General features: G+C 42.6%; 5 protein-coding genes across 9 annotated transcripts; 3 read left to right on the forward strand and 2 right to left on the reverse strand.

The window, feature by feature from the left end:
- Positions 1-1,429: 1,429 nt before the first annotated feature.
- CPEB3 (cytoplasmic polyadenylation element binding protein 3) lies at positions 1,430-36,913 on the reverse strand. Of its 2 annotated transcripts, XM_053451352.1 has the most exons (11): positions 36,859-36,913; positions 35,802-36,661; positions 22,955-23,045; positions 20,534-20,590; positions 11,701-11,724; positions 10,160-10,321; positions 9,616-9,705; positions 6,583-6,701; positions 5,991-6,105; positions 5,662-5,843; positions 1,430-2,853 (listed from the first exon to the last, which is right to left on the reverse strand). In XM_053451352.1, the coding sequence occupies exons 2-11, from the start codon at positions 36,648-36,650 to the stop codon at positions 2,626-2,628; spliced, it is 1,917 nt and encodes a 638-aa protein (XP_053307327.1). In that variant the 5' UTR covers positions 36,651-36,661; positions 36,859-36,913; the 3' UTR covers positions 1,430-2,625. The 2 variants fall into 2 exon arrangements, with proteins under 2 accessions (XP_053307327.1, XP_053307328.1); XM_053451353.1 differs by lacking the exon at positions 11,701-11,724.
- Positions 36,914-53,424: 16,511 nt separating this feature from the next.
- Positions 53,425-67,188, forward strand: MARCHF5 (membrane associated ring-CH-type finger 5). The gene is made up of 6 exons (XM_053451354.1): positions 53,425-53,667; positions 61,310-61,512; positions 62,591-62,721; positions 65,348-65,531; positions 65,713-65,879; positions 66,684-67,188. Exons 1-6 carry the CDS (start codon positions 53,624-53,626, stop codon positions 66,798-66,800), a joined length of 846 nt encoding a protein of 281 aa, XP_053307329.1. The 5' UTR covers positions 53,425-53,623; the 3' UTR covers positions 66,801-67,188.
- Positions 67,189-70,187: 2,999 nt separating this feature from the next.
- On the reverse strand, positions 70,188-93,006 carry IDE (insulin degrading enzyme). 2 transcript variants are annotated; one of them, XM_053451351.1, is made up of 25 exons: positions 92,879-93,006; positions 89,990-90,174; positions 89,174-89,381; positions 88,599-88,768; positions 85,106-85,228; positions 83,818-83,930; positions 83,328-83,490; positions 82,751-82,843; positions 82,443-82,534; positions 81,786-81,866; positions 81,331-81,434; positions 80,731-80,833; positions 80,162-80,284; positions 79,954-80,036; positions 77,989-78,133; positions 76,741-76,851; positions 75,952-76,072; positions 74,421-74,512; positions 73,993-74,104; positions 73,745-73,912; positions 72,829-73,101; positions 72,422-72,483; positions 72,044-72,116; positions 71,337-71,404; positions 70,188-71,104 (listed from the first exon to the last, which is right to left on the reverse strand). In XM_053451351.1, exons 1-25 carry the CDS (start codon positions 92,938-92,940, stop codon positions 71,009-71,011), a joined length of 3,024 nt encoding a protein of 1,007 aa, XP_053307326.1. In that variant the 5' UTR covers positions 92,941-93,006; the 3' UTR covers positions 70,188-71,008. The 2 variants fall into 2 exon arrangements, with proteins under 2 accessions (XP_053307326.1, XP_053307325.1); XM_053451350.1 differs by lacking the exon at positions 77,989-78,133 and adding an exon at positions 78,508-78,652.
- Positions 93,007-95,695: 2,689 nt separating this feature from the next.
- Positions 95,696-110,338, forward strand: KIF11 (kinesin family member 11). Of its 3 annotated transcripts, none has more exons than XM_053450274.1 (23): positions 95,696-95,815; positions 97,912-98,005; positions 98,874-99,006; positions 99,901-99,998; positions 100,753-100,831; positions 101,051-101,236; positions 101,345-101,469; positions 101,922-102,012; positions 102,529-102,771; positions 103,036-103,131; positions 103,649-103,737; positions 103,918-104,005; positions 104,135-104,323; positions 104,674-104,881; positions 105,479-105,651; positions 106,119-106,244; positions 106,484-106,642; positions 106,887-107,026; positions 107,780-108,059; positions 108,335-108,557; positions 108,923-109,077; positions 109,356-109,466; positions 109,890-110,338. In XM_053450274.1, exons 2-23 carry the CDS (start codon positions 97,929-97,931, stop codon positions 110,016-110,018), a joined length of 3,198 nt encoding a protein of 1,065 aa, XP_053306249.1. In that variant the 5' UTR covers positions 95,696-95,815; positions 97,912-97,928; the 3' UTR covers positions 110,019-110,338. The 3 variants fall into 3 exon arrangements, with proteins under 3 accessions (XP_053306249.1, XP_053306250.1, XP_053306248.1); XM_053450275.1 differs by having other exon boundaries at positions 95,719-95,863; XM_053450273.1 differs by lacking the exon at positions 95,696-95,815 and adding an exon at positions 97,609-97,655.
- Positions 110,339-124,050: 13,712 nt separating this feature from the next.
- Positions 124,051-130,783, forward strand: HHEX (hematopoietically expressed homeobox). The gene is made up of 4 exons (XM_053450352.1): positions 124,051-124,653; positions 128,035-128,213; positions 129,004-129,054; positions 130,208-130,783. The coding sequence occupies exons 1-4, from the start codon at positions 124,290-124,292 to the stop codon at positions 130,439-130,441; spliced, it is 828 nt and encodes a 275-aa protein (XP_053306327.1). The 5' UTR covers positions 124,051-124,289; the 3' UTR covers positions 130,442-130,783.
- Positions 130,784-144,179: the final 13,396 nt, after the last annotated feature.

Raw genomic sequence — 144,179 nt, forward strand, 5'->3', positions numbered from 1 at the left:
ACACACACTCCATGTATCTCAACCTTATGCTGTATGTCGGAGTGCATCAGCTATTTGAACCTTGATCAATGAAAGGGTATGTTTTTCCAAAATTTCCGATTCTCTCATATATTTAGGTAGATTTGTTAGCTATGTTCTATCATATTAAAATTACAAATCACTATTTTTTTTTCATACTCCAAAACAAAAACAAAGCAAACAAGCACAAAAACAAATGCAAAATAGCAATTTTAAATCATCTTCTTGCAAAAAATTAAATTAATATATATATATATTTGTGAATAAACTTACTTAGAAAATCCTATATTTTTTTTTCTATATTCAAAATTTGAGGTATTGCAAAAGATCATTATCGAAAGTCTTTTCTCTTTTTTTTTCTTTTTCTTAACAAAAAATAAAATAAAACATAGAAGCCAACTGTGGGAAACTGGCTAGATACAAAGTAGTGCATAACAAAATACATTTTTTTTTATTATTTTTTTTTACGAATAACAAAAATAAAAAATAAATCTAGTTTAACGAAACACTAGGTTTTATAAAAAATTTCTTTTACAAGAACAAAAACAAGGATATGCAAAATCTGCAACAGAATGGGTGCACCGTAACCCCAACGCTTTATATTTTACTTAGAATTAGTCATTTAAAAAAATATATAAAATGCTTATTTGAGCAACTAAATATATATATATATATAAAAAAAAAAAAAAAAGTATTGCAACACACAGGAGGAAATAAATATTTGATGTGGCCTGAAGAGGCTTGAAATCTAGAAAGCTTCTACGGTCAGAAAATAAAAACTGATTTGGTATTAAACCAGAACATTTCGCCTTTCGCGCTGACGCGTGTACATACTATCCGCAGAACCTGCAGCCTGTGCTAAAAAATACCAAAAAAAAATAAAAAAAATGCCCACTTTAGCAGGACTAAATATTCAAGCTTTACAGGATACGTTTGGGCTAAAAAAAAATTCACATTGGGGGAAAAAAAAATATATATATATTTTAATGCAGATTTTTTTTTTTAGCGCTTCTTGTGCCTCACAATTCAACAGACGATATTTTACCTTTTTGTTTTTTTTAATATATTTAAACATTAATCTAAATATTGGTAGTGTATAAGAAACTAGAATAATCCACATTCCCTACCAGGGCCTGAATAATAATAATCATTTTAAAAAATATATATTAAAAAAAATGGTTTTTTTTTAACATAATGGAAAGGTTTCTAACGAAAATTCTTGTTTCTATTTACCAGCGTAGGGCTGTCGAGATATACAGAGGCCTTAGGTTACTACTGATCACAGTACTTGACATAATCGACTACTTACTACATAAATTAAACAATATAACAGAGCACCGCAAACTATTCATCTACCATCCACTTGTGTTTTAATAATAATATCCTACATCTAGCTTTTTTTTATTATTAGTTTTAAAATAGAAAAAAAAAGTCTGTAATGGGTTCTGATCCTATGTACTTAGATGCATTACAGATGAGCCATGCCTTCCTCCAGTCCTAATTGTGTTAATTAGAATTAGGTTTGCCTACACTAGACGACGTATTTGTGCACTGTGGTCAGGTTTTCTATGATGTGGTATATAGATTATTATTATTATTATTATTTTTTTTTTTTTTTTGCATGCAGAACCTGATCCATTAAGCATGCAGCACCCCCCAAAAAAGTTGACCTTCGTCGGAAGTTCTCTACAACGATTTCCAGCAGCTGTTTAACTTCATTTTAATCATATATCATTTTTTTTTTAATTAGTTTTATTATTATTATTATTATTTTTTCTTCTTACACAGATACCCTAGCCTGAGTAGAGTAGTCTGGTATTATTAACACCATTATAAATAGCAGCGAAAAAAAGCTATTGCAGCATGAATGTACATAACACTAAAAAGGTCTACTCCCACCCCAAAAAATAATCTTTAAAAAAAAAAAAAAAAAATGTGTCCGTCTTATAAGGTACACAATTATTAAGTAAAAAATATAACAAATAATAATAAAAAAATATGATTCTATCATACTTATCAATACTGGAGATGTAGGCTCACGTAGCAGTAAAGGGATTCTGCTTTACACTTCATAGTACAGAATAAGTAATTCGCTTCAAGCGGTTTGTAGGATTTCTGCTACATCTTCCAACGAGTTAGGATACCTTTGGTAAGTCGTCTTCTAAGGGCGGGGGTGGGGATGGGGGGTGGGATAGTGTATAGTTATGAATCACGAAATTAAGTGCATGCTCCAGTTTAGGACAGAAATTCTTCACCACATCCACAACAAACCAGCGGGGAGATGAACTTGCACCAGTCTAATGAGATGTCTCTACTGATCGGGGGGGAATCCGGAAAAGGGGATTAAAGGTACCAAGCAGACGTTCGTATAAATCAAAGTGCAATAAAAAAAAACGAGGACAGTTACACTCCGCAGTTTTGCATTATATACTGGACACTAAAGTTCAGTAAGGTGACTGTAAATAATAACAATGACATCACAAAAGAACCTAAAAAAGACCCATTTCTTCAGTAGATCAGAGGGAGCGTGCAGGTTTTGAAGAACACTTCAGGTCTTCTAAGCCCCCCCCACGGATCTCCGGCGGCTGCCGAGGTCGGCCAAGGCGCTCAACTCCACCGGAAGGGGACGTGGCGCGGCCGGTCGCCCCCTTCTTTGACCAGAGGTTTGTGGAACTCCCTGCCGGCGCGGGAGTGGATGCTCGCCCAGCAGTACTCGCAATAATACTGCAGGCAAGTGACGTTGGCACAGAAGAACGGAGCAAACTTCCCTCCGCAGCGGGTGCCCTGGCACTCGTCGCACATCTGGTCGTCCAGCACATATGGTTTCACTTCCACCTGAAACAGCAGGAAGGGATAATTAGAGCACACGGAACGAGAGGATCATAAAATATCCTTTTATAAAGGGAATGCGAAATGGAAATTGTAGCAGGAATTTCTGGGTCACGCGAGAACTTCTTGGATGCAACATTTTAACCGGTCGGATTCTCAAAGCGATGGATATTTATTGGATTCTAAAAAAACGTAAGCAGCCCGACGATCAGATACTTCCAGCGGCAAATCAAGAGTTATGGATCAAGCTTGGCCTTTCATGACTCTTATTATTCATGAACAAATATTACAATTCTTCTATAAATTAGACAATTCTCCGCGGAAAAAGGGAAAGCTGGAACCTTGCCGAAAGAATCGACGCAATCGTTACCATGGAAATAGTGAATTATATTTACAGTTCAATCAGCATTGCAAAAATGGCCAGGGATGAGTAGAAGGCGCTCAAACCAAAGAGATTTATTCCCCAAAGCAACCCCACAGAGCCCCTCCTGATGGATTTTGCTCCAGGATGAAAAGAGCGATCTAAAAAGTTTTAATGCCAACTCGGCTCGTCCTGCGGGAGAAACTCAAAGCTTGGCTCTGCGTAAAAAAGGAATTCTTGTTGGTGTGGGGGGGGCTGGGTATTAATACTTTAATGCAGATTTTTTTTGCGTTTCTCGTGCCTCACATATAAAAAATATAATATAATAAGAATTTTTTGTATTATTAAATATTGGAAGTGCATAAGAAATTAGAATAATCCACATTCCCTGCCAGAGCTTGAGAAATAATATAAAAAATACATTTAAACATTTTTACATAAAAAATATAATATAATATAATAAATTAAATTCAAATAATAAAAATAACTAATGGAAAGAGCCGCTGGACTCCAGATATCCCTCGGTAACATCAAAGGGGTCTTTCTCCGTCTGGTTGTCCTTTTTGTACTTCTGCACTACTGATATTTTATCAAATGCTTTGTTGCTACTCAACGGTAATTGATTTATACTATTTCAACATCTGTTCATCAAAAACGGCATTTTCTTCCTATTAAAGCAAGGTCAAAGCAACTATTCTGCCTGAAAAGCTGAGCGCGCCGCGGCGAGGAGGAGGAAGAGGAGGAGAGAGCGGCTCGAATTAAACCAACAGCCTCGCACTTTCATACGGAACAACCATTTCTCACAGTAATAAGAAACGTCCGGAGTATTCCAAACATAGCCGAAGTAATATTTTGTGGCTTAAGATGGATTTACGGCGGGCCGGCGTGGGGCAATCAATATTTCAGGCAGATTAGTAAACGAAATAAAATGCGGGAAATATAAATATAAATCGAAAGGAACAAAAATAAATAAAAATATGAATTTAAAAAAAAAAATAAAAAAAAAAAAAAAAAGCAAGGGGCTCATTTGTAGAACTTCTCTTTTAGCACGTTTTCCTTTTTACGTCTCACAGGGGACAGAAGGATTTAACCCCCAGAGAGGGACTGCTGTTTCTAAAGGAGGACACTTGGCAGGTATGTATTTTGAAATCGGACTTACTAAATAGTTGGTTTGTAACTTATTTTAAAAATAAGTAAATAAAAAAAAAAAAGTCAGCCCGTCTTGTACGGAAGTAGTAATACCAGGAGCGCTGCGGACAAGCACCTAACCTTCCAACTCTAGCTTTCCTTCCATATAAGTTACAGAAGTATAGTAAACAGGCTTAAAGCGATATTAAAACGAGCAGCCGGTCGGGGAATAAAAGTTAAAGCAAACGTTATTAAAATATCGTAAAACCTTCTAAACCAACCCAAAGAGAAGCCGAGAACATATAGCCTGAAATACTTTGTTGACCGTAATGTTTGTTTCATCGCGAGGAGCCGAACTGTACCAACGTAGAGCTCTTTAGAGAACATTTCTCTCGTACGTAAATATTCTGCCGCACGCCGGACAAAAGGCTTTGATGTGCACTTAAAAAGTACGACAGAATAATTACAGAGTACGGAAGGTGTTTCATATCACAGAAAACACACAAAAAAAAAACACATTACAATTACAAAGCATTATTGACAGAACTAAAGAATGAACGGGACAGGAGATTATACGTTATCGGCGCGTCTCTTATTATCGCGCCCGTGTCGGGCTGAACGGTTAAAAGGAAATATACAATAGATATTTTTTTGGGGAAAAAATACCTAATATGGTGCAAAAGCTTCCAAGGGAACGGAACAAAGGTCTGCCTTTGAAACTTTGAAAAGCGGACTTGGTAACATAGCAATGAGTGGTCCAATCAGCTGTAATATTCCATTGGTTTCTATGGTGATAAGTCCACTTAAATCTTTGCACCTGAATCCCCTATGCAGTCTTAAACCCTGTGCCGGCTCCATGTTCGCACCGGCGTAAATCACATAAAGGTCTATGACTGGCCCTTCCAACACATTTGGGGTCCTGGATCACGACCCCCGTTACAGGACTGGTATCTACTAATACTGTAACGTCATCTCCCTGCTATGCTGGTTATAGGCAACCAGTAGACAACGCACCCTATGACCCGGGAGAAGGGTCTATCGCCCCCCCCCATAACAGTATCCCCTCCTTTTGTTTAGAATTTGGGTTCTACACACAAAAGGACTTTTGCTGGGATTCTTTATGTTGCAGGCAAGGCCAAACAGCTCAAGAAGCCAGACCCGTTCGTGGCTCAGCCCAGGGTAAGTTTGTGCCACTAGCCGGGATCACACCCCTCCAGTTCCTTTCAACACCAAAGCGATGTTTTTTCCCGGGTGTGTTTTTGGACGTAACGTTAAACTAGAACTCGGCCGCTGCCGACACGTACGGTCCTCCGTCATTCACTTACGCGTTTGTCAATGTCATTGTGCTGGAGCTGGACGAAGCGAGCGCTGATGGCAGCGATGTAGCTCTGCTGATTGGAGAACGCCACGCGGCCGGCACCCTTTGGATATTTCAGTTCTGGATCTGTATCGATACCAGCGTAGCACACACCTCCATATAAACGATCCATGATCATTGCCAGTTCCACTGAAAGACAAAAAAAAAAAAAAAAGGTCAATTTTGACGAATTAGTGTGGTGGGCATTCACCAAGACCACCAGGCCAACAAAGCAAAAATTCATATTTTTTGTAGTACTAAAAAAAAAAGCCGCAAGGTTTAAAATGTTTCACGTACCAGCTCGTAAGGGCCGTGGAACTCCCCCAACAAAAATTGTCTTTCTTGGGTCTAGAGGCTGGGAGCCGTCCATCACAAAGTCGCTGTCGCTCAGATTCCAGGGCCGGATCTGTACCTGCGCAAGCAGAGCCATCGAAATTACTTTTTATTTTTCCCTCCATTTTACAACAACCTCTCAGTAACAATGTATACAGCGCTACAGCGACAAATACATTCTACAGCAGTAACTGTATCCAAAGGGGTAAGAAGGACGTTACATAGCGCGCTGTTCAGAATAAAGGATCTTCCATACGACTTTGATCCCCATTCACAACACAGACCACGTTATTATAAAAAACATGGAGTGATTTGGGTCTAAAGTCACTAGAACTGTAGGCTTTTTAGATAATGGAGTTTATTTCTCTCTGTGACATTGTTCTCTCGTAAGAGGACGCAGAACAAAGAGCCAATTAATACCCACAGATTTAGCAATTTAGGGTGGATAGAAAAAGAGGTCACCACAATAAAAACCAAACCCATTGGAAGTCTACGATATGCTGAACGCCGGGCTCTGTACGTAGAAGGTACTCGGTTAGCCGACGAGGGGTCTTACTGGTTTATCCTTGATGGTGGGGCTGGACACGCACAGATAGAGCTTTCCATCTTCTTCCAGACAGGCATCGATCAGAGCCTGCACAGAGCTTTCCTCTTGAAAGAGCAGGAAGGCATAACCTTTAAAAGACAAGAAAGAAGAAGCATTTGGTGAGTAAATCCCATAAAAAAACCCACCAAATTAGTTAATGTCCCATTATTCTGGAACTCCTGCACGTTGCTCTGCAGTGTTCTCATTTACGTATATATTTCAATTACCCATGAAACACAAAGAGGGACTTCAACCCAGGCTCCCTCTGAACGGGATCTGACTCTCCTGATAAGAGACATGGGGGGCTCTTGGTGCTGGGGTTTCAGCTGAGCCGTGACCCAAAAATAGTTTCATTCTGCGAATAATTGCTGCCGTTTTACAATAGACCCACCCACGAGGATCCCAACTTCAACATTCTAATTCCATTAACGAATGCGGATCTTAACCCCACCCACCAAGACCCTGGCATCAGCATTCTAATGGAAACAGGGTCAGTGACCTTCTTGTCTAGCCCTGATTTCAGTGCCACAAAACCAAATATCCTGGTAGCCCATATTCCAAGAAAAAAAAAAACCCCATAAAAACAAAGGGAATACGGAAAGAAACACGTCACAAACGACAATAAGAAAATTCATCAGACAATACGGCCTGGATGTATGCATCGTGACCCAACTGCATCTGGATATACATCAGACTATAAGAAATATTCATAAACCTCTTGATATGTCCACACCAAAAATAGGAAGTTATACCGTGTATGTATGTATAATTAGCAAGCTGGCCATTGTATCGGTTGCTATGGTGACCGCACCAGAACTATTTACATATAACTCCATATTTGATCAGATCTTTATAGCTCGATACGGTGTTGTCATTGTAAGGGGGAAACCATCAAGGATAGTTTGAAACCTTCTGAGGGTGATAAGAAGAAAACTGTCCATTGAGAAAGCACAGAGACTGTGCGCATGATCATACAATAAGTCACCTTGCTCACAATAACACTAACGAGAAGATGGATCCCACTCCCTAACATCTATGGGTTCTGAGGCTTAATGAGACAGAGAATCCCATTAAAATGTCATTTACCTTCGCGGCACAGCCAGGTGTCTCATTTAGGGAGGAAAATGTACCGTGTATTCATTTGACGACGCGTTCTGCGTCCGAGGACATTATTGCAAAGCGAAGAAATTGGTTTCTGCTTGGGGAACCGGGTAAAAGCCAAGCAGAATAAAATCCCCGAGCGAGCGACGTTCAGTAGAACATTATGTTCAAGGTGGCGCCTTTCAAAGACAAGCAATGACACCGTCTGAAAAACCCGAGCCAGAATAACGATGCTAATCCATAAAGCCTCAACGTAGAAGAAAGGAGCGTTCTACGGACGGTCTACAAGAGACAGGAGATCCGGCAAACGATGGCTGGGAGGTGGGGAATGTTTCCATAGAAAGAGATCTAATGCTACTTTATTACTGAAAATAACAAACCCCAATGCTTGTGCACAAGAGGGATAAAAGGAGAGATACGGGGGTGAGAATATTCCCTCGAATGGGTTTGGAACTTTTATAAATTGTATTTATTTGCGTCGCTCTGTGGAACGTTTCCATACCGGGCTACAAGCACATAAATATTCATATAATATATCAGAAGATACAAGCTGCAGAAGAATCGTTGGCATCGCTCTGTAGGGAAATCGAAGGAGGATTTCAAAGAGTAGAGAGAAAAAAATAAAACCGGATTAGATCATCTCATTTAGCGTAAATTAAACCCGCTATACACGGCTGCGGAGCATTACCTTCCCAGGAAATGTATAGCTCAAAAAATATGGACACCAAACATCGATGGCTGATAACCCCACATCTGCTTTGCTTGTAGTTGCCCGTTGATATTTCCAAACGGTTTTGTTGGAAAGACTTGGGGCCGTTTTTATTCTGTCTCCTTGGCTTTAGGGTCACGACGTACGGGGCCGACGAAGAGAAGGGGTCAGGGAAAAATAACTCCCAGTAGAAGCGACTAATACAGGGACAGAATTCAAAACCCGCATGGGATAGTCATAAAGCTATGTCAAGTCTAAGACAAGGACCAAGGGCCAGATGGGCCACACTGTTCTTATCCGCTGTCAGGTTCTATTGGTTGCTATGGCAATTGCACCATGCACAACCACCTACACATACATTGGGTTTGCCAATGTGTCTTCATCGCTAACTGAAGCCATTGCCTGCTGGTTTCCTCGTCATCGTTTAACCTACAAGGAGTTGGAGTGGAATGAGTAACAATCCGACAATCCCCGGCGACAACAATCCGACAATCCCCGGCGACAACAATCCGACAATCCCCGGCGACAACAATGCGACAATCCACGGTGAGCTCGGCTGTACGCCTCCCTAGGGTTACCAGTCGAATTCATTTTATTATTATTTACATTTCAGGAGAATATGAAGCAATTCAGTTATTCTTTAGTTTCTATAAAAAAACAAAAAAAATAATAATACAACAATCCTCATCAGTGTTTTTTTCCCAAGAGGACAGAACGTTCAAGCAGGAAATAAAAATTCCGATCCGCCATTAAAATTCCTTAACCCACCGCGCGCCAGGGAGCCGGGCAATTTAAAACAAAAGCATTATGTGCGGTGTATGAATGAACACACAATGCGCGTACACTAAAGACGCACTTGCTGGTTGTTGTATCATGCTATTCGCAGGCCGCCAACAACATGTGCTTCGCAACACACGTGACCCGATGCAATATATAAACACTTCCTTACGGCTAATAGATAAGGACACACGGGGTTCGTATACTCGGAATATAAGGGGCAAAGTGCGTGTTTTGTACAAAAGAAAAACATGGGTTTGTAGTTGGAGGACGGTTCGTATAATATCAGCGAGATGCTATAGACCGACTCCACGCAGAGAGCCTTAAACACAGGAGCGGAGCATTACACATACAATACGAATGTTTATATAATATATAGATATATATTTTAGAGCTTTTGGATTTGAAGGGGTTACCTTTGGGAGGGAAATAGGATTTGCTCTCCGCTTTATGAGGCCAGTCCACTACTAAAGGTCCAAATCTTCTGAAGCTGGCGGTGATCTCGTCTGGAAGAGAATATGGAAGAGAGATCACTTATCCCTCCCTGTCCAATACAACAAACAAAAACACTAATCAGGATCCCACAACATCTGAAGGCTAGACTAACACACCAAGCCCCTTTCATACTGGTAAAAAGAAAGACTCTGTCTAAATCACCCAGAGGGACCATCTGACTAATGAAAGTCTATGGAGAAAAGGACTTCATTAGCTTGAAACCAGCTTATAAGCTTGATGCGATACTTGTGTAGGTCACCTAAAAATCACATGGATGCCTAACAAAGGAGTCGATGTCCCTGTTGGAAATTGTTGGGTCCGTCGCAATGGGTCTTTTGGTCTCTCTTTGATCGTCGTCCACCATCTTTTATTCTGAGAGGCTAGTTTAGTAGTAAAACTAATTTAATTGAATTGCGTGCAATAAAAAACAAACAAAAAACAAAACGTTATGACCAGGAAAAGTACCTTCATCGATGTCTGGAGGCAATCCCCCGACAAAGACCTTCCGCGAATAACGTTCTACCCGTTCGCCGTTCTGCGTTGGAGAACTCAAGCCGGACGATAGCGATTGGTCACCGTGGCTGTCACTTAGGAAGCCGTCTTCAAACGGAAACAGTGAGGATCGACCTGGGAACAAAATCATTTTTACGGTCACATGAAGAGCAAGTTGTCAAAAAAACCCACAAAAAACGCAAATCTTTTGAAAAAAATCAAATGCCCAGCAGACGTCTCCAGGCTGATTAAGGAGGTAAAATAATCAAACTATTGGCTTTTAGAGCATAATTCAATAAAATTGGGTTATGATTGACTTTGCAGAATGCTTCCATTATCATGGTAAATAGTCTGTGAAGATGCTGGAAGTTGAGGAGAACCACAGTATTTTATTTAAAAAAAAGCAACAAACCAAGAGATCATCGCACACCACGCAAATATTTACCGGAGTGATCAATATCGGGGATCCCGTCACACTATACGGCCGTATATCGCTTAGCCGGCCACTACATCAAAGCGTCCCAACTTCGCCGAGTTTGTCTAACTTTTCATGACTATATTGCTTACCAAGGAGCTGAATCAGTGGGACTGCAGCTTAACCCGCTGAGACTCGCAAGCCATTTAAAGCCCTCTCTGGACACCATTAACGAGGATCCTGTGTGGCCAGAGGGGACGCGTAGCCTAAAAACCCAAGGCCATGTAAAATATAGCGGGACTCGTAGAAATCGGGGTACTTTGAGGCAGTGGCGGCCAAGCAGTATCTGGCCGTATCGCCTTCTTTTAACCCGAACCTTATAAAATATACACAGGATCGAGTTTGAACGCTTTGTTTGGAGAGATCTTACAGATCACTTACATGTAGGAGGAAAAGTCACCCCCCAAAGGGGCAAATATACTATCAGGGGGTACATTAAAAGGGATGGATACAAGGAATTGGCAGTATATAGGCAGTGAAGTCTATCAATACCCCGTCTCATCTGCTCCCGCGCAGCCCTATGTGGGGTCCGCTCGGCCCCTCTAGCAAATGAATCGCAATCCACGTACAAACTCACACTTCAGGGAGTAGATGTCAGAGTGTAAAACAACTTTGCGGCCCCCTACAATTCACTTCCCACCCGGTAAGAACGCTAAACCCTCTAAGCACCGAATAGACGTGAAATCCATTCTCTACGGGGCGTTCAACCTCCCTCTGGAACCCCGACGGACAGAAACCAAAGCAAGACCCACACGTTGGACAGAAGATAATTTGCGTTATTGATAAAAGTGAAAAAAAAAAAAAAAAAAAATCAAACACTGGCATTAAATCAAAAAATAATAAAAAAAAGAAAGCAATTAAAATCAATCATGGCTGCAGCACCCAAAGAGTTAAAATAAAAAATCACCAAAATGAAATTGATATATATATATATATATATATATATATATATATATTTTTTTTTTAACAGATTTTTCAGATTTTGACAAGCAAAAAATAAATAATAAAATCTAGAGATCTCCTAAAGCAGCGTATTTACCTCGTCTCCTCCCATAGCTCCTGGCTGCATGTGAATAGAGGAAAACGGGAGGAAAGTTCGATTAATATCAAGTTGCTCAATCACACATTTTTGTTTCGCTAGTCTGGCCATCGCTATAACAACTCTGTAACCCAAGGACTCAAATCGCATTCCGAGAGGTTTTACAGAATGCCCCGGATTTTGGATAGACTCCCAACGTAATGCATAAAACACCTGTGCAAAAGCAGGAACGTCCAAATAAGGCAGAATTGGTCGGAATTTTGTGTACGTAGGTTAAGGAAACTTGGTTTGTCTCACACAAAAAAAAAACATTTAGGTAGGAACGAAAAAACAAAAAAAATATTTTTTTCAATATAAAAAACGATAATCTAAAATTAATTTTTGGAGCTGTATTATAATGTTTTTTTTTTTTTTTCTGGTCCTTTAATTATCGTGGTTAAGATCCAGTTCAGTATATAATGGATGCGACAGGCATGTATAAAATACAGCGTAATCAGAGACAAAAGGGTGTTTGGGCTTTTAGTAATAGCTTATTCACAACAAACAAATAAAAAACAGAAATAAATGGAAGTCACTAGATGTAGAAAGGAAAAAAAAAAGTTTTCACTAAAGCATTACAAGAAGAGATAAACATAGAAATGACCACGGTCCATGAATATTTTTTTGTTTGTTTTTTTGTTTTTAGTTTTCCCCTGAAAAAATAAATAGAGCGTTATACTTTAAAGTCCCAGCACGATTCCTTTCAACTTTTCTGTGCAGATTTTTATTTTCCACCAAAGGCAATTTTTGTAAAGTTATCTGTCAAAGCGCGTGCCGTGCCAAGACGGCCCAATGATCCGGCAGCTGAGCTGATTCCCATGATGCTTTGCCATCCGTGGCAGCTGGAAGGTTGGAGGTGACCCTTCCTTACGCCAAGGACAGGTGTTCTCTCGAATAGCCGAGACATTAACGAGGATAGAAAAAAGGTAAATTAGGGAAAATGGGCAAACCCCAGGTTACCATGGGAACGGTGATCTAGCCTATACGGCCAGCGGTCTCATACACATGCTTAAAAATTGTAAGAGAATGTTATTTTTACACCTGGTAAGAAATCCAATATTATGTTCTGGCGAGTGATCCCTTTGTGCACAAATTAGAGAGAGAAAAAAGAAAAAAAAAAGGGGGAAATAATATTGTCCATAAAAACTAACCCTACGGGTTAAAAAAAAATTATATATTACGATTATTCTTTAAAATGAAATGAAAAACGACTAATGACTATTCTCCAAAGAAACAATAAAAGCAAAAACTCCAAGACAGGATACATACATTGATATATATATATATATATATATATATATATATACATATACACACATATATATATACACACATATATATATACACACATATATACATATACACATATATATATACATATACACACACACACACACACACACATATATAGACATATACATATACACACACACTGTATATATAACAAACATCCTCTACAGAATAGCCAAAAATGACAGAATATTCTCCGCCTAATATTATTTAATAGCACGTAAACTGGCTAAAAAAAAAAAATTAAAAATAAAAAAATTAAAAAAAACATTTTAAAAAATAAATAAATAAAAAGATTGCAATATCTCAAGAGCCATCTCTACCAATATGTCTTAACGGATGTTTATGTGCCCCTGTCATTAAAATACTTTGGAGAGGGTAACTTTTTACCTATACATTGTGGTGCACTGTACAATGGGGGTATTTATATTTATTATATACAGACACACACACACACACACACATTAAATAAGGTAAATATGTCATACATATATATATATGTTATACAGTATTAATATTCTATATAATAACACATACCGTATATTATAAAGCGGTTTAAGTACCCGCAGTGGATCCGGTCAGACCGTTACCGTCAATGTCACTGCTAATTTTTTTTGGGGGGGGAATAATGCCACGGAATGTGCAGACGTTCAAGTGTAATGTAAAGTAAAATAAATGACACAAAAAGCATTTGTTTCCGCATGGCTGAAAGTACAAACAATTCTATTTTTTAAAGTTCCAAGCTTCCCAAGGAAGTTTTCTTTCACCGGGTGCAGAAGTTTAGCAAATTGTGACAGATGTTGATTTAATTAGCAAGCGCACGAAAAATGCTTTAACCGAACGTCAGTTTATTTCCAGTAGAATTTGGTTAACAAAAGCGCGCAGACGGGTGTTGAGTTTCTATTGCTTTTTCTTTTCACGCTTTGTTGCTTTTTAATTAAAAACGGAAAAATAAGCAGCTGAATGTAAAATACATATTTTTTGTGAAGTTAAATGTTATTTTTCTTTAAAGATTGTTCTGTGGCAGGCAGAAGAGAGACACGATTTTGCTCTTTTGGAAAAAGCTTAAGTATTCATTTCACAAGGAAACCTAGAATTTGTTGGCTGATGAGAACCATTCGGCCCTCGGTCTGGCGTTGATCAGCCACCTCGTGGCACTTTAAGACTGGCGGCCCGCCTGATACCGTAAGTGCGGCCAGCAGCTGGATGAAGCGCAGCTGTGCGATATTATTTCATGCTCGCGTGGTATCGGGCATATCGAGCCGTCGGCCACACACTGCTGCACCCGATCGGATGAGCGATTGCCCGGTGTGCCAGATGGCCGGTCTGGGCCTGGTGCCCATCATCCCTACCGTGAACACCTCAAACCTTTTTTGGTCTTGTCTTTCAGGATGGCCATATGTCTATGTTATGCATAACCAGACTTGTGGATTCTGATTCGTATGAACTAAAAATTTGGTAAATTCGGCAATTCGTACGAAGCCCCAAAAAACAAGGCTGGACCCCCCCCAAAGAACCAGAGGAAAGCTCCGAATTTTCATCCAACATTCACTCACACGCTCATTCACTCACACTCTCTAAATGTTTCTCTATCTTCTCTGCCGACCACTCCCACATCTTCCTCTTGTCCCTTCTCTTCTGTCCATCTCCAATCCTTAATCTGGTCTCCTATTTCTTTGTCTGTATCTCCCCGGACGCAACCCTGAGACTTCTGACAAAATGGCGGTGCTTCAGTGACACAGGGAAGAGGACGTCACCGAAAGCTCTAAGGGTAATACAGCGGTGCTTGTGGCGACGTAATCTTTCCGATCCTCCTCCGAGGAGAGGACATTACCCCAAGCGCCGTCACTTTGCCCGCTCGTGAACTGAGGGCAATATGGCGGCGTTCGCAGTGACGTCCTCTAGAAGATGCGGAAGAAGATCCTGAAGTGGTCCGCAGAGAAGGTAGGGAAATGGAGAGCGTGAGAGTGAATGAGAGTGGGTGAAAGAGTGAATGAGAGTGAACGTGGGCACTGAATATTGTTCCCAAATTAAAAATGTCCCAGAATTTTTAGCCGAAGGAAATGGGCCAAAACTTAACAGAAGAATTTGTCTGAATCATTTTTGGCCCATTTGCACACATACATATTAATATTAAATATAATATATATATCCTCCCACTCTTTCCTAGTAATTTCTCTCACAGATAGGAGCTGGGAACGTAAGTTATTTCTCTACGTATCCAGTTGTATATTCTTGTATTGGTTATGGGTTACTTTGTATTTAAGTCGGTTGATTATGTATCATATTGTTTTCTCGTTACCTTTGGCACACTAGAACAGGTCAGACATTCAGCGTAATCCTTTCTTGGAACTGTACACGGGGTCGCAGAAAAATAAATAAATAAAACGATCCATTCATTATGTAACCTACCGCATGTATTTAATGAATAACCAGGTCATCGGGGACAGAGCAGAACTGAACTTTGAACTGTATCCATGATGTGTTTGGGGCATAATCCGTAGACTTTTCGCTTTTTAGTATGCCCTAGAGTGGAGTCGGCTTCACTACTCCAGGTACAGGGAGGAAAAAGTCAGCGTGTATTTGGTTAAAGCCCATCTGTCCCGTGGAAATAACGCTGGATTGAATCAACAGACCATAAAACCCAACTTAAACATTGTGTAAAAAAAAATAAAAAAAAATCTAATAGTTTAAAAAGGAATTTTAATTAAAAATTAGCATTTTCATTAGTGACTTTTTCTGCTGAGAAAAATAAGTGTATCCCAGAACACCTTGTCATAATTGGCTATTTATTTACAATTTAAATTTTGTTTCGAAAAGTCTGTAGCATGTTTTTAAGAGTGAAGAAAAAAAATAGCAGATTAGAGGTAAATCCAGAATTCTCCAGAAAAAGTTCAATTGTAGCTATTTAAACGAATTTAGAAAAAAACAGTTTGAGTGTTGTATACTAGTAAGAGGTATTAGAACAAAAAATATAAGCAATACTGCATTACTTCAATGATTCTAGAAAACGGCAAATGAAAGAATTTTATTTTTTACATTTCAAAAATATAGGATTACAAAAAAATCGTATTGCGCTGGCATAACGGGGGAGGGGATACTTTTTTATTCATATATTTTATTCATTTTTTTTTTTAAATTGCCCAACAGATCATCTAAAATCTGGGACCCAGCACATTTGCGTGAATATGTGGGGTCACATGGTATCTATTTAGGGGAGGAGCTTTGGGCCCCCACAGTAAACCTCACCGTAGGGCCCTGGAATTTTTTTGTGTTACGCCACTGATTACTAACATAAGAAGAAACAGGTTAAAAAAATTAAAAAAAATGTAAAAAAAAATAAAAAAAAAAAAAATCTGATTTTGTTTGGAGCAACAGCATATAAAACCAGTGACCTCCAGTGTAATCAAAGTGCTGTGCCCAAAAAAAAAAAAAAAAAACCCTAACTCAATCTGCTGTCATACTGGAAAAATGGTGGAAACATCCACGCAAGATGACTTCATAATGAAATGTCCCAAAGGCTCTTGCTGCTCAGCAATGGACTCCATCCAGACTCATCGAGCTGGAACAAAAGCCTGGAACAAACCCCCATCTTCCACGGTATATTACCGCTGCAAGGGGAGGCTTGGAGGTTGGAGAATTCTTCTTTGGAACACCAATAGAATTTCATATTTAGGTAAATTGTACTGGCTACAAGAGAAAATATCCTTCGCATTTCATGTTTTTTTTTTATTTTTTTTTTTGATGCGGTCCAAAAAAATTAAAAAAAATATGACGATGAGAAATGTTTTAGAAGATCTATCAGTTTATTCTTTATTTTTTATCAGCATTCCCTGAAAAATGGTGACTAAGGCAAAATTATTTCTGGTTTAGGCATTCAACAGCACTAGCAATCATGGTTGTTACGCTGCATTTAGTGACCATTTCATCAACGTAGACGCAAAATGCACTTTTGAAACAGAGGGAATAACATTCTTTTTTAAGAAAAAGCTGTAGGAGCTTTTAAAAAAAATAATTAAAAAAGTGAATGGTGGCGAGGTGATATATAGAAGACGCCAGACTGTTGTATGCTTGTAACACCGAAAAAGTGAGCGCTTATCAGAAAGAAGCAGCCGAGGGAGAAGAAACCGTAAACGTGCAGAATCCTGAATAACCGCGATAACACTTCAAAGGCCGAGGAGAACGCCACTCAATCCAGAAATAAAGAAGAAAACGTTTCCCTCTATATAACATTGTAGCTGCTCCGCATACTTAATTATTTCATTTGTAAGTTTAAAAGGTACGGAAAGAAGAGAGGATATTGTTACAATGATTCCTTACGTCACAGAGCGAGAAGAAATCAAAACGTTCGGACCTGCATATTATAATAAAAATATCTGCAAACCTGGGCAATATTTATGCAGTCTAAATGGAAAAAGATAGCAATGGGAGTCATATATATATATATTATATTATATACATATACACACACACACCCTATCTGATCGATTATAAGATGCCCACGATAATAAGACGACCCTCAGATACGTCTTATACCCCCCTATATGCCATTCTGCCTCCCTGATATGCCTTTTAACCCCTTATTTGCCACTCTACCCCCAGATATGCATTATACACCTCTATAAGCCACTCTGACTCCCTGCTATGACTTTTAACCCCCTATATGCCACGTGCAGACACCCACCGGCTGCCAGAGAGAAGGATCCAGGTCCCCTGCAGCACTGCGGGGGATCTGGATCTTTGTCTTATAGTCAGACCTCAATTTGAGATCTGATTCTAAGACGACCTCCAATATAAGACGAGGAGTATTTTTTAGAGTATATATATATATATATATATATATATATATATATATATATATATATATATATATATATATATATATATATATATATATATATATACATACACACACACACACACACCACAGTATATATGAGTGATAAAGGGCCTTTGTACTCCTATAAAGAGATTCCACTGAAGATCAGCCGTTTCCAGCTACATGTTACAACATTAACCCTGTCTGCGCTGGTCTTCTGATCCATTTCATGTTTCAATGGACAAAAATTGCTTTTTTTTCAAAAACAAGGAAATGTCTAAGTGACCCCAAAGTTTTGAACAGTCGTGGATTTGTCTCATAATACAAGATGTTTACTGTATTAAACAGCAAGTTTTGGCAGCTTCATGACCACGTATAGTTGCGGATTATGTCACGTATGCACCTGAGACAGGAAAGCAGAGGACTCATTAGCCGTCGGCTTCATCAAAACGTTTTCCTGCGTTACCAAGATAATCCTTTCCAGATATAGAACATCAACAAAGGAAAATAACCAGCGCTCCGCTTCTAAATAATTTACCGCGATAACCGGGAAGGAAGTACAGCCGAGAACGGCACGGGGTTAGAGAGGCAGAGGAAACATTTCAATAACCTACAAAACGCTGAAAAAAAGATATAGAAATACAGATTCCCGCTCTGGGTCTAACCCGCAGTAGCCTAACCTGACAGCAGGAGGCGTATCTTACGGACGGACAAAAAGGGAAGATTACAACAGCAACAAAAATAATAATAAATAAAATAATTAATAATAATAAAAAAACATGAAAATAATGTTGCCAACGAGAAAAAAAAAGCCAAAATAATTGTAAAACGAATTTGTATATATATTTTTTTTTTTTTAATTCAGGGAAACTAATTGCTTCTAGAAATTTCATTAAAGAAGCAGATGTTTGATTTATGCAAAGCGAGTGTAAATATAGAAGGCTGTATTCAGTAATCCGTTTTCTATGAAACCGCATATCGAAGCATTATAAACACATACAGGAAAGGCAGAACTCGCGAAAAATAACTGTCAACGGTCTTGGATTTACTTTAACAGTCCTGAAGCGCGAGTTATGCCTGCGTTGCCCCAACTATTATCACTTTGGTACTGCCGTCAGCTCTCCATGCTCTGCAGAGGTGCCATGTTGGCATTCCATGGATGGAGACATTTTGTGATGTCACGCCGCCGCCCACATATTCGTGGTGGAGCCGCGTATGTCGTAGGCCTTAATCAGGGGTTCTTTAGCAGATCTATTTACACATGACTTTTCGGAGGTGTCGGTGGAGGAATATATACAGGCTGGCACCTTCTGGCTGGAGGGGCAAGTATAGCCAAGTGACCCCATCGGCTTCTTTGTAACTCACATAAGCACACATCAGGCACACATTCACGCTAACACATATACATTCATGCTTACACATACACTCATACTTATCACAATTGGGACACCAAATATTTTTACTTCCCGATGTGAGATTATACAGCTATCTCAGGTGACGTCAGGTCCTGGTGTACATTAAAGGGGTTAAATACCAAGATGAAACAGAAGCTTAACAGGTCACAATTGACCTTTGTTCAGTGCACTTTAATGGAACTTCTGGCCAGACGCCTGGATTCAAAACAACAAAACAGGAAAATATGGCCAAACTCATGTGTACGCAAGGCTTGCCATAACAGATTTAAAGGACAGCGGATTTACCTCCAACTGTGAAGTATTCGCTCCTAAAGAACTCTGAATGTCTGATCTTTTAGGAGGACAATAGGAGGCGAAGGGTTGGCAGATTTCCAAAGTAAAGTCCTGAGGTTAACGGTACCAACCCTACAATAACATTACCCGGAATTCAATATTCGGTCTTCCCATATTAACAGGTCGACTGCAGCTAAACACATGGAAAAAGGTTTTGTTTTAAATACTTTTTTTGTGCGCCACTACCGTAGAGTTATAAAATATGCATATAGTCTATCGGTGCGTTATAACGCACCTGCAGCACGCCTGGTTTCTGCCCAATAATGCATCGAAGACGCGCATGCATTTACCAGTAACGACGCATATGAGAACCACCATCTTCAAATCACAACTATATTTTATTTATCTATCTCTATCATATATCTATCGCCATCATAGATCTATCTCTATCGCTATTATATATCTCTCTCTATCTGTATTATATATATCCATCTATCTATATATTTTACATATCTCTACATCTATATCCATATACATACATACATACACACACGTATTGCATGAAATGTCCCATGACATCAGTGAAATGCAACGGCTTGAAAATCTAATCCACATTAACGTTAAAAAGTGAACATAAAGAATAAAAAAAAAAAAAAATAAGAAATTTGCGGGTTTCGGGTGCTGGTTTCGCTTAAGGTTTTAAGGTATTTTTGTCAAACAGGAGAGTTACCCTTTAATGCGTGCTGGGATGCAGCTATAATTGCGAATAAGACAAAAAAAAAGACTTTAAATGCACGGTTATTATATAACATATAAAATATTCTACACGCTTCTCAACACCGGGGAATTCTAAGCATGTAGAATAAACATTCATTATTCGTGGGGGGGGCATCGATTTTTATTTTGCCTGACTATGGCAGATCTATTTAGACAGATCCGTAGATGCATGAGAACAGAGCGCAAAAAAACAAACAAACAAACAAAAAGGACAACTTACTGTTAAGCGCCATAATGTTATCGGTTCCGGGGTGATGGAAATTCATTCCCATTCGAGCTGTGAGGATAAAAATAAGATTTAGGATTCTGCGGTAGAAAGGATTATTTTCAGTTTATACCAGTAATGTACTGTCCCGGGTAATAGAACGCGGGTATTGTGCCCTTATTAATAATTTAAATTATACATAGCCCCCCCGAGTTACTCTGTTACTTAGAAACAAAGCCCGACGGTCATCCGGGAGACGTATTAACACTACAGAGGGTTTTCTTCACTAGTAAATATTTAATTTGGTCGCTCGTGCTGGAATGTCTCTAATACCGGCACGTTGTATTAAGTATTAACCCAGGCGGGGAGGCAAAGACGGACATGCTGAAACGCTCTGCCTGCCGACGGATGTCAAGAACGGCAAGCGGTGTAATATTACCCGCGGAATGAAAAGCATTTTACATCTAATCCTGCCGCCATTGTTGTTTTTAAACAAAGGAGCCTGCCGTTTTGTGCCGGGTCCAATACTGTAGGTTTCCATTAAGTTGCCTGCTATTGTCTGTACATATAATAACATAACATATATAATAATAATAATAATAAATACTGGCCATGGCATTATTTCGGGCCATCTGCCGGCGCTATGCAAGTAAATCTAACAATATATGAGGGATAAACCATGATTTGCAATTTGCATTTAGGTTTGATTTCTAATTCATCAATTAAAAATGATTCCAGTTTTAGTAATTAGATCATTCTTAATGTAAAAAAAAAAAAATGGCTTAAATAAGACCCTCCTGTTAATTATAGGGTTTTAAAAGGGTGTTCAATAGGAAGAAAATTTAGGGGAGCTTGTCCACAATGCATGATCATATATATATTTATTTCATCACGCGGACATCAATACGTCATTCAAAATACATCAATACAAGAAAAAAAAAATGAATGAATGAATGAGAAATGTGCTCATGCCACGGAAACATTAAAATATAGTGTAAAGACATTAAATATAACAGCTTAAAATAATATTAACTTAAATGGATACTGAAGCACTTCCCTGCCACTGATTGGCTATTTCAAACACCCAATCAGTGGAAAGAACTGTCAGACCACGGAGGATGGGGGGCAGCTGCAGCTTCTAGCTCATGTAGGTGTTTATTAAATATATACTATAGATATATATCCCCCCCCCTTTAATATACATTCTTCTTTAACGGGGCTGTCAGGGACATCAAACGGTCTCTTTAAAAGCTGAGCTTAGATTTTCAATTTTTTTTTCTGTGTCAATAAAACATTTTTAACGCCTCCTTAGCCTTCCACGTGCGATCTGTGCTGTTACCCCGCTACGTTTAGGCAACCGTCACTTTAAATCAGGCAAGCAGGAACAGCGCGGTTCAGACGGCTACCGAAATAGAAACGGGGTGTGACATCTGGAAATGATATTTTCCGTGTGGTCCCTGTGCCAGGTGCCGTCTCTGTGACATTTTGTCACCTGCCCTTGGTCTGCTATTTTTAAATATCGCTCTCGTCAGCTGTCTAGCGAACGAACCACTGAATATGCAAAGAAATAAAAGCAATAATGCTAGGATACACAGTACAACCAACCACACACACACACGCACGCACGCACACACACACACACACGCTTACACCAAAGACATAACCGCACCACATTTAGACCGTTATCCCGGAGCTGCCTTTTTATAGCCACAGCCCAAAGTTTATAAGGCTGTTAGTCATCTATGAAAATTCTCTTTGGAGCCGCGCGTCCCGTTACGCCGTCTCTCTGCCAAGGGCCAGTCTGTTCCGCAAATTAGCTTTGAAGAAACTCAAAGGTTTTCCAAGGTCAAAGCAGAACGGGTGCCATCTATGAAGACTTTTTTTGTTAAGGCAGACGCAAAGTTATTGTCCCCTTTTTGTCCGGCTCTGTTGTAATAATGAATGAGAATGAAGCAGAACAGGCTTAGAAGATCGACTCGAGCCTCGGGTGATCTGGAGATTCATTTTTTATGCCGTGTCTCGAGCTCTAGATGTTTAACTTGCCCTTGAAGAGAATGTTTGCTCTGGAACACAATGTATGAGATCCGCCGGGGGAGGCGTTATTGATTTATTTGGATACAAGTCGTTCAGCAGCCAGTGACTGTTTCAAAGGAAGGTTAATGTTTAAAATAACCCCTTTTTGGTGCATTTTTAATCTTCACACATACTCCCCTCCAAAACACATACATTAGTGAATACCCCAGGCACCCTATAAGCTCCAAATGGCCTTTTTTTTTTTTCTTATACGAAAAGCCAATGTAGCTATCACAATACACTTTAGCCCTGAGCAGCAGAGAAGCTGGAGCCTCATTACAGTGCGGCCGTTAACAACCGTCCTTTGCGGGGTCTGCCGAATAAAAATCCATCCTAACAAATCCTACGGAAAGTAAAAGTTACCTTTCAGAGGTTCATGATCCGTCCTTATCATATCCATTAGGGAATTCTCCAAAGAGTGCAAATTAAAAGAGTCGTACGGCCTATTCCGATCCTAGAAGAGAAAGCCAAAAAATAAAACAAAACAGATAAAATTGTATAGTTACAGTTAAAAATATCATCATTAAAATACAATCACAGGTAGCCGTTAACCTGAAGCACCGCGGCAATTGTAGCCAAACTAATCTCCTTACCGGGTTACCAACCTTTTCAGAATACGGTTTGTCTCAATGACAAGGTATCTATATTATACACGTCCTATAGCGCTAATGCTGTTGTGTAACGTTATTATTATTATTTAAACTACACTGATACAACTTTTTATTTGGGGGGGGCTAATAAATAAAGTTGGCTTCCAGATTCTACAGCCTCATTGCCCATCAGCGACATCCCTGTTTAAAAGCGGAAGCCTCGTTGTTCGTACGTCACACTCAGCGCTCTCACGTTCCCGGAGGCAGCAAGCTGTCCGACGGCTTTACACCTCAACGGGGGATATGGGGATATATATCGTGGCATATATTAATACTAATAATAACGCCAATATTAATATATAAATATATATATATATACATACATACATACACACACACACACATATACATATATATATACATATACACATACATACACACAAATTTGACTGCAAAGAGTATAGATTCATTGTGTTGAGCAGTTTGTGGTCTAAAATCCAGCGAGAATTTTCGACATAAAGCATCGTGTATTCGCGGCGCTTGCAGGATTTGAGAAGACGCAATCGCTGAACGAATTACCAACACGAAATGTGTTCGCCGTCAGAAAAGAATTTCAATGCGCCGGACGGCTACGTGGCCCCTTTAAATCTCCGTGGCCCCTTTAAATCTCCAGGGCACCTTACCTGCAAATGCATGGAGGGATTCTAAGGAATGGCCCCAATATGCATCTGCCCAATGCTCCTCAAAGGGATCGTTTATCTGCCACCCATTGGCTACTTCAAAGAGCCAATCAGAGGCAAGAACAGTCAGACCACCGAGGCAAAGGGAAGCTGCAGCTTCTACCTCAGGTAAGTGCTTTATTATTATTATTATTTTTTATAATGCACGATAAACCACTCACAGAGAACTTCTTATCAAATGATAAAGAACATAGCACCGCGTGTCACAATGTATCCTAAAATGTTCTTAAACTAAACAGATTGAGAAGAGGAGCATCTTCCGGGTGACCGCGCAGCTTCCGCTTTCACAGACTCCGGTGTTTTTTGGACCTTTAATAAGCGCGCTGTTTGCTGAGTGATTTCAATACAAAGGAACATTCAATGATCTCGCTGGCACAGACTGTGCGCGATCCGCTTAACGCAGCGATGGGGCAATGATGAGAGACCGGCACGGTTTACTTCTTACAGCAGGTGACGTAGGACTCGACCTTTGCTTGATGCGACACGGACGTGTATTCTGCTTTAATGAAAAGGCTCTGGGGAAACGGGACGCTATTCAAACATTTGCCTTTGACGTGAACGCGATCAGGACGTGAACGTGATCAGGACGTGAGAGAGGAGCAATGGGTGGTCGCAGGCTAACAAAAAATTCTATTTATTCTCAACACCGTTCCGTAATCGTGCCATTCTTTTTCTCCCTAAGGCTTAAATTTTATAGTGCCGGGCAAAAAAAATAAAATAAAAAAATTCACCTGCAACTCCCTATCACTTGCCTCTCAACTGTCCCACTTTAGACAAGACAGTCCTGATTTCGCAGTCTATCCCACAAATACAAATAATAATAATAATAATAATAATAATAAAATACTTACATTTTTTTTGCGAATATGAAACATAAAAAAAGGACATCGAACAGCAAAACTACCCTGAATAACACTGATAAAGATCTCCTTATAACTTTTTTTTTTTTACATTAAAAATGCCCACAAAAAGAAATAAATACCTCTTTTTTTTTTAAATTAAATTAAATTTAGCGATTAATGTTAAGATCATAGTTGTTGTTGTTGTTAGGAATGGTAGAAATACTATCAGGCGATCAGAGTTTCCTCATCAAACAGGTCAGACGAGCGAGCGCCTTCTTCAGAATAGCAATCAACCTCACGGAACATTTTGTCCCGTCGATCGCCATCGGAATAACTGCCAGCTCTCCCAGCGAAATCAGAAATTACTCATTCGAGTCACATATTCCATCTTCAACCTCCGAATCCAGCCCGGGTCAATAAACTATTATCTCCCCGCAGAATCAGAAGGAAAAGCCATTTTGAAGAGTAACCCCGAGGCTCGAGCCGGCAGCGCCGGGGCAGAGCGATCAGATACGGCAAAACAAACAAGAAATTAAACCATGCGCGGCTTCTCTGCAATATAATTAGACACGGAGACAGAGCGCAGGTACAAAGAACGGGTCCGTGTCGCGCCTCGTAAAGGATTTAAGCAACCAAAAAAAAAAATTTGGTTGGTATCACGTTGTCCGTCATCTAAGGGATAAAAAGCTGCTTTTTTTTCTTTTTTAATTATATTTTTCAATATTCGAGCACTGAGGTCCTTTGGAAGCCTTAAGCTCCAAAAAGCTGCTTTCTTTGTCGCCCTGATGAAGACCCAAATTTTCTATTGGGTTGAAACGCACGTCGGAAGATTCCCTTGTACGCGGTCGTAAACAAATGTGCTTAAATACGAGGCGTGCCGGGATTTATTGCTTGTGGCGACACACATCAGACGTCATCTACAACAGTAAGAGTATGAAACAATCAGCCGATCTGAAAGATATGGTCGGGTGCACGCCGGCAGGTGACGACATCTGCCAGCACGCACCCGACATGTATCCGATCGGGTTTGGGCGAAGCCAGACCTACGTAGCGAATGTCAGCAAGAGCTGTCTGGATCTATCATCAAAATACTAAGGGTGAGGAGCAGCTCATACTCCTCTCGCCAAAGGAGGCTTTAATATTTACTCCAACAAATGTCATTAAGATGGTTAGTGCTTAAAACTGAGCTTCTCTTACCCTTTTATACCATATGCAGTGCAGGAAAAGACATGATTTCCAACGCAAGCATCCCTGACCAAGCAACGGCCTTCAATGTAAGCAGTTTAAAAAGACAGCCGTGTCCTTAAAAAAAAAAAACAGACAAAAGGGTAAATTGTATTTAGAACTGGGACAGAAAATTAATACCAGGTCCCTACTACTGTAGGATGTCATTGTTAAACCGTTCTTCAGATTCCCATCCTGCTGTCGTGCGCAACAAAAGCCAACAACTACTCCCGTGTACAGAGGATCTGCTGGTTTGCACCGGTACTTGTGGAGACATTTACAGTGGCCACCATCTGTCATAGGATGGACACAAAGTGTCACATTTGCTGCAACCATCTACACCTCTGGAGGAATGCCCTACAAAGACCTCTGGAGGAACGCCCTACAAAGACCTCCGGAGGAACGCCCAACAAAGACCTCCGGAGGAACGCCCTCCGTTGTTTTGGTGCCTGTATACTGGTTACAAAGTATCTTTCTACTTCCAGGATCCTGCTCATGTTTTGCCTTTCCTGACCCCTCTTCCATCTGTGACCCCCGTTATTTGATCGTTGGCTCAGTCTCTCTTGATTTAACAGCCGGCACCAGTTGAAGACAGAGGGACTTGTCCTAATTATGGGGTCATCAGAGAAGGTCAGGGAATAGGATTTCATATTGCGCTGTATTTTTAAACTGCAGGGTGCCGCACAGAAACCAACAGAACCCGGCTCAATCATCTGATTTTCTTCTCTTCAACATGAATCCAATAACTAGAAGATCTCAAACCGTGACCTGTCGGAGCTTACATCAGTGTCCCATGTCCTCACGGATTCAGTCTGACGACCATGCCTTGAAAACCAAACCCCAAGCGAGGGCTAAACTCACTAAATTGTTTGCAGATTCCCATGACTCGCTTTTGATCTTTTTTGCTAGCTTTTGAGCTGTTCCCACCTTGCGAAACCCTCTACTTCAAATTTCAGCGAGCCCGGGCAACTACTTTTTTTAAATAAAAAACAAAATAAAAAAGTCATGACTGTTCCTTCTAAATCAAATACGGTTCATCCATTCACAAAGCAGACAGGAGAATTCCACGCCTGTATCCATGTCCGGACACTCGTGTTATAAATACACACGACACAATGCTGCTGAGTATGGAATAATACGGAGCGTGAGATGGCGTTCATTTAAATGTCAGCCTCAGAATACACTTCGTGAGATTTCCCTTGAGCCGCGGATTAACCAGAGAGAATCATCCTGAAGAAGATAAAATATTGTTGGGGGGGGGGATTACCGAATTTGTTCGATTATAAAAACGGGGGGGGGGTTTATTCCAGAAAAAAAAAATGACCTCATCTTATATTCAGACCTCAGATCCGTGCCACCAATCGGAACTGATAGACTAAGACGAACCGATACATTAGGTATAGAGGGCTCGACTGACAAGCTTACAATCTAGAGACTTTTACGCTAGAATATTGAAGCTTGGATGCGCATGCATCAACCAACCAATCGGTGCGAAGAATTGCTGCACCGTATAGGAGGCAGGGAGCTTTAAAGTACTTTAATAAACATTGTTCTGTGGACATCATACTGAAGCAAATTATATCGATGTAACAATAACCACTTCACGCTCTGTTATTGCTCGCTAACAAAGCGCCCTCTGCTCGCTGTGACACAAAAAAAAGGTTAGAAGTAAAAATCATGTATGTGGATTGCGACACAAAGAGGAAAAACAATAGCAAACAGAGCCTTTTATTTTCTCAAGGACTTTCTCTCCTTGAAACAAAAGGAAAAAAATAAAAAAAAAATTGTGAGAAAATGGTTTATGACCACAGCTGCCGAAATAGCGTGCTTTATTTTAATAAAAGGGAGATTTTTTAATGAATTTTAAAGATACTATTTATATTATAAAGTGACTATACCGCATATACTGGAGGCGGCCATTGCTGTCGGTCATGTGATATTTTGGGTGACTTTCCCTGCACAAACACCACACAGATCTGATGCTTTATGCAATGCTAACAAAGTCTGTTCCTCCATAGACTTCCATTAGTCAGAGTCTGACTGTGTGACTAAGACTGAGCCATTCTATTATTTCCCACAGGCAGTGGGATAAGGAGTCAGGGTGGATGTCTATCAGAGGCAGAACTCATATGCAGCTGCCTGAAAATATATTATGGGGCAAAAACTAGAATCATTTAAAAAAAAAAAAGAAAAACAGCTCAGTCTATTAAAAACCTTATTTCTAATCGGACACTAGTAATAAAAACCATTTGGTGGGAGCCCCCCCTTAAAATCAAGAAGCAAATACAAAAGGGCCACCATCAGTACGCTAATTAGTTAGGGTTTGGACACCTAAACACAGACCAGCTGAGATTCTGTTCAACAAAAACATCAAGTCATTCAATGGCTCGAAATTCCATCCAAGACCACGTTTTTGATGTTCAGTAAAGTTATAAATTGAACCCAAAACGGATCAGAAAGTTTCAGAGACGATTTCAATCAGAAATAAAACGGAGAAGCACTTTCTAATTGCGGAGATGCGCGACACTTGATGAAAAACGTCAAGCGGACGTCTGTGACCTTCCCAACCACCGCGTAAAAACACAAAAAGCTAAAAGCTTTCTCGGCTGACCAACGGGATTCGGCTGAAAGGGGTTACCCACCCAGACACGATGAGAACGCTGAAATAACCGCTCCTGGAATGAGGAATACAATCATTCCTGTGAGCGGAGGAAGGAAAGGAGAAATAAAAATGATTATACTCGAAAGGAAAGAAAGAGCGCGGGGGTCATCAAGCCATTTAATGCTGGGGGGGGCGCGTAGACCAGGGTTTGGCAGGGTTGACCCGCGCTGATATTAACGACCGAAGGCCTAATAGCTTTGGAAATATTACACGGATGACGGAGATCTATTCATTAGACCCTAATTCACTTTAAAGGTCTATTCATTAGATCTAAATTCACACGCGTTAACAGCCTTCAACGGAAGAGCATTTAATAAACAATAAAACGACTTTTAAATGACTCGGCCAACCGTGCCAAGTTCAAAGGTAAATCTATAACGATCTTCTCAGCTCGGCAGCAAATGCAACAAATTCATTAGCACTCAACACACATTTCAGATAGATAGAGATATATATATACCGTATTGGCTCGAATATAGGCCGCACGTTTTTCCCCCACTTTAAGTCTTTAAAGTGGGGGTGCGGCCTATATTCGGGGTCTAGCGCCCGACGCCCGGGACATGCAGTCCCGGGCAGCGGGGTTAGGATACAGATCCCCCGCAGCGGTGCAGGGGACCTGCATCCTACTCCCCGATACGCTCAGACAGCCTCTGACCTTCCGCACGATGCGTTTTACCTCTGCCCACCCCCGACTTACCGGAGCAGACTCCCGGGTGTCTTGCAGGGCCGGCGGGAGACATCTACGCAATACGCGTATGCAACTTCCGGTACCGGCACTGGAAGTTGCATATGCGTATTGCGTAGATGTCCCCCGCCGGCCCCGCAAGACACCCGGGAGTCTGCTCCGGTAAGTCGAGGAGGGGGGGGGGCAGAGGAGGACAGTGGCAGCATATCTCGGGGAGGGAGGACAGTGGCAGCATATCTCGGGGGGAGGGGGACAGAGTGGCAGCATGTTTTTTTTTTGGTGCTTTTTTAAAGAAAAAAACTTTTTCTTTAAAAAAGCACCAAACTTTTAGGGTGCGGCCTATATCCGAGCCAATACGGTATATATAATATTTTAAAGGAATATTTAAAAAGGATGTCCCTTAATATCCTGCCATTCTAACAGACCTAAAGCTAAGCTTTCCTAAAGACTATTTCAGGATATGATTAATGTCAGCATTAAGCTACAATTACTTGTAGTGTCACTTGGCCCTCTAGAGTCACGAAGTCCGAGACACCGTCTGCCGCAGGCCCCGTCTCACCTGCACCCCATGGAGATGCCTCCACTTTGTTGGCACATCAATTAGTCTTTGGGCCACAGCAATGAAGGCATTATCTGAGCCCAATCTACTAGACAGACGCCTTGACTCCTTATCATACTGCCTGTGGTAAACAATAGAATGGCTCAGTCTTAATTGCCCAGTCAAGACTTTCTGACTAATGAAAGTCTATGGAGGAACGGACTTCATTAGCATTGCCATAAAGCATCAGCTCAGTGTGGTGTTTGTTCAGGGGAAGTCACCCAAAATATTACATGACTGACAACAATGGCTGCCTGCAGGTCTGCAGATAAACGGAGTTTATGGGGGAAAAACTGGATAAAAGCAGGTTTTTGTAGGGGGGGGGCTATTAGTGTATACAGTGCTGGGGGGAGTATTTTTTTTTTCTCTGTGGGACTACTCCTTTAAAATTTCCACCTGCCAGTAACTCCAAACACAGATAATGGCTTCCCCCGACAAAGCCCAGGAAGCTCTCTATTTGAATGGCAAATTCTTCATTTCGACACTTGCACACATTTTACAAATTTAGCCTCGATTTGCCAGAAAAAATATCTTCAAACCTCATTTATTTATAAATCTCCTGCCAAGTTTTACAGAAACATGGCTTCGCATGAAATATTCAAGCGAGCGCGTTTTATGACCTACTTGCTGGTTCACTGCAACAGCCAAAGTAGACTAAACATTTCGGATTTGTAATAATACAGTAGCGGAACGTAAAAAGTCGAGCAGCAGGGGACGGAACGCGAAGGAATAAAATTAAACGGCAACACGTTCTATTAGTCTCTACGCTAACCGCGGCCAAACTCTGGATCGCTTAGCCTTTTAAACACATTCCCCATCACCTTGGTTTGAAGGCCATACCCAACCAAAGCTGCAGGACACAACCCCAGGTATCCATGTTCTTCCACGTAACGTGTCAGCAAATATCACGTACACATCAAAAATGTACCTTCAGCCTCCGCGTTCTCCGCGGAATATTTCTATGTGAAGGCCGATTACCTGGACAGGAGACCGCAAGGTCCAAATCCCTGCATGAACCCATAACTCTTAACCAGCTGCTTGTTCTTCATTTTACCGCGGATCTCAAGAAGGTAATAATCTGTCCAGCAAGGAGACTGAAGGGTCATCAGCAAAAACATGGTGCCACCATGGAGACCCATTTTGAAGAGCTACTTCCAGAGGAAAAATGGACCCATTATGGGTCCATACATCTGCCATCGACAACCCACTTTGCTCCACTCATTGTATTAGGTGATGAAACGGTCAGTCTACGTCGACACGTATGTACAATGACTGGCATGGCAGAACAGAGATATGGACTCTTGCCTCCTTAGATAATATCTATCACAACGGCTTCTGTATTAATTGCCAACCCTTGCCTTTCCACCAACAAGGAGATCCTCACACTTCAGCCATGAGGAGGACACTACCATCAGACAGAATATTGGCCTTCAAACCTTACACCTTCTCCTTAAAGCCCATCTAAAGATATTTAACATTTAATAAGCTCCGCAACATAAACCCAAGTACTCCAATTAGTGCCACACGGTGACTTTATTTACTCTACCAGACTAGACCATGGCATTTTTCTGGGCGCACTTCAACGCGCAACCCTTACTTCCTTAGCATTGCCATAAAGCATTCGCTTGGTGGTTCAGTAGGGAAAGTCACCCAGAATATCACATGACTGACAACAATGGCCGCCTCCGGCTCTGCAGATAAAGGGCGTTTATTGCACTTAATGCTCAAGGAGAAAAAAAACTTTTTCTTGAATCAGATGTTTCAGTTTTTACGAATCTTTTTCAAGCCTAAAACCCTAAAGAGTAAACCCAAGCCCTGCGCTTATTACATCACACCCTCCTTTACGTTGACCTGGAATTATCATAGTTTGCCGTCCCGATATTAAGACAGGTGGGATGCCCTTTCCGTGGGTAATCTGAGCTTTCAGGAAGCACATCGAATGTGTTTTGGCACCACAAAGCAGATCCATCATAAAAAGTTCATCTGAGGTCACAGCATTTATCAGCTCATAAAGTTCAGAGAGCGCACGTTTAACCCTAGAGGGTATCTGATCTGGTGTATGGACCAGCTCAATAAGGTTTAGGTATCATAAGTAGATAAAAAATACTCTCGGATGATGTCATCACAATCATCACGTACTTTACTTTTCAAAAATCCTCATCTAATGTATCGGTTTGTCTTAGTCTGTCGATTCTCGTCTTGTCAGACCCCTGGAATTTATGTATTGTGTTAAGCGCTGCGTAAACCGTTGGCGCTATATAAATAAAAGATAATAAATAATGATTATGCCAATTCATAAATAAAAGAAAAAGGCTACTAAATTCCTGCACCTCTAAATCCATTCAAGGTCTTAATTAATTTTATAGAACAATTCACAAAAACTAGGATCCAGCAGGTGATGGAAAATCAAGTGAATCCCATTTTAACAGAATACCATTTTTTAATAAAACATTTTTCTTTAGAATACATCCGTCTTTGACATCCGAGCAATAACGTGCCAAGATACCGGATGAAAATGCCGCAATTCTATTTGTCAGCCAAAGGAATATGTAACCCCTCATTTTATTTTCTCTGTTAGTCTGTTTTGCCACAATTTGCCCAAACAGTGAAGAACGCCATTATATATTTAAGAGGTATTTTAAGACATTAGCAAAAAAAATAAATAAATAAATAAAATAAAAAAAAGGGATGCACGTCAATATTAAAAATAAATTTGTTGTAAAATGTTTAAATATAGCTATTTTGTAGATAAAGGCAAAGCAAGAAATAATGCAGATGTTTAATAAAATCTAAATTTTTTTAGAACAAAATCCAGCTGTTTCAGGTGCAAAACAAAATTATTATTATTTTCAACGTGGAGGTCATTTGCAGAGTCTCCATTTCGATAAGAAGCGGCAGGCAGGACTCTATCTGATGCGCAGCCCCTATAGAGGGTACTAGAAATCCGAAAAGGTTACATTTTAGGAAGTTTTTAGTGATTTATAGGATTTATTGGCACTCTCTCGAAATTCCACATTTTAAATTCAAGAGAAACCGTTACACGAGTTAATGGCTTACTTTTGAACCCAATGCGCGTGTCATGCAATTAACCTAAAAGGTTTCCACGCGAGGCTGTGATTTAACCCCTAAGTTGTCCCTATAAAGCTGCGGCTAAGAGAACACGGCATAGAAACGACGGCGCCGTTTGCTTCTGGTTGAAATAGCGCTACTGTCATGTTTTGTTCTATTATTGCGTACGCAAGTCTACGCCGTACGATGAAGGCGACAGCAGAAGAGAAACGAGCACAGGAAAAAAAATTAAAAATCACAGCTGTATAATAGTATTAAAACGAATGCGCTATATACACATACACACTATTGTTCAAAAGTATGGGGTCACTCAGCTGTTTTCATGGTAAACAAGGACATTTCTGGCTGTAACATAACTGCAAAAAGGGTTCCTAACCATCAATTAGCCTTTTAAACTTAAACTTGGATCAGCGAACACAACGTGTCATTGGAACACAGGAGTGATGGGAGTGATAAAGGGCCATTGGGACACAGGAGTGATGGGAGTGACAAAGGGCCATTGGGACACAGGAGTGATGGGAGTGATAAAGGGCCATTGGGACACGGGAGTGATGGGAATGATAAAGGGCCATTGGAACACAGGTGTGATGGGAGTGATAAAGGGCCATTGGAACACAGGTGTGATGGGAGTGATAAAGGGCCATTGGGACACAGGAGTGATGGGAGTGATAAAGGGTCTCTGTACGCCTAAGAAGAGATTCGATTAAAAATCAGACGTTTCCAGCTACAATAGTCATTTACAGCATTAACCCCGTCTGCGCTGGATTTCTCATCCATTTCATGATATATTAATGGACAAAATGTGTTTTTCTTTCTAAAGAAAAAAAAAAGGTGACCCCAAACTTTTGCGTGTATACACTTGCGTGTATATCAAAATTGATAGTCTCAAAACTACTTGAACGTCTTGGGAATGAGTGGGGAAAATGTTTACTCCATGGCTGACAGTGAGCCCCGAAGGTGTTGCCCCTCCGCCATTCCAGTAGTTAAACGAGTTACCCCCCCAAGAAAAAAAACAAAAAAAACAAGCAAGCTTCTGGAAAGTAATTGATATAAAGGATTCTCCGAGCTAAATCCAGAAACTGCTGTAAATGTCGCATCGCTTGTCAGCGAACGTCAATTTCCAGGAGCGCGTTTCCCAACAGCTGTTAGCAGACAATATATTTGCTTTTTATAAAAAAAAAATGGTTTGTAGAATTTGACATATACGCCTATCGGTACTGAACACGCCATTACAGAACGCGCGTTCCTTCCTACCGGTCCTGTGATCACACAAATCTAGAACGACATCACAAAGGCTTATCACATGTCACATTGTATCACTTGCGAATATTTCACACACGGAACTCGTCGAGAAATTCTAACAATAGGAATCCATAGATTATTTATTTATTATCTTTGGCTATAAAGTATGATTTGATACAAAAAATAAACTGCAAAAATAATAATATTGTATATTGTGAGAAACGCGTTCGCTTTTCGTTCTAAACAGATTTAATTTGGAACGACTCCATTATTTACCTAGATACGAAAAAAGTCATTATTTGACTGATAACAAGAACAAATTTTCCCCCGTATGGAAAAACCCAGGATTGCTTCTGCTAAAAGCGTGAATGGAAATCGTATCAAAACAGAACGGCGATCTTAAATAGTACAATGAATCAGCAGCATGTGGATTCAACCTGTGTTAGTAATTAACCTTGCGGCAATAATTACAAAGTTAATTATTAAATATGCATTTTTTTTATTTTTTTTTTTTTTATATAAAAAGATGTTGTTATGCACAGTAGTTATAAATAGGCAAAAATATTGTCTGGAAATACACTACTAGAATAAATAGATTTTTCTTACGATTTCCAAGGGGGGGGGGATGTAAAAAATAAAATTAAAAAAAATTATAAAAAAAATTATATACAAAATTCACATAAAATTGCAATATTGTCTTTCGTCGCAAATACCCGCTCCATATAAATACATATTAAAATATACACAATAAAATGGGCCGACAATGGAGAGATTGAAGAAAAAAAAAAAAGGGGGGTGCTGGATATCGATTGGCTGTCGACTAAATCCATGTTTCATCAATATATCCCTATTGCTCGATATCAGCCTAGAATTGATAGCACCCCGCCCCCCAATGTAAAATAAAATGCTATTTAACCCTTTGAATATACAGCAGGTAGGGCATGCGGCATTTTAAGCATTGCGTCTTAGTAACATTTCGTGGTTAAAGAAAAAGAAAGAACAAAAAGGTACGGGGACCGTATGATGCGGCAATTTAGAGGCTACCATGTACCTTAAAACGGTACCATATGTGCTAAAAATCGGTAGACGGGGCATCATTCACAACTCCCCTTACCACTTGTAATTGAATGTTTAAATGGTCTAAATATATCCAAAATGCCCCGTATCGTAACGGAATTTAGTCTGAATATTAGCGTTAATTAGGATTTTTGGGGCATTTTGGGGGATTTTTCATACCATATTAGTGATTCTGGACATGGGATTATTGGCGAGAAGGTGTTTTAAGCACTCAATATGCCCACGCAGCAGAATGGCAAGTTCTGGGTTGTGTACCAAATGACACACGGATATCCAAGGACAATGAGCCGTAAACAATGCGGCGGTGGGCTCCGCTCTGCCCCATCCTATTGTCCTATTGAAGCCTGTGAGCTTGTTAACCCCTTACCTGCTCCAGAGAGCAGGTAGAAAGGGGGCTTTAATAATACAGAGGTTGATTGGGCATCATTTTCCATCAGCACGAACGCAAACTAAACGATAGTAAATAATAATAGTGAATTACCTGTAAAGGCAGGAGGGTATTGCCATTGTCTGTCCTGAACGTGTTGTCTTCCACCCAGGGTCTGGGTGTCAACGGAGAGGCTCGAGGGAATTTTGGGGGCGCGATCACATTGCTGGAGAAAGGCTTCTTCAGTGGAGAGATGGGGTTGAGTGGCGAGGGGACCCCAACGCCTACCCCTACACCAACTCCTACAGCCCTGCGGGGGTCCCTCCCAGGCTGCAAGCCCCCCCATGGGTTGGAAGGGTTACTCCAGCCTGCATTCTGCTGGTTATTCCAGCTAGAAGGGGATGGCGAGGACGAGGAGGAGGAGGAAGAAGAAGGCTTGTTGGTCAGGATAGCCTGGTGGCTGTAAGCATTTCTCGGAGGGTAATGGGGTTGGTTATTGGGGCTGGCAGGTGACCTTCTCTGCTGCTGTTGCGGAGTCTGATGGGTGAGCCCCATCTGGGGGGAGAAGGTACCCCCAAAAACTGGACTGACATGGTGGTGGTGATGGTGGTGGGGGAAATTCTGGAAGAGCATGGTTCCATTCACTGGGGTAATTCCTTGGAAAAAGCTGTCATCCACAGCACTGCTACTGCCTCCAGTGGACCAGGTGCTGCCAAAGGATGGGGACAGGGCAGCTGGAGCTTCCTGCTGGGGGAAGCTCAGACCTGGGAGGATTGGGGACTCCATCTGCATCTTCTCTTTGAGGGTGGGGTCGCTGGGGCTGTTCTCTGGGCTGGGGGGCTTTGCAGCACTGGGGGTGTCTGAGCTGGGGGGCTCTTGCTGCTGTGGCTGTGCAGTTGGGGCTGGCTGCTGCTGCTGTTTCTGATGAGCTTTGCTTTTGTCCATCAGTAAATCATCCTGCATGGCTTGCAGAGCTGAAAGAGCAGAGAAAAGGGGCAGATGTGGGTTAGGACTCTCCCTGTCAGCTGATGCCCCCCCCCCCGGCATTGACTGTATGCAATGCAAACACTAAAACCCCCACCCACCTCAGGCAGCATGTCAGCCGGTGCAACCCACCCCCTGCCACCACTACCCCGGCACCGAGCCCTCCCCGTGCCCCCGGGCTCATTACACTGCTATTCCGCCACGTCTCTCGGCTCCCGTACCGGAACTGTGTGCTGCCAGGCTGCACTCCGAGCCTGATTCTGGTTCCTGTTATTTGGAGGCCCCGCCCACACTCAGTGTAATTTGCATACGTCAATAAGGATTGCAGCGTCCTTCAGCAAGGTTACCGGTCCCGGCTGCCCGGTGTGTGCGCGGACTGCAGAGCCCCATAACACCCGGGCTGCGCTGCATGCAGCACCCACTACATCCCCAGACTGCTCTGCCTGCAGCACCCCATAACACCCCAGACTGTTCTGCATGCAGCACCCCATAACACCCCGGACTGCGCTGCATGCAGCACCCCATAACACCCCGGACTGCGCTGCATGCAGCACCCCATAACACCCCCCAGACTGCGCTGCATGCAGCACCCCATAACACCCCCCCAGACTGCGCTGCATGCAGCACCCCATAACACCCCAGACTGTTCTGCATGCAGCACCCCATAACACCCCGGACTGCGCTGCATGCAGCACCCCATAACACCCCCCCCAGACTGCGCTGCATGCAGCACCCCATAACACCCCGGACTGCGCTGCATGCAGCACCCCTTAACATCCCCAGACTGTGCTGCATGCAGCACCCCCCAGACTGCACTGCATGCAGCACCCCATACCACCCTCAGACTGTGCTGCATGCAGCACCCCTTAACATCCCCAGACTGTGCTGCATGCAGCACCCCATAACTCCTCCAGACTGCACTGCATGCAGCACCCCCCAGACTGCACTGCATGCAGCACCCCATACCACCCTCAGACTGTGCTGCATGCAGCACCCCATAACTCCCCAGACTGCGCTGCATGCAGCACCCCCTACATTCATGAAACCCATTTTCGTGTTTTAGCGCTATAGGGTGCGGTCACTGCGAACGCACAGACAGCATAACGTTCTAATAATACATATACCGGTAATTACACAACGATGGGCAGAAACACACCCTTCTCTAAAACACACATGCAGCACCATCCTGCCTATCCCATGCAGCCGCGCATGCTGCAACCTTCTCTCCATCGCCCCTTCCACACGCCGTGTGCCAGCTTCTCCGTTCTATCATTCTGTCGGTGCATTAACGCTCTCCATTCCATCCTGCACTCACACGCCACGTTCTGCAATCTGTAACCCTCATCGTCACACATGAAACCAGCGCTAAGGGGGTAGGGAGAGTAAGTTCTGGCCCACAAGGCAAGTCCGTCCACGAGGGGCTTAAAACATATTTGGAAAACAATAAAAGCGCTCCTTCGGCACGCGCTTACATCATCGGGGAGACGCTGGACTTATAGCCCAGGGCCACCTCGTGACAACCCAGTGACAGACTTCTTGTGATCCCGTATAGGGTCCCAAACCCCAGGGTCAAGGACCCTCCACCAGGTGACAGCGTGTTTAGGCGCGGGATAGCGGTCACTCGCGTCATAAAAGCCTAAGCTACGTCACCCCACATTGTATCTTCTATAATCCAATACTTGGATCATGCGTTGGTGCCAACAGGAATACAAATTGTGAGGAACTGAGATAAAACCCTTAGTAGAATAGCATTAAGCATTATCATAGCGGTTAATAATTACATTTCATGACGTAGCACATCCAAAAGTTAAAAATATGCCCAAAATCTAAGGGGTTTTTTTACCGTATAATGCTGAATATTGGTCACACACACAAAAAAAAAAAGATCCAGGTCCGCTTACAGTAAGCAAACTCGGTAACCAGACAGATCCTGGGACTTCTCCGGTTTGACCCAGAGTCTCCAGGTTCCGGGTTCTCTTTCTCCTCATATCTGTCTGCAGTATTCTGGCCCCTTGGAGTACTTTCACAACAGCTACAGCCTCTCCCTCATTTCTCCACATGGGGGAAGCGGATGCGCCCAGAAGCTCTGCCCTTTACTTGCCGAAAAGTGCTCTGGGAGGCGTTCGTGGAGGAAGAAAAAGGACATGGGGAGAAGAAGACAGAAGAACAAGAGGCAAGAAAAGAGGCAGAGCTGCAGGAAACAAGACAGACGTGGAAGCGGTTGGCGGAGATGGTATGGAGACTTTGAGAGAGAGTGTGAGGGAGTAAGTGAGTGTGTTAGAGTGAAAAAACAAAATGCAAACAAAAATGATGATGATGTGAGATGGGAGGTATGCTGTACCACCGTCAAGGTCTGGTTCAGAATATAGTGAAGGGAGTTATACTGTACCACTGTCTGTGTGGATCACTATATAACGATGGGAGTCATGCTGTATGTTTTCTCAGTGAATGTGGCCCTCGCACACATACATTTCTGTTGAAGCGGCCCCCTGTGGAAAAAACCTGGACAGCCCTGCCATAAGGGTTAATATACCACTGTGTGAACAACACTGCTCTACGCTATTTACTCAAGAGAATCCCATCAAACAGGCTTTGTGTTTAACTGTCTGTTTTTTTCTCCCCAGTGTATTCATATACCCAATAAAGATACATTTACTTTAATATAAAGAATGTAGATATATCCAAAGTAGATGATCAAATGTTATTTAAAAATATGGGTTTTTGTTTTTTTGTTTTTTTTTTATGTTAAGCCAAAATCTTGCATTCTTCTCTTGGAAAGGTAGACTGCTATATGATGCTATATGAGGACATCGCATTTTTTTATTGCCAGTGGAATCATGTTGCACATTACGATAACTGCCCATGGGGGGCTTTGAGCTAAGGGGGCTTTCAATTAGATGCATGGCATGTGGGGGGTCTCCAGTGGGCCTTTTGAAGCCACTAATGACATCTGCTGCTAAAGGCTAATTATGTTTTAGTAACGCACACAAGGTGTTGCGATATCACACGTTTGTGAATTCTTTGCACCTTGCATTTGTCAGCATACGTCCCAACAATCCCGGGTTTTGCAGGACCATCCTGGTTTTTAGACTCTGTCCTGCTGTCCTTGGTAGCTGCCCCACTTTTGCAGGCAGCAGGGGCAATAAACAATGCGAGGAGATCCTCTGATCTTTACTGACTTGGCCCAGACCTCCATTGTAGGTCCCACGAGGCCACCTTATAACACTCTGCACCTGAACGCCCCATGGTGGCTCTTTGGCAAGATGGGCAGGTGGCCATGCCCCCCCCCCCCAACACAGGTTTCTGGGATTTGGACACCTGCAATGGGGGGATATGCAGGCCTGGACCGGCGATCTGACCCGCTGGGCAATGGGGTTATGTGTTTGCTTTGTAATATCACCGCAGGTAGTCGAGTACTGAATCTATGCGAGCCGGGGGACATGTTCAAAGACATTTCATCCAAAAGATGACATCGATGGGGAGAGGGCCCAGGATTTTGTGTCACGCCTCTGATTCTGTGCGTCTGTTCGCTTTTGTCTGCGGTTGTCATAGCCAGGAGACCCTGAGACTCTTTCAATTGTAACCCTTGATGGCCCATTGTGAAAATTCTACACAGGGACTCTAATGCGGTCCTCATGGAAACCTTGACTTGTCATTATTTAAAGATACACTTAATTGAGTCACCTGCATTCAAGCATGTGTATATGTATGTATGTATGGGAGCATAAATGAGCATGAATGTAAAAAACAAGGATTTGTAAGTGGTGTGAGAGAGAATGTGTGTGTAATTTGTGTAAGTGTGTTTACATATGGGTGCCAGACATGTTGGAAGGGGGAGCCAAGAGTGCACAGATAACCTGTTTGGGGCACTGACAGGCTGTTTGGAGGTGAGGATGGTACTGATAAACTGCTTGGGGCTAAGGCACTCGCAAGCTGTTTGGGGTAAAGGTGGCGTTCACAAGCTTGGTGCTCACAAGCTATTTAGGGGAAAGTTGGCACTGTGGGACATGTTGCTTGGTGGAGTTGAGGGCCCCGGGGCAATTTCTGCACCAGGGTACTGTGGTTTGTAGTTATACCCCTGGGCAAAATCCCAGGTTCCCAGGTATGGTCATAGCGCTGTATGCTTACCATTTCTCTCTACCTCTGAATATCCATCCCTCTCTTTAACGGGAGTCCTAAGCATCTTTACATTCGTGGCCCTTTAAGCAGTTTTTGCTTTACAAACACTCAGCGAACCTTCTAATTGCGGCACCAACTGTGTGTGCCAGAGGATGAATCAAAGACACAACTGAGATCCGAGTGCCTTCAGGCTAATTAGCGACACAACTGTCGATTTCGTTATTTAGGAGGGGCGAGTGATATTCACTTCTAACCATTTATTTACGGCCAAAAATGCCAAAACAAAATAGCATCTAGATTTTCTTCTATACAAAATAATATGACATGTATAACGCTTGGTGGTCGTCTTGTGAGCCTCACGCGCATACCTGGGAAGTTTCTGGCTCTGGCTAACTAGAGCCCCCCTTGGGGGATGTGGGTAGGAGGTCCTGCTGACGTCGCCAGACACACGTCATTGTTGAAGGGGGAGTGGGGCGACCCAGAGTATCCGCTTAGTGACCCGGAGAAGTGACGTTTCACCCGGAGTCTTGAGCCAAACGCTGGAGTTCCCAGGTATGCTATTGGGGGACTTGCTGGGTTTACAGGGACTGGGGCTCGAGGCATGAACCCCTGGGCAAAGGAACAGCAGTTGGTCGCTCCTCACCTGGCCTAGAGTGGCCGCCTGACACATCGGACAAATGCCCTGTGAGCTGGTGGCTGACAGCGCTCCATAATCACCCGACACGTTGCTCTAGCGGCAGATTTGGCACTGTGTGGCTGCTGGCTGGATATGCCAGGCGACCCTCGTCATCCCTAGTCTGGCCACCCACCCAGGGTGTGTTTAAGTTTGCACTAAAAAAGAACCCTTTAATCAGACTTAGGGTGGATCCTGGTGGCTACCAACATCTACTAACGGAATATCAAATGTCTCATTTACTGCAACAGATACGTGTCGGATTCGAACAAATGGCAGCTCTTAAGTCCAGTAATAGAATCCAGTCCTTTCTGCTCAGACGCTCCATCCTATGCACATTACCGCATATGTTATCTGCGTGGCCCCTTTCTTTGTCTTGCCCCTTTTGCATGGGGGAGGGGATTCTGCAATATCTTCCCCAAACGTATTTGCAGCTTTCCACACTCCCTGCTAAATGACACGCAGCCGGGGGGGGGGGGGATGGGGGCCGGGGGTCTGTTCAGATCATACCTGGGATGCGGCCAAGACTGTGGGCGTTGCCGCCGCCATCAATGGGCGTTCCTGCCAACATCACGGGAAACACCCCCGCTCAAAGGGGTAAGTGGGCGGGGAGTGGGGCGTGGCAGGATCTTGTGACCTGGACTATTTGGGGGTCGACCCGGAGAAGCAGCGTTAGCCCCGTAGTTCTCCTGGCGAAACCCGGAGTGTTCCCAGTTATGGTTCCGACCCCCCCATGCGCATGCACAGAAAGCGTTCCCATTGATCTCATGCTCAGCGGGCTTGGCGCAAGCAACTGCGCTCCTCCAAACACGGAGTTCGTAGCGGATTCGCACCTCCGCTTGGTGTAGCATAAATATTATTGTGGCTAATTGGTTCCAGGTTTCAGGAATGAAGGAGTAATTGAATTTACTCGCTAGGCAGGGATATGCGAGGCCATGGAACGCGATTAGACTTTATTTTATTTGCAGGATCGGGGCCCTAGCCCTTGTAGCCGGGACAACCAGCGGGGACCCTGTCCTGTGGATATCCCAAAACAGGAGTGTTTTAATCACCCGGCGTGTGCTCTGCTGCAAAGTACTGCACCAATCCAGAAAACGCAGCTTCGATGTTACAGCAAAACACGGCTCGCAATGCCCCAGGGGCCCCGCGCAGGTTATACGGGGCCACTATGACAAAGTTCCGGATAACAAAATACATGACATATCTGACAATTTCCTTTTAACCTTCAATATGACAAAACTCCTTTTTACATATATCCATACAGCTAGAATAATAATTATAGTAACCATGGTAACACAATCATTTTAAAATGGATATTATTGAAACATTCTGATCCTTTTCAATCCAGAATTGGATAATTACAATTATTCAGCATACACAACATCACAGGCTGTATATAGTATCATAGAAGTGTATAAATCGAACTCCTAGATTGTAAGCTCCTGTGACCCAGGCTCCCTCTCACTTTTTGTTTTCTTTAAATCCAGATGGCGATGCGATCTACTGCTTGTTATGTTCTGTTTACACGTTGTACAGCGCTGCGGAATATGATGGCGCTATAGAAATCAATAACTATCGAATGCAACTTTTTTACGGGGGGATGCCTATGGCTACTTAAACTGCAGGGCTTCATTAACAGCACGGGTACCCTGCACAATGCATAATTTAATTTGTGTATAATGCACTAACAGTATAGATGGTCACTCTTGTATAAAATGCATTATTCATGACATACTGTATAACTTTCTTCTATATGTGCATCGTTTATACCTATAGGGTAATAATATAATAATATATTACCTATAGTAATAATATAATAATAATATATTACTTTACATTTATTTATATAGCGCCAGCAGATGCCGTGGTGTTGTTACAATAGAGGGCAGTGAAAATATTTAACAATCAATTTAAAATAAATGCAATAAACACACATTAAAAAATACAGGTACAGGCCCAGCTTACAAACAATCGAAGAATAAAGGACAATTAAGGTGTCCAGACAACCTATTAATCGTCAGTGTGCCAGGGAGCGAAATCATAAAGAGTGCCAGGGAGCGAAATCATAAAGGGTGCCAGGGAGGGAAATCATAAAGAGTGCCAGGGAGGAGAATCATAAAGGGTGCCAGGGAGGGAAATCATAAAGAGTGCCAGGGAGGGAAATCATAAAGAGTGCCAGGGAGGGAAATCATAAAGAGTGCCAGGGAGGGAAATCATAAAGGGTGCCAGGGAGGGAAATCATAAAGAGTACCAGGGAGGGAAATCATAAAGGGTGCCAGGGAGGGAAATCATAAAGAGTGCCAGGGAGCGAAATCATAAAGGGTGCCAGGGAGGAGAATCATAAAGAGTGCCAGGGAGGGAAATCATAAAGGGTGCCAGGGAGGGATATCATAAAGGGTGCCAGGGAGGGATATCATAAAGGATGCCAGGGAGGGACATCATAAAGGGTGCCAGGGAGGAGAATCATAAAGGGTGCCAGGGAGGGAAATCATAAAGGGTGCCAGGGAGCGATATTATAAAGGGTGCCAGGGAGAGAGAAATCATAAAGAGTGCCAGGGAGGGAAATCATAAAGGGTGCCAGGGAGGAGAATCATAAAGGGTGCCAGGGAGGAGAATCATAAAGGGTGCCAGGGAGGAGAATCATAAAGGGTGCCAGGGAGGGATATCATAAAGGGCGCCAGGGAGGGAAATCATAAAGGGTGCCAGGGAGGGAAATCATAAAGAGTGCCAGGGAGGGAAATCATAAAGGGTGCCAGGGAGGGAAATCATAAAGGGTGCCAGGGAGGGGAATCATAAAGAGTGCCAGGGAGGGAAATCATAAAGGGTGCCAGGGAGGGAAATCATAAAGGGTGCCAGGGAGGGAAATCATAAAGGGTGCCAGGGAGGGAAATCATAAAGGGTGCCAGGGAGGAGAATCATCAGAGACTGCGGTACTTGCAAGATGTTTATATAGGGAGGAGGGCAAAGCCTTCTACTTAAATGGAATGCTATGGGAAAAAGTAGCCTAAATGTAAAATACACACTGGGAACCAGTAACAAAGAAACTGGTTGTCTTTCAGATCCCCCATCAGGACATCTGTTTGGGATATATAGACCAGACATATATAATGGGGTATTTGTGATAAAGATACTTACAATTCCTATTAGATCAATTTGCTCCAATAAATAAAATAATAATAAATACACACAGACCTTATACAATGAGCCAATGGCAGTTGTGTATTTATTTAGTATGAATTAATACACAAACTTAATAAGTATATAGGAGCCATATGTCCTAAAGATGAATAGGGATTCGCTGGGAAGCTGTATAGAGGTGATCGATTTCTAATCAATGATCTTAATTACCTCCAAGCACAAGGCAGCCTGGCTTTTCAAGGTCAAGCCATCCATTCTCTAAATCAAACCAGCAGGGGTTTAAAGCACAGACCTCATGCAACTTATTCTCTAAGCCAACGCACAATGGAACGTCACAGACATCGACGCATCAAGAGACAATTAAGCAACTAATTAAATACATTGTATCACTCGTTCCACCGGATCCTTTAAAGCAAGAGACGAGTAGGGTAGGTTCCGGATCGGGGGATATAATTACCTTTTTTTCTTAAGTCCCTTTTAAAGATCGATACGAAAAACACACACAAAAAAAATATTAAGGTTATGTTTCCCTCTGTCGCTTATAGGAGGCGAACGAGCCACAGATCGCCAAGAACACTTTGACAACTAGGAGAGGAGAGCGCATGCGCGCGCAGCGCTCTCTGGGAGTTGTAGTTTTTTTGGAAGCTCGGGCGCATGACTGCTCTGTGTATGTTTCCAGGGCTGCAGTGCTGACCCCGCCTACTACACGTCAGCTGATACATTGCACAAGGCAGTGCTGCGGATACGAGGGTATCAGGGCAGGTGATCTGTAGCTCTCCCTTCCCCTATACATTTTAAGATGAAAAATGTCCATTTTTGTCAAAAAGCACCACGAGAAATATGTTGTTCGCAGTGTATGTATTATAAAAGCTTTAAAAAAATTGCATGTTGATTGACATTACTGTTTTCCAAGATGTTCTGCAGCAGCAAAGTCCTATGCTATTTAGAGTGCAAATAAATATGCTAATGACAGCGCTGCGGAATACGATGGCGCTATATAAAAAAATAAATAATAATAATAGGAATAAAGTGTAACTAGTCTCCTGAGTGATCGGCACGGAAGAGCAGTCATCGGGGTAGATGTATTTTACTGTTTATATTGTGGGATGCAGGGGTATATTACCCCACTTTATCCGCAGTAGAGGGTTTTTATATAGCAAAGGGATTTTTAGAAAAATATACACTATATGGACACAAGTATCGGGACACCTGACCGTTACACCAACAGGGACTTTTATGACATCACATTCTAAATACATAGACATTCATATGTAGGGGGACCTTTGCAGCTGTAACGGCTTCAACTCTTCTGGGAAGGTTTTTCACAAGATTTTGGGGAGTTTCTGTGGGGATTTTTGTCCTTTCGATAGTAACGATCTAGACACAGATGGGTCTTTATTAACCTCAGGTCCAGGTGCTCCAGACATGTTCTTCCATACCAAGCTGGAAACATTCTACTGCTTTTTTTTAGGTCAGGGTCCTTCTACTTATTGTTTCAGCATTGGGAACATTACACGGATTGTTGTAATCCTTATCCTTTGCACTTATCTTTTCATTTTCGTACATTCTGTACAGAAACAATCCCATGACCTTTGATATTTCGAATTAAATGTAACCTGTGGTATTTGCTTCACATAAAACCAATGATTACATTCAGCTGTTTGTGTTATGTTTGGAATTTAAGTGCCGGCGCCGCACACTCAACGTTTCAGAGATGCTTCCCTAGCAACCAATCAGATCGCAGAAGCGAGTTATTCAACATAATCCTGAATACTTTATGGTTTTTTTATTCGCCTCGTCAGCTTTATAGATTAAAAAAAAAGATCATTAGTGCTGACGAGATCAAGTTTGGAATACTTGAAAAAAAGCAATTCCCTCCAATGCAGTCAAAATCCAGCCGTAGAGCTGAACCAAAGGGGCAAAATCAGAGAGTTACACCTAGGGGCAAAAGGGTATTGGGAGCTTGGAACTGTTTATTGTCCCTGGAGTGTTTAAAGGAGAGCACCGGACCTGATTGGAACATACGGTACCTCCCGAGTGTCCTGGGTTTCGTGGTTTTATGGGCACAAATGTCGTGGGCCACTTGGAGAGATCTTCTGATCTCCCCTGACCAGCCCAGGGAGCTGTAAAACCAATGAAGGTCTGGGCTGGAGCACAGACGGCCATCAGAGCTCCTATGTGGCCGCCTCATGATGCTCAGCAGTTGAGCGTAGCAAGATGGCTCCTCGGATAAGGTAGACAGGTGGCCATGTTTCAAGCCCATCCACCTATGCCCCAAGCCCCCTCTCCTCCTCTCTAGCTGCGCCTCTGAACACAGGTTGCCCAACTTGGACACGTGAGATATTGGGATTTATGGATTGGGAACAAAGATTGGGGGGCAAAGTTTGAAAAGTGGTCGCTATGGCAACTGGTAGAATGCACTAATTGTTCTGATGCCAGATCAACGTTTTAAGACTTAACACCAGCATTACCGGTACTTTGTATACATAACCCACAAGTGGACTCCATTGACATTACCGGATTATGTGACTTTTCCAAAGTCAGCAAACCATACTGCGCTAAAAATAAAACAATAATCTGCTGTAGTGCCCCTTTAAGAACGCCCGCCATCTACGCGTTTAGGTTTCCGTATCGAGCACGAAGGCGCATGGTCACTTTTACAATACCAGAATAGTAGGGGGCTGGGGGCATACAACAAATAAAATAATTCAGCTGCTGGTACGTCACATGCTACTTCATTAATTTATACCCACGCGGCGAAACACGCCTGTGTTATTCCGCACCGACAGATTCCCCTTAAAACCCGCGATATAAAAGCTGAGCATAGCGAAAGCTCACAATGCCTACAGATATTTATTTATTTTTTTGTTAGCGTAAAATAATTCACAATCTGTGTTTTACTATGAAAATGTTTAATTAATGCCAAGCAGCTCCGCAATCGGGACTCAGCCCACGCTTAGCAGTGTGTCACTTAACCCTTTCACTACCGGTGGGTGCACCATATATCCCAAGCTACACTTTTGCACATTTCTTTCGGCACTTAAAAAGGCATTGTGTACGGTACCAGGGATTTAAATACAATTCTATATGATATATCAGCTGTATACGTACATATACGTACATACCCACAAACCAGCATGGCCACCCGAATAGCCACCTTGCAAATCCAGTGCGTCCCACCTGATTAAGATCCTCTCCTGTCCTGCATCAGCAATCTAGTTATTTATTACCTACAATGCTGTGAAATACATTTGTAATAATAATACTAATAATTAATAATAATAAAAATAATACTTCCCTTTCGGTCTCTGGGGAATTTGGACTGTCCCTATCCTTCGGATATAATACTTGAATTATATCTTTATGACTTGTTGTAAAAACATTTATATGATTTTATTGTTCTGTATGAGATCCCGTTGTAAAAATGATTTAAAAAAAACGTTTTAAATCACATTGCCAATAAAACTAAGGGAAATTAAGATAATCGTTACGAAGAGGATGTCTTCTAGTTTTCTATTATTCTGTTGCTGGCTAGCGGTGGAATGTGGCAATAAAGATTAGGTTGTAGTTTCTATGAATTAAAGGGGAACTGTCAAAAAGGTTTCATGTCTTAAAGTTTGTTACCGTATTCTCCTTGTATTGCTGGATGACCATACCTGGGAACCCTTCAGGTTTCGACGGAGACTCCAGGAGAAGAGCTGCTTCTCCAGCTCGACACCCGAATCCTCCGGGTCGCCCCACTCCCCGCCCCCTTCCCCTTTAAATGGGGGTGTGTGCAGCGATGTGGGCGGGAATGCCCACTGACCTCAGCGGACTCGCCCACCAACGTCTGCGGAATCGCCAACCGACATCAGCGGGTAGACCTGGCCGCGTCCCGCAAGGGTGGGCTCTGAGTAGCCGGAGCCCAAAAGTTAAAAGGGATGTGCATGAGTCAATCAACAACAATCAGCAACTTAAGAGTGAAGAGACAAATAATAGGAAATAATAATTATGCAGAACAATAAGTTAAAACGGCTGCCCTCATGGTATAAGCATACCTCGGGACTCTCCGGGTTTCACATGGAGTCTCCGGGTGATGTCCTGACTACGCCCACTTCCCACTTATCAAGGGCTGTATGGGGCTAGCCTTGCCTAGCTCCACCCCCAAGAAAGCCACTCCTTCAGAAGAGAGAGAAGGGAAATCTGGCCACAGTTTACAGCAAGCCATGTGCCTGTCCGCCATGATGGGGATGGGCAATTGCTACCCCTTTGGCGCAGATATATATATATATATATATATATATATATATATATATATAACATGGGCTAGAGAATTTATCCAAGTGTTACCTGTTGTAATTAGCCATCGAGAACGGAAGACCTAAAATCAGTAAATTGGACCGTGTGTTGAGCGTAAATGCGCTAAGGAAAGCACATTAACCCTTTACTGTTTAATTGAGCTCATTTTTGGCATAGTATCAATGAAAAAAAGAGAATTGGGAAAATAACCCAGGATTTGTGGAAAGGTTTCGTGCAATTTCTTTGTCCTTGACGTAACAGTATCTAGAAACGCCGGGGACGCTGCTGCAGCTGGTGGGGCTGTGGAGTCAGCTCTCACAATGGAAATCTATACAGCAGCCATCTGCAGCGAGCCACGAGCAAAAATAACTGCGCGCCCGTATCATTTCCTGCAGAGCAATCAGTAGCAGCGGATCCGAGGAGCAAAGGTTCGAGAACACGAGCCGCTTTGGTCAGAAACGCTGACGGCGTCACAGCCATAGCTCGGTGTGGCAGACAGAATGGGATCTCAGGCTGAGTCACGGAATACGTTCGTTTAGTTCTCTCATCTGGAAATGTTTTGCGGTTGGTAAAGACCAATAACAAAATAGCATCATGTCTGAGAGGTCCTTTTTGAGCAGATCCCATGATCTGCGCCACCCATAGGCAGGGGCACTTAGGAGGGCCCACGGTGCTGCTGCTTATTGCTCTCCATCGGGCTTGTGGACAGCAGTAGCCCTGCTTCCCCTTCCTAGGTGCAAAGGGGACCTACAAATTCTTTTTTGCCCTGGGTCCTGTAGCCCTGCCCATAATCATTCCCCGGTAGGCTATTGTTACAATGGTTTAATTTGCTCCTCTTCAGGCGAGTTGCCCCTTCACGAAGGGGCTGGGCTAGCCACATGTAGGGGTGGAGCTAGCAGCTAAAGCCTTTAGTAGGCGTGGTGAGGGCAGGGAGTGGGAGTGGCTAAAACCCCCACCCCTGTCTGGAGAAAGACTAAACCGACCCAGAGACCCCAGAAGCAGGGCTTCACTCAGAGACTCCAGGTCCAACCCAGAGAGCTCCCTGCGCTGCCTGTAACCAATGATGAACTCGACGTTACTTGTCTGTATCACTCACCTATCATATTGATTTATTATTAAATCCAAGTACATCAAATTGTTCAAAGCAAAGTGCTAACTGAACCTTATGTGATATGTGAAATAGACTATGGAATAGAATGAATATTCCCTGCCCTAGTTAAAGTAAGAGGGTTTCCTGCTCATATCATCTGTTTAGCTTTGGAAACAAAGAAAATTGAAGGTAAATTATATCTTGTTATATTTCGTAAACATAATCCAATATACCTTATAATTTAATATTGTTAAGAGATAATGTTTTCCCTGACACTCCGATTTAGATTACGGGTTATTTTTATATATTAGCCAAGTGCGGACAGTCCTTTAAGGAAGACAATGCCTTGTTGTACAAAGCCCTGCGGAAGCCAAATGTCATTTTATCCTAAGTCTGTACACCTCTTAAAGCCAAGTAATACAAACAGTATGTGCCAACCTGTTTTCTCATGTGTACATAAGGAACATGGGCGATGTCAGAGGCATGTACAAAAATAATGTAAATAAAATGTACATGCTACTGAGAGATAACCAAAGGCTCTCCTGCCTAATCTACTAAACGGGACACTTCGCAGCAAACATGGACTACCCCGGTGTTTAGGGGCTAATAATTCCATAAAGGGTAACTCTAACCTCCCTGCCCAAAGTGTATTTTTTAATGAAGTATTAGGTGTGTAAAAGTTTGTAAATCATTGATTTGTGAATAATCACCGACCCAAGATCCTCTTGAACTCTTTTACTTGCGACCTGGAAGCCGGCAAAGAGCTTGGAAACCTACAGCAATGATGTCATTACCAGACCCGGACTGACCATCGGGCATATCGGGCTAACGCCTGGCGGCACGCACTCACTGCTCCAGCGTACGGCCGCCGGCTGGATATGCCTGGTCGCACGTAACGTGAGTGTAAAAACGCTGTCACTTACGTCATCAGACAACGGCTGGCCTTAAAGTGCCAGGGCTGCTTCATCATCGCCAGTCCGACCTTGGTCATTACATAAGTATGGCGTCTAACTTTCCATATAGAAGCTGTGTATTGGCCAATCGATGTGTTTCGATGTTAAAACATTCTTGCGATAAATTCAATGTTTTTGTTAATCATTAATCAGACCCAGACTGGCCATCGGGTCCACCGGGGAAATGCCCAGCGGGCCGGTGCTTGATGGCATCTCCCAAGTTTACTGATGCAGCTGATCTGATGCTTTGGTGCGCGACTGCCTGCTGGATACAGACAGCCACACGCATGTCATTGAGCGTCTGCTGGCCTTAAAGTGCCGGGGATGATTTTAATCCCCAATCCGTCCCTGGTATAAATTATGTGTGTGTATTTTGTAATAAATAGGGAATATTCAGGGCTATAGTGATGCTGTGAAATTACCCCATCTGTTTCCTGTTCAAGGTGAGACGTCGGCAAAGATTCTGCTTACATTTTGCAGCTAACTGACCATTTTTACAAAGAGGACAATATGTTTCTTTGAGGAGAAAGTGCAGACCTTTGGCAATTCCCCGGTAAATTAGTTGAGTCTGAAATTCTGGAGAGAATGAGCAGAATTTTAGAGTCTGGACGGTCATTTGAAACCCTGTTTTTTTTAGCTGTCTTTTGCTAGGGGTTCTTTGAGCTGCACTATTTTGGGATATCTACAAGATATATATATCATTCCTTCCAAGCTTATTGGGTTGAAGTATGTGGTTTAGATGGAGGATTGGAGTGACACAATTGTAGCTGGTGATAAATGGGTTGATTTCTGCCTGTTTAAGTAAATATGGAAAGCCACCTGCTGTCGGTGTTTTCTATGGTTACAGGGGCCATACCCCAAAACCCTCTCCGAGCCAGTACTGGTGCTGACTGGCAGTGAGTATATAATCCTATCCATATTTATATACTTGGGAACTTTCTAAATGATCTGACCCTGAGACTCTCTGAATATTAACCCTTTAAAGGTCCATCATGCAGATTCAATGTCGCAACTCATGAAATGTGTTAAGTAAGTGACACCAATAGTGGTCCTCACAGAAAGCTCGACTTGTGATTATTTAAAGATAAATGTAATTCATCCACCTGAATTCAAGCAGGGATATCAGCCATAACATACTGGTAGCAAGGACACCAATTGGGAGTCCTCTCCATGCTGAAAGCATGGACTGTGTGACCCTGAGAATTTGCTCCTTCACCCTGAGATTGGGATAAAAAGCCTGAGACTTCCCAGGTATGTATATTTCACCTATTGTTAAGCAGACATTGTACAGATGGGTAAGGAAAAAGGAGAGAACTATAGTACAAGAAATTGAACCTGTAATGCTGGCGCGGCCACAGGCTGCCAGCGATCATACCTTCCACAAGGTTAACCTTTTTTGCTAAACTTATTATTTAACAAACATTTATTTCATTTTCAGATAACAAACATAAACTGACAGAGAATTACAAAGCACGGCAGAGCAAATCGCTGCTTGCATTGCTGATACCTTAATGTTATCCAAAAGAAAGATGGCATCCAAGACTGCCCGTTTCAAACGGCCCAACGAGGGGCACGAGCTCTGAGTAGTTTTAACTCATGAATTAACGAGCAGTTCAGGCCATCACTATGAAGGCACATACGGAAAGAGAAATTACCAAAAACTATTTTACCGGGGATACATGACTGTTTGATCCCACTGTGCAGCGCTGCGGAATATGATGGCGATATAATAAACATTACTACTGCTACAAACAATTATAATGACTACTACAAGTAATAATAATAAATGCTACATGTAATAATAATAAATACTACAAGTAACAATAATAAATGCTACATGTAATAATAATAAATACTACAAGTAATAATAATGAATGCTACAAGTAATAATAATTATAAATACTACAAGTAATAATAAATACTACAAGTAATAATATTAAATGCTACAAGTAATAATAAATACTACAAGTAATAATAATAAATACTACAAGTAATAATATTAAATGCTACAAGTAATAATAAATACTACAAGTAATAATAATAAATGCTACATGTAATAATAATAAATACTACAAGTAACAATAATAAATGCTACATGTAATAATAATAAATACTACAAGTAATAATAATGAATGCTACAAGTAATAATAATTATAAATACTACAAGTAATAATAAATACTACAAGTAATAATATTAAATGCTACAAGTAATAATAAATACTACAAGTAATAATAATAAATACTAGAAGTAATAATAATGAATGCTACAAGTAATAATAATAAATACTACAAGTAATAATAATTATAAATACTACAAGTAGTAGTAGTAGTAGTAGTAGTAATAATAATAATAATAAATACCACCTGTAATAGTAGTAACATTTGAGATAAACGCTGCCTAAAAAAGAACAGTCCACTAATCGTCGCCTTGGTAACACGACCCCAAGCGCAATTCACTTCCGGTGCGCGGCCGCATGCTGACGCAGTTACGTCATACGCACGGGACGTTCTGTCGTTGGGAACTGAGGCTTCTCTGACCTGACAGCAATAATATTAACGCGAGTTATCGGTCGCGGGCGGGATTCTGCGTATTCTGGGATCTCGCATGGCGGCTTTAACGTCCCGGTGCGGTGTGTGAGGCCCGGGCCGCGCGGTGTTGGCTGTTATTGTCATTATAGTATCGGAGGAGGCGACAGGCGACATGTCGGAACCGAACAGCGCTTCCCTGCAGCAGATCCTTGACAGGTGAGCGAGATCTACACGCCTCAGGCTGCTTCCAGACCGGCTTCAGAGCCCCGGGGAGGTGGTATGGGACATTCATTGTTTATATACAAGGGGGGGGGGTACGATTAAAAACCTATTCCTTTATCGAGGGATTTTTAGATGAAGTTTATTGATCCGCCGTAGAGAAGAATGTAAACGTAAATAACATCTGGAGTGGTTTCTTCTGATGGAGAGACCTCTGAGGTCTGTAAATTCATATTTTTCTGTGCTGGCCCAATCTTAAGCACTCCCATTTATTACAATTATATCCATTTTCCCTAAAATGCACCTCTGGAAACGGGCGAATGTAGCTGACGCTGGGTCAAGGCCAATCATTTTCCAGCGGGCCCTCTTTATTCCTACTTATTGATTTGTGGGATGCCGTTATATCGCGCAGCGCTGTGCCGACCTTTCGACTGCCTCGTAACCCACATCTGATATTTGCTATTATTGATAAATACAAAAAAAACCCTCTACTTTTTATCTGGACGCCATGGAAACCCAAACAAGAAGACAAGGAGATATACATACATTTCATGTATATAATATATATAATTAGCCACTTTTAACCCTTCCTTAGTGCTGCTTTTCTGGGTGGTACTCACCGGTTTGATGATTTGCAAACATGATGTCTTTTCCTGGTAAGAGTAGGATGACAGTTGGACTGCTACTCCCTTCATCCCCAGCCAGCAGCAGATTATCCTCCTCTGCAGTGACCTTTATGATGTCAGCGTATCATTGTGCAGCGTCGTAGCAGGACGACGTGTCGCTGATCATGATGGCTTTGCAGAAACGTTACTTTCCGTTTGTTGGATTGATTGGTCTTTCTTTTAGTTTATTGGGGCTTTTCCTTTCACTTTGCTTACTAAATATATACGTTTTATTACATAATTTATTATTTATCAATGATCGGCTTTATGCCAAACTAAATTTATGATTTTTTTTTTTCTAGAATAAAGTGATCATTTTGGGTTTTTGTATACTTTATTTTTTCTGTTGCTCTATTTTCTTACTATTTTCATAGAAATTATTTGGATAAATTACTAAATTGATAGAAACTTAAAACAGATTTTCTTCTCATCCACGGGGTGCGGATATTAACCTCGGTCTTGAATCTGATGATGGCATTAATTGCGTTATGACATCACGACGGCTGCCGTGAGATGTTGTCCGCCTCTCTGCCGCAGAAAGATGTATTTATTACCCGATCCATGATATATAGGTCCTCCATGTAGACAATGTTGATCCGATTCCTTGTTTCGTGGAGTTTTATGCACACAACGCGTTTTTCTGCCATTCTTGTTGTGTATAGGATAGATGCTGCGGCAAGATGCCACATTTTGACGTTATTTTTCATTGTTTTTAAAGGAACAGCACGATTTGGGGCTCAGAACAGCTTTTCATGCTTTTTGTGTGCATTTGCATTGTCTGGGAGATCACACGGCCTTGTCGCTACGTTGTGTTAACTTATTAAATGGTTGTGCGTTGCTGAAGTGTTAGAGGCGAGCTATGCGGGCGCTGAACCCGTGTGTTAAAAACAGCACAAAGAACGTTAAAGAAGAATAAAAATTATATATATATAAACACAAACATCTGACCGAGAAGCTGTCCTTCTCCTCTTTGGTCTGACATGTTTTGCCACTGATTGCCAAGCGATCACCTTGAGCTTTTTATGATATTAAAGGAACGGTGAAAAAAATAATAAAAATAAATTATATATATATGTGTGTAAATAGCATTGGAACCCCCATTGTGTGCTAAAGGAAACAACCCTTCATTATGACGAGTGTTTGCAGGGGAGCTGAATATTTAAACTCCCTGACCTCACCATGCATTGTACAGAGATATGTGACGCTCTGCCCCTGCAGTCATCTCACTAACTTAATTATACATAATGCAGGGACAGCTCGGTGGTCAGTGATGTGGACCCCAATAATAGTTTTCTTCCTTAGCCCCTCTCCGTTCCATGCAGCGGCACCCTGGCCCGTTACGCTTGCTGTACCGATGATGGCACAGACCGTGAGCTACGTTTGTCTCGTTTAACTGATGCTATGAAGGAAAGAATAAGTTCCCTTTGATCTAGTACAAGTGGAATCACACGTTCCATCTACCCCATTGTACAACGCCGCAGAATATGATGGCGCTATATATAAAGCACGTCATTGCGTTTAGAACACAGCTGGTGTTCGGATCAGAAGTCGGCCCTGTCAGAGGATGTGTGTTCTGGATGAGCCGGATCCTTGGGGGAAAGCTGATAAAAAGAAGCCTTGATCTAGCCTCCCGGGCTGTTTGGTAGATAGAAGTGATGTCATTAAGAGACGTTCTCCTTCGATGTACATTCCCACCAAATGCCGCTCTCCAGCGAGGCTCACGTGGCCTCCTGTCCCATGTGGGACGATAGATGTTCCTTCATGCTTCCTATTGTGACAAACCATGATTCTTGTGTTTTTAATTCCCCTGGAAAACATGGAATGGCTTCAGTGTCCGTCATGGCGACACATAAACTACTAATTCATATGGATAAGATAGAAGCAGTTACATGAATCCATGCCATGACACTTTACTTGACTTAAGGCTATCAGCTTGTTACGTTTCATATCCGTCATTTGAAGCATTTAAACCCAAGCCTGAGGGTTGGTCACCCGAGGTCTTAGCCGTGGCAACGAAGACATCTCGAAGACCATTCCATGTACCCGATGGCGGTTTATGGACACGGGGATAAGCGGAGGGTTGTGTGGAGCTACCTGTGTAGAAGGCTTCGTAAGAACATTAAAGTTTTAGGCTTTCCAAAGTACGTTGGAATTCCTCTCTCTGACTCTGTACAGCTTGGCGGTTGTTGTCGGAGTTTCATGATGTCCTGGCTGGAAATCGCTGATGTAGCGGAACAAATGCTGCCCTCGGGTTGCGGCTTGCGCGATGGCCGAGCTTCGTACGTATAATACGGACGGTTCCATATCCCTCCCAGCGCCTCTAAACCTGACTTATAAAAAGTGTCATTATTCCCTCTGCCCCGAGTAAAGATGATCAGCTGTTTTCTAGCTTGTGTGCACTTGGAAGCTGCGACAAAGTCACGCGGCTTGGAGGGACGCAGGACACGGCTGAGCTGGTAGGGGATCCGCGTCTAAATTAAGGTTGTAACCGGAAGCTACGGAGTAAAGTGTTTTGATGGCCGCCCTGCTCCTCTGCATATCTCTGCGGCAGGTTACCTCTCATTTTTTCACGTACTCTTGCTGGGTTGTTGCTTGAGGTTCACCCCGTAGTCGGTGGAGCGTTACATGTGCTTGATGAATGTTCTTAGAACGCGAGTGATCCGTGGTAAAAGGGTATGAAGCGCCGGAGGGTTGTAAGGGCTGGGCAGAAAATATCTCGAACGTTTCTCTGAGCGGAACATAAAGTGGGTTAGGTACCTTGCGGAAAGTTTTTGAAAGGTGGTCTTATCAACATGGCAACCAACCGAATGTTACTGCTGATCGGACCATCCCATTGGCCGCTACGGCTGAAAAGATCACTTTTCCAACTTTGCTGGTTGATGTATGACGTTGGCGTGTGAGCCGCCTGTTGGTATTAAGGCTGTACGCCTAGCTGTGAATTTCTAATGATCCGCTATGTACTGATCCAGGCATCTTCTTGGGCATCAGAGCACCTGGTTACTGTAGCAAGACTTTTAACCAGATTCAACCTAACGTGCGGGTGAAAATAAAAGATAGAGGGGAGCAGCCAGCGCCCCCAGAATATTGCTTTTAGCGGTTTGGGCGTCTCTCCTCCATTCATGAGATGGTGCTTGCGTGGGTCGTTGGCTCTTGGCGTCCAACCTGCGGCCCTCCAGCTGTTGCAGGACTACATCTCCCATACTCCTCAGCCAGCCCCTTAGCTGAAAGAGCATTAAGGGAGATGTAGTCCTGCAGCAGCTGGAGGGCCGCAGGTTGGACACCCGTGGTTTAGGGTGTGTAGCGTTCAGATAAGTCAGCTCGGCGTGAACTACTAATCCACTAATTCGATGCTTTGGGTGGGAGCCGAGAGACTTGGTGCTCCGTAGGAGGCCGCGGTCAGGGTCCACGGCAGGCTGATGGGGTTGAGAGGCAGGAATGAGTCGGTAAGGATGAGGAGTCACCGAGGAGGCGATAAAAGAGCCGTGAGACGCAGAAACTTTGTTCTGCAGCTGGCACTCGCTCCTCTCGAAGTCCTTCCACCCGGATCTGACCTTTTAATCGTTCAATGAAGAACTCGGTGCAGCTGTTACTGAGCTGCGTAAACACGGGCTCTGCCAGGGGAGCTGTCACCCCGCCAGCGCTGCAATCTGTCACCCCGCCAGCGCTGCAACCTGACACTCCGGGAGAACGTTCTGGCATGGCTGATAACGCTGCTACACCTCGCAGTGCCGACGTCCCCCTGAAGATGAATCCCATCATAAAAGTGTGGGGGGGTTTCAGTTTTCGGTTAGTAGAATGGGTCTAGATTATTTTTTTGTCCTAGAGGGACACTCAGGCCACCATGTGCCCGTTAATGCATATAATAGTCCCTTTAAATTTAAGTATTGCCCCCCCCCGGCTATTTTCCGTATTCGGCCGAACGCCTCTCTTTGCGGGCGATGTACTTCCCACCGGTCAGCTCCACTTGCTGGCTTATGAATGCCATGGGAAGGGGGTCCCCCCCCCCAGCGCATGCACAGAAAATGTTCCCATTCATTTCAATGCCAGCGCTTTCCTGCCGCTAATCAGAATGCTCAGAAACATTATTACGCGGACTGATTCTGCAGAAATAACTGTTAAATTGTAGGATTTGTGGCGGTGACTCGAGCTGTTTTAATGTAGCTGTTTACACGTCTGTATTCTTACCCGTTTCTGGTGATTTACATCAGTCCGGTAAGCAAAACACCGATTCCTTATCACTAGCTGTTCTTCCATGCCATGTTATTTCCAGCCGGATCTTATTACACCCCCATAGCAGGACCTCTGCCCTCATCGCTCGCCCGGCGAGCACCGCGTTCTTATCTAGCCAGCTGATATAAATGCACGCTATTTAAATGTTTATTCATGCGGCGCAATAAACATTTTTTATTGTCGGTAACAATACGCTTCCCATGGATTCCAGTTAGATAGCCGCGTCCCCGCTCGGCTGGAGAAAAAGATGTTATCGTCCTTCATTTTTGGAAACCCACGCCTTTTATTCTTCATGGAAGGAGAGACTTTTTTTTATTTTTGGGAAATTTGAGTGTTTGAGGCTTAGGGTATCTAGGAGGTCCCTTTAAATATATGCGGCGTGCCGGCTCGGCGAGCGTCGCGGGGAAGGTCTAACAAACTCCTTGGGCTCGCGTGGGGAAGGCACTTCCGCGGATCCTATTGAAAAAAGGAAACTGATTGAATCGGGGCTTTGTGTGTAAATGTGGCACAAGCGGCGTTAATCATTCTCCTGCCGAAAGTTCTCTTTTCCCCTCCCCGACCCTTACAAAGGAATAAAGGGAGGAATAATCGTGCAGACCTTGGGAAGATATCCATTGGTAATATTCGAGGTGCACTCACGGTTAAGAGCGCCTGATCCCCAACCACGACGCTCCCTGAGCCAGCGCTGGACCTGACCGGAGGGGAGTATGTCGCGTGTCTGGCATCTCCCGCGCGTAATATAGCTGGGGGTGCGGAAAATGCGTATGGGGAGATTCTGTAGACCCCCCCTCACATGCATTTGCAAAAGCAACGCCATAATAATTTAAAAGGGACCGCGCATTTAAGTCACATGATCGCCGGCGCGTCCCTTCTGTGAATCATTCCAGCATCTCCTTTCTAATTTAGCGTCGCCATCTGCAATTCGAACGCAAAATATACCTTTTCTAAATGTCGGATTTGAACCCAATGTTGAAGCCGAAGGGACAGCGGACAAAACTTAACAAAGCACCGATTTGGGAAACCCCTTTTCTTTGTGAACGTTTTCTCCTTCATCCATGGAAGGCAAACATTTAAATCTTATGTATCCCAGGTGACATCCATGAATAACCTCCTTTAATGTCTGCTAGATTGTAAGCTCTTTGGAGCAGAGCCCTCTTGTTTCTGTAACTCGAGTTACGTTGTTTACGACTTGTGTCGTGGTTACCCGTTGTACTGCACTGCGGAATATGATGGCGCTATATAAAACAACGCGTGATAATGTGATCGTCGGAGAGCCGGGTCTAAGCCACTGCTGTCTGGAAGCCGTCTCGCTCGGATCGTCGTGGGCCGCCGACCGGTTCCAGCCGGAGGATCGAGGTCATGTTTTATTCAAAGCAAGAAAATGGAGACTCTGGCACGAGCCGCGCTCCTTGTGTTGAAAGCGTTTTTCTTTAGCTCGTTGTGTAACAAATCGTACGAGAGAGAAAGCCGATGAGAGAAAGCGGGGGACTTCTATTCATTAATCGTACGAGGGTTATCACGTGATTCTCGCCCACTTTGAGGTTTAACCCTCTGGCCCACAAAGGGTGAAATGAAGGTCGATCTAAAGAATAAATGTGTACGGAGAGTTGGTTTTAATGGCAGAATTATTTAACCCTTAAAGGGGATTCCCACCATTTCTTTCTGGATAAAATATAACCTCCCAGCGCTGTATACAGTAATATACCCCCCCAGCACTGTATACGGTAATAACCCCCAGCGCTGTATACAGTAATATAACCCCCAGCGCTGTATACGGTAATATAACCCCCAGCGCTGTGTACGGTAATATAACCCCCAGCGCTGTATACGGTAATATGACGACCCCCCCAGTGTTGTATACGGTAATATGAGGACCCCCCCAGCACTGTATACGGTAATATGAGGACCCCCCCAGCACTGTATACGGTAATATGACCCCCCCAGCGCTGTATACGGTAATATAACCCCCCAGCGCTGTATACGGTAATATAACCCCCCCCAGCGCTGTATACAGTAATATGACCCCTCCAGCGCTGTATACGGTAATATGACCCCCCCAGTGCTGTATACGGTAATATACCCCCCCAGCGCTGTATACAGTAATATGACCCCCCCAGCGCTGTATACGGTAATATGACCCCCCCCAGCGCTGTATACGGTAATATTGACCGCCCAGCGCTGTATACGGTAATATAACCCCCCCCAGCGCTGTATACAGTAATATGACCCCCCCAGCGCTGTATGCGGTAATATGACCCCCCCAGCGCTGTATACGGTAATATTGACCCCCCCAGTGCTGTATACGGTAATATGACCCCCCCCAGCGCTGTATACGCAGCATTGAAATACACCTGGTTTTATCTTATTTTTTTTTCTAATAAACCCCGTTTGACAGCAACGGCGGCTCCAGGTCCGTCCATAGTTGTGATATTTTGGGTGACTTTCACCGTACTCTTTCTTTATGTCCGTTCCTCCATAGGCTTTCGTTAGTCAGAGAGTCTGACGGTGTGATTAAGGCATTCTATTGTTTCCCACAGTCTGTATGACAAGGAGTCCGGTTCTTTGTTTGCTAGATTCTGCTGATAACTGAGCGAGAAACTTTTGGAAACGGATTTTTCATCTGATGTTAGTAATAATAATAATAATAAAAAATGGTTGTAGTTCCCGATTAAATGGAGAGGCATCGTGTTTTTATTGACTTTTTCGGGGAAATTAAGATTTGTTGTTTTTTTCTTTCCATCCAGGAGTTGCTGGGTATGCTTTGCCACCGATGAGGACGATCGCACGGCGGAATGGGTGAGACCGTGCCGGTGCCGAGGCTCCACCAAATGGGTCCACCAGTCTTGCCTTCAGCGTTGGGTGGATGAGAAGCAGAGAGGGAACAGCACCGCCAGGGTGGCCTGTCCTCAGTGCAACGCCGAATACTTAATCGTCTTCCCCAACCTGGGTAAGCGGAGCGGGCGCTGCGTATGTGTGCCCGCTCAAAACTGATAGGGACTGGAATCGTTTATTTTAATGTTTATCGTTTTATTAGCGTAGAAACCGTTCGGATATTGAGATTATCTCTATGTGCTTAAAACGGGACTACATGAAAAAGAAAACAAACCCTACACGATGAATATTTTATATAGCAGGCATACTATTTGGGTCAAGGATGCATTAAAATGTGACTGCTTTAAATAAGAAAAAAACATCTTGTAAGAGATCTTCCCAGAAGCATAAAAAGCTGCCTTTCGTTTATCAGACGGGGGCTTCTTAAGCCGAAAGTTTTAGTGCCGTGGCAACAGTCATCTCAACGAAAAAATAAACAATGCAGGGAGCTTAGTGACGTCATTGTGATGTCATACACAAAGGGGTCTATCCATACTGCACTCTGTAACAAATAAATAAATTAAATAAAAACATAAATCTAAAACAAAAGCCAGCCCCCCCCCCTTTCTAATGTTTGAAATGGAAGCCCTATTTATTTTCTTGAATGTATGAATTGTGTGGGTCCATCAAACACGGACAAGGGGAATCTTAATTAAACCCACATATGGTAAAAAGGTCACGTAATTATGGCGCTAATCGTGTTCTTGTATGTTTGCTGTCCCGCGCCCGGCGCTCGTCGGTTTGTTTATTCTCCGGCGTGTTCTCTGTCAATATTGGTAGATCCGGAAATCTAAGCCTAAAACAACTCGGTGTCTCCAGAAACACAGCGGCTCTCCGGAAACGTCTCGTCCGGATCATCCCTAATCCCAGCGTTCACTTTCTGTTTCTACGGCTGTTTGGGCCGTTAGTATAGCTGCCAACAGTCCCCAATCTGCCAAAGGCAGTCCTGATAACAAACTACCGGCTGTCCATGGAACTGTAAAGGCGTTAAGTGGTTTTGCCAGCTATGTGGCTATGTGTAAGAAGTGGATCTACTAGTGATATACTGAGAAAACCGACGTAAGATAAGGAAATATAGAAAGACGAATGTGAGAAAAGCGCGCTTGATATATACCGACCTCCGTAACATGCTTGGTTTCCTTTAATCTCACCAGGTCCCGTCGTGTACGTCTTGGATCTGGCGGACAGACTCATATCCAAAGCGTGTCCCTTTGCGGCCGCCGGCATAATGGTGGGCTCGATCTACTGGACGGCTGTCACGTATGGAGCAGTCACAGTTATGCAGGCAAGTCTGTCGTTTCTTTCTTAGGGCGCGGCGGTGTTGTGTGCGGCGGTGTTGTGTGTGTGTGTGTGCGGTGCTTGTGCTTCCGGACCAGTATTGGATGCTTCAGTTTATCGCTTAATTATGCCAATGCATGTGAAATGCAGACCCCCAGAGCAGGACGGATCCCCCGAGTCTGCCAGCCGAAGCCTTTTAAACGCAGCGTTATTGTGACCGTTCATTCCCAGCTACATCCTATCGTCTTGCCCTTCTTTCTTTCCTTCCTCCCTTTTTTCTTTTTACTTCTTTTACCCTTTCCTATATTCACTGTTTGAAGAATTTTGGGTCACATTTTTACAGGGGGGGGGGATTATTCCATATAATATATGTTATCGCTGGCAGCTGGGATTGCCCCGCGCTGCGTTACCGCTACCCGGCAAAATGATTCCTGATTAACAAGTCACCAAAATAACTCGGAGAAACCCGTTACGAGTCCAATATATGAAGAACGTGGCAGATAATGAAGTTAACGTGACTGTGTGTGACGTGACCCATTTGAGCCTCCATAATAGGGCCATCCAAGTTCAGACCAGCCCTGGTTAAAGAACTGGGAGCAGCCTAGGGGCCGTTGCTCCAGTGCCAGCCCAACCTGGTTGAAATCACTAACTTTCCTGTGAATAACCCCAAAAGCCCTTTTGATGGCACTCCGGACACCCTTCTGCGTACTCTAAATGCCGGCTTTCTTTTTTTCTTTCTTGTCGCGGTTTAAACCGACCCCCCCTGATGGAAGGCAGGCGATGAGTTGAGCGCCTCCAGGGTGCAGCGGGATAATAAGATTAATGGCGGGCCGTGAGAGACGAAGCCACCGTCGCAGGAGGATACAGGGGCTTCTCTAGCTGATGTGTGAGAAACCTCTCATAACGGTGTCATCAGTCAGCTTTCTGCTTATTCTCTGAAGATATAATCACGAGAGCCGGAGGTCTGAAGCTGGAGGAGTCGCAGCTGTGCCGATGATGGAGTCCTGAAGCCAGCGAGACGACGGCCTTTCTTACCACGAAGGAAACGGCTGAACGGAGAAGAACCGACCAGCTTCTTAATTTGCCCTCCTTTCATTTCAGGGATGAGCGGCGTGAAAATATGACCCGTTAAACCTAGTCGTGTATTGCCGCTAGTGTGCGGCATGAGTGTGAGTGGGCATGTGGCACGGAGGTCACGTGTCCTCTACTTCCCATCCCAGCAATAACCATCGTGTCCTCCTTGCACCAAGGGGCGATACATCATGAAGCCGGAGTATTGTCCCAACTTAAGCCGCATTCAGCTGCTCTTGTGACAATACACGGCTTGTCCCGCAGTTGCTGCCGCGTTTATTAAGTGATTTATGATCCGTTAATAATTTAGTTTTGACAAATGGTGGAAAAACCATGAAGATAAAATGAGAATGTATTTCAAATACATGCTTCGGAATTCATGATGTTTGTCTGACGTGGTTCTTATCTGCCGTCGGCCGCCACGTCCGTCCGGTAAACGTCCGCATCCAGTCTGTGAGCCGCGCGGATTCGAGAACCCGAGATATTAAAGCATTTCATGTTCCTGGGTGGCTGTAAAATGTTTTATGCGTCCATCCTTTATAATCCATAATAAAGATGCGACTGGATACTTCTCGGTGCCGTTAATAAAAATGCATACAGAGAGCGTGTGTACATGTATGTAATATGTATATAATTTACACTACTGATGAAAAGTTTGGGGTCTAACAATCAGTCAGCCTTTTAAACTTAAGCTTGGATCAGCGAACACAACGTGCCATTGGAACACAGGAGTGATGGGAGTGATAAAGGGCCATTGGAACACAGGAGTGATGGGAGTGATAAAGGGCCATTGGAACACAGGAGTGATGGGAGTGATAAAGGGCCATTGGAACACAGGAGTGATGGGAGTGATAAAGGGCCATTGGAACACAGGAGTGATGGGAGTGATAAAGGGTCTCTGTACACCAATGAAGAGATTCCATTCAAAATCAGCCGTTTCCAGCTGCAATAGTCATTTACAACATTAACCCCGTCTGCACTGGATTTCTGATCGCTGTGTGTGTGTGTGTGTGTATATATGTATATATATATATATATATATATATATATATATATATATATATAATATAATTATTTTCTGACTCTTGAGTGCCAGTTTTTAATAACTATTTTTATTTCTGCTGTAATAGCGATTTGTAATGTGGATTAATGTCGCCGGATTATATTATTTTTACATTTTTTTTTATATTTAGAGAATAAATTTGTTTCGGTGACTGAACGACCAAAACCATAAATTCCCCTTTGTTTAAAAAAAAAAAGACAAACTTTATTTTTCTCCCTGCTAGCGGGTAATCAGAATATATATATAAAAAAAAAACCTCGTTAGCGATGATTATCGTTGTTAATTAACATCTGTGCTAATTATGTCAATGTTGACTTTGATTTTCTGCCAATTCCTGCGGCTCCCGTTGTGTGTATTGGCATAGGAAATATGAAAGTGATTTCTCGCAGGGGCCGGATAACGGGGCCGAATGATTTTTTTCCGGGTGCTGACGAGGGCAGCTCCCATCACTCACAGGCAGATTTTTAAGGTAAATTTATATATATTTGTTTTTTCTCAGGTTGTCGGCCACAAGGAGGGACTGGATGTCATGGAACGAGCCGACCCGCTCTTCCTGCTGATCGGTCTTCCGACCATCCCGGTGATGCTGATTCTGGGCAAGATGATCCGCTGGGAGGATTACGTCCTGAGGTTGTGGCGCAAATACTCCAACAAGCTTCAGATCCTGAACAGCATATTCCCAGGTACCGACCGTCTTAGACTCGGGTCCCCCGGGGGCTTCCTTTATTTTAGTAAATTGGGGTTACAACGTTAATATCGGGGACCCCGCTTCCCAGAAATTCATGTTGTGTTTCTGGAGACTCTTGGCGGCTCCATACATTATCGTACGTGCGTATTAACCGACCCTCTCCCTCCCCCCCCCAGGCATCGGATGCCCCGTCCCTCGCGTCCCGGCTGAGGCGAACTATTTAGCGGATCACGTCTCTGCGACGCGGATCCTCTGCGGGGCTCTGGTTTTCCCCACCATCGCCACGATCGTCGGCAAACTTATGTTCAGCAGCGTCAACTCCAACCTCCAACGGACGATTCTGGTGAGTTTTACCGGCTGGCTCTTCGCACGCATTCAGAAATTCTTTGCCGTGAAAAATATACATTTTAATTCTACGGCTGCTGCGGTAGAAGCGAATTCCGGAGGGTGTGATTGGTCACTAAAGAGCTGCCAGCTGACCAATCACAAACTTCAGCTTCTCCGGCTCCAACATTTTCCTCGAGTAATAAAGTGAAATCCTAAAAATGCGTTCTATTTTCACGGCCCTTACGATTTATTTTACTGCTTATTGGTTTATAAAGCGCCATCGCATGCTGCGGAGCCGTACAAGCCCTGTTAACATATTTTGCTCAGCATCGAGTTACTTGTTGTATTGTGATCGGGGAGACTTTTTATCCCAGCAGCATCTGCTCCGGCGTCATTAAAGCCCAGTCACACGCTATACGAAGCGCACGGCTTTCTCCCGTCCTCGTAATATACGTTGAGTTATACATTATACGGGACGCGCTCAGATCCTCACGCTGGAAAAAGTCTGCCGGCGCTCATAATCAAAAGGGAAGTGAGAGGGTTAAACCCACAACTCTCCCTTTATTGAACTACTTTGTATAACTGCATCGATCTATAGTATAATCAGAAATATAAGCGACATATACTTTGTGTTAGAAGAGTTACACTTTCTAACGGTGCCACTAATTACAGATTATTATCCATTATTTTATTTTTTTATATATATTTATGTATTATCATATTTATATATATATATATTTTATATTTTGTATGTGTGTGTGTTAATTAAGAACTGTTGCAAGAAGCCCGCTTTTTACGTGTATCGTTCTGTGTGTTTCAGGGTGGGATTGCGTTTGTCGCCATAAAGGGGGCTTTCAAGGTTTACTTCAAGCAGCAGCAGTACCTGCGCCAGGCTCATCGGAAGATCCTAAATAACCCCGATCCAGAAGAAGTATAAGCTGGCCGGATCGCCGCCCGCACGGCTCCCGCGTCGTATTGATTTCCTCGTCGGTGCAAAGTAATTCACTTCATTTCCGATAAGCTGCTGCCCTCTGCGATTTTGGGTTTTTGTATGAAACATAATACGGCGCTTACACGGGGCAGCGCCAGGCCGGTATAAATAATCCCAGAAAACCCCCCCGGTGTGAGATCACTTTCGTCACCGTGGAGATTGAAATATTTTATTCCATTATAGTGTTAAATAATATTCAGCCGTACTTTTTTTTTTTTTTTAACACACTGGACACTTTTACAAGGTTTTCAAGGTAAGGATTATGAATAAGGGAATCTTCTTCTCCTCCAATCCGTGTTGCTGCCAAATTGAAAACTCTGATCAGATTTTGTGATCTTGGGCGATCAGGATCCGTAGATCGCCTGGGTATGAAATCTTAACGAATCGTTCGTTTTTTTTTTTTAAATATTATTTTGGGAAAACCCCACCAGTATACGCACGCTGCCCTTAGTTATCTACCCCTTTTGCTGTCCGATCCGACGCCGTTTTTGTTGTCTTCGGTAATATTCTAGGCTCGTTATCTGTTCTTCTTCCCACCCATGGGTCGGCAGATCACGGGCCCCGAGCTGCGTCGTCGTTCGGGTGATCCGGAACCAACGTAATGGATAAGCCACCTCCAACCGCTCCATTTAAGCAAATACCCCCTGACACGTGAAGCAGAGCCTTTTGAATTTAAGGGAATCCCACTTATTTAGCAGACAGACGGGGGGGGGGGGGATCAGGAACACAAACTGCTTCAGGCTCCTAAGGCCAAAGTGGGTATTGATGCCCCCTGTTTTGCCAGCCGCCTCTTGGCTCATTAAACCGGCTAGTGTAGCAAAGCTTATGGCTGCCGATTCATAGCCTCGCCGCTCACGTCTCTTTACGTTCAAGCTGCTGTAAATACCCCGTGGATCTGTGTGGCCTGATACTTTAATAGCCATCGATTCCGTTTTACCCCCAGCCTCTCCTCGAGCCCGTATTGTGACCGTCGTGTGTAACCGGCTCGTTGCCCCGGTGTACGTGTGTCTCGCGTACGAGCCAAAAGTCACGATACTTGTCATTATTCACCCGTTCGTTTAATTGGCTTTTATTCAAATCTAAAATAACTGCACATTCTGCTGTATCCATGATTTTCTTTTGATGTTGAATATTAATAAAATCTATATATTTCCAATGACTTTGTGGTGCGTTCAGGCCGCTCGGTGGAAACCTGTAATAACCTTCAATGTGACTGCAGTAATTTATGTATTAATTGTTTAACATTAAAAGAAAAAAAAAAAAACCTACAAAATATTTACTGCCGTTTTTACCATAAATGGTGTAGAAAGCGGAATTAAAGGGGCACCTGAGCCGTTGTATGCACTCTAATGTGCTATGATAGCGGCGCGGCCCCTCTTGCAGTTGCGTGGGGGGGTGGATTCTGTAGTGGGGACTTCAGATTATGATGCATCCTATAGACAAACCGTATATGAAAAATGACATCATCACACTGTCAATTAGTAAGCAATATTAGATGCTTTAATAAATTCTATGAAAGTTCAAGCAGCCCAAAGTAGGTTCAAATGCTTTCTAGTTTTTAGTAAATACATACATTGGGGTTTTGTCACCAAAGCCAGAAAAGGCTGATGGAAGAAGGGCCGATCCGGCCCTGCATAATGTATAAGCGAGCTGGAAACGAAGAGACCGCGTAGTCTGGAATTGGATGTTTTAATGTTATGTATCTGGCATCCAAACTGTTTTAGAGCAGGTATCCCCCCCAGGTGAATAAAACATGACAAATGACATCGTCCGATATAATAATCTTTATTGTAAACAGAAAAACCACACGTTTGGATTCTGACATCACACGAAGGGAAATTTCACATCAGTCGCTCGCATATCAATCCAAGATTTAAATTAAAAAATAAAAATACAATTGAATAATTTACGAGTAAAACGCAGTAAAGCTGGAAACGGGGACTCGGTAGGTAGTCTGGTATTGCTTAGAAACTCTGCAGCTCTGGATTTGATTCCCCTCCCCCGAGGAGCCCGAGATCCCTCGCGGTGAAGAAATTGCATAAAATGTGTTGTAAGGGTTAATAAAACGCTCGGACCCGGTGATGTCACGCCGGCGACACGTTACGGGCGCGTTTGTTGCATAAATACGGACGGCTGTACCGGTCGCTTCGATCCTCACCTGTCTGAAGTTACTGGGATGGCGCGGGGTACACATAGTAAAGTACATAACATAAGACCCTCAGCCGTCTGCCACGGATAATGTCATCTGCGTGGGGAGTCTCGCACATCACATCCCTCAGACGTGTGTATAATTATGTGATATATATATATATATATAATTACACACACATAATAGCAGGCATTATTAAACTCATCTACAGCTAGAAGACTGGGTTCCCCCACCGTTCCTGCAGCGTGTTTAAACCAATGTTATATCTCGAAGGTCGCTTTGCTGATTGTATTATACATCGTGCAGGGCAGACGGCTGTTCTTTAAGTGGGAATATGTCCTTGGTGGAAAGGCTGCACATCCACCCCCCCACCCTACAGGGGCAGATAGTAACAGGGTGGGGGGTGGACAGGCACCGTTGCCTCGGGGTCTGATGAGGCGAAACGTTACAGACCGTTATCGAAAAGACTTGGGAATTGTCAGACAGCCCCCCCCTATTCTTACATCATTGGAGTTAAAGCTGCTGTTCCACTTACACAGACTGCCCGGCTCTTTAGTAGTTAAGCAAACAAACCTCAGCAGATCTGGCTTTTCATTCTTTGCTCTTAGGGTTTAACTGCATAAAAAAGCCTTTTCATTGTACCTGGCCTATCGGTGACTCCTTTTATGTCACATGATTATTTATGTAGTCCCTAAAAAAATTAAAATGATGTAAAAACAGTGTTTAAGGGAATATTTGTAGGGGAAATTACTGGGGCAATCAGCAGGGGTAAATAAAAGGGGTTAAATTCAGCGTGGAACAAACCCTCTTTTTACACGTCCTCTTACAAGAATTAGGAGTCAAATCAGCCCTATTCCGCCCCGTCTAGCTGCTGTAAAGACTCAACCCCTAATCAGCTGTTGGTGTCGTATTAGACGCCATATACATGTTTAAGTCCACTCATTGTATTAACTACTACCACTTCTAGTGGGAGGCTGTTCCACTTAACTACCACCCTCTCGGTAGAGACATCAGTCAGGAGGCGAGCGAGAATATAAAATTACTTAAGATTATTAAAGTCTGGATTTATAAAATCAAAAACGTTTTTATTGGTTCAAAGTACAGGGGGGGGGATGTAAATAACGGTATTTAATTATAAAGCCTAACGGGATTAATAGGTCAAACCCTGAGAAACGAGAGAGATGTTACACAAAATAAAACTTTAATAAAATAATTAAGGTGAGAAATTAAAGACCCCAAATAAAACTCTTGTGGGTTTTCAGCACTCCTGCCACGTTATAAAATCTCAACGTTTGCCTTTAGAAAGATTAAAACCGTTACAACGAATGCACTTTACGATTAATAAAGTCATTTTTCTTCCCAAATTTGGGTTTAGTTAACTCCAAACTATGCTGTAAAGAATAATAAATCAAGTTATGATATGGGCGGCCATATTTGCGGGCGCCATCCTGGAGGTCATTCTAGACATTTATCCCAAACGTTCCAGTTTCATTAAGAAAGGGTCACGTTACTTAATTACCATCTGTCGCTTACAGCCCAGGCTAACCCTACGGGGTTAAACATCTTAAAGGCGGAATCATCGATTACGTACGAAGGTGCCGGATCTCCCGACCTCTACAAGCTTCCGTCTTGCCGCTGAAGCTGGAGGGATTTGTAGGTTTTGGGAAAGATTAGGACCGATTCTAAAATTTAGCCATAAATAAATTTGGTGGGGAATAGGTAAAGGATATTGTTTCCCGGCATTCTCCGTATCCGCGGTTATACATCGTACGTAACGACAGATGACATCATACATTTCTTCATTCTAAATCCATCGCAGGACGCGTTCCTGCTTCCCGACCGAGCGTCTCGGACATCCCACGAGGTGAAGCGAGCCGCAGATTCGTACTACAGAGACGCACTAAATGTCTATTTGCAAAATCCTACTATTTAAACCGATATTTGTCACTCGTTGTTTAAGGGCCGTTCCGAGATCCAGCACCTGGTTGTCTGCTTGCAGAAGGGATCATAGTTTTGCAGCCATGAGGTTTATGTGAGGCTTCACCAGGGGGAACAGAGGTAGACTTCGCTTAAACTCCGTCATGTTGTTAATGACAGCAGGCTGGCAAAATAAAAGAGGCGTTTTAATGAAAACCAACATTTTTTCCTGGCTCGTAAAGATTAGAGATAACTATTATATACATGCCTATACACACACATACACATACATACATATATATATATATATATATATAGGTGTGTAGGTGTGTGTGTGTGTGTGTGTGTGTGTGTGTGTGTGTACGCTGTACCGGATACCGTTTGATGCGGGGCGGAGGAGCGTTGCGTCGACCTACCTGTGGAAGGGGGGGTGCCGGGGCCAGGTTAACATCGTTCTGACACGGGAACTCTTCCACCACAGGGCCTGCGTGGGGTCAAAAGATCCGAAGTAAGACACGGGATACATAACAGTAACCTACTCAAAAACCGCCTGTACGCAGAGAGGAGCTTCCACCGCGCACACTAACGCCCGCGATCTCATGGCGAGCAGGACGTTCTCCGTCTGTCCGGCACTCGCTCACCATTTCTTTACTCCCTCTGCTAGAATCTAAATGGAGGAGCGAACGCTCAAACCCAGAGAACGGGAATATAAAACCTCTGCTCTTAAGAGGGGTTTCTGCGCATAGAGGCCGATCCGTAGGTTTGTTACACGGATGACTGCGCGATCGCGTGTTCCGTATGAGTCTCATACGTTGACCGCTAGTGGCCCAGGTGTCTTGTGATTAGGTTCGTGGTGCATGTAGGTCCAGCTCCCCCCTGAACTGGTGACTGGTTTGAGACGCACGTCAATATTTCCTACGCATTCCCAGAATGATTTACATTAACGATCTTATCCCCCCTATTCCAGAAAACCTAAAACAAGCCAAATCGGCTCATCTGCGGCAGCGTCTCTCCCGTACACAGCACCGCTACACCCCCAGTAATTCAGGGTCATTGTTACACCAGCAAAGTGTGGCCGACGCGTTCTGAAACACTGAACCCCCCAACCTCTGAACGCACTCACATGAATCCATCTCTCTGGCCAGAACGTGGACGGACACTTTGTGTCTCCTTGGCGCCTCCACGGCCAGCAGATCCTGAAACGGAGAAATATATTAACAAGGCGCGTAAACCAAATATGAAAGCGACTGCCAGCAGATATTAATCACCAATTTTAGGGGTTAAAAACATCAAACTGGACTGGCACACCATTCAGAGAAAGCTCCAGAACGCCCCAAAATACATCTGGCACAGCGATCGGGGGAGCCCTGAACCCAGTAAGAGACCCCCAGTACCCCTGAGTAAAGGAAGACGGCGGCAGACACTTTATTCCGTATTCCAGCCGATTATACGACAATAAAAACCCAGATACAACGGATTGTGACTTCAGAAAGAATATTACCGTGTAAAACTTAATGATGTCATCTTTTACAAGGGTCTTCAAATACGCGACTTCAATATTATCTGTAACGAGATGAAAGGAAAATAGAATTATTATTTTACAGAGTTTTTTGGCTTAAAAACAAAAACAGAAAACACTAAGCTTTTGAAAAACATTTGCAGAATAATCCGCGTTTAGAAGGTTTATCGCCTTTGGTAACAGTCACTGTAAAGAGGACTGCGGCCAGCACAGCAGCAGTCGGGTGCAATAAGGGTTAAATAGCTACTGCCAATCAGAAAAGACTGGGAAAAGCTTAAAGCTACTGCTTAACAACACCTATGATTCTCAGCCAGCCATTGCTCAGTATCTTTACATCGGCATCATGTGGCTGTAAGAGCCCACGTGCGTTCATTCATGTTGAGTCTCACCTCTGTCAAAGTTATACTGCTGGGAAATTATTTCTCCCCAGTACTTGGCGCACTCCGCAGAGAGCTTCTTTGGCTTGTCTAGACGGCGTATCGCCAGCGCCTGGATGTGCTTCTGGAAGGCCTCGTCGGACATGTCTGCCAGGGACTTCTCCGTGGTCTTCAGGAAAGCCTCCACGCGGCTCTCCAGGTAATGAGGCGGCTTCTCGGACTGGATAATAAACCGCAGGCCTTGGATCCCATTGGCCCTGCGGGGGCCGCTGAACACGATGTAACCTTCAAAAGGGCAAAAAGTTGTAAGTCGGGGGCAAAGAAACGTCTCCGAGAAGCGCCTGCCGAGACAGACGGCGGCTAGAACCGAAACGTTACCACGTCGCACGCGTGACATGCATCAGAACAATAAGTGCCACGCATTAAAGCGAATCTGGCCCTAATTTCATTAGATATGTTTTATGCCCGCTTTATGTAACTCCTAATTCCCTTTACTTAAATAATCGGTCCTTAGTTGGCTACCTCCCAGAAACCGGAGGCTTAGATGCAGTTTTGAGCTCTCGCTAGCTTTATCCGTCTGATTCCAGGTGAGCCCCGATTTCTTACACTTTAATACCGCTAATTGTTTATTACGTCTTCCATCTTTATTTGACCGCAAAGTTGTAACGAATCTCTAGCGCTAGCAGACAGGAAGTCGGCGGACAGGAAGTCGGATACAACTTCCTGCTTGGGCTGAAAGCCGGTTTCCGCTACAAACTGCACAGGGTGGTTATGGGACGTGAAGGGGGATTTGCAGAAATGGTAAGAAAGATAAAGTGATCGATAAATTAGTTCATTATATCTGAACCACAGAAAGTTCTGGATGGGTTTTGGAACGCGGACGTGGGTGTGGGGCTGGGTGATTATCCTTTTGGCGGACGCGTCTCACCCAACTGCTCCTTGGTCCTCAGGGTGTTGAAGCACGGCTCGGAAATAATCTGGCAGAAGAGCTCGAGGAGCATGTTCTCCGAGGTGCTCTGCATGTCCGTCTGGTAATAAATTTCTATCCCGCAGTTATTGTGAACCTCGTTCCTTTGCTGATAGACGAACCAGCCCCCTGCGAAGACACCAAAAATATATATTTATACAATCAGAAGGGGCGAAGCCGCCGAGACGCTCACCGCTCCCAGGACTTACGGTCAGGCAGCTGCACCTCTCTGTATCGGACCAGCTGGCTCGGCAGGAGAGGCTTGGTGTGCGCATGCTCGATAAGCGTGTCCTCCACCATCTGTGTGATGCCCAGCGCGGCCTGCGGAGGAAAAACACGGATGTCAGGTCAGCGACAGAAAGCCGGCTTCTACTCTACGCCACCGAATGAGAATTTTTAACTGGGATTCCAGCATAAGACATCCAGGGGTCAGGGCCAAGTTCCCCTTTAGCGCAGTCTAGCGCTCGACTGCCCATCCGCCGTTTAGTTTGTCGTAAGAAATCCAGCTAAAACACTTTACTTTAAACTTTAGGCCCGGGGTCAACAATAGCAGCAACTGCAATGCAGTCCCCGGGCCGTAATGACCTAACGTTACCGAAGGGCTTTTGGGGCATGGAGAGGGAGGCTGATAACTCACCTGCTTTGTGATATTGCCGTGAAGAAGCGCCTCGACGTGCAGCCGGGACAGCAGCTGAGGAATGAAGGCTTTCAAACGATGGAGGGTGACATCTGTAAGACACAAGCAGAAACAATGGGGGGGGGGGGGATTAAGCACTTTCGGGTCGTTTATCGAGGTCGTGAAACATCCCCGTCATAAACCCAACCACTCCGTTTGCCGTCCTCTGCACAGGATTAGCGACGCGTCGGCCTGAAGGGCCCAGTTCCAGCACAGAGCCCAATGAATGGACCAAGAGAGTCTGGAACGGAACCCAAGCAGGAGAGCGTCGAGCCGGAGGACAAACCAGATCTCCAGCGACAGAGAACCCCGAAACCAGCTTAACCACCGCGATCTCAACCCAGTCCAGCTGCTGGGGGACACGAGGCCGCTCCGCGGGGCATTACATTCTGACTTTTCATCTTACACCGAAACAAACGTTCCAAGCACCGAAGTCACGCCGATACAAACGTCCACAACCAAGCTGCCACGGATGCTCCAATAAGTGAAAGACTTACTACAGCCGTGCCAAACGGCGCCAGATTCCTATAAATTATATACCCGCAAGATATAAGCATCAAACCCGGCCCGCCCTGTCCAATGTCACAACCCTCCGAATCCAACCACTCCGCAGAAGAACACCGGGCACACTAGCGCCCGGGAAGCAGCTTGGCACAAAAACCTACTTCAATCCTCCAAATCCTTCCACGGTCCTAGCGGACAGCATTCCTCTACCTGTCTACTCGTTCTACTCTTGTATGCCCATATTATATTATATTATAATATATATATATATATGCGCAGCACTGAGAACAAGATGTATTTTGCGGCTCGCGGCGCACGGGGAGGAAAAAATGGCCTATTAAACAGGTGAAGATCACCTCCAGCTACAACAGTCTCTCCATGCAGAGGAGAAACAAGTCGAAACATCCTTTTAAATTTATAAATCAGGACCCCGGCCACGGCGTTAAAAAAACAAAAGCCACAAAACAAAAAAAGGAATATTCCAAGATTTACTTAGATGCAGGGCAGTTGCTGCATTCAGGGGCATTTACTCTTTTAGAAGACAGTTAGTCGCAGCCGGTAGCATAATTTGCCTGAATTAATCCAAAGCGGCTGCAGCTCGGCCGTCAATGAATAAATTAAGAAATCAGATTAAATCCCTCGGGGGGCCGGAGAGGAATCCTGATGTCATTGAAGCGGGGGGACATTCACGCTGCCCGCGCCGCCTGCTACGGACAATGCGTTGCTATGGAAACGTTATCCAGGTCGGTAACAAAAGAGATACCTTCGTTGTCTAAAAATGAAATGCTTGCGTGGAAAAGAAAACACACTATACTCCTCAATTATCACCCGAGCTCAATGATAGGGGCGGCCACAAAGCGGGCTCAGGGGTCCCGAGAGGTTCGTGAACTCAAGGAAACATGTACGGAAGAATATTGGGGCTCGGGAAGCACCGGACACCCCAAATGCATGAAGTCTAGTTCTGAATGCAAACCCCAAAGCCACTCACCCTCCAGAGCCTCCTTCAGCTCATCCTTGGTCCAGGCCACCTCGGTCATCAGCAGCCGCAGGTAATACATCGCATGCTGGTGCGGCTGTTCTGCGCGGAAATTATTAAGGGAACGCATATACTGCGCGGGAAGAAAAGAAAGAACATCTGTATAACACGCGGAAATCCAGCACAGACGGGGTTAATGTTGTAAATGACTATTGTAGCTGGAAATGGCTGATTTTTAATGGAATCTCTTCATAGGCGTACAGAGGCCTCATCACCCCCATCACTCCTGTGTTCCAATGGCCCTTTATCACCCCCATCACTCCTGTGTTCCAATGGCCCTTTATCACTCCCATCACTCCTGTGTTCCAATGGCCCTTTATCACTCCCATCACTCCTGTGTTCCAATGGCCCTTTATCACTCCCATCACTCCTGGGTTCCACTGGCCCTTTATCACCCCCATCACTCCTGTGTTCCAATGGCCCTTTATCACTCCCATCACTCCTGTGTTCCACAGGCTCTTTATCAGTGTTCCAATGTCACGTTGTGTTCGCTGATCCAAGTTGAAGTTTAAAAGGCTAATTGATTGTTAGAAAACACTTTCTGCAATTATGTTACAGCCAGAAGTCTCCTTGTTTTCCATGAGTGACCCCAAACCTGCAGATCCCCTTTCACAGATGTATAGAAAACGTGCAATACGCGTAAAGTGACAAATCTGCCGTATTTATTCCCGTCGCTCTAACAATCTGGAAAACAGATGCGGAACACGACATCATCTGATATAACGAGACACGATAACTCACCGCTTCTTTAATAATCTCAAATCTTTTCTCGTCTATCTCAAAAGTGGCCATTTTTTCGACGATCTTCTTTAGTAAGATGTGCTGCTTGTCGTTGTAACCTTTTACCGAGAGCTGGAAGGAGAAGAAAACACGCGAGCGCTTACACCCATTCTCCTTACACAAGAACCAGGAAGACCCTCACAACGCTTACTAACAACGTAAAGGGACACTAATGTGCGGTTTAACGTGTATGACGGCTGCAATGTGGTGCCCCCCATATGCTTATTAGTCGCCTGATGGTCACAGAGGGAGAGACAGGCGTTCTGCGGTGTCGTTGGATCCGCCACCAACCCCAGTGATTAATTAGGATGAAGGACGGGTAGACGAGCAAACGGCCGGCGTCTATCTGACAGATTGTGATGCATGCAGAACGGTTATAGAAAGCAGAGAGTTTATCGTGTGTGAAAGAAGAGATGAGAAATGCATCGTTCCAAGCATCTTCGCATCTAAATGTTCTGCAGCAATTGTCAGAGGTAAGAACATGCGCTTCTTCACCCCTCTTAAAACCCGACATTGTCATCATATTCTCGTTTTGTTAATATTGGGGGGGAGAGAGGGGGCAAGAGAGAGGGGGGGGGGCGAGAGAGAGAGTATTTCTGGACAGAAAGCTTAAAGTGGCCCAGAGGGACCCGACTAGCCAATAGCGCTGAAGACGAGTGGAATGCTCCAATCAGGGCAGCTCTGGAGTGAAAGTGACGGCATTACCGCGGACTCTCTGACAGGAGGTAAGGCAGCAGAATATTTTCTGTATTATCAGACGATAAAGGCTAATTTGCAATCATGGTTTAGTAGGTTTATTGCCACTGTCAGCACTTTCCTGCCCTAACGCTGCCGCCTACCCACCCTCCCGATCCAGGTCTGCCCCCAGCCAGGGCCATGGGAGCTGCTTAGGGCAATAAGGCACAATCTGCCAAAGAAGCGCTTCGTCTTTAAGGCCAAGACTGGGGATAAAGACGTCAAAAGTGGCATAAAAAAACATGACACTTTTTATTTTTAGTATAGAACACGCCAACTGGTTAGTATTGGGGGGGGGGGAGTGAACATTAACTCAGCCAAATCACTCAAACGCAAAAGCCTGAAGCCTTCAATCCATTATTGGGACAAGTGCACCAAAAAAAAGCCCAAAATCCACCAAACGTGGCCGCAAACGCTACAGCATGCCGCAACGCTCAGCCTGGCAGAGACGGCTTCCTAGGGTCATTTACTTACAAGGATGGCATTCATTCCGGACGCAATGCCATAGCCCAAACCCGAGAGGCGAGCTGCATATGTATACTCTTTTAAATCATCCTTCAATAGTCTCAGAAAGAGGTATGTCATGTTGCAATGAAGAGGGTCGGCATAAAGGTATCGACTAACAAACAGGAGGGGGGGGGAAATAAAAAAAAAATACAAGAAAAAATAAAATGAGAGAGACTGATGATGCGAGCAATGACATGGACGAGGACATGGAGGACCATGAATAAAAGAGTATGTATATGCAGCATCACCATCAACGTCTCCATGGATGGAGGACCTAACCGTTGGGTTGGAAGAAGTTTTCTCATCGCGTTCTACAACCTACCCATCGAGGAGGTAGACATTTTTATTTTTTTTAACCCTTTAGAGTTTGAGGTCGGAAGGTAGGACTGAAATAAGAACACCAAATGGAATGTAGGAAACTAGGAGATGAGAAGAAGTCCTCCGACGGAGGAAGGAGAAGGAACGGCCTTGGTTTTAGGTACTTACATACATCCCATAGATGGTGTTCTGGAGATCATAGTTCAGCCCGGCTAGCTCTGCTGCATATGCATACTCGTTGAGGGAATCTTTTAGCAGTTCAAGATACAAATAGGCCATGTTACAGTGCAAGGGATCCACATAAGCAAATGGGCTGAAAGAAAACATTGAAGTCAAACTCGAGTGTCATTACTCGTTGGGTTACACAATGGGCGGGCAGAGGAGAAGACCACATTTCACGATCCAAGTAGACACGGCCCCAGGGACGAGCTGTACGGCTTTACGCGGAGCACAGGCCATATAACCCAGACAAAGAATCATTAACGGCATGGCGGCCTCACGGTCACCGGGGGCCATAAAGAAGCTTGAGCGAGCAATCTTGCTAAAAGTCCACCTTTAGAAGAGGACAAAGGGGTCACATTTTATGCCTACGGGGAACATCCCAAATCCACTTTCAGCCCATAGAATTTGATGGCCCATGTAGTTTGCCCATATGTCCCCAAACTAAACACCCAACAAGGCCAACTGCTGACACCATGCTGATCTGAGGGTACGGTGAGGCCGTAGCCGTCAACCGGCAGCCCAAACGCATGCAACGAACCGGCGACGTCTCATCTATTCCTGTTTTAACCCGCGTCCTCCTCCTACGTTCCTCGATACACCCGCCTGACGCGGAGAAAGACTTTCCGGATGTTTTCAGAGACAACAGAGAGCCGCAAAACCGGCTATTCGCGTTCCTCTGAGATTAAATTATTTTATTAGTAACTATCGTTATTACAAAACAGCTAAAGGAACAACGAGGACCTCCTTCAGTAACCTCCACGAAGCGATGCCGGGACCCCCTCTCAATGCTCACATATGAAAACCCACCAAAATTATTAAAAAAAAATAATAATAACTTTTCAAAAATTATAGAAGCTCTAAGGGCGGTGAAAGCTATAATGGAGAGAAAAAAAGTGATTTGATTGCTAAATATTAGTATTATTTCGGGGGGGAAGTAAAGAAAGTTTATTTCGGTGTCAGGGGGGGCGCAGGGAATCATCCATCAAGCCGTTGAGACTGGCAGAACAACGCAGAACGTTTGCCGTCTAATGGTTATGGACAGCAATTGGGAACAGAGTAATTTAGGAGCGTCCATGAACACAAGACGGATGAGCCGGAGGAACGGTCAGCGCGGAGCTTTGTGACAGATTTACTGCCGACCCCCGCAGTAAAAAAAACCATAAAGACAGAGAAAAAAAGCTTAGCGAGCGCTCATCCGGCATTCCTAATAATTACAGCCCGGAACGGAGATATTACCGGGGAGAGGAGCTTTCACCGGTATTAATGCCCCGCTCGGAAAAGATGCTCTCCGCTTATATATAAATACAAATAAATTACATTTCAGACAAAGAAAGAAAAATGGATTTTAACCCCGCGATCGCTTATCTGGATGGAAATAAAGGAGATTTCTACCTGAAGAACTCGAAGTTCAGGCAAGCTTTTGGAAGGAAGAATTTGTCATCTTGTTTGAACCAGACTTTGCTCATGGCGGTGTCCTGCGGGAGAGAGACGAAATGTTACAACACCAACGCGCCGTTCAGACGACAAGCCCCTTCATCTCATTTATAACGTCAGTGTACTCATAGACATTTACTTTGTCGTCGATAATGGCGACCCGTACCTTAATCAGGGCAGGATACGGCGACGCGTCTTTCTCCAAAGGAAGGATCTCGAAATTTGTTGGTATAAACTCGTTCTTCGTCGGCAGCTTAAATTTCCCGTTGAGGTCCGCATTCTGCCATTTCTACAGCAAACAAATGAGGCAAATCCCCGGGTGAGACGCGGCGGTTACAGACGCCAACTGCCCTTTAAACAACATATTAACCGTTTGCTATAGAATCCCTTTCCTATCTATATCAAGTCAGTCTCAGAAGTGTATGGCATCTCTTTGGCATTTAAATGGTTTACTCAGCGCTCTATACAGTAATACCCCCCTCCCCCAGACCCTTTATTATAGTAATGTAGGACAGCATTGACAGAACTTGGTTTTATTTTATTCTGTTCTAATTCTATTAGAATTATTCCAAATGCTAATGACAGAACACATGCAGCTGCCCGAAACATTACACAAAAACTAAAACTATTATATATATATATAAACCTCTGATAATAATTATAATAATAATAATGGTGGGTGCTCGCCTACAAACACAATCTGACAGTAAGCAATATATAATGGACTCCACTGACCTCAATGGCCTCCGCCGGGAGGTCCTCTTGCTTGTACTGCGTGCCGTACCATTCCTCTGTCCGATCGGTCTTGCCCTCGAAGGATTTGGAGACTATTGCCACCCTGTAGAGATCAGCAGGAATACATTACATTCAAGCGCAGAAAAACCCAGGACTGTTGGAATGTATGGTGTCAGGAGAGAGAGAAATCTAGCAAGAAGCAGTGGTGTTTAAGCTTTAAGTTTAAGATAAATGAAACACTTCAAACCCGTTCCGATACTGCTCTGTCCTGCGCTCCTTCCATTCTGACCCAGCCTTTTTTTTTTTATGAACCAAAGGAGGGTAAAACCAAGTTTAATTCCTTAACAGCCATACGACGTACTATCGCATCCCAACGACCATGCGCCAGATGACCACCAGGATGTAGCAACATATCCTACGGCCGGTACACGGATGGGGTCCTTCCCTCCCAGCAGAGGCCAGAATCACTGGCTAAACGTCACAGGGCTCAGCGGGTTCCTCTAACGGAGAACGCTAGAACTTCCGTTCAGGAGTTCTCTGCCGGCGGTGTTGGCGTACGGTCGCGCATGGAGAAAAAATAAATAAAACAAGGATTTTTACCGAACGTTTTCCGGCCTCAGCTTATCGAGCACCATTTCGATCAGGTCCGGCCGGAATTCTTCCAGTAAATACTCCGCTGCTAAGGCTTCCTCTAAGGGGTAGTACTGAAAAAAAACAGGGAAATGAGAGCTTGAGAAAAAACATACAATAACTACATTTTATTCTGCATAATTTAGCAAGTAAGATATAATAAGGCTATGACAATATCATCGGAGAATAAGACATGGTCCTACGGATAAGCGTGAAAGGTAACTTCCTATAAACTGCTCTTTCAATCAAGCAGGGGCTTCCTTGTCTCCGTTTTAGTAAATCCAGGCTTAAAAAGCCATGCGTTACTTTATGTTTGCGGGTATTTTGGGTCAGATTAGTGGCTCTCCACCTGGAAAACCCAACAGCATATAACAGATCTACTCAAAAACAATTCCATCGGGTGACTAAAGCCGCGTATCACTTACATGTAACAATCCTGCGAGCTTCGAGGTGTACCCGCGCGGTCTCTCCTTATCTTTAAAGCGAAAGGCAACTGCATTTAGATCCTGGAATTAAGAGAATTTAAAAACAAGTGTTCGGTTTTTGTATACCCAAAATGACAGCTTATCGACGGAAACCCTTAGAACGTCCATTCCACCCGCGAGCGCACACACCTACCTACACACACACACACACACGCCTACCCCTACACACACACGCTGAGCTGGCCCTGCATATTGTATAGTTCAATCAGCGAGGTGACTCAAGATCTTTAAATGTGCTTCTTGTATCGCAAGCTCACTGGGGCCGACCCGTCATAATGTATAGGCAAGTAAGTTGGCAGGTGTGGTGACATCTTCTCCACGTAGCACAGGAACCAGCATCGTTCTACATCTTATAGGGGCGCTGGAAACTCGACTGACCTTTTTCTTTTTTGACTAACATTTTAAGTTCATCAGGGTTTTTCAAAGAGCATTTTTTGATTAAAGTAAGCAGTTCTGATCCCTAAATGACTTAAACACAGATATCACCCACACGTAAGATACTAAAACGCACAGTAAGAGACTGGATATTGAAGGGCCGAGTGTCTTAATGGTGCTGGATGAGGTCGTAGGGTACATGCTGACAGTTACGGGGGTTACCTTGCACTCCTGAAACACCCACTCCTGGGGCCCTTCCGTACGGAGCTTTTGGATGTACTGGAACATGTGGAAAATGATGTCATCAACATGCACTGGGAAAGATAAAAAACACATTAAGACAAAACAGCAATACCATTTCTCTCTCTGTTATTTAAGTAGAGGATTGTAATGATCCAAGAGATCCCTCTCGTGGGAGAAGGCGACGCTTTAGGACAGCCGAGAACGCATGATATAAAGACACATCGCAGAATCACACGTGGAAACAGAAAGACGCCGAACGATTGGGGAGGTCGCAGCTTTATACTTACAGAGACCTTCTTCGGTCAGATCCACGTTAATGATGAAAAACATAAATCCTCTCGCGCCTTCTTTTTGGCCACCGACCAGAGTATTTACCCAGCCTTAAAGATAAAGACAAAAAAAAAAGGATGAGTAAAAAGAACATACAGAGAGCGGAGAGACACCTATACAGGACTGGTGACGTAGTAATGGACTGCGATAGCGTATATAGTTAATCAGGGCCAGGTTAGGACCTCGGAGGCCCCTAGGCACCCTTCATACATGATCCCACTATACCATCGGCACATTGTAAGACTATACATTAGTGCACCGTGACCCCCCCAGAGAACAGGAGCCCCTGGGCACGAGCCTAGCAGGATAAGATCACTTTTAATGCTATGGAAATACATTAGAACTTTTTACTCAATTAATAAAACGGCAACAACATTTTGCATCTTTTTTTTTTTTTTTTTTTTTAAATACTGGAATGTAACGAGAAACAATTTTTTTTACAATAATACATTTTCTGATATTTGATATTTTTATTATGTGAATGGATCAGGTGCAGGCAAGCAGAGAGCAGCTACGCATCGCAATAACCGTTACCTTTAGACTTCAGTTCAGACAGGAGACTGCCTGGCCCTTCGTGGCCGATGAGATGTCCAAGGTAATGGCCGGGGTTGGACTTGTAATACTTCTGCAGGTCAGGTATCGGGAACGTGACGTATAGATTCCGTATGTCCTTCACAGGCACGATCTTGTAGATTTGCTATATGAGTAAATACAAACATGAGACGTGCGAGGCTCACGGCAATGCTCAGTCCCATTATATCCCTCGCAGTAACCCTTTAAACATTAATCCAGCCGGGTTATAATGCTGCGAAGAACACGGTCGCCCAACAAAGTCATATCTGTCAATCATGCTGGATCTACGTCGGGGGGGGATCATCTCTGAAACCGACGGGACGATCTGCCGATTGCTACAAATATCTGTCCTAAAACACGGGATGTTTCACGAAATAAAGTCGGAAACCTTTCAACTTCCCTTCCTGTTACTTTACGTTAACCCCTCGTAGAACTTCATATTAATCCTCACCCGGAGATGTTCCTCCTGGAAAGGGTTATCCGGGAATTCGGGGAGAGGGACATTTTTGTTCTCCACTTCGGCAAAAAGCTTCACGACCAGCTCCGTCATTTCATCGAGGGATTCTGAGGAAGACGACAGAAGAGGTCCCCGTTATCCCCAGACACATATTATCCCCCTAAATGTACATTCGTATCGTGACGCTTCATTTCCGCGTGTCTGATACCGTTAATCAGTTTATCTTTTACGTATAACCACCTCATATTGATATATCATTTATATAGATACAGATTTAGTTTATCTGTAATAGATTTACTATATCTGTAACAGGACACTGATCATGTTGATCGAGAGCCGCCAAGAGATCACCCGACTGATGTAGAACATCCCATACGTTAGTATCGAAAAAGGGTTTTCTAACAATCAATTAGGCTTTTAAACTTGGATCAGTGAACACAACGTGCCATTGGAACACAGGAGTGATGGGAGTGATAAAGGGCCATTGGAACACAGGAGTGATGGGAGTGATAAAGGGCCATTGGAACACAGGAGTGATGGGAGTGATAAAGGGCCATTGGAACACAGGAGTGATGAGAGTGATAAAGGGCCATTGGAACACAGGAGTGATGGGAGTGATAAAGGGCCATTGGAACACAGGAGTGATGGGAGTGATAAAGGGCCATTGGAACACAGGAGTGATGGGAGTGATAAAGGGCCATTGGAACACAGGAGTGATGGGAGTGATAAAGGGCCATTGGAACACAGGAGTAAAGTGATAAAGGCTCTCTGTACACCTATGATGAGATTCCATTAAAAATCAGCTGGACAATAGTCATTTACAATATTAACCCCATCTGCACTGGATTTCTGATCCATTCCATGTTATTTTAATGGACAAAATTGGCTTTTCTTTCAAAACCCAAGAACATTCCTAACATTTTTCAAAATCGTGATAGATTTTAAGGTTAATACAGAAACATGACAGACGGGGGCCATTCGGACGACGCATTATTGCTCTGGAATTCTCCGCCTGGCACACCAAATATCACAAACAGAGCAGCAGAGTCCTCGGTCGGCATTCAGATAGCTTTATGCGCCGTTCTAAACCGGAAGCGACGAGCGGAATATTCCGCCGGCTTCATGTTTAGCGCTGTGCCGGGAATCGCGGGTTTATAATAAGCGGCCCATTGTTATATTTTTCCATCGTCTATTTCAGTGGGACGCTCGCGTACAAAGCACGGCGCTAAATACAATAAGAAAGCCCAATGTGTGCGCTTCAGATAAGAAGAGCCTGCGTTACCTCGTCCGAGGACGCACAGACTCATCAGATTAGACGAGTAGTACGTGGAGTGAAATTTAAGCAGCTCCTGTCGGATGTCGATGCCGTCCTGGGTTGGTCTCGTTTCAAGAGTCAGTTTGTTACCTTGAGGGGAAATAAAAATAGACAATTGCCATATTAGCCCACGACGGCCCAACAAAAAGGTAAAAATGTACACAAACATTTGGGACAACACAGGTCTATAATTCACATAGAATCACATCTGAAGAAGAGACCTCTGAGGTTAAAAAAAAAAATTAAAAAAAAAAAGTGAGTAATATATATATATATTACATATGATATAATATATATTTTTAATAGCTGGTTTTACTTTATACCATTTGATTTCAGTTTTGCTTATTTTAACCTCAATTAGCCCAATATGCGACTTAACATTACCAATGAGACAATAATAATGTTCCTGCTGTCGTTGCCATACAGGTTAACCATATAATAGGCAATTCATTATTGCGTGTATGTAATTATATATAAATGTGAATCTTCATGCAAGCAGCGAGTTATTTTTATAATTATGTGATGGGCTGATTACTTTATTACTAGCATATATATATATAATTATGTGGGTGCTTTACTAAAGTGGAACAGAGGATATTCAAGATGGGCCGGTACAGTACTTTTATTTGCAAGCGTTTAATTAAAAGGGGAGGTCCCATTTAAAATAAATAATATTAAAAAAAAAAAAAAATATATATATATATATATATATATATATATATATATATATATATATATATATATATATATATATATATATATATATATATATATATATATACACACACACACACACACACATTATTGGGCAAAAACTGTTTAGAAAAAAAAAATGAGGGGGGTTCCTACTAAATTATACTTGATCTATTTATTTTCTCAACATACAATGGCCAATAAACTACATATTAAATATTTTTGGATTCACTGCTTTTTCTTAGTTGTATTCACCCTTAACAGCCTCACATCCATCAAGTAAAGGAATTGGAGCTCTTAGGCTTCCTAAATCTCACGATAACGGATTGTGATTTCAATGACCCGTTAGCAGCCATTGAGTTGAATCCGCCGCTGGGCCGCGGGGACAGGAGTAAATCAGCTGCCATAGAGCAGATACTGCAAGTGCAATACTCTAAGAGACCACTGGGTGGCAGCCTGATATCACAATAACACATAGGGGTCTATTCACTAAAGGGCGAGTTACCAGCAGCGCTCTCTCAGCTACTTTACATCACGACGGTCCAACCCTAGCGAGCTAAATGTGCTGCTCCACTTAGAACATGTATAAGCAAACCGACCTTAGCAGATCTGCCCCTTTTTTCTCTCTTTGGAAGATTTAGTGTAGAATAGCTTAAGACGCTCATTCAGCTTGTATGGCAACAACCTATCAATGACTGCTTTTTTTTGTCACATGACAACTGAGTGTTCCCAGCAAAAATTATGAATAAAGCAAAATTATACTTGATTAATTATTTTTGGTGTTTAGTGTCATAATAGTCGGTATTTGACTTAAGCGTATACGTTAAATCAATGGAATCATGAAACTTTGCAACGGCTACTGGGCTCAAAAACTGAATATTCTGAACATTTAATAAAATTCACGCTGTGAACGGGCTGAACGCAGACAGCTGTTGAGTAACGCGCTTCTCTTCCACACCCGGAATAAGACAATTATTAACCTGCGTAGCCAAGATAAACTAAACCTGACAGGTGAGCAGAAGCGAAGGTACGTCAGCGCAAAACAAAATCAAGGAATTACCATTAATTATTGGAAACCTCAACCGCTCCAACTACTACCCGGCAAAACTATTATTAAACCGCTCATCCTAAACAACCCGATAGAGTGGAGAGCAGCCAAAAACGGCTCCACGGCCATAAAGCTCCGTGTTAACCCTTTGCACAACATCCATAGAACAACGTAAAGGCAAAAACACCGGATTGTCGGATACGGGGGAAAAAAAAGATTAATGCGGAATTAATCCGGCTTGGCGGAAGTCGGAGACCTTTAGGAACAGAAAGCTACAGACTTTTCACATTTCAAATCTCTTAAAGGAGCGTTAAGAGCAACAAACTGAGAAGAAGCGCTGCGCAAAACTATTAGGACTCCAAAATGTGGAAAATCACTTATTTTCATGAGCAGACAGAGGTGGGAGCGACATCGCCCCCCCCCCCGAGACTCACGGCAAAAAAAAGAACGTCTTCCGAGTTCGCGCTAATCGCAAATAGATCCATCCCTGCTAATGGCGATCAAACGGAAACTATTAGTACTTCACAGCCAGTATATAATATAATTATATGACATATATACACACCGAACTTCTGTCCACTGCCTACGCGGGGCGGACGGGCCCCTGATTAAAGCAACGCAACGGGGCAATTTCTAAATGGCATCATAGACTCAAAAGTGGGATTCTGAAATCTACTAAAGAGTTTGCAACAAAATTTACCCGAAACGCGGAAGCCACGCCAGACAGCAAATCCATCTGACAAATGCCCAAAGAACTCACCTGCCTGCTCTTCAGCGACCGCTCCGCTCACACAAGAGATTATTATCCTTTATGTCTGCAGCACATCGCGCCAAACTCTCACGCAGCACACCTCCGCTCTCCGGCCCCTCGCTACGGACACTCCGATCCCCCACAACTCCTACCTCCAGCTTTAATTACAGCCCGAGCCGGACCGATGTACGAGCCCGCAGACCGCTCTCAGCCAAAACACACTTTATAAACTTAATTATTCATATGGTTACTATCATCACCTGTTATTACGCAAGGAGTTTTTGTACTTCGGTTTATTAATAATATATAATAAAAAGAAAATGATACTATTAAGGAACGTCCCTACAGACAGGAGTTCTTTGTTACGGGAAAAAGCGGCGCTGAGAGTTCTAAAAGGCAACAGTGATTAATATGTAACTTTTTAACTAAATTCTATCAGTTTCCCAGCTAATTATCCTGAAATCTGACAAACTCCTAAAATTCAAAGGTGCAACAGTAACAGCGAATCAGTGGAAACGAGGGCTGCGCTTTACTGCCTATAATATTATTATTATTATACGTATGTATATCATTATGCTATTGCACTTGTCCCTAAATGACTCCCCCCTGAAGCACAGACCCCGGTCCTGGAACGGAGAGGATACCAGAGATTTATTATATTTAAACAGGACAGGTGCAGCCCAGCAACCCAATCTCCGCGAGCGGGGATATGACATCATAGCCCAGAACGCAACCTCTTGATGTCACACAGATCGAGGTACTGCAGAGATCTCCCTTGAAACATCACGGGGGGGGGTCTTTATCACACAATTTAGTCAATGTGCCCCGTTTTTTCTGGCACCGCGTGCCTAATCTTTTGGTGTTGCACTAAAGCAACTTGTCCCAGGGGCCGGAAGGGTAATAAGAACCGTTACAAATACTAAGCGGTGGACTGCTGGTCAGACACGGGAAAGAAAGGGTTAACCTACCGGTTCCAAATTTGCTAAATGGATGTTTCGGATTCCCGGTGGCCTTCTCCAGCTGGAAGAGACGCCAGGCGTCGTTCATCAGATTCTTCTCGTGCTCCGAATCCACGGCGTTAACCTCTCGGTCCTTGCAGCTCTCGTCAAACAGAGGGCACAGAAAAAACTGGGCAAACCTGGGGGAAGATCCGGCGGTTTCAGTAAAACTCACACTCCCGTAAGTGTCACTTACAAGCAAACACGCATGCGTATAAAGAGAATGCCCATCACTACACAGCTTCTATTCCACTAAACAGAGTTATTCCTCCCCTTGGGGAATGATCCAGGAGGCAGCCCACCTAAAAGTAGCGAGGGGAAAGCAGGGTAATAGGTTCTACGCACAAGGGACGGACAACGCGCGCACGAACGTTACTGAAAATAAGTTTAAAAAAAGTCTTTAATTGCCTTTTTTTTTGGGGGGGGGACTACAACTCCCATCAGCCTTACCAGTCCGACTGGGGGTTACAGGGGTGGAATAATATATATATAGCGCTAGCGGTTAACCGTCGCTGCGGCCGCTGGAGGATTAAGGCTCGTGTCACCTGTCCAGGGCGCCTTCCAGATGCTTGTGCGAGACGTCGAAGTAGTAGTTAGTGTGCTCGCCGCTGGTGAAGGCGTTGGAGCTGCCCGCGTGCTCGCTCAGGAACTGGCTGTACTCGTTTTCCTTCGGGTACTTCTCTGTCCCCAAGAACAGCATGTGCTCGCAGAAGTGGGCCAGACCCGCGATGTTATCGGGGTCGGACAGCGATCCTGCCGAGAAGAACCAGCAAAGAGTTAATAAGAATGCTTTTTTATCTGAAGAAATATGACGTGACCTTGATGGAGTCGGGTCTTTTCTCCGACCTAAATGACTATGGCCAGCAAATCCGCCCATCAGCAGCACGGATACTATCATGAGTTATGGTGGGTAAAGGTGATGGAAACCCCTTCCACTAAAATTAAGGGGGTAGTAGAAGTATTATTAAACACTCATCTACAGACACCAGACAAGCCAGAAGGCTTGTTTTTCCCTCAGAAATCTCATGGTGCTGCCACAACCACAAGGGATTCTGGGTAGGCGCATGCAAATAAGGTTAACAATTATCACCTTTTGCCTCTATATGCACTTTATACATGGGTCTCTTGAAAGTAATTGCCCGCTGTACTCTACTCCTCCTCTACTCAGGAAGAGGTGCAATAACCAGACCACCACTCATTGCCAGCTGCTCCGTCCTTAATATGAGACTGGGATACCGGCTTAATAGCTGAGGCTTGGGGGAAGCACGAGAAATACCAGTAGGACTTTATGCAGCGCGCGGGGCAGCCGCATCGCTCTTTTGCAATGCAAATCGGGAGAGGCTAAAAGAAGAACGAAATACCGATGTGCACATCGAGGGCGGCCGAGGATTTATCGGTGGTGGGGTCGCTGATGAGGATCGCTTTGATGCCGTTTGCCAGCTCCAGGCCTCGGTACTCCCTCTTGTCCTCCGGAGACTTGGCGATATCGTTGACCACCCGCTTCATGGCCAGGCTGTTCATGGCGCAGACGCTACGTTCCTGAAACCTGCGGGGAGGAAAAATCGAAAAATGAGCACAAATAACACGTTTCAGGGCCAACCGATCAATCTTTACTGCTACGCGGGGGCAAAGCCAGCTACGGTACAGACCAATGTACTACTCCCCCTTTTGGGGACCTTTGAGCAGCGGGTTTGTAGCAAGTGGCACCCCAACAGTCCAGTTGCCAAAGACAGACATCTTTGTTGGGGGGGGACATGGTGGGTCAGAGAAGGACCGTTCATTTCCCACCCAAATGTCAACGCATGGATGCAGAAAGCACGCCGGCCAGCTGAAACTGCAGCTCTCCTGCCCAATCCCTCTTTAGTAAATAGAATCTGCCGGCAGATCGGCCCCATTCGGCCCCCGTCAAGTCGCCCATTTCTCCTGCTGTAAAGACTCAAACCTTAATCAGTCGCTGGTCTCGTCTTAGAGTCAGGAGCCGTACGCCGATCCCGCGCATGTTTGCATTCCCCTCGCCGGATTAATCTCAGTCTCTCTATTACTCGGAGATGTGGGCATAGCGGCCGGACGGGATCGCTCGCTCACAGATCCAAAACACACCCGTTACAGAAATATCCGACGGCTCCGAGGTGAGGGATATAAATATCCAGCGAAGGGATCGCGGTATTCCTGAAAGTAGATCCAAGCCACCCGGCGACTCCGGCACCAACTCCTAAATCACTAAACCCCTCGCGTTTACTAATAAAACATGGAAAAAAACCTTTGTACAGCCAAGTCGCCATTCTCACCCGCTGAGCTTACATCTTCTAAGACCAGCGGTTTCCACGACGACTGCCACCAATCTCCGTCCTACCTACCATTTCCCGAAAGCCGATAGCCACGGCGCACACTCTGCTTCTGTCCTCTCGTTTACTCCGAAGAGCCGATCCCTTGCCAATTACTCAAGAGATCCTCCTCGGATACGCCCCGGGTCACCGCACCGAAACATCTGCCAGCGCCTGCGGGTAACCATGACGACACAACCCAAAACGCATTTCCTCTGTCACAGTCCTTCCGGCCACGCGCTTATTCTTAACGTCCGATACCTTGCAGGCGCCATCGCCCCCCCCCACTACTAACCGACGGCCGTCTAGCTTTGGGCACTGTGACCGCTTTACCCGGAGGATTTCTCACCCAGCGCTCCCTGGTATCCATGGATAACGCGTCGCCCTGGTAAAGGACTTTGTATTTCTTTAGGAATATTACTGAGTGTAATGAACGCCGGGCACAGCAACAACCCCACCGTGCGCAGCAACAACCCCACCGCGCGCCCGGCACAGCAACAACCCCACCGCGCGCCCGGCACAGCAACAACCCCACCGCGCGCCCGGCACAGCAACAACCCCACCGCGCGCCCGGCACAGCAACAACCCCACCGCGCGCCCGGCACAGCAACAACCCCACCGCTCTACTGCTCAAACACCACACTGAGCCGATTCTCTATGGCAATGCTAATGAAGTCTGTCTCTCCATAGAGTTTCATTAGTCAGAGTGTCTGGCTGGGTGATTAAGACCGAGTCATTCAGTCATTGTTCCCCCACAGGCAGTATGATAAGGAGTCGGGTGTCTGTCTAGTAGATAAAGCGAGAATCATACAAATGGCTGATATGCAGCTGCCTGAAAACGTCATATTCTAGAGCAAAAACTACAACCGGCTTAATAAATATCGGGCTTTTTTTTTTTTTTTTTTCTTAACGATGATAATAGTAATTATAGACTTTGCTGGCACTCCTGCATAGCACATTATATATATATATATACACACGTATAAAACCACCAAGTCCATTAGCAGGTGTTACACAACAACCTTCTCCGCGTACTTTGGTTAAACAGGAAATTGTGATACTAATTTGTTAATGGGTGCTGGATAAGTGGAACAGCCTTACAGCAGAAGCGGTAGAAGGTAATACAGTGAGGGGATTTAAATATAAATCGTAAGAGGCCCCCCCCTCGCCGGTTTCTGTCAGTCAAAAACGTTACTGCTTGTTATGTCCCGTCTACGCATTGTACAGCGCTACAGAGTGCGACGGCGCTACATAAACAATAATAATAATCACGCATTGGGATCGGCACGCGGCTCCTGAATATAAGACGAGACTGAGAAACGATTAAGGTTTGAGTCTTTACAGCAGGAGAAACGGGGGACTAGACGGGGGCCGAATGGGGCCGGCAACATTTCTTAAAATTATAGGAAAATTGGATATAGACATATTAACCCTTTAACTCAGGGGGTTCTTTTATTTCGGCCAAAATGGTAAACGATAAGGGACATCAGAGGTTTCATAATCAGATGCAAAAGGAGACTTCTGAGGCTCCAAAGGCTTACGTAACTTCACTTTCTAGAATAATAATAATAATAATAATAATAGGTACAAACTCCGGTAAAAGCCCCTCTGACTGTTATGGGGTCCCTGTGGCTGTTTCTGGGGGTCCCTGTGGCTGTTTCTGGGGCCCCCAGGAGCCCTCCTTATAATCAGCCTGAAGTTCGCATCACTGTATAAAGTAAATGTCAGAGCAGAGGGGACTCGGCTGGGGCCCCCCAGACCATACAGTGCAGGCCTGAAGGGGTGAGGGATACACAGAAAACCCTTTAAAGGCCCAGGAGCTCCCCGCCTGTGTAGTCGGAGTCCCAGCCGGTAAACAGAGGGGCGAACCAGGGGAAGAGGGGCGGCGGAGGGACTGCAGAAGCCCGGGTGTCCCCACCCTCTTACCCTGCTGTCAGTAATCTGTGGCCCCAGAGGTGGCTGGCGAAGCGGCGGCAGCCCTGCAGCATGGCCTGGTAACAACAGGCAGGAGAGGCGGGGAGCAGCCAAGGTGAAGGCCGCCTGCTTGAAGCAAGGCCCACCTCCCGGCACCCATAGATCCCCGCCTCCAATCACACAAGTGGGACGGCTTCCCACCCCCCACAAGCCACATTCGGGTTCATCGACCATTAACAACCCGGAGGGGACCACAACATGGAAGACATCTCGCCTACACATGTGAAGCCTCGTTCTGCCGTAGTTCATAAGCCGCTCTACCTGAATTATCCCTGGACGCGCGTTCCAATCGAGTCCCGGGATGTAGGCCCAAAGCAGGCCGCAGCTCTCTATACTTGTGAAATCAGCTGGCGAGTGAGCCGGTAGAGTGCCGGGGAGTGAGAGAGGGAAGGAGGAGGAGGCTGGGGCATTAGCTCGGTCATGCTGATTAGTCACAGCTCACAGGGGTGTTTTCTTTCTTTCTCTTTTTATTTTTTTCTCGCTCTTTACCTGGCAGACGGCAGGAGTTATTTATAGAGGAGCAGGACTCTCACCCAGAGGCGTTTTCATCAACTTGGCAACAAAGCCAACAGCTTAGATAATTAAATATAGTTGGTACAGAAGCCATATGCCTGCCCCGTGCTTGTTTATTAACCCCTACCACTTCTGCCGGGAGGCTGTTCCACTCATCTACCACTCTCTCAGTAAAGTAATACTTTCTTACATTCCGTCCAAGCCTCTGATTCCATAGTATTTAAATGTTTCTATTACATCCCCTCTCTCTTCTCTCCTCCAAGCCAGACATATTGTATCAGTCCTATTGCACAATGCTGTTTTCGGCATATCACTCATTATATTAATATTACATTATATTATAAATATAATATTAAATGAACTTGTTATATGACTCGTTATATTAAATCATATAATAACTATATTAAATATAATATTAAATACAATTATATTATAACTATATTAAATGTTATATAAAATAAACTTGTTATATCACTGGTTTTATTAATATATTATAAATATACACTTGTTTTCACTCATAATAATAAATGCTATAAATATATTAAATTTACTATTAATTTTTATATCGCTTGTTATATTAAATTATATTATAAATATATTAAATGCAGGCCTGTCGTACAACTCTTGTAAGATGCGCGCTAAAAGAGCCATCTGACTACCCGACGATCTATGAAACACGATTTGCTGGCAGATCGGCCCCATCCGGCCCCTGTCTAGTCACCCGTTTTTCCTTCTTTAAAGACTCAATCCTTCGTCGGTCGTTGTTCTCATCTTAGATTCACGAGCCGTATATAGAACCCGTGCAGGTTTAAATCCCCTCGCTGTATTAGCCTCTACCACTTCCACTGGGAAGCTACTCATGTCATACGCCTAACCTGTAGATTTATCTTTATGGCAACTAGCTGGGGGGGGGGCATGTTTAGGGGCATCTTGTTGAGTAACTTAGTGAAATGCTGCATGGGCAGCGAGCTGGCGGGGTCAGTGTAACGAAGGCCATGATTGCCCTTTGAAGGAACAGCGATGGGATGTTTGGGCTGTGGCTTCACCCCACGACGAATAGGCCCTGCATAATGCATAAGTAATGCAGGAGATTTAGCCAACGCGTTATACAGGGCCAGCTTCTGAGGAAGCGAAACGCGTCCCCCGCGTCAGGGTCTGGGTCCCGTTTAAAGGGAGTTTAATGCCTCTGACACCCCTAGTATAGAATAATGTATATTAAAGAACTCCGAGTGACCCCAATCGCTGAGGGAGTTAATATACATTCTTCCAAGACCACAAAGAACTTACCTGACGTGGAAGGAAAGACCCCCTCCAACGTGGTCCAGCGATCCTTGCCACGAACCGACCGCAGCAGCCAATCAGCTGCAGGAAAGCGTTCCCATCGCGGTCCATGAGAGCCCTGTTGGCGCATGTCCCCCACGCCCTGCACTGCAAATAGCTGGGAGAGGGTAAAGGGTTAAATCCATATGGGGGGGGGATGCTGCAGAATCCCCTCTATCCATTTGCAAGGGGGACCCTTTCCTACCAAAGATTATTCTGCTTTTTTTTTTTAAATAATCTTTATTTGTAATTATTACAGGAGCTCTGTGGACATTTATATATTTTTATTTATATAGCGCCATTATATTCCATAGCGCTGTACAATGGGTAGACAGGACAAGTAGTATATAACATAACAATTTGACTTACAGAAACAACAGGTGAGAAGGGCTCTGCTCAAAGAGCTTACAATCTATATATATGTATATACACATATAATATTTTATTTATATGGCGCCAACAACATACGCAGCGCTTCTTACAGTCCTTACATTCAAAGGGTGTGACGAACTTATACGATAATATAGATATATTTTTTCACGCATACAGACTCCTGGAATTGATAGATGAAAGTTGATAAAGGCTCCCTTCTCATGTACAGGATGGAGTCCTTAGTCGAATGGAATGCTTTTTATTGGTCCTACATAGAACAATATGTACTGTCACAAAACCTCAGAAGTCTCTTCTTTAAGTGGATTATGTCTTATGTTCCCAGGCTCTCCGTTCACCGTGTAGCGGACGGACACTTGTGTGATTTCGCACTTCCTGTTAGAGCGGCCCGGTTCGTGACGTCCCCTAAACAGCAGCATGTGAACGACGAGTTTAAAAAACTGTGTCGAAAGGCCTTTGGCCAATCCCGCCTCAGGTGTCATCCTAACAGCCAATCCGCACTAGGCTTTGTGTCCGCTGGGCCAATCCGCGTTTAGTTGTCATCCGCCGCGCCGTGATTGGCCGCGCGGATCGGAAGCGCAATTTTCAAACTGTGGCCGAAGCGGAGAGGCTGTGTAAGTAACGCTCCGCACGCGAGCAGGCGGCATCTGTGATCGGGATCGGAAGGTGAGACCCGGGGGTAGGAAACAGCCGAGGCCTGCGCTTGCTGAGGGGGTAATTATTTGTATCGGAGCGGGGGGGGTTGGGGGCTTTTCTGTGTATTGTGGCTCTCCGTTACCGGGTCACGGTGTGTGTGCGCGCTTTACACCTATGTGTATATACTTTGACTGGAGAACTGTCACTCTCGGCACCCTCAGCCATAGCGGAGGTTTATATAGTCAAAACACGTTCAGCCTGTGCCATTCCCCGCCTACCTACCGTCCCCGTTATCTGAAATGCATCCTTTGTGGCATGTCCGGTTTTTTTTTTTTGTTTGATTTGTAAATAATTTATTTAAAAAAAAAAAAAATTGATCGATTTAAAAACGTTACGTTTTCGCACATTTTGTTAAAATGTTTTCAGCATAAAATTCGGGTGGGGTACCAACGCCTGTGTGACCCAACGTGTGTACTACTCCAGTGGGTCTTATTAGAATCAGGAGACCTTTAAATACATAATTTAACTGTACAGGAGGAGAGCCAGAGGCTTAGATGGAGTGTAAAACGGTTTCACTTTACTGAGAGAGTGGTAGATAAGGGGAACAGCCTCCCAGCAGAACTGGTAGAGGTTAAAACACTAAGGGAATTTAAACTTGCATGGGATGGGCATATGTTAGATGAATGTCGGCACCGTGGTGTTACCCCTCTATACGTTACGATGTATACAGTGAATTCTCGCGCCGTATGCTGGATACGGAACATTCTGTTGGTTTCCATAGTTGGTCTTCCTTTAGAACTTGGCCTTGGAATAACCCCCTCGTTACTTAATTCTGCATCTGAAGGGGTTAACAAAGTGTAGCCCACCGTGAGCCGATGCGTTATAGATGTACGGTGACAGTTTATATTAATCCCTTATATCCCTCATTCTCTGATCTCTTATATGATAAAATTAGTTATACGGCGGAGGTTTAATGTTCACCCAGATTTATCTCCTTAAACTTGCTCTTTTTGTCTGATGTAGCGGGGAGAAGGGATCTCTCCCTCTGCTGCACGCTATATAATCGCTATATAGCGCCATCCTATTCCACAGCGCTATACAATAGCCACAGCAGAGCGTAAGTAGTCAACACATAAGAATCTGGATAGAGAGCAGGGGTCCTGACTACATCTCCCAGACTCCCTTGCCAGCCTCCTGGCATTCTGGGAGATGTAGTCCTGCAGCAGCTGGAGGGCCAGGAGACCCCCGATTTAGAGCGTGTTTAATAAATGGCAACAGATTACAAGCTCTTCAGGACAGGACCACGTTCCAATGATGTCCTGTTTACCCGTTGTACAGCGCTCTGGTATATGACGGTGCTATGTAGATCAATCACTTTATTATATACTGCTGGCCACCGTAACTTTTACAAAGCGTGTTGTCAGAAAGTTATTGAAAAGCTTGCGATGTGTGAAGCTGCAGCGCTCCTCGCTCTGTTATTACTGACCCCCCCCCACGCATTTATTTGGCTGGGGTGGGCCGGCCACTGGGCTGCAATCTGATTGGCTCTTTCATGTATACGTTACTCCGATTACATGTCAGGAATGTATAGATGTGACGGCTGAACAAGGCAGGCAGTGTAAGGCAGAACGCTCCCCTCGCTAATAAACTGCGTTTCCCCCGTAATACCGGAGACAGAAAACCTGTATTTATATAAAATCTAATGGAAAAAATGTAACCCCCCCCCCCATATCATCGAAATAAAACATATCGCTAGACTTCACATCTTACATTTACATCTCGCAGAAAACGTCCGCAGCGCTTCTTACAATCTGTACATTAGAACTGGCAGAGAGCTCGGCTCGCAGGCTTACAATCTAGATGGAGTGGGGTGAGGGGACGCGTAAGAAATAGAGAAAGAGGAGAGAGTGCCGTGGATGGGTGTTGGTAGATCAGTTAGAGCCAAATAGGTTGTACGAGTCTCTGAATAGGTCACTTTTGAGGTTTTTCTTGAATATTGAGCGGGGGGGGGTGGTGACCGAGTCTTCTCTGTCGTAAGATGTTAAAGGAGTTGCTGATCTTTCCGATGGAACGGCCCTCTGTATAGTTCATTCGTATTAATAATTGATTTCCGTCTTCCGTTGCAGGTCACATCGGAGCGGCGATGGCTACCCAAACGTCCACCATGTCCAGTAAGAAAGACGACAAAGGGAAAAACATCCAGGTTGTGGTGAGATGCAGGTAGGCGGCGCCATGTAACCACTGCTTGACTTTATTATACCGATATCAGAATAACATTCCGGCAAGAATGTGTAGGGGCCGATATCAGACATGCACAGCCCCGTTCCCTGCCCCATGGTTGCAACTGGGCCACAAGGGCCCCAATTTGATGCCCTGGGTGGGATCGTTCCACTGGAGGGTCCTGTCTGTAACGGCGCAGTAACCTGTCCTCAGTCATGTGACCGAGACCCGTGCACCGACTCAGTAGCTCCGCCATGGAGATCATCCTTTCCGCTGCACGCTCAATTGCTCAAGGGATTAACCCTTTGATCACCCAAGCACTAGTCGAGATTTAGCGCAGGGTGGAAGCAGAACCAGGTGGAGCAGCTCAGATATTTATACACAACATACTCCCACCAACTACCAGACAGCCCGGCGCCTCCATGCACTTCTATGCCCACCCGACTATTTCTGGGTGATCTCGAGGGAGCGGTGCCAATCCTGAGGTACCGATAGAGAGCTCAGGGTCCGAGGATTTTGTGTTCCAAAAAGCAACTTGACCCGTAGTTGGCACCCTGAGTGACCGGTGTTGGAAATGTCCCCGGGAATAGTTCCATCGCTATGGCTGGGTAAACCCCGGTTCTAAGGATGGGTAATAAATCCAGGTTTCCCAAATGAGCTCCGTCTCCGTAACCACCTCTGACGGTGACCCACCACGAGCCCGGTGTTACCCCAAAAGAACGACTTGGTGGGGCAACATCCGTAGCGACTCCGTTCCATGCGTTTGCGGCTGGGTCCCGGTCTGGCGCTGTCACAAACCAAACTATCCTGACTTTCCGCTCGGATTCATCGAGGTCGGCTGACTGCAGCTCTTTCTTTCTCCCAACAGACCCTTCAACTTAATGGAGCGGAAGGCGAGCTCTCACTCCGTGCTGGAGTGCGAGCCTCAGAGGAGAGAGGTGTCTGTCCGGACGGGGGGAATTAACGACAAACTGGGGAAGAAGAACTATACGTTTGACATGGTAACACCGCTTTACACGTAACACGAGTTAGGAAGAGTTTAGTAAAGATTCTTCTGACCCTTTCTTGTTTTTCTCCCCACTTGTCATTTTTGACTAAATTTTCAGGGGTTTTAGTTACGTTTCACTCCATTTACTTTTTAACGGATAAGCATGAAAAGCCTGGATCACGGCTGCCCAGAAGCACGGGAAGTGGGACACGCGTGTAATGTCCGTGGGCTATGGAGAAAGCACTAGCATGCTTTGTTTGTCCCTTGATCTGCTATGGGCCACTCCGGACCGTACAGAGTGACACTTTCTGTACCGTTCTGTGCAAAGTAGTTGTTTAAACCCCCAAAAAAGCCTTGTGCCTCTAGCTCCAGGCTCGTTAACCAGTAACTAGTCTCCCTTATTGCGAATAAATAGAAAAAAATCCTAAACTGGCGTGAAAATCACTTTACCTGATGTGCAAAAAAAATGCAGTGAGCCTGACCATCCGTAGGCAGAAAAACTCCCCAAAAAGCAAATAACGTTTTAATTAAATTTAAAATCCAAGACATATAGCGCCAGGAGACGCAAAGCCGAAGTCTCTCAGCCGGCTGCCGGTTACTTCTGATGCACTTCGTCCAAAATGCCGGACTAAGTCGTAGATACGCGGCCTTCCCTTTAAAGTTAGGTAAAGATGATTCTAAAAGCTCACTTTTTGGTTAATACTCCATAAAAACTGTTTAAATACGATATAAGGTGTCTCTGAAGAACAGAGCTGGTGGCCCTTGATCGGGTCCGCTTGGTGATTCCATGATCTCTCAAACGTTTGGAAGGCGTAGTCCGCGGCCCCCGGGACGGAGACACCGTTTCTTATTCTAGTCGTTAAACCCACCAAAGGAGTTGTGTAGAAAACATTTGCTGTTTTTGCAGGTCTTTGGCCCGGCCGCTAAACAAATCGAAGTTTACCGGAGCGTCGTCTGCCCTATCTTGGACGAGGTCATCTTGGGCTACAACTGCACCGTCTTTGCGTAAGTAAGATCCACATCAACAGGTGAACGTTAGAATTTTTGGACCTTGTGAACAGATGAAGTTGGGGGACCTTGCCAGGCTTCACAAGTCAAACGCTGAGAAGCCCTGCTCTGGTGGTCTTCTCCGGCATTTCTCATCCTGTTAGGATAATGTACGGACTTCCAGTTATTAGTTACTCCGGTTTGATTAAAAATACCACAATTCCTTGTGTAACTGGGTCGGCGTATTTCTACTGGCGGTCTGTCTGCTTCCCGACAGTCATCTGAGATCCAAATGGATTTCCAGAACTCAAGATGCCTTTGGTGTAAAGGAGCACGATTACCTAGGAAGAGTTACATAGTACATAAGGTTGAAAAAAGACTCGAGCCCAAAAAAGCTACTTCCAATTCTGCCATCGGGGGAAAAATTCCTTCTTGACTCCAAAAGGCAATCTTTTCTCCTTGGATCAAGAAGCTCTAAAATATTAATGTTGTTCTATTGATAGCCCTGTATGTCACGCCTTCCTAAATAAAATACACAGACCCCCTTTTTAAGGCATCTCGTGTATCTGATAGAACCACCTCCCTTGGCAGTGAATTCCATACCTTTATTGCCCTCACTGTAAAGAATCCCTTCCTTTGTCATCTATGAATCAGTACATTTAAGTAACTTCAGTCCATGGGGTCCTTTGTTTTTGCTTTTTACGTTAGTTCTGTGTGTAGTAAAATGTGCCATCTGTGCCCATAAAGACCGATTTATTATCTTCGGCTTTAGGTACGGGCAGACCGGCACCGGGAAAACCTTTACTATGGAGGGGGAGAGATCACCAGATGGAGAGTTTACCTGGGAACAGGTTTGTGATTGCTGTATTTTTTTTTTTTTTTAAATTTGGTTGTTGTAAAAGCCTCTATTTATGCAGATGTTATGGCTACCAAGGGGTTAAACGGATGGAAAGGTGGTAAATGGCTTTTAAATTGATGCCGTTTTCTGGAAATGTATGATCTCAGCTGCTCGGAGAACCGAGAGATCTTACAGCAGCTCAGTCCTCTGTAACCTGCTCTGTTGCTTTCAGGATCCTCTCGCTGGGATAATCCCCCGGACTCTGCATCAAATCTTCGAGAAGCTGTCCGAGAACGGCACGGAGTTTTCCGTAAAGGTCTCCTTGCTGGAGATTTACAACGAAGAGCTGTTTGATCTGCTGAGCCCGTCTCCTGATGTTGGCGAGAGGCTGCAAATGTTTGATGACCCTCGGAATAAGGTTTGTCCGGATCACCGCGCAGGTCTCCGGGTCGATGTTTAAGTCTGTATGTCTGCTCTGCGTCTTGGAGTTTTATGGTTAAAACATTTTTTTTTCTTGGGGGGGCAGAGAGGAGTTATTATCAAAGGTCTGGAGGAGGTTACCGTCCACAACAAGGATGAGGTTTATCACATCTTAGAAAGAGGAGCCGCCAAGCGGACAACCGCGTCGACCCTGATGAACGCGTATTCCAGGTAAATGAACGCTTTTTCTTTTCTTTTCAATGGTTTCTTATTTCTGTTGGTTTACGAAGAGGCGGTTCCTCTATTATTATTATTATTATTATTATTATTATTATTATTATTCTCATCTTATATATATATATCTCTTTATCTCAGACGTGACAGCCCCCCCCGCTTTAATCTAAAATGATTGAGGTCTGATGTATCACTGTGCATGCAGGTGGGGCTATTCAATATAATGTAAATAATGTAGATTATGTGATGGAATTAACATTTTAGAGCTTGTTGGTCCAAAGGAAAGTCTGATTAAAAGCCGGAAGGGTTGAACTTGCTGGTCCTGGGTGGATTGGCATGGGGGGGGTGGGCGTCATGGTAATGGTATAGAGCCCACAGACCTCGTGCTTTCTGGACGTATCTGTCTGTTTCGGAATATTCCATTTATATCACACTTTTACTCTCTGCAGCCGTTCTCACTCTGTATTTTCCGTCACAATCCACATGAAGGAGACGACAGTGGATGGTGAAGAGCTTGTTAAGATCGGAAAGCTGAATTTGGTAAGACTTCTTGAGCTCGGGGGTCCTTCTATAAAACTAACCTTTTAGTTTTAGGGTACATGTTCAGGTATTGCTCTATAATCTGCCTGGTCTTGATGGAAGGAGGTCGCCATTAACCTCACCTCTTGGTCGAGAACATATTATGAATTCCTTGACCGTTATGAGGACTAAATATTGTTTGGTTTAGAAGAAAATATTTTGCTTACTTTTGTTAATACTGTTGCGTTGACCTCTAATTTCTAATGCAGAATGTTTTTGGGGTCTCTATGGGAGGGACACAAGGTACCCATAAGGATTTCAACTTTTGTCCCGTTGCAAGCTGAAGTTCATAGGGCTTGTAGTTTGAGGGCCGAGTCCTACTACTGGTGATAAGGCAACGTGCCCCAAATCACAATGGTTTATCGAGCCATGCACCATATATTCTAAATTCTGGAACGTTCTATGGCGGATGTCTTCGTCTCCTAGAACACTCTGACGCGTCCGTACTTAACATGTCATCCTCTCTGCTGTCCTCAGGTTGATTTGGCCGGCAGTGAAAACATCGGCCGTTCCGGAGCTGTAGACAAGAGAGCCCGCGAGGCTGGAAACATCAACCAGTCCCTGCTGACTTTGGGCAGGGTGATCACCGCTCTGGTGGAGAGAGCGCCGCATATTCCATACCGAGAATCCAAACTCACGAGGATCCTACAGGACTCTCTTGGAGGCAGAACGAAAACCTCCATCATTGCCACGGTTTCTCCAGCGTCCATCAACCTAGAGGTTGGAACGCTTTTTTGTTTTTAACCCTCGCTGCTCTTCCTTGTTCCTTTTTGTCTTGTTTCTTTTTTTTTTTAATAGCGTTCCATGCCGTTTTGTCTCCTACGGCTTGTTTTATCCCGAATGCATCAATGCCTTTTATTTTCATACGATGGCTGCTTTTAGATAATGTTAGACGTTTGTCTGGATCCCAAAGCTTGATGTTCGCCATGGATATGTCCGATGCTGAAATGATTAGATTTTGCCCATAATTCCTTGTCTTTGCAGGAGACCGTGAGCACTCTGGAATATGCCCACAGAGCGAAGAATATAATGAATAAGCCCGAAGTTAATCAGAAACTGACCAAGCGGGCACTGATTAAGGTAAATTCAGCTGGAACTTTACACCCCTGCTATATCTTAATTACGGTTACTGATCTGTTAATAGACCCACGGAGTGCATCTCATGTGCGATTTCTTTATCAGTGAGGGATAACTAGCCCCAAGATCTGCCATTTTGGGAAACCAAGGCAAAAAAAAGGATTCTTTTTTGCACAAGGAGGCAAGGCGTGAAAAAGTTTAACTTCTAGCGAGGCTTTCCACAACAGAAGCTTTTGTCTTATAACAACTGGGACATTTCAGGAGCGTTTAGCCCTCCGGTGTGAGAAGCCACAGTCCTGTGCTGCTGCTGCTGCTGCCCAATGCTGGGGTTATTTAGCTTTGGTTGACTCAAAATACTTCCATGAGCCCTATGCTGTCATGTTGCTTGGGCCAAAATAATTCTTGTGAACTGCTGAGGATTTGTTTTATTTTTCTGGTTTATGTGCGTTTGCGCTGTATGTTTATCTGCGTTTTTTTCACGTTCTATGTTTAGTTGTTAATATCTGATCTATGTTTGTAGGAGTACACAGAAGAGATCGAACGGCTGAAGAAAGACTTGGCTGCGGCCAGGGAAAAGAACGGGGTCTATCTCTCAATGGAAAACTACGAGTAAGTTCCGCAGGCCTACGTGTTGCTTGCGAACAGGTGATCTGTGGCCTGACGCAGCCGACCAGGGATTTTCTAAAACGTATATTTGCTTTGGTCCCAGTGCATAGAATACGCTATTTCCCCCCCGACATTACCCTTGGAAGGGATCAGTCCGTCTCAACCCTTGTTTTGTTTTTTCAGACAAATGCAGGGGAAACTCTCGTGCCAAGAAGAGCAGATTACGGAATTCACAGACAAAATCGCAGCTATGGAAGAGGAGCTGAAGAGAGTAAGCACCTTCTACCGCCATAAGATAACTAAGCGGCGTAATCATATCGTTGCTTGGCCCGGTTCGTATCTCGGTTGATCGGGCGCAGCTCGGGTTGACGTAACTGAACCGGCTCGTTGTATTTGGCAGGTAACGGAGCTCTTTGCAGACAGTAAGAAGGAGCTGGAAGAGTACACCACGGCTCTGCAGCATAAAGAGAAGGCGCTCGACGAAACTAACCGCAACCTGCAAGAGTCCAAGCTGCAGCTGGCGCGGGAGGCGTTCGTGGTGTCCGTCCTCGAGAACACGGAGAAGGAGCTGCACAGCAAAGCGAATAAGGTAGCCACGAGCCTTCTGCGTGTGGCCGCGTCTGCTGCGCTACTGCCGACTTATGTTTCCTATATCGTAGGAATTACACGTGCGATTCTCTGATGCCTGGCAGCAAATGGCAATGACTCCTTACTAAACTGTTATCCCATGTCATTTTAAATGAAGTAATTGTGCATGAAAACGATGTGCCATCTGGCAAAGCAAGAATCAGAACATGAATATAATAGCATCCAGGATGGGAGAGGAATAAGTCTTTTAAAGAAAATGCCTGAAAATAGAAAGTACCGGCTTTATCTGTGCTCTGAGCCGGCCATCGCAAGTAACAGTCCTGCTCTTTACTCCTTTCTTCCTATCTTTAGTTACTGAGCACGGTTCAAGAAACAACCAGAGATGTGTCTGGTCTGCACGAGAAGCTGGATCGCAAGAAGGCCGTGGACCAGCACAATGCCCAGGTCCACCAAACGTTTGCCGACCAGATGGATAAAATGTTCAACGGGATCCAAAAGTCCGTGGATGAGTTTAGCGTCAAGCAGCAGGACATGCTGGACTTCTACTCCTCCACTATCAGTAAGGAATCCCCCCAGTTATACGCAGGACACAAACTGCACCGGCAGGGCACTTGGGGTATCATTGCACCAACTTTTAGGAATGGGTAGCGCTATGTTTTTTTATTTACGGTATAAGATAAGTGATCTACTAGGCAAACACCCCCTCCCCGACTGCTTATCCTACTGCCTGTGGCAAACGGTAGAATGACTCCGTCTTAATCACACAGCCAGACGCTCTGACTAATGAATATCTATGGAGGAACACAGACTTAATTAGTACTGCTGTAAAGAATCGACTCAGTGTGGTGTTTAATTAGGGAAAGTCGCGCTTAACCTTGCATGGCCAACAACGACGGCCTCCAGGTCTGCAGATAAAGGATGTTTATTGGAACAAAATAAGATAAAATCAGGGTCTGAAGGGCAGAACTATAATTCTCATTTTTCCGCCTGATGCGTTGAGTTAATTTCTCTACGTTGAGAATCCCTCCTATGTTCTGTATAGCGAGGCTGTCTCTGTATGTCTGGGGAAGCTTGGTACATAGCGCTCAGTTTTGATGGTGAATAATACTATATGTCACGTCATTGTTCCCTGTAACAGCGTCTGTCTCATTTACAGATGGCCTCCTCTCTGCTAGCTCGGCTGCTTTAAAACTCACGAGCTCAACCGTGGCTTCGTCCTTCTCTTCTGTCCAAGAAACTGTATCGAAGCAGGTGGCGCTGAGCATAGAGGAAATATCAAAGCAGGAATCCCTTTCCACCCAAGCCAAAGAGGACTTGGAGCAGCTGATGGTAAGTGTGCCCACGAAGTGTTTTTGGGAAATGACCATCTCACGTGGACACAGAAGGCAATGAGACGCTTGTTCCCAAGCATTTTCGGGGACGTTTCATTGCCTGAGACCCTCTAAGGCCCCCTTTATAAAATGAGGATTGTGATGGCCAAAACCAGCCGCATAAATTGCCTCTTGGCTTCCACGGCTCCTCAGATCCTCTTTGTAGACTGGGGTAAGGTAGCTGCACATATAGCAGAAAGGCAGCCCTGATAATGATCATGCCCCCTTGCCAAACAAAATCTGCATAGCGTGTATGACCAGGCATGGAGGAGAAGACAACGCGCTGCTTGTTTTATTGTTATAACTATAGCTGTCGGAGTATCCAGCCGTGTTGGGCAAACTGAGACCTTCCCGTTTTTCGTTTGCCCAAAAATGCCGCGGTACCGAGGTTCTGGATCTTTGAGATTTGTTGCCTTGTCTTGACAGGCTGATCATCGGTCCAGACTGGAAAAGGCTTTGAAGACCGAACTGCTGCCTATGGTGGCCTCCGTTTTAGACATAAATTCTCACTTGAGCCGCTGCTTGCAGAATTTTTCAGCTGTAGCTGACCAGGTGAGTTAATGATGTACTTCATGTGGCTGTCATGTTCAGAAACTACAGGTCAATGTAACATTATCCTCTATTTTCTTTCTTCTGTTAATGCAAAAACCACGGCTGTTGGACCCATCGGTCTTAAACTCTCCTCCGCCGGTTCTTGGGACGCTGCTGCGTCGCTCCTGTCTGCGGAGAATTGTCCAGAAAATATTGTTACCAAACTTTGGTGGCGAATATTAATTTTCTTTTGTCTTTAGGTTGATTCTCACAAGCAAGAAATGAGTTCCTTTTTCACCGAACACTCCATGATGCTTCACAAACTGAGGTTGGACTCCACCACGGCGCTGTCCAGCCTTCACGCCGAGTCCGAGAGCATGAAAGCCGAGTTACAGACGGCGCAGTCTCGCCACTCGGAGGTAACCACGCTCTTTCGCCCTGCGTGGTACTTTTACTTATGTTTGAAAGTTGTCCATAATACGCTTGGGCTTCACTTATTTTCCTGAATCCATTTTTTCACCATGCGCAATGTCCATTATATACGGTACTCGCCTTAGTTCCTGCTTCTTATGGCGTTAGAGGGCATTCCTGTAAAAATATCCTAGTTAGTAAAAAATGCTATTGAACACAAAGGCATCCATGTTTGTGTTCTTTCCCCTCCAGGGAGTGAATAAGCTCGTTGCGTCTTTACAAAACCAGTTAAATCTATTTGCCATGGAAACCAATCAGGACTTCTCTGGGCTTCTGGCAAAAAGTGGGAAGCTGCAGAACTCCGTCGGAGCCTTGCGTGAAGATCTGGATGGGTATGTGTTTGTTTTCCTATAACTGTAGTTAAGTATCTGATTAAAACCCTTTACCTGGGGGCTGCGGTCTGCCTTTAATATAAACTGTCTGGAAATCTTTTCTCATACCGTGAGCCGTGCGATCCGCACTGGGGAGTAGAGCCCTGCGCGGGACTACTTTTTTAATCCCGCTCCCGCGGTTTTTAATCCCGCTCCCGCAATGTGGGTGTTCCGCTCCCGCCACATTTGTGGCCAATCCTGCCCGCCTCCTTACCTGATTTCCCATGCAGCCCCGCGCGGCTGCCCTCGAGTTGTTCCCTCACGGCGTCTCTTCTCTTGCTCCGCCCAGGAACAAGGCGGAGTCACAGGAAGTGACGTCACATCACGTGACTCCGTTTTGTTCCTGGGCGGAGCAAGCTAGGAGACGCTGTAAGGGAGCAGCAAGAAGGCAGCCTTGCGGGACTGCGCGGGATTACCGGGACCCGCAGGTACAGTGCCTGACCGCCCGCAGCCCCAGCAAGACCGCCCGCAAGTTTTTTGGCGTGTCCCACGGGACCCACCTCCCAGTGCAGTCCTCTACTGGGGAGCTTTGAACAATAACAGCATCCAAACAGTTAATGGGATGTGATTTTAATTGTAACCGACAATGTCTTGCTAATCATACATTTGGGCTCACGGCTGAGTAATATCGTTAATACGGTTAGAGGAGTATTGCATTTATCAGATCTCCCCGATAATTTGCTGACCTCTGCGTAAAATCCACTCTCGTCTCAGGCTCTCTGTGGAGGTTATTGAACGCACGTCGTCTCATCGTGATAAGTTTGTGGGGCAGTCTGAAGGCATCTCGGCAGAGATCAGGACGCTGGCCGATTCCAACGCGGGGGCCGTGCAGGAATCCTCCCGGCATTGTGAAAAGCTCGCCGGCAGCATCACGGATATATCCCAGGACACAGAGCGGTGGTGTGACAGCGCCGGTAATAAACTGGTCTCGCTCGGCCAGCAGCATGTGTGTTACCTACAAGCCAGCAAAGCGCAAGCCCAGAGCTTACAGAAGGTGAGCGTCGGACCGACCGTACTGCGTTTACGTTCCGGGAGATCCATAATGTTATAAAGAACAGACGGCCTGTTTAATCGGGGGAACGTCTACACCATTAATACCGATATCGGGCAGTTAAACTATTAAATTATTCTGCAAATGGCTGGGATAAGAACATTAATTTGGCTCGATAATCTACCTGGCCACTTAAAGCCTTTACAAATGTTCTACCCGGTGTTCTTAATGTTTGTTTACACGGCATTGACATTTCTCTTGCTTGTCGCCGTGTTAAGGACGTGGAGGAGCGTTGCGGTTCATCGGTGTTGGCGATCACTGAACTGATGGGCAAGCAGCACGCTGCGGAGGAGAAGGAGCTGGCTGGCGTGGTGGAGAAGGTCGATGGCGACAAGGAGATGCTTGGAGACCAGAAACTGGATCTCCATGAGCAGGCGCAGAGCGGGCTCAATAAAGTCTACTCCTACCTCCAGGAAGAACTTCGAAGCGATGTCCCAACAGGTGGGAAATCTCATGGGAATGACTGCTTCACAGGATCCCAAATACCTGCTTTATCAGAGATTACTCTAATTTGGGGCAAGTAATCCACCCAGTGTGTGGTTTCAGGATCTCCTCGGATGTGCGCAGCTGTGGAAATCACCATTTTCTAGTGCTAAAGCCTGTGTTCTTGGCTAAAATAAACCTTGTCCTAGATCACTAATCCGAGCTGGATTTGCTTTCCTTTGAAACGATCGCTTTGTGTCCTGAGAATTAAATGAAACCCGGCTGGATAATCAATACTGCTTTTATAGAATAGATACATTTAAGGAAATAGATAATTCCTTTCAGTGGTTTTTTAACCCGTTTTTCTCTATTCTATGTCACAGGTACAACTCCTCAGAGGAGGATGTATTCTTATCCATCTTCACTCGTGAAGACCAAGCCAAGAGACGTACTCCTGGAGCAGTTTAGGAGGAATCAGCACGAGCTAGAGGACGTCATGGGCTCCATAGCTCCTGTTATGGAGGAACAGGTGGATCAGGTACCCGCTTGGTGTATTCCCCCCCCCCTCTTTCAAGATCACGTTATAGTCTGAATTTAATCTGCATCTTACAGTAAAGTCCTCCATTTTACATTGGCCAAAATGTCAGCAAACTACTTCATAAACTTATGGTTTGATCTATGCATTTCCTTAGACTAGCTGTATGGGAGCAAATGTGTTTTTTATTTTTTTTTCCTTGTAAAATTATTTTATCTTTTATATAGCTCCATAAAATTTGACTTGACTGTCCTGGTTGACTCTTTTTAACTCTCCTGTAGGATTCGCTGGAGGACGAGCCGGTTATTATAGATGACAGCATGATCAGTGAAAAATCGAGCGTCGACCTCAATGTTACCTGCCAAGAAAATGGCGGCGTTCCGTTTTTCCAGGTAATTCTTTTACGTTCCTGTCCCTTGATATCTAGGTCGGAGTCTACATATGTATTATATCAAGGAAGACGGAATAGAGGGCTACACGGGGCAAAGCGTAATACACGTCATTAACGACCGTCCTAATACCCGACCGCTTACTGAATCCCATGATCTATTGCAGGACTTTGATTATTTTAGTCTATAAAGTTGTGACCCAGAAAAAATGTATTTACTGATGATTTCACAAGAGGTTAAATTGGGACCCCCTCTGTCCATATACTATGGGTGGTTGCCACCCTAGGCTGAGACCCAATTGGCCTTGATTCATTACGGGCGCCAACCAAGCCACAAGGGAAGATTGCGTAATTTAGAATCCTTAGATGTACATGTAATGTGTAAAGTTTGTGAATTTTATTAAACTTTTTTTCTCTCTATTTCTAGCAAAAGAAATCTCTTAAAAAAGAAAAGGAAAACAAGTCAAATTCAAGCATTTTGGAAAGAACAAAAATTGTTGAAGACGGAGGAGAATCTCTTCCCAGATCTAAACTCCCGCTGAGGGTCCAGAATTGACCCCCATCGCCCGCGCCTTCTGTATAATACTCCGTGGATTCATTTGCTGGATGGAGCCGTCTGTCTGAAGTCTTTTTTACAATTTTAAATTCTTTTTTGTATATGGGTGTATGTTACGTGTGTGACTATTTTAACCGTGCGCGTTTTTACATATTTTCATGTTCTTTCGTTTCAAAAATGTTGTCTGCCTGATTCTCAAAAGTCACAAAAAAAAAACTTTGTACATAACGCACATCTGATTTCATGGTCCTTTAAACAGAATTGTGTGACAAATGTATTGATTTATCGTTAATGCTGAATAAATATGCTATGCATAAAACTTCATATCGATCATTTGAGCTGTTCTTCTAGATAGACTCCTGGTTACCTGTAAACGCTATATAATGCCTACAAATAAAAGGGTTACCCCAAAAGGGAGACTTCTGACACTTCTGCTTTAAAGAAGATCTCACTTCTCCAGTTCTGCATTTTGTTTTGCAGCTCAGTCCGGACTAAATAAACCCATATAATAAATCCTTCATATTAAAATATTTCTAATGATTCTCCGGATTTTTCTTCTGTTTACTCATTTTGCATTTTGTTAAATGATTAAAGTAAACTATTAACGTGTTCTTACTTCACAGCATTTTTGGCACCTGCCTGAAACTTTTTGTGCAGTACTTTGTATGACCACTGGGTGGCACCACGACCCCAGCCGAGTGACTGTTTTCTTCCCAATAGCCCACATATGTTATTTGGTGGCCACTGGCCTTAAAGTGCCGGAAGGCAGCTAAATTATCCGCAGTCTGGCCCTGGTGAATACTGAGGCATTATTTTTAAAGTAGGGACTTGTAACACAGCAGAGCTGAACTTCTTTAACATGGGACCCCTGGGGGAAGGGATCCATGGGGCCCTGGATAACGGCTATGGGCTTAGAGAACACAGGTGAGCTTTTTTTGGGGGGTGGGGAAGTGGCAAACCATAAAGGGCCTTAACGCCGGGATGAAGTTATATGATGGGGTAGGGGCCCAAGGCATATTTTGATATGATGCCTGAAAGTATTTGGTGGCCCTGAATGGGACAAGAGTGAGATCTGCTCCCCTTGGGGCATGTTACCCCTTCAGATCCATACCGGTCCATGTACTTGTAGATTAGCAATGAATTATAGTTTTGAGGCCCAGCATGCTTTCACCCCTACAGATAGATTGACCAGGACGAGATTTCTAGTAGATCACAGACCCCCACCCCTGAGCCCACCTTTATCCCCTGGAGGAGGAACAGATGGGAACCTTGTTTAAGGACATAGATCCCTCTCATACACTTATGATACACAGCAGCTGGAATGCTGTAGGCTGGGTGGCTTTGGGTCAGATCTGTTACAACACAGACCGCCGGAATTCTGTGCAACACCAATACAATAAAGTGAACTTTGCCAATGATCTTATTGTTTAAAACTAACTACAGAAGAATAGCCCCATGTATGTCAACATAAAGCATGTCATTCATTGCCTTATCAGACAAGATCATGTCTCAGCATGATAATAAAGCCAATTATATAGCGTGCAGGTCTTAAAGAGGCATTTGTGTGCCATGTTATACTGCGCATGTGCTGCTGAATTACCAAAGATATGTGCTCATGCCAAGACCATCCTTGTGCAAGCGCCTTCCTGTGATGGGAGCAGATAAACTGACCCCACTGTGAGAGTGAAAAGGGGTTTATAACACTGATCTTCTGATTGTGTCATCAAGTACAAATAAGGCAAAGTCTTGAACTTGTTTGTAAAGTTTTATGCCTAGGGCCATATTTACACCTAGCAGGACCCTATCTACAAAATGCTCTTATAAGCTCTTTTACCCATATTTCTGTAGAGTAAATATTATGGAATCATGAAGAGCCAGGACATGACAATTAATGCATAATAATTAATTTAATTAAATTCCACTATTTTGCACCCCATAAACTTAACTGAAATCTGACCCTAAATCAGCACACAATGTTAACCTTTGTTAACTTTTGTTTTATCTGGCTGTAAACAACTATTTATAAAGCACAATGATACCATGAATGCATTCACCTATATTAAAGCAGGGATAAAAATAAAAGATGCCTTGAGGGCCACTGGCAGGCTGGCTGAGCATCCTGAGAATGAGTCTGTTGGTAAATCCAGAAGCCCAGCACGGATGGTGCCTGTGACAGTTTCGCCTGGTCGCCAGTAGATGGCAGCATTCTGTTCTCCCATGAATAGGGAGTTTGCATGTAACCAGTTAATTACCCAACAAATTAACAAGTAATTAACAATTGGATAATGATCTGTTAGGTACTCCCATTAACACAGCCAGGATAAGCATTTTTATGGCATTAGTGTAATACAATCAGAGATGGTCTACAAGTGTGAATGTGTGAATTATCAGAGTTGCTTAATTAGTTTTAAGTAAATACACTGGCCCCTGGATTTTAATCTTTTTGCAAACACAAATAGTCAAAGTATTTTTTTTTCCCACTTTTTCCTTTGTTTTTGCCTAGTATGACCACTCTGGGTTTATTACCAGTCCAGGAAGCCAGATTAATGTTACTTGATTCTCAGATCCTGGGATCATTTTCCATATAATCTTTATTTACAGTAAAAGCCAAATAAATGGCTCTATCAGATCCTGTAACAAACACATGGGCACAGCCCTGTAGCTTAGTATCATATAAAACCCTAAGCACTTTAATGTAAACACAGCTCTGATTAAACTCATAAAATGGCTCATATTAAACAAATCACCTATTCTGCAGCAATACAGGGCATGCTGCTTCAACAAAGCAAATAAAACACAACCAGTTGGAGACTTTTAATAGTGCTGGCATATTCCTGATCCAGAAAAAATAAATTGGCTATCACTGTGTAAAACTGCTACAAGGAGCTGCCTGACTTTCTTCTATAAGTGAATCCATACAATGTGTATGGGTGTCCTGATATATGTGTGTATATATATCCATAAATCCACCAATCCATTATATACAGAATAACATAATTTACCAAAACACAAGGATGTAAGCTTATTGATTCTTTATCTATAATAATAATAATAATAATATTAATAATACATCTAAAATAATATTGCTGCTGCTACTACTACTACTCATAATGTAATTGCATATATAATTGCTAATACTAATAATAATAATTAGGTATTATTGCTATACAAATACATCCAATAATAATTATTAATAATATTATATAAAATACTACACGTTTATAATAATAACTACAAGTATTATTAATATTATTATTATTATTATTATTATTATTATTATTATTATTATTATTATATTTTCTATAGCACCACCATATTCCACAGTGCTGTAAAATAGGTAAACAGGACAAAAAAAAATTAACATGAGATCATGTGGATTTCCATAAAAAAGATGAAGAAGGCCCTGCTCCAAAGAGCTTACAATCTACAAGGTATGACTATTATTACATTATGTAATTTTCCCTATGGGTATTATGTTTTTTCCCTATGGGTTTCATGACAGCTAATCTTAGTTTTTAATAATAATTCTAATAGAATCCATGGATTGTACAGTATGTTGGGAAAATGAAGAGGAGGTGACTGGTAGAAAGCCAGGAGCTGGCAGATACTACAGTAATGGGTGACATATTAAGTGCATCCAGTTGACCTTTTTAGTTGTGATGAAATCATCATCCTCTCATTCAAGCTGAGCCCCTGTGCCCACCAGATCTGGCTAAACTCAGGCAGCCATGCCATGTTTCACATGCCTTCATTAATATGGGGGTCACGCTGCCCCCAGAAGCTCAGATAACACCAGCAGACAGTGAGATAAACTGGCAGGGTCTTCAGATGGAACTGAATGTTTCAGGCAATCGATTCATTGTAACAAGTCACTGATTGCAATGTTAATTATTACTGTATTATCTGACAATGCTCAGTCCAAGAGCACTCACCAGGGATCAGCCTCACAGACATGGAGTTCCCTGTCTGGATCAATAGCTCCAATCTATCTACAGGGGGTTGGAGGGCAATAAGAAATCAGTTTACCTCCAGAGATTGAGTTAGGCAACTGATACACACTTCCTACAGACAGTCTGACTAATCTTTTAGTAATTATTGCATTCCTAAAACAATTTCCCCCCCTTTCATTATTTCGTCAGATAAGTTTTATTACGTCAGATGTTTGACACATTGAAGAACCATAAAATAGTAAGGTGATACAATCAAATATTGTACAATGTAACAGCCAGGAGTATTTATCCATCAACTCGCATCCCAAACTTCTTAGAAGTGGCTTCATGTACGCAGCATATGTTTAATTTTCTTAAAAAAACATGAATTTAATCAATTTGTAGACTTTTCATGAAATGATATAACCTTAAAACCTTGGGATTGGTTCATAATAATTAGTAGGTATGGGTTTGAGTAAAGGAACACTTAGAATGTTGGTGATCAGCTTCTGAAGGACCTCGTCCGTGGTTAGGAAGGTCCTGAGGTCCTCAGAGATGTCCATGGAGCCCCGTGGTGAAGCCATCTCTATAATCTCATCACTTGATAGTGATGATTATTTGCTTTTCAGGGCTCATTCTTGTTAGACTGAGATAAGACACCTATTAAAAAAACAAAGTCAACAAAGTTACAAGAAACGGCGCCATGGAGACAAAGGAGATGTCTTGTTAAACATCAATGAGGTTGGCGAGAGAAGATGGAGTGAGAACGAGGAAGGAGGAGATGGTGGGGAGAGGGCATGGGTGGAGGTAGTGGGGTGAGAATTGTGAAGGAGAAGACAAGATGGAAAGATGGGAGAAGGGTAAAGGATGAGGAGTGGGGTAGGGGAACAGGATGGGGTAGGGAACATGATTGGGGTAGGAATAGGGCATTCAGCAGAGGAGAAGGAGAGAGCATGGGGTAAAGATATGGAGATGGGATGGCCACATGGGGTGAAGACAAGAAGCAAAAGATCCATATCTAAACAGGTTGGGGGTTTGTTTTCTGAATTAACCTGCTGCCAATTTGCATCTTTTCTGCAAATGTCCACCAATTCCCACAATCCTTACCACATTGTGGATGCTGAGAACTGTAGTCGAATAGAAGGCTGGTGATCTTGACATCCCTGGTCAGCAGATACCCACCACAAACACCCCCTCGGTCCTTGCCCTCTCCAAGAATATGTTGCTGCCTTGGAGGGGGCTTTCTTTAAATTTTTCTTCTTTAATGCAAAAATTCTTTCTCTGCACAATATTTATTTTTTTGTATCTTTAGATTTTTTTATATAAAAATGATCTTAGTTTTTTAAGAAAATGCACTGAATATAATAATAATAATAATAGAAATAATAATAATAAATATATTAAGTAAGTTTTACCTCTAACCTGCCCAGTACCCCCTGTTATAGCCCCCTTACCATCACACTTACCCCCTGCTATAAAACTCGCTCAGGAAGTTTTAAATACAGACTTTTTTCATATTTATTTCTGGCTAAGGATGGAGAGACTTCTCTGCAGGGTGTGATTAACCAGCATCTTAATTACAGACGCCTAAAGTGACTCTGGAACGCAGATTGCTCTTAAAATTAACAGTAAATTTATTGGATAATAAAGGACCCACAGAGTATTTATCACACAGGCTCCTTGGAGGATCCTCCTGCCTTACTTCATGTTAGAATATGAGGACAGATTTATCTGGAGTGTCTGCAGAACATTGCTTTATGGTAACCTTTACACTTTGATATACAACAAACTAATGAGCAATAGACTAATTGTATTATTTATTAAAAGGTATAGCGCCATCATATTCCACAGCGATGTACAATGGGGCACGTATATATTTAACCTTCGTTATGCTCATAGGACAGTGATTGGTTTATAACAGATAAAGAGGAATAGTAAGGGTTTTGGTAAAATTGTATTTCCGGAATGTCAGATTTCCTTGATGACTTATTAAAAATATTAAATAATTTTTTCATAGGAAATGTCTGATTTTCTTGGCATTATATTATATATTATTATATTTTTTTGGTAAGAATATGTTGTATATATTTTGCATTTTCTTGACATATAAAAGCTATATGGTAAATTGTGTTTTGCACTATTGCTGCCATTTGTATCATAGTTTGGGAGTTTTTGGGAAAATGTGCAGTTTTTTTACAATTTTTTTTCACTTTTGCTAAAATGTTCCTTTTTTTCTCAAGGTGTAATTATTAATGTGTAAAATATCTCACATTGGTCCACACAGAGTTATTAGAGTTACAAAAGGCATCGGGACCAATGGCACTTGGATAATGGTGCGGGTTTCAAAGGACCAGCTGGAGACTATTGTGCCCTTGGCATAGCTGGCATGGTTACTCGATGCCCACATCTCTCCGTCCTTTTAATTCCCAGTTTAGGGGCACTAGGAATTTCCAGGGCTCTACATTACTTAATTCTTCTACTTATTCTCAATGTGGCCCCTACTTTTCCAAGTGGCCTTGTTTCTATGGGTAGTAAAGGAATACCTAACGATACAGTCATCACCTGATTCCATGTCATGGGTTTTAAAAAAGGATTCATCATCTGATTTTCTGTTCAAATTACTTTTCCCTGGATTGTTGAGGACTTCGTAGGTTGTCATCATCATCATCATCATCATCATCATTTGGTCTACAGCGGCCTCCTTGTAATGATGATCAGCGAGTTATGGAGTGGGAATAACCCTCTGCATATTCTTCACTTTCAGACCTTTACTTTCCTCTAAAATAAGATTTGAAGACCTGGGGTCAGCTCTGGACACATCCACCATCTTGGTACCAGAGCAAGAAGGATGTGTTTCCATGGAGATCAAGATAGAACCAAAAGTTAGGCGAAAGCAAGAAGATCCTTGTGTAGGATGGTTGCGTAGCCTTATCTGGGGGTTTGACTGCTTTTACATACATGATCTGATTTTTTTCCTTTACTGAAAAGGTGGTAGATAAGTGGAACAGCCTTCTAGCAGAAGTGGCAGAGGGTAATACACTAAAGGAATTCAAACATATGGGATAGACATATGGCGAGACCAACAACTGATGAGGGTTTGAGTCATTACAGAACGACTAGTCGGGGGCCGAACGGGTCTGATTTGTCATCAAATTCTATGTTTTTTAGAAGTGAAATTCCATTATATCAGTTATTGAAATTGCATGTAATTTTTTAATGTTGTTTCAATCATTTTATCAGTTTACTAATTACAACTAAAATCATATTCGACTTACTAATTGAGTTGATAAACATAGTTTGAAAAGCAGATCATTTAGTCCAAAAGACAACGTTCCTCCAGAGTTCTGAAATGAAATCTCGTTAGTTATTCCAATACCCCTCGGTTATCAATCGGTGACTTAATGAACTCAGCTGTAAAATTCGACTCCGTGCAACAGTGATGACTTTTAAAGTTTATTGTTATCGGATTTCAAGCCTAGCAGTGCTTTTCACCATCCAGAACTCTACAGAATTTAACAGCCAAAAACAGCTGCTAGATATTTTACTTTTTAATAGTAAAAAAAAAATAAGCACACACAGTAATTAACCTCGGCCGGTCTTTGCACTAGAAGTCCCGGGCTCTGGAGGCACCACTCAGTTATATATACTCCTTAGGAGACAGGTCCAAAGAGTTGGTAGAACCTGGTCCAACTTATCAGGTGATGTCTCCATCCTAACCGGCGCGTTTCTCTTCTTGTTTAACCTGAGGCACAGTGCCTTGATGCTCTACACAGGGAAGATGAGCCTCAAAGCCCTCTGTCCATCTTTCCTCCTCTAATGCCCATCTTTCCTCCTCTAATGCCCATCTTTCCTCCTCAAATGCTCATCTTTCCTCCTCTAATGCCCATCTTTCCTCCTCTGATGCCCCTCTTTTCTAGGAGCTCAGAATGTTTGCTGGGTATGAGGGTATCACAGGGTTCTACAGCCCTAAAAGCCCCGATAATGGTGTAGTAATTGTGTAAAAACCATATTTCCATCCAAATTTACTGGGAGGGGGCATCGAAGGATATTCTTGCATGGTGTGTTGTGTGGTCTACAAGCGCCGTGATTTCATTATTATGTGCCATAAGATGATGGAAGGGATGTAGAGATGCAGGGGGTGTTAGTTTTGGGGGGGGTGGACATTTACTTCTCTCTAGCACATCTCATTTGGTTTGCACACAAGCCAGGGACCTTCTCTCCAGTCAACGCCACTTTCAACTGTCAAAAAATAAAATCCGTCGCAAAGTCGAAAGATTTCTTACTGACATTTCTGTGTTATGCACAAACACGACTACAAGCGTAGCGTTCTCTGCATCATCGTTAGGACCGCAGTCTTAAGTTGCCGTACTTGAAGCAGTTTAGCATCAGAGTGAGTGATTGTGTTATCAATGTTTGCCCTGTCGCAGACAGTCCATCACGTGGGGGTCCCCTATTGATCCAAGGGTGTAGTTTTTTTAAGAACGTCCCAGAATATCCACCTGACCCCCACCATCTGTAGACTGGACCAGTTTAAAGGCCACCATAGGCATTGCTCAGCCCTGGTTCACAATGAGAGAAGAAGTAGGAGCTGGGGCTGATCTGGGTCAGGGCTGTGGCCCCTAGAGATGCTTCCAAGCACTATCCTTCTCTTGTGATGGTGACTTTAACATTAGGGCCCCGTTAATTGGCAGTTAATTAAACACATTTTATGTCAATGGACATCTCTTCCTCCAATCCTTCTGGTTTGGTACAGCTGTATTTCTTCCTCTAATCCTTCTTGTAGCTGGATTATCTCAACAATAGGTTAATTTTGTTTATACACCCAACCCCCCCCAACCCCCCCCCCCAGAAATAAAAAACTATGGATAACCACACTTTTTATTGGCCTTTAAATGATCACAAATCACCTCACCTTTAACCCTTTGTAAGCCTCTGGGTTTTCATGCAACATGCTCCAGTTCCGTGGGGTTAATGTTACCATGAAGGAAATTCTTAACCATTTGGTCATCAGCATATCAATTAATATGAATGAAAAGCTGAGAACCACCCTTTGAGAGCTGCTCTTTATAACATGCAAAGGGTTAATATCATAATAATATGAATATATTATATATACTGTATATATATATATATATATATATATATATATTTACACACACAACCATGCACATGGATATTTAGATTAACCCTTTCAGCACTGCATAGCATTGTGGACCTCCCAAGCCCTTGAGGGGTTAAATGTATTGTTTAACCGCAGGGATTAGCTGTTTTCCCTATTACTGGTAATGGCAGGCACATGGATCCCATATGGAACACTCTCCTTGAAGCATGAAATGAATGAAGGTTTATTATCCTTGTATAAGTTGTATAATAACCGAGTCTCACCTATTTAATGTATTCCCACTTTCAAATCCTGATTGTGGCAGGATAAAAAAAAAAAATAATTTCCAATAGCCATAAAATGCCTCCAATTCACTCTATAAAATCTGTCACTTGGACAAAATCTGTAACAATTTCCTTTGTTACACTTCTTCACAATAGAAAGTGCAAACAAGTCTTTTCTTTTCTTTTTTTTTTTTTTTCTCCCTCCCCTTGTCCTAAAAAGTTCTACCTAATCCAAAAAAAATAATTAAAATTTCATGCATTTTATTGGCTTCAGTATCCAGCAGAGTAAAAATATTGGAAGTCCCTCACCCTCTATATAAAACAGGGCACAACTGCTGGACTTTATTACTTGTGAGTCTGTGAACAGAATCAAATCATAAGGAGAAATGTGAAGAAATATAGAACCCAGTGTGGCTGTAAACATCATACAATTAACTATAAAAGCAGCCCAGCCGATATTAAAAGAATATTCAGCTGAATGGCTGGGACACTGCATGCCTATGGACTTTATTGCTTTCAGATAGAGGGAAGGGAAGCAGGTGTGAGCAGCTCTGCGAAATGAAAGCGAACCCCTTCCTTGGCTGAGTGGATTATGCGCTGGGGCAGGAATGTAGCAACTGGCCCATTAAAGCCCCAGTTAAAGTGTTATTGCCTGCACCAAGGGCTTTGCACCCAGCCATCCCTGAGTGTCCCTTTAACCCACAAATACACACATTCAATCCACATGGAGCAGCCCCTCATGCCATCACATCCCATACATCCCATCATACACTATACATTATACATCATCTATCTATAAATATATTTTATATACATTATACATATAGACGCATTCAATCCACATGGGGCAGCCCCTCATGCCATCACATCCCATCATACACTATACATTATACATCATCTATCTATAAATATATATTATATACATTATACATATAGACGCATTCAATCCACATGGAGCAGCCCCTCATGCCATCACATCCCATCATACACTATACATTATACATCATCTATCTATAAATATATTTTATATACATTATACATATAGACGCATTCAATCCACATGGAGAAGCCCCTCATGCCATCACATCCCATACATCCCATTATACACTATACATTATACACCATCTATCTATCTATCTATAAAAATATTTTTATATAGGTTATACATATAGCACATTCAATCCACATAAAGCAGCCCCTCATTCCATCACATCCCATCATACACTATACATCATACACCGTCTATCTATAAATATATTTTTATATAGATTACATATATAGACGCATTCAATGTACATAGAGCACCCCCTAATTCCATAACATCCCATAATACATTATACACTATACATTATACACCATCTATCTATTCATAAATATATTTTTATATACATTATACATATAGACACATTCAATCCACATTGAGCAGCCCCATTATTCAAATACATCCCATACATCCCATTATATATTATACACTATTCACTATCTATAAATATATTTTTATATAGATTATACATAATCTACATGGAGCAGCCCCTCATTCCATCACATCCCATACATCACATTATACAATATCTATATCTATCTATCTATCTATCTATCTATCTATCTATCTATCTATCTATCTATCTAAGTATAGATATAAGTATATGTTTATTTAGATTATACATATAGACACATTCAATCCACATGAAGCAGTCCTTAATTCCATCATGTCAAATAAATCATCGCATTATATATGTATACATAACTGCATCTGTATATATTGTATATATAATGTATATCTGATCTATCTGTATACTTATATAAATATATGTACCCATAATATATGTTGCATGTTAATAATGGAATATTATGGTGCTATATAAAATAATATTATTAGTATTATTATTTTCAGAAATATTTAATATTTAAATGATATGAAATGTATATATTGTGTGTAAGTTAAATAACCGGGTAATTGGCGCATTAGTAATTATTAAAGGTTATGGTATATTTCACATAGTACTCTATTTAATAATTATTGGGGGGTGCTATGAATTAAGTAAAATGTTGAGTCTTATAAAAGAAATGGAACGTTTTGCAGAGAGATACCAGGGGGGTGCAGGCTCAGCTGGGGGGGTCTGGGAGCTGCAGGGGCTTCTCTCTGCGGTACTAGTGGGTTCACATTATTATTATTATAATTATTATTATTATTAGGCTAATAAATACTGCAGATTGCTCAGAAATAATAGCACGATGTTCAGAGAGATGGCAAAACGTTTCCAGAAATTATAAGTCACAATTAACGCCTGAAAAGGCAGAGATCTGCAATATTTACCTGAGCCTTCCATAGTGGGTTACTAGATTACATTGACATAGCGCCTGCAGAGTCCGTAGCGCTGTTACAATAGGGGACTGTGAGATCATTTAACAATTCAAAATGACAATAACATTAACGCGCCTTAAGAACTATTGCAGAAGGAGAAGAGACCCCTGCTGTAATACTTAATGTGTTAAGAAATAATTTAACCCCTGCCTGTTTTAACCCTTTCGGGATTCACTATTTTTGGATCAGCTCAATCAGTGGAGATTTTATTGAATGATGATGGCTGTGAAAATAATGCAAAAGTGACAGTTATGTGAAATTAGGCATTACCCGAGTTTGTCCAACCTGCTATTAACCCTTAAATTGCCATAGCATTAGTTGTGCCCCCATATCATTTTTTTCCTCCCGTTGCAAAAAAAAAACAAATTTCTATGCCCCCCCCAACTCAAAATATTTGGAGTCATTTGATGTCAGATTCCTTCCAATACACAGTCACCTGGACAGTTAGATCAGATCAGCAGGAAGGGTGGCATTTAAGTGTAAATTAACCCTTACATGAGTGTATAGTAATATAAATTAACTCTAAAAACATTGTAAGGAAAAGAAAACAAACATGATGCGATTGCACCCTCAGAGTGCTTCAGTTTAATTAATTAATTGTGGCAGTGTTAATGTGCTGTCATCAACACATACTTAACAAAGGCTGATTGCTAGGAGATAGACAGCTTTGGTGAATAAGGCGATAATTCACTAGACTGCACTAAAAATCTGCACTAAACACAGGATTGCACAATTAAGTAAATGGTTTCCAAACCGAATTAGCTCTGTGGGGTTCACATATTACTGTCTGTCACCGGTCAGGCCAATATACAAACTGGACTTAGTGCTTAAAATATTTGGGCCCGATTTTGCAAAAAAAAAAAAAAAAAAATGATATATTTATATATATTAACTAAACTTTAATAAACAAATTATTTTTCCCCATACAATTTTCACAGGGAAATATATTATAGCGAATAAAATGAAATCATTCTGAAATCAGATTAGTATATATATATATATCGAACCCTTTTGTTTTTGTTACCGAGAGTATTTAAATAATTCTAGAATTAGTAAGATAATACTCCAGTTCAAAAAAACATAATACATGCATTTTGGCTGAGAAAATTCTTAATTTAATATTTTTTTTTACAGTGAAATGTCCCTGAATATGTATTTTCAAATATTTACTAAAGGAAAAATACTTGCAGGTAATATTGCTTATTGGACTAGCATAGAAAAATAAATAATGTCGCATAAGCTTTGGCTTTGGAGACCTCTGATGTCTCTTACTCAGAATATAATTTAATTTTAAAAATTGTTCAGACCGGCTAACTGATATATCTATTGCACTGTAAGGGGCAACTCTATTAAATAATTTAAATAAACTGATCAATATGTATTTTCAATGCAAACAATTAGGGATAATAATTTCTTATTAATAGGAAATTGTAATTTAATTTATTAATATATGGGATGGGAATGTGATGTAATACATTTCAATATGAGCCAAAATGCATAGATTTTAATTTATTGTTTATTGGATGGAAATTGGAATTAAATCTATTAGCAAACTGGTGCTGCTAACCCCGAAAATCCCAGAATCTGCAAGAAATGACTGACCATTCACAAAACATGCATTAAAAATGTGTAGTAAACTGTAATCATCTGGAACACAAAATCCATGGAAATTCTGGTTATTGGGATTCGTCACTAGGATGTACATTTGTTGATTTTCACAGCTGCCGGAGCTTTGATCAACCGATTCTGCAACAGAATAACAGCTCATTTATTTTATGGCAATTGTATCCAATACATGCATAATCCTGTGTTAGCAGCATGTGTAATTACGTCATTTTGGAACAATAATACACAAGACATGTATACAAATGTGTATTAAATGTGTAATCACATACATTACAAGAATAAAATATATTAAAAGTATATAAGTTTGAAGAACAGGACTAAAAATGAGAGACGATCATATGGAACACTGAAATAGCCAATAAGGCACATGGAATTGTGTGAACACTAATAATAATAGTAATAATAAAATAATAATAATAATAATACATGTTTGGGATGTGAGATTAGTCCGTGTTAGCTGCAGGTACACTCCGTGCAGGTATCAGAGCATCAGTGAGCGAGTATCCGCAGGTAAAACAGCATTTCCCGTCGCTGATTGGCTTTCTTAGAACACACCTACTACTAGCATTTCTGAGAGGGGGCGTGGCTTCGCGTCTCCGCCAATCACAGGACGATTGTGCCAGGTCAGGAAGTGAATTTGGAACACGAGGTGCCTCCCACTGCCCCTACAGTCCATAGAGCGCACATATGCCCTTTAAATCCCGGCTGGTGTGAGCAACAGGCAGAGCTCCTCGCAGCACCGGAGTGGATGACATCTCCAGCCGTGGACTGCACTGGGCAAGCACTGTGACATCAGGGCAAGAAGGGAGCAGAGGCATCGGTGGCATCAGGGCAAGAAGGGAGCAGAGGCATCGGTGGCATCAGGGCAAGAAGGGAGCAGAGGCATCGGTGGCATCAGGGCAAGAAGGGAGCAGAGGCATCGGTGGCATCAGGGCAAGAGGGGAGCAGTGAATACCCCCTATTACCATGCAATACCAGCACCCTACCTCTGCAGCAATGAGCTTCAGTGTGCCCCTATATGCCCCTACCCCCCTGCAGCCTGTCCACCCAACTCCTTTCTACATCGATGACATCTTGGGAAGGAATGCAACCTCTAATGGGACCCCCGCTATACCAACCCCTACCCTGCCATCCCCCAATTCTTCATTTACCAGCCTGGTGACCACATACAGGACTCCCATCTACGAACCAACACCGATCCACCCAGCTTTCTCCCATCCAGCTGCGCTGGCTGCATCCTACGGAACCAGCACCTTCCAAAGCCCCCTGTACCCCTTCTCAAGACCCATGGGGGAATACACTCATGCCCTCATCAGACATGACCCTATGGGTAAGTAATATGGATGTATGACTTTCAGAAGCAGGATGTATTGTGCACAATGGACCCTCTTTGGAAGGGAAGGGGTTAACTCAAGGTAATTGTGGTTTAGTGATTGGCAGATCTGTGAGACAAGAGGTTCTGTAGCAGCTGTAATGCAGAGGTTCAGGCTGGCAGGGGGTAGGTTTCTAGTCACGTGACGGCAAACCATTTGTGTTTAGTGTGTTAATTTGCATGAAACGATATACAATTCTCTATTTAAAGGAATTGAGATAATTCTGTGGCTGTTCTGATTCCCCCCCCCCCACACCAGCTCTGCAGAACCACAAAACACCCAGAAAACAGGCAGATCTGAAACTGAGTTTATGGACAGGCTTTTACAGAGTTCCAGCTCAGGGACATCTAGTTACAGTAACAAGAAATTAGAAACATTCGAGTCTCTTAACTCGGTTCTTGGATTTGTGAATTTTTGGCAACAGGAATGGCGAGTATTTAGTTTAAAAACTTTTTAATAATTTCTAGTATTCCTCTGAGGTCTTTATCTCCTGATACGAATTCTACAGACACGATCAGCCTTATTAATCAGTCGTTGGTCTCGTCTTAGATTCAGGAGCCGTACGTCTATCCCGTGCATGTTGAGATCCCCTCACTGTACTTACCACTTCTGCTGGGAAACTGTTCCACTTACCCACCACCCTCGCTGCTACCACGTAGTGTAGTGACTGATTGCCCCGAGAGGCTCAGACTGAGCTCACTTTCCGTTCATACCGGAAACCTTGCGCGGCCGATAGGATTCAATCTGCCCTCTGAAGCTGTTAAGTGTTTTCCTGGCTGCCTCTGCCCGGGAGCCGTGCTCAGTACTGATTACACTATCAACATCCTCAATACAGACACATTCAGGAAACACTCGGCTTCTGATAGCCGGGATCCTGTTCTGATCTCGCTCATTTCCCCTGCGTGGGATGAGTCTCTGCTGCACAAATCACCAGTGGGCTTCCTATTTTTCTAGTTGGTTTCTTGCAAATCTCCAGATGAGTCAATAATAATGATTAATAATTATTAATAGCCGAAAACAATGAAGCGCTGATAGAAATATTCACAAATAGATCATATCGCACTATCCGTTATAAATCCGATCCAAATAATCTTTTTCCTATCAAATGCAAGGAAATGGTTTTCTACAAAAGTCACATATAACGCTCTAAATGATCCAAATTTTTTTTTAAAAAATAGAAAAACTAACTTTAACGATTTATATTTATATATGCAATTCGTGTGTGTGTGTATATACACTTGCATTTGTTGCACTTTAATTTGTATGTGTATACGTGTGTGTGTATGTATGTATAATCTTATCTTGGTATAATTTATTTGTACAGAGGTGACATATGATATTGCGCTATATATAATATATATTGTATATTATATATAAATTGTGAATGTGTGTGTGTATGTATGTATATATATATATATATATACGAATACATTGTGTGTGTATATATAAATTAGTATAATGTATTTGTACAGAGGTGATACATATAATATATATATAATATTACACTTTTAACTATATATATATATAGATATAGATACGGTATATACAATTCTAAATTCGATAGAGGTGACTGATAAGGCATCATATTTGTGGTTTGGTTGTTGCCAAATTTACCAGATGGTGAAATCTGAAACCATTTCCTGTATTTGATGCAGAGATAAATTTGTCAGTTTATGTATCAGTTATTATCGTTTTATTCTGCTCAGAATCTATATTATTTGCAAGTAAAATAACAGATTTTTTTAATGGTTTGATGAGGTTTCAATGGTTTTGAAGTAGTGTGAAAAACTTCTCTATATATTCGGGATTTCAATTGCCGGGGACACAAAAATGTATTTAGTTGAGTCAAGATTTGAGCTCGGAAAATGCATTTTTAAAAAATCTTTAAATGCACAATTTGAATTAAACGTTTAAGGGGTCAAAGTGGGTTAAAAACTATTTTTTTTGTAACACTGGATACAGAATCTGCTGATAAAACAGCAGTTGTGGAATACAAGTCCCATCAGGCTTCTTGGGAGTTGTAGTCTAGCAGATGTGAAGCTAGCAAGAAAATTTGAACCATTGGCCCATCTAGTCGCCCTCTCTCCTGGTTTAAGGACTCAAACCTTAATCAGCCCTTGGCCTCATCTCAGATTTAGATCTCATGCATGTTTAAATGCCCTCACTGTATTACTCTCTACCACTTCTGCTGGGAGGCTGTTCCATATATCTAACCCTTCTCAGTCAAGTAAAACTTCCTTACATTAAATATAAGCCACTCACTCTCTAGTTTTAGATGATGGCCTCTTGTTCTAACTTTTCTCCTCCTTACTTTGTATTTAAATGTGTCTACTCCATCCCCTGTCTCTTCTCTCCTCCATTTCCTTATAAATAAAGAGCTTTATTCTTCTTTGATCATCTATCCTGCAAGCCATTCCCCATTTAAGTGCCCCCTCTGCACCCTCTCCAGATTGTCTAGGGTCCAGTCTTGTTAGGAGGCCACCAGTGGCATCCATTGGCCACCTTGCCTGCAGTAGATGGCTGGGCTATAACAGCACAGAGAGAAGGAAGCCAGGTTATTGTGTAAAGCCCAGGGACAGGAAACATATTGAAGGAAGTTTGTCCATATGCCTCAGATTGCCTGTAACTGGCAGCCCCCAACACCCTACCCCCCCCTACAATCAAAAATAATAAACTCATTGTAAACTGTATTACCCCCCCCTGCTTCCCCCATTGTCAGCCCAAACACCCCCTTTGCCTCCTTCCAACTGCACAATTCTAAAATCATTTTTAAACACACATCCCTGGTGTGTAATCATGTCACACATAGGTTTATTTTACATTTTATTTAATAATTCCAAAATAAAAAAAAAAATAGTAAGAAAAATGTGCTATTCTGTTAAACTGATGTTCTGATAAAAAATGTTAAGAAATATATTTTATTTAAAGCTGCGCCTACCCTCTGATTATCAGTTGATATTTAGGGTAATAATTAAAAATGAAGATGTTTATTATTTTTTCATTTTAACTCCAAGAGACATAAATATATTTGAAATGAATATTGTTGTTGTTTAGTAACAATTAATAAAAGTAGTAGTATTTAAATTATTAGTATTATTGTTACTAATAATAATTTAGGGAGTAAAACGTGTATTACTTAAAAGCTCATTTATATGTTACTTCGAAAATAATATTATAGACATATATATATATATATATAATTTTACCGATGAGAAAAACCTGCTTTTTTTTTTTTTTTAATTTGTATTTATTTTTTGCCTTTTTTATTTTATTTTTTCCATGCATCCAGATTTTATAATGTGCCTGTGAGTGATCCCCAATCTGTGCATATTTTGCAGGTAAACCCCTTCTCTGGAGCCCCTTCATTCAGAGACCCCTACACAAGAGAAAAGGGGGGCAAGTGAGGTTTTCAAATGACCAAACCATTGAGCTGGAGAAAAAGTTTGAGACCCAGAAATATCTGTCACCCCCAGAGAGGAAGAGACTGGCCAAGATGCTGCAGCTCAGCGAGAGACAGGTACATTCAGACACTGTCTCCATCTGTGTGTATTATTGATAAATATCAAATCAATTCATTTCCTGTTTTCTATTAATTAATTGATGGATTGTCAGATTAAAGAAAAAAAAACACCAACAACAACACCAGACTATCAATATCCCCATAGACTGCAGTACACAAATGTTAACTAAAATGTGCTACATATTAGGTGAGGCAATATATGGTATATCTACAAAGGGTTAAATATTAAGTCACCAGTAGCCCCCTGGGGTGTGTATGTATCAATAGGGGTTCTGGAGCAAACACTCAGCAGACATCTATTGTCATTTAAAGGTATATTTAGTGACATCATTAGGTACATGTCACCTTGTAATCCTATTAAAATCTAATCCCAATTGAATAATTTTAACCCAGTCTGAATGAACAGGGAGCTTGTCTAGATAAGGCCATGTTTGCACCTCTCCCACTATCCTCTCTACATTTCCAAATTTTATTAAGACATTGCATCCCCTGTTATATAATTACACGCATTGTACAGCACCACAGAATATGATGGCGCTATATGAACTAATACAATTATTTCTATGTAATTTTACTTATGTACTTTATTTTTACAGATCATGTAATATAAATAACCAAATTATACAGCACTGTGTTTTAAAAGCCAGATCATGTTTATTCCTTAATTTAATACAGATTATTTATTATTATTATTATTATTATTATTATTATTATTATTATTATATAGCTCAACTATTTGTTTCTGCATGTCAGCTAAATAAATGTCTCCCTGTTTTTTCACCTATAGGTCAAAACCTGGTTCCAGAACAGGAGGGCCAAATGGAGGCGGCTCAAACAGGTAAATAATTTGGTTTCTATGAAGATATGGGTTATAATTGAGTTATCTTTTAATGTGATCACCTGTGAATGTCAAAGTCAATTAGATGGTGGCATAAACCCTTCACCCTGATTACTGGGCAAACAGTCCTGCACTGATGTTTAAAGCTCCCTATCTCCCAGCACCTATTAAAAATCGCCACTAATTGCCTTGCATTTAATTAGCACATAAGATATGGCCCTTTTTTTGTAAGAATCCTATTGATTTTGCAGTTAGATAAAACGATATATGTATAAGGAACTGAATAGATGCTGATTAGGTCTTTTCACATATACATATGGTGTTTATGTAAACATTATTTGTTAAGTATAATTCACAACACAAAGATAGAAATAAAACGAATTTTTAATTAAAAGGTATTTATACTCATTAAAAGTTTAGTATATATATATATGTTAATTACATTCATAGCTGAAAGCTTAATATTTTTTTAACATTTTTTATTTTAACTTATTTAGTTTGGTTAAAAAATAAATAAATACCAGGAATGATCTACTAACTGTGTTTAATAAATATTCTAAGCGACGTTTAGAAAATAGTACGAAATGATTTTACCGCAAATGATCACATCCTCCGTTTTCTGAATAATCTTTCTATTTACAAAAAATTGAATTTTTTTTTCAATTCTCCGTTTATTGAGACATGCACAATGATAGAAACAAAAAATAAAATAGTATTAACAATTTCAAAATAAACACAACACCATTATGATATGTATATATTAAAAAAATATATGTTTTTAATCATTTGCCAAAATCATTGCAATAAATCAAGTTTCAAACCAAGTTTTTCGACGGATAATTTTAAATGTCCAAAAATATTGACTTGTATATAAAAAATAGCTACAGAATGCTATTTTAATTATATTAATATAAAATTAGATGTATATGTGTAAACATTAAACTGTAAGGAATTGCACAATTACCTTTGCAGATATTTTTGTTGTAATATTTTTTTTTTTATACCCAATGCAAGGGGCTGAATATGAGTTCAATGTGGGTGGAATGTTTCTTATAAATACTGTCTGGTTATTGGAATGGCTGCAGAAGTAGTTGAGGTTTCTAACTGTGGGGGACACAGTTCATTGAAATTTTAACTGTTCTTTCTATTTTAGGAGAACCCCCAGGGAAATAAGAAAGAAGAAACTGAAAGCTCAGCTAATTGCTGTGAAGAGGAACAGAACACCTGTTTGGGCTCAGATCATGCCAACAAGGAATCCTCTCTAGATGGATCTAACTACACCCCATCCCCCACATCTCAGGATAATTTGGACTCTGATATTTCTGAGGATTCTGACCAAGAAGTGGATATAGAAGGAGACAAGGCTTATCACAGCTGTGCACATTAATGTATAGGCTTCTTAAAGGACCTTTAAATTCTTCCTCCAATTTATAGGATGGCTTGACTTAATACCCCCCCCCCACCAAAACATTTCTATCATGGGGTAAGGACATGTGAATATAATAAACTTTTGTACATTACATGGGCTACAATGTATAAAATTCTAATTCATTGCAAAAATCTTTATTTCAAGATTGTGTATTTATCTTTTTATTATTGTTGCAACCTGTCTTCACATTTCTATGTGTAGGGAACATTGTTTCCTAAGACTTTTTTTCAGGACCTAATTATCAAAATAATATTTTATCAGGGATTACAGACTTTAAGAAAAAAATATTTTTATGGTCTGTATTTTTAACTGAACAATCATGCCAGATTTCCTTTTATATATATATATATATATATATATATATATATATATATATCTAATATATATATATATATATATATATATATAACAATTATTCATATTCATTTTTTTGAAGAAATCTTGAAATTACACTTTTCCATTTTTTTAACCCAAAAATTGTAATCCAATTCCAAAGTTACTATGTCACCAGGAATTTGGTGTATTGTTTAATATGTATATATTATGTAATATATGGTATTTGTAAATGTTTGCATAAGTGGGATTGTTTATATGATTTGTACATATTCCATTTTCCTTACAAAAAATGAAATCTATTTAAAGTTTTCATTGTTGAACCTGTGAAATAAAAACAGGATGACAAAAAATATATTTGTTGTAAAATGTTTTGTGCGAAATGATTTTATTGTGCTTTGGGTGATATTTGTTCAAAATTTAACATTTAAATCATTAAATCATTTAAATCATTGCAGGGAAGCCAGCCATGGTTGGTATAGGGTGAGTAATCCTGGCTCGTAGTTTAGTTCTATTGATCAATAAGATAAATTTTTAACATCCAAAAACTACCTGTCATTGACCTTTTCTGCAGTTAATAGAGATGCATTTCCCTGAAATGGTTTGCTTTCTGAGAATCAAGGTTAAAAGAGTAAAATAACAAGATAAAACAAACAGAAAAAAAGTTATTTTGCTTAAAAAAATCAACAGTATAAATAACATTTTTATCTAGACCTCTAGAACTGTATTAATCATTTATATTAATTACAGATTATTACCCCATGTCTTCTTTAATTTTTTTTTGTTTTTCAATACTAAGAATAGTGCTTGCTGTAACATATTACTTTAACTTCAGGTAAATCTCTATTTGTACAATTGATACAAACCAGGGTGCCAGTGTTGTGTGTGTGTGTGTGTGTGTGTGTGTATGTGTATATATATATATATATATATATATATATATATATATATATATATATATATATATATATATATATATATATATATATACATATACATATATATATATATATACATATAATTTTTTTTTTTAACAAATATTAGACAAATAAACCAAAATCTACTTAAATAAAATTTCACATTAAACATTTCTCATGTAAAGCAGTATCCAATATCAATGCTCAGCAATCATATTAATTAGTAATGCATATCCGCTTAAAGAAAAAAATAGTTCCTTATTCCAGCTAAACAGAACTTATAACGTATGCTCATCTACTTTTTAGAGTGAAGGAAGTTATCAGTCATACTCTAACTGATAGGGTGTGTGTGTATGTATGTATGCGTGTGTATGTATATATATATATATATATATATATATTATAATATAATATAATATACACACATTTTAATTAAGCTCAGTTATTGCATACAAGAAGAATATCTTTGTTTCCAGTGGATCGGCTTTGGGGTCCTGCTGCAGATCAGGAGCCGCATCATGTGGCTAGAGATACCCAGCAGCACACTAGGTGCGCGTGAAAATGTAGCGCGTAGCTGCGAATATCCAGACGTCAGCCACACTCATGTCGTCGGGCGCCCGCTGGCCTTAAAGTGCCAGAGACACTTATCGCCGGTGCCCTGGCCTGAGCACAGCTGTATTGGGATCCCACAATGTGCTCTCCTGACATCCCTACCTTGAACACCCAGACTACTACTGTACCTTTTCATGTACCTTGACATGGAGGGCACCTTGAGAGATTAACATGATGGACCATGATGGGATGGGGTGGTGGACCCTATGTTTAATACTGCCCAAAAACTTTCCAATGGCAGGCCCTGATCAACTTATCGGGGAACTATTGCCTTCACAGTTTTAGCATAAAGAAATTTTTATAAATAATATAATACCAATAGCTTGTTTTTTTTTTCTTTTAATCATTATTGTTGTCAAGAGATATTAGGTTTAAACAAAAGAGGGACTTTCTTTATCCGAATGAACCTGAGATCGGTGGCAATGAAGTCCACATTTTGAAGTTCTCTGCCTTTCTTCTCACCTCCACCTTCCCAAATGCTACCAGAGCCAATCCGCTGCCACCAAAGAGAACAGGAAAGGGTTACTTTAATAACTGCTCATGTAGATTCTGAAAACAGGAAGTTAAGGTGACTGCTCCTCTGCTAATGTATGAAATGGGTTTATTATATATATATATATATATATATATATAGGTAACTGTAAACACTAACATATACCACCAAACCTAAAATGAGAGCATCAAAAAAAAAAAATAAATTAACTCTTTAATAGTCAATAACAAACAACTTAAGTAACTATTAAATAAAAATAAAAAGCAGAATTTCCCCCTTGGTAAAGATATTATGAATGAAATCACCTTTATTCAAGTAGAAATTCAAACTGTGGATGCCCAGATATCGGCTCAAGAATCTGAGACTGGGGTAAAAACCCTAACATGGAGGGGCAAACACTGAGAGTTCCAAGTAGCTGTAAAATAGTTTATTGTTGTCATATAATAATGAACGGAGGCTAAACTGTGATTTACAGTGGAAAGAAAGAGGGTCACGGGTTCGAAGAAGATCAGACGCCATCCATTGGAGCTCCAACCATGAAGGAGGGTGACTAGCGAAAAACAATCCAGGACCTGCTGACTTCAGGTGATCTCTGGCCTATGACATGTACCCATGATGGTGACAATACACATTAACGTTCAATGGAACTTCTTGTGCCTATCATGGTTGGTGACCATAGGCAACAGGGAATCCGGCTTTGATTCCAGAGAGGGAGCCTAAGAAATGGCTACCACATCCAAGGAAGGTAGCCGCCAGCAAAACATTTAAGGGGCTTTTTCAGACACAACAATTCCCATTATTAACGCAGCTTTGTAGATGTGTTTCAGTTCTGTAATAAAGCAAATGAATTATTATCGGCAGTCGGTTTTAACCCCTGCTTGGTTGATGGAGGCTTCAGACAGTGGCGGGCACCTCTCTGGCACTCAAACAGTAAATGTCAAATCAGCCTCTTTAACTTCTGCAGAACAATCAAGGTCCTGTCTTTTCTCTCTGTTATCAGGAGATTCAACCTGAAAAGCGGTTATCATTTAGCAGAAAGACAAACAGAAATGGACATTTTTTGTTAATGATTGGAAGCATTGCACCAATTTCGACATGGCATTGGGCGATCAATCCTGTTCTTTATGTACTTGTATTTTAGCCATTGAGTTCATTGGCCTGTCATATGCCAAGCACTCACCCAGTAATACATTGATTCGATTTTTCTACAGCGTACTTTGACTTTTAAAATTGTGCTTACCTTTGCAAGTTAAATATTTTCCTTTCTTGCAATCGTTTGCATCGATACACAAATATAACATTGTGCCTCTGAATCATGGTTCATACGTGACTTTAGTGCCACGGATACAAGCATATATTGTTAACCGCGCTGCGTAATTTGTTGTGTTGCTAAATGAATAAAAAGGTAATAATAATAATAATAGTTAATAGAAACAAGATTAACTGATTTAAGAAAAAAATATATATTTCTAAATAGAAAAATAACATTTGCCATACCCTGGATTAAAAATATTAGAACCGTTATAACTATTTTTCAGCACGTAGAGGGAAGACATTTTGCTTTGCTCTTGACACTTCCTGTTACAAGCAAAACTTCCTGTTTAGAAAGTAGTGGAAGGAGTGCTGTAATAGATGTAACTGTACAAGAGGAAATAGTTCTTTTTCAAGGAAAATCACACGACTTAATAGACTATAACAGTAAAATAAAGCAAACAGTGACATTCACGCAACAAACTTAGCACCGACTGCTCGGTTTGAAGCAGCAGATGGAATTTACCGTTAAAAACAACTTCCTAGAGGAGAACTAACTCTAAGTTCTTGGACTTAACTTTGTTGGTAGTAGTAAAGGAACATGGCGACCGTTTTAGATTTTGGTGTGATTATTAGCTATGTCTTTTAACATTGCCCTTGACGGTGATAGCTGCCACTCTCTGTCTCATCCTGATTGTGAGGAAGAAAGACATATACGTATGTGTATATGTATGTGTATATGTATGTGTATATGTATGTGTATATGTATATGTATGTGTATATGTGTATATGTATATGTATATGTGGGAGTACATTAGTAAGGTGGCAATCAAAGATGAGCTGCTGAGAGAATGCCTGAACTAACAACAGACATGGAAGGAAGATCAGGTGGAAGAAGTACCATGGCAAGCCAAGACCATGCATGAGATGTACCTTCAACAAATAGCGGAGGTGGCTGACATTGGGAAATCGTACCCAGGGCCGGCCCAAGGCAAAATGCCGCCTGGGGCGATTTTTAAAATGCCGCCCCCCCCTTATCTACCCCCCCCCTTGTACTTACCTTTCAGCAGTCCTGCGTTGAGTCTTCCTGTTCGGTCTCGGTGCCGGCTATATATCTTTAAATCTTCCGGCACTCAGCATTACAAGCCGGCACCGAGACCGAACAGGGAGACTCGCCGCAGAGGAGAGAGAGAGAGAGGGGCGCCGAGCGGGTACTGACCACTCGGTGCCCCTTTCTCTCTCTTTTGCTTTAAAAAAAAAAAAAAAAAAAAAAGGGCTTGGGGCGGCGAAGTGGAGCGGTTGCCCCACTCGGCTCCATTGTCGGGCCGGCCCTGATCGTACCCATGGCTGGACAGGGCTGGACTCAAAGACAGCACTGAGACACTGATAATGGCAGTACACGAGCAGGCACTAAGCACCAGATCCATAGAGGCCGGGATCTATCGCACCAGACAGGACCCCAAGGTACAGGCTATGTAGAGAGGCTTCAGAGACAGTCCAACATGAACTAGGTATACCAAACAGCACAACCAAGTAGCCGGCACTGTGGACTGGAATTTGCACAGAGTATTGGCTAAACCCTCCCAAGTCCAAATGGGAGACGCCACGGAAGGTTGTGGTGAATAGCAGGGCTAAGATCCTGTGGGACTTCCAGATCCAGACGGACAAGCAGGTACTGGCCAATCAACTGTGGTTGTAGACAACGACCAGAAGACAGCGGTGGTGATAGACGTAGCGGTGCCAAGTGACAGCAACATTAGGAAGAAGGAGTATGGGAAGCTGGAGAAGTACCAGGGCCTGAAAGAAGTACTAGAGAAGATGTGGAGAGTGAAGGCCAAAGTGGTCCCAGTGGTCATAGGAGCCCTCGGGGCTGTGACTCCTAAGCTGGGAGAATGACAGATTCCAGGAACGACATCAGAACACTCTGTCCAGAAGAGTCCAGTGCTAGGAACAGCTAAGATACTGAGCAGAACCCTCAAACCCACATACCACAAACAGGGGTGAGAAGGGATTTTTTTATATAAATATAATCTGCACTGGCTATGTATAATTTTTTTAGGTGAAAATATAGTTTTTTTTTCTAATTGTTTTCTATTTTTTTAAAATATCTTCATCATACTAAAGTATGGTTTTCTAAAGAAAAAGGCTTTGGGTAATCCAAACCATTGTCTCTACTTGGATATATATTTATAAAACGACGAATCAGGCTTACATTGCCCAGCCCTTTAACTAACAAATTATAAGTAATTTAACTCCAATAACTCCAATAACGAAGAGACCTCAGTGATGTAAGAACGACCCTTGGCGAGTCCATTTCATCCACGTCTAACCCCGACTGTCTCCTCCGGGTCCGTCCAAGCGTTACGAAATCACACAGTCGAGTAGAAAGATAACATTATCGCAGAAATAATTTTCTGAACACATCATAATAAATTTAATTGGAGAGCAAATAGTAATTTGATGCAGATGGCGGGCTGGGATGAGCGTTTTCCTTGGCTGTTTATGGAATGTGATTTACACAATACGTTCCATTATTTGCGAATCACACCAGAGCAATTGACTAAATCATTTTTAAACCAGGAGTCTGAGTGCCGGCGTAGGAGAACAGAAGTGGTTTCTTGGACAACTGCTTCTGCTAATGACCCTGATAGCGGAGCGACTGCGGGGAGCTCGGGCACAAAGCCGTTGATGGTTTTAATTGAATGTTAATTTTTGTGGCTTCGACGGTCAATTACCTGATCTCCCCGGGTTCCTTCAAATCAATAAACCGCTGTTCTGACAAAAGCAGCAGCTATCAATGGGATATTGTTCCAGTTATTAGCGAAAATAGATTTACCCCAGCCGGACAAATAGATTTACATCGCAAATATTTGATTCTGTATCCTGAAAGTTCCATTAGGTTTTGAATAACAGATTTCCATTCGTCGCAAAGGACAGGATTAACAGAATATAAAATGAAAGAAGCTGCATAATGGAACTTTTCGGGGTTTTTCCCCCCTACGTTTTAATTCAATTTGCATGTATGTTTTATGGATTAAACAATGGGGGGTGGGGGGGGCATTTTATAGGAACTGAATCTGCTGGAGGCAAATTGTGAGAAAAAAACACTGTTTGGGAATAATTTGTGAATCTGATACATTGTTGTCCCCCCCCCCCCCAGGGATTTTGGTCCTTAATGTATAAAACACATAAATCCATATGAGATTATAATTAGAAAATAGGGAAATTATTTTATTGAAGTTAAAACAATGGAAGTGTTTGTCCAGTAAGCTGTGATCAGAGCCGGGTCGTAGGTTGCACCCCTCAATGGTGTCGCATCCGCTTCTGGATGGGGGGTGCAGGGCATTGCTGTTGGGTGACCATAGGCCACCTCTCACGTTGCGGCTCCTGGGGCTCCTGCCCCTCTTGCTCCATGGAAGTTAGAGCCCGGTCCAGAATTATATGTATGATCTCAGCCCTGATGTCACGCATTGATCATACATTCGCAATAGTGCTGCAGAGGAAATGATATTAATAGCTTTGCAAAGTCTGCTTCCAATATAAGAAAAATGAGGCATAGCCTTATCTTATTGTACTCAGTGCTCACTTACCTGCATCTCGTTGTATCACAGGGTCAATAAAAAAATGATGGTAAAACTTAACATAAGTCAAGCTAGGTCAATGTGTGGATGCCTGCGACTGCCTAGGGTCAGGGGGCTGAGTGAATCGGGGGTTCTGGCACCAGGTTCTGTTCTATGTTAAGTGCAGGTCTAAAAAGGGGGTATTTATGCCACTTTTGGTTCTGGCTTGTCTTGCTCTTCGTATTCTTCTAGATGGACATCAAGCTTGACCATGCGCAACGCCTTTCTCTGATGGCTGGTTAGAAGAGTTGAACCCAGAAGGCACTAGGCTGGTTGGATCAGGTGTTGATGGAGTTTGACTTTATATTGTGACTTCATACTAGGGACATGGACTTGACACAAACGGTGTGCGTCATGGACCCCTTAAATTATATGTGTCGTCCCAACTGGTGGTCAATGGAGGTAAAAAAATGAGAAAAGTTCATGAGTTATGGACTCATACAGTCCCATTATAGGTGAAAACTGGACATACTTTAAGGCTATATTAAGACTTAGACTGTAAGCTCTATGGGACAGGGGACTCTTTTCATACCCATTGTACCCCAATCATAATATCTGTACGTATAATCTGACTGCAGATATTGTAGTATTTACATATTATATACGTTAGCGCTTAATAAATAAAAATCCGCATACAATGAAATGAAATAGGTCGCTGCGTTAAGGCCAGTGTTCATTGGAGCCTCGTCACGCTCGCAATACTTTCCAGGGCTCTGCGAGATAAAGCAGACTAGATAAAAACAGACAGGTGCGCCGTGATTTTAATATTATGAGCTGTAAAACCATTAAACAATTAGAGCCTAATCATATCAGATCCATAAGTGAAAAAGCCCACTTATTATAAGTGACTGACCAACTAATCACTCCTTCCTGAATCTAATCAGACTATTTATATAAGATTCCGTGTCTGTTCCCGGGGAGGGCAACGATCAGCAAACAGCCGCAGCCGTAAAAGAGAGAAGTAACAGCCCCTGGAAATGGGGTAAATGGAATATGTACACACGGTTTCTGTGCCGGCCACCTCTGTTTGCCAATACATTTGCGACGTTAAACACTGCTCGGTGTCATGGCTCAATTATGGCTGCTCGCCAGTCCGCGAAATCGGAGTCGATATGCGGAACCTTTTAACAAATGGAAGCTCCGTGTTTCATTTTTTCTTAAGCAAAATCCTGCACTAATGTACAGCTAAATATTTGAGCGTATTGCACGCTATTAAATTAGGAAGTGTTTGTCATCATTTTGAAAATTAGTAGTTTTCTGCCTCATTTAATAAAGCGTACGCAGATAAGGAAAAAAGATTGATGGGTGAATTATTCTATCCTGAGTACAGATTAAAAGGGATCCGCGGCGGTTTTATTTACGGAGTCACATTGATCTGCAAATATTTTTTTCCATTTTCAGCATCCTCTGTATGTTTTTTTTTGTTTTTTTTGAGTGATTTATTAATTACTAAAAAAAAAAAGGTAATATCGGGTCTTTAACTACAGCCTGCATTTGCTGTGAAGAATAGGTGAGATCATTCATTAAATAAAAAAATAGTAAACAACATCCCACCCAAGCAAAAAGCAAAAAAAAAAAAATTATTATTATTTTTAACAATTAAATGTCATTTAAATAGCATATGCAGCAATCGACACCAAAAAAAGGCATTTTGATCTATACATTGTACTATTAAAACTAATATGGATATATATATATATATACAGATAATCTAATTCTCCCCATGCTGGAGGGTGGGTTGCCTTTTTGCTAGTAAAAGACTAGAAACACCTTAGTAAAAGGTTATAATTTAAGGGAAAAAGAGATGGGGTCTTGAGGGTAATTAAGCAATAGGTTTTGAATTAGATGAGCTGCTGAGGTGGCAGAGACTAAATGCTTTGGTAGTGAATTTAATTTGGAGATGGAAGTTTTAAATCTGTGCTCCTCTTCTCTTTATGAGTTTGCACAGTGAAGGGGTGTAAGAGGGGCCAAGTCATAAAGCGTAAATTGTAAAGAAACGTAGAAAAATAGAATTTGACGGCAGATCAGACCTATTCGTCCCCATCTAGTCGCCCATTTTACCTGCTGTAAAGACTCAAAGGTTAATCAGCCGTTGGCCTTGTCTTAGATTCAGGAGCCGTATGCTGATCCCGCGCATGTTTAAGGAAGCCATATTTTGTGCAATTTATGCATTACAAGCAAAAGATTTCGATCAAGATACAAAGAGGTTTTAAAAGAAACAGTTACGGTCTCTTTATTATATCTGCCAACTGGGATACCAATGAACTCCATGAGTAAGGAATATTTCATATGATGGTGAAGGGGAAGTGCCAGTACCTGCATGTTGATGACATCACAGCAGCTATGGGAAGCTGTCATTACCCAGGCAGCTAAGAGTAATATACCACGCTCACTGACAACGTTACTTCCAAAAAAAGTCTTTGAGGGCTAAAATCCTATTAGGATCTCGTTAAGAGCTCTCTAGCTTGTCACTAGAGAATTAACATATAGTTAATCTCTGAATTTCTGCATTATATATGGCATCTTCAGAAAATTCTGGTAATCATTCTGGTAATTCTGGTAATCAAAATATTTGTGGCCAACACTGGAAGGTTAATTGTGATATTGTTTTCCCTTTTGCTTGGCGTTGGAGCAACAAACTATTAATGAGCCTATGGATTTGGACCAACAAAAGGTGGAACGTAACATTGTTGCTTATAATCGATGTTCTTGTGGCTCTCTCTCCATAAAGAGGATCCAGTTTGGGATTGTCTCCAGTTTGTTTCGCATTTTAATGACCTTGAAGAATAGAGTTTGACTTTCCTTTTCCTGAAATAAAAAATGTGCCATCAGACAGGGTTGCTTATTCTGCCACTTCAAAAACTTGTTGCTCTACCTTGGAGTCATTGATTCTCTCATATGAGTTTATACACCCCCCACACTGCAGGGGGCAGCACTGTACATGCTCTGGCCATAAGATGGTGATAGAGAAGTCACAAGGCTTTCATGGATATAAGGGAAGGCCAAAGGACCATGAAAAAATTGGCAGAATAGGATGAAAAAATGGTTCTTATCTTCTTGTCATCAAGGGTGGGCTGGCACCTTTGGCAAATGCCCCCCCTTCCCCTGGGGTCCTCCTCATTTGCACCCTTCTCGCAGAACTACCACTGCAGGGTCACGTAATATTGCGTTATGTGGCCTCACTGCACCCTCCCAAGCGAGACAAGTCCTGGTTAAATATTATGGGTCTGCCATGGGGTAATTTCCCATGTGCTCTCTAGCCAACCCAACCGTGCTTATCAGCTAACAAATTCTATATTTCTATATGACATGCGTTTCATGGAAAAAGGAAAGGTCCTAATTACATTAATTATCCTCATTATTATTTATACTATATTTTATTTTATGTATACATGCCAGCAGATTTTGTAGCCCTATTTCAACAGGGAAGAGTGGAAATGAACAATGTTATTAAAATTGACAATAACATGAATACGCGTTAAGACAAACTGGCACAGAAGGAGGATGGTTCCCAAGTCTTGTGAGCTTACAATCTCTTTGTTTTCTATTGCATAGCTGTCTCCCCAAACCCCTGGAGACGCAAGCATATCAGATAATATATTGCTAATATAAATATGTATACGCAACCAAATGTCAGTGATCCAAATGTACAGTAGGCTACAGACTCTCAACTGGATTATGGAAGGGAGTATCTGTGGCTAACAACATAAAGATACTCAACGGGATCATTTATATATACAGTGGAGTTCAAACGTTTGGGCTCACTCTGGCTGTAACATAATTTGCAAAAGGGTTTTCTAACCATCAATTAGCCTTTTAAACTTAAACTTGGATCAGCGAACACAACGTGCCATTGGAACCCAGGAGTGATGGGAGTGATAAAGGGCCATTGGGACACAGGAGTGATGGGAGTGATAAAGGGCCATTGGAACACAGGCGTGATGGGAGTGATAAAGGGCCATTGGGACACAGGAGTGATGGGAGTGATAAAGGGCCATTGGAACACAGGAGTGATGGGAGTGATAAAGGGCCATTGGAACACAGGCGTGATGGGAGTGATAAAGGGCCATTGGGACACAGGAGTGATGGGAGTGATAAAGGGCCATTGGAACACAGGCGTGATGGGAGTGATAAAGGGCCATTGGGACACAGGAGTGATGGGAGTGATAAAGGGCCATTGGGACACAGGAGTGATGGGAGTGATAAAGGGCCTCTGTACGCCTATTAAAATATTCCATTACAAAATCAGCTGTTTCTAGCTACAATAGTCATTTACATTAACCCCGTCTGCGCTGGATTTCGGATCCATTTCATGTTATTTTAATGGCCAAAATTGGCTTTTCTTTCGAAAACAAGGACATTTTGAAGTGACCAAAAACTTTTCAACAATAGTTTATATAACTATATTTCAAACAATATGTCATACTTGTAATGGATAGAAGATGATGCCGTTATCCCTCATGGCACACGACAGCGAGATGGCCACACAAAGGTGTTTACCCGCTCCCAGAGGAGATACCGAGGTCTGCGTAGCCAGCAATTCAGCTCCAGGAACATTGTTTGAAGCACCTAATCGATGAAGGTCCTTGTGCCACATGTCAATCATTTGCATTCCAGATTCGGCTGATACACAGTAGCCAGAGAGTCTTAAGAAAGCAAGCGGAGCTCCAATAATGACAGGTAAACATTCCCTTTCACTAATTTATCAAGTCAACTCAACATAATGGCCTTAGGTTATCCAAGGTCAACAACGAATAAACTTGCATTCCTCAGTTGTTTGATTGTTAAAACACATTAACGAATGGCCATTGACTATGTTTTGATTAATCGCTTTAATATGTTTTCTTTTTCTTCTTTTTTTTTTGGTGTTCTGCGCAATACGAAGGCTTTAATCTGGCCATCATCTATAGCACCAGTTTCCAGTTAATTATCTCAACTTATCTCCAATGGAAATCCATAAAACGCTACTGTACCCAAGCACTTGACCACGGCAGACTAATCATTAACGTGATGCTTGCATTTGATGTTGTTTGTCCTTTCCAGTTTTTCAGAGAGACGGTAAAAATCAAAGTGAAAAGAGATACTATCGCGGCGATTGTTTAAAGTCGATTGTTCTCATTGATTCATGACAAATAGAAGCTGGCTTAGTCACCTGTTCAGTATGTTAATCTCTGGTCAATTTCAGGTTTGGAAAATATGGTAAACATAAAAAAATATAAAAAGAATAAGGCCATGAAGGGTACTTACTTATTAAAAATACTTTTTTTGTTAAAGTGAAATTGGCAAAAATATATTTCTGTAATGAACTAAAAAGGGACAATTAAAACATTTTTTTAAAATTATTTTTAGTTATTGAGCTTTATAGCACCATCATATTCCGCGGTGCTGTACAATGGGTAAACAGGACATAGCATCACTTAGCAATTTGGATTTATAAAAACAAAAGGTGAGGAGGGACCGGCTCAAATGAGCTTACAATCTAGGCAAGTAAAAAAAAATGAAAAACCTCCAGCGAACCCCAACTGTGGGGTAAAATATATATATATATTCATGTAATTGATTACTAATAGCCCTCCTCTGAATTCTTTCTAATGTCAATATCCTTCTGGAGATGTGTCTCCAGATCTGTCCCCAATACTCCAGATAAAGTCTGAGATCTTTAACCAGAATCACCACTGCTTCTAATAACTCTACCTTTGAGTTGTCAGAAATAATTATTCCTAAATCCATCTCCGAGAACAGTGTCCCCAATGCAATATTCTGTCTTGGAATTTTTATGTTCCAAGTGCGTTATTGTACATTTATCAACATGAAACTGCAGCTGTCACATTCTCAGCAATTCTTTATATTTATTTAAATCACTTGCTACTTGGCTTATTCCACGAGGAAAAGTCTATTCTGTTGAGGACCTTTGCATAACCTGCAAAAAAGACATCCCATTAAGACCTTCTGTAATATGAATTAATAAAATATTAAAAATACATCAAAACCCAAACTGGGCAATTTATTTGAGTCTTCTATGAGGGATATTGTCAAATGCCTATATCTACCGGCCCTCCCATCTTACAAAGTATTTATATCAAGATATTTAACAATCCATTTCACGTCATATCAAGAAACAAATATTTCCAACCAGTAAGGTGACCATCCCAAAACTAATTTCAGAAAAAAGTGTTTGGAGATAGTTAGGAGATTAACAGGCTATAGAGGTGAAAATGACTTGGTCAGCAAATGATGGGGTTCCCCTTTTTTAAGTGCCATAGATTATTGAGTACAAGATTTGTTGGTCATCCACAAACTGTATGAAAGAGGAAGCACTTTTAAAAATTGTAATTTTTATTTTTCTTATTTCCCTTTTTTTTCTATGGCCCGTAGTTAAAAATAAACCCACCTTTAAAATTATTACCGAAAAGTGTGATTTAATTTAGATGGGCCGATTGGTTTCTTTTATGCCATCAATATTAGGAATC

The sequence above is a fragment of the Spea bombifrons genome, chromosome 11 (assembly GCF_027358695.1).
Source record: "Spea bombifrons isolate aSpeBom1 chromosome 11, aSpeBom1.2.pri, whole genome shotgun sequence".
NCBI lineage: Eukaryota > Metazoa > Chordata > Amphibia > Anura > Pelobatidae > Spea > Spea bombifrons.

Bases quoted from the DNA above. Each gene is read 5' to 3' on its own strand.
- CPEB3 (XM_053451352.1), bottom strand. From the start codon at position 36,650: ATGCAGGATGATTTACTGATGGACAAAAGCAAAGCTCATCAGAAACAG. The intron at 20,591-22,954 runs GTAACTTTTACT...TTATCCTCACAG, and splicing joins GGATCATGAACCTCTGAAAG to CTCGAATGGGAATGAATTTC. The intron at 6,702-9,615 runs GTAACCCCTTCA...TGTCTTTTAAAG, and splicing joins ATCCTATTTCCCTCCCAAAG to GTTATGCCTTCCTGCTCTTT.
- MARCHF5 (XM_053451354.1), top strand. From the start codon at position 53,624: ATGTCGGAACCGAACAGCGCTTCCCTGCAGCAGATCCTTGACAG. The intron at 65,532-65,712 runs GTACCGACCGTC...TCCCCCCCCCAG, and splicing joins CCTGAACAGCATATTCCCAG to GCATCGGATGCCCCGTCCCT. The intron at 65,880-66,683 runs GTGAGTTTTACC...TGTGTGTTTCAG, and splicing joins ACCTCCAACGGACGATTCTG to GGTGGGATTGCGTTTGTCGC.
- IDE (XM_053451351.1), bottom strand. From the start codon at position 92,940: ATGCTGCAGGGCTGCCGCCGCTTCGCCAGCCACCTCTGGGGCCACAGA. The intron at 74,105-74,420 runs GTGAGTTATCAG...TTTCCTCCGCAG, and splicing joins ACGGCAATATCACAAAGCAG to GCCGCGCTGGGCATCACACA. The intron at 72,117-72,421 runs GTAATATTCTTT...TCTCCGTTTCAG, and splicing joins ACATCATTAAGTTTTACACG to GATCTGCTGGCCGTGGAGGC.
- KIF11 (XM_053450273.1), top strand. The intron at 104,882-105,478 runs GTAAGGAATCCC...TCTCATTTACAG, and splicing joins CTTCTACTCCTCCACTATCA to ATGGCCTCCTCTCTGCTAGC. The intron at 106,245-106,483 runs GTGAGTTAATGA...TTTTGTCTTTAG, and splicing joins TTTCAGCTGTAGCTGACCAG to GTTGATTCTCACAAGCAAGA.
- HHEX (XM_053450352.1), top strand. From the start codon at position 124,290: ATGCAATACCAGCACCCTACCTCTGCAGCAATGAGCTTCAGTGTGCCC. The intron at 128,214-129,003 runs GTACATTCAGAC...TTTCACCTATAG, and splicing joins TGCAGCTCAGCGAGAGACAG to GTCAAAACCTGGTTCCAGAA. The intron at 129,055-130,207 runs GTAAATAATTTG...TTTCTATTTTAG, and splicing joins AATGGAGGCGGCTCAAACAG to GAGAACCCCCAGGGAAATAA.